General features: G+C 42.5%; 6 protein-coding genes, 1 long non-coding RNA gene and 1 pseudogene across 25 annotated transcripts; 2 read left to right on the top strand and 6 right to left on the bottom strand.

Annotated features, from left to right (window-relative positions):
* Positions 1-1,380: 1,380 nt before the first annotated feature.
* LOC110502522 (uncharacterized) lies at positions 1,381-12,062 on the bottom strand. Its single transcript, XR_002470338.3, has 4 exons — positions 7,449-12,062; positions 7,111-7,277; positions 6,847-6,981; positions 1,381-4,128 (listed from the first exon to the last, which is right to left on the bottom strand). It is a non-coding gene; the product is annotated as an uncharacterized LOC110502522 (long non-coding RNA).
* Positions 12,063-14,307: 2,245 nt separating this feature from the next.
* On the bottom strand, positions 14,308-34,015 carry LOC110502521 (alpha-actinin-2). Of its 2 annotated transcripts, XM_090216988.1 has the most exons (22): positions 33,627-34,015; positions 30,287-30,401; positions 30,081-30,200; positions 29,786-29,872; positions 29,506-29,593; positions 29,091-29,169; positions 22,221-22,302; positions 21,600-21,685; positions 21,066-21,158; positions 20,647-20,877; positions 20,272-20,419; positions 19,781-19,931; positions 18,890-18,998; positions 18,067-18,207; positions 17,753-17,935; positions 17,492-17,626; positions 17,223-17,402; positions 16,877-17,025; positions 16,409-16,499; positions 15,968-16,033; positions 15,653-15,811; positions 14,308-15,467 (listed from the first exon to the last, which is right to left on the bottom strand). In XM_090216988.1, exons 1-22 carry the CDS (start codon positions 33,756-33,758, stop codon positions 15,309-15,311), a joined length of 2,784 nt encoding a protein of 927 aa, XP_090073114.1. In that variant the 5' UTR covers positions 33,759-34,015; the 3' UTR covers positions 14,308-15,308. The 2 variants fall into 2 exon arrangements, with proteins under 2 accessions (XP_090073114.1, XP_021436271.1); XM_021580596.3 differs by lacking the exon at positions 16,409-16,499 and having other exon boundaries at positions 16,879-17,025.
* A 1,706-nt stretch (positions 34,016-35,721) lies between these two features.
* Positions 35,722-44,728, bottom strand: LOC110503096 (prolyl 4-hydroxylase subunit alpha-1-like; annotated as a pseudogene).
* A 20,432-nt stretch (positions 44,729-65,160) lies between these two features.
* On the top strand, positions 65,161-69,936 carry si:ch211-248a14.8 (uncharacterized). Of its 3 annotated transcripts, none has more exons than XM_021580595.3 (5): positions 65,161-65,468; positions 65,903-66,034; positions 66,212-66,422; positions 67,235-67,532; positions 67,677-69,936. In XM_021580595.3, the coding sequence occupies exons 1-5, from the start codon at positions 65,461-65,463 to the stop codon at positions 68,078-68,080; spliced, it is 1,053 nt and encodes a 350-aa protein (XP_021436270.3). In that variant the 5' UTR covers positions 65,161-65,460; the 3' UTR covers positions 68,081-69,936. The 3 variants fall into 3 exon arrangements, with proteins under 3 accessions (XP_021436270.3, XP_090073113.1, XP_090073112.1); XM_090216987.1 differs by having other exon boundaries at positions 65,198-65,468; positions 66,343-66,422; XM_090216986.1 differs by lacking the exon at positions 66,212-66,422 and having other exon boundaries at positions 65,199-65,468.
* A 296-nt stretch (positions 69,937-70,232) lies between these two features.
* ecd (ecdysoneless cell cycle regulator) lies at positions 70,233-84,085 on the bottom strand. 6 transcript variants are annotated; one of them, XM_021580593.3, is made up of 14 exons: positions 83,971-84,085; positions 79,394-79,619; positions 79,160-79,277; positions 78,971-79,058; positions 78,623-78,801; positions 78,274-78,466; positions 77,809-77,937; positions 77,580-77,705; positions 75,326-75,411; positions 74,720-74,829; positions 74,195-74,423; positions 73,953-74,020; positions 70,894-71,084; positions 70,233-70,756 (listed from the first exon to the last, which is right to left on the bottom strand). In XM_021580593.3, the coding sequence occupies exons 2-14, from the start codon at positions 79,596-79,598 to the stop codon at positions 70,556-70,558; spliced, it is 1,923 nt and encodes a 640-aa protein (XP_021436268.3). In that variant the 5' UTR covers positions 79,599-79,619; positions 83,971-84,085; the 3' UTR covers positions 70,233-70,555. The 6 variants fall into 6 exon arrangements, with proteins under 6 accessions (XP_021436268.3, XP_090073111.1, XP_090073109.1 ...); XM_090216985.1 differs by having other exon boundaries at positions 70,233-70,753; XM_090216983.1 differs by lacking the exon at positions 83,971-84,085 and adding an exon at positions 82,618-82,764 and having other exon boundaries at positions 70,233-70,753.
* On the top strand, positions 82,757-96,727 carry LOC110502517 (protein FAM149B1). 10 transcript variants are annotated; one of them, XM_021580587.3, is made up of 16 exons: positions 83,042-83,553; positions 84,008-84,124; positions 84,353-84,500; positions 86,623-86,765; positions 87,140-87,298; positions 89,419-89,577; positions 89,803-89,984; positions 90,171-90,313; positions 90,732-90,854; positions 91,263-91,375; positions 91,663-91,890; positions 92,281-92,404; positions 92,507-92,632; positions 92,783-92,864; positions 92,959-93,096; positions 93,905-96,727. In XM_021580587.3, exons 1-16 carry the CDS (start codon positions 83,450-83,452, stop codon positions 93,985-93,987), a joined length of 2,172 nt encoding a protein of 723 aa, XP_021436262.3. In that variant the 5' UTR covers positions 83,042-83,449; the 3' UTR covers positions 93,988-96,727. The 10 variants fall into 10 exon arrangements, 5 of the variants coding, with proteins under 5 accessions (XP_021436263.3, XP_021436262.3, XP_021436264.3 ...); XM_021580588.3 differs by lacking the exon at positions 90,732-90,854 and having other exon boundaries at positions 82,757-83,553; positions 91,263-91,390; XR_016490986.1 differs by lacking the exon at positions 90,732-90,854 and having other exon boundaries at positions 92,243-92,404.
* A 7,247-nt stretch (positions 96,728-103,974) lies between these two features.
* Positions 103,975-117,231, bottom strand: ndnfl (neuron-derived neurotrophic factor, like). The gene is made up of 4 exons (XM_021580583.3): positions 116,723-117,231; positions 109,931-110,145; positions 108,869-108,993; positions 103,975-106,078 (listed from the first exon to the last, which is right to left on the bottom strand). The coding sequence occupies exons 2-4, from the start codon at positions 110,110-110,112 to the stop codon at positions 104,661-104,663; spliced, it is 1,725 nt and encodes a 574-aa protein (XP_021436258.1). The 5' UTR covers positions 110,113-110,145; positions 116,723-117,231; the 3' UTR covers positions 103,975-104,660.
* Positions 117,232-120,266: 3,035 nt separating this feature from the next.
* On the bottom strand, positions 120,267-137,869 carry LOC110502514 (SPARC). 2 transcript variants are annotated; one of them, XM_021580582.3, is made up of 10 exons: positions 137,726-137,869; positions 136,492-136,745; positions 135,959-136,039; positions 127,284-127,356; positions 127,018-127,129; positions 126,026-126,144; positions 125,774-125,928; positions 125,116-125,228; positions 120,700-120,794; positions 120,267-120,554 (listed from the first exon to the last, which is right to left on the bottom strand). In XM_021580582.3, exons 2-10 carry the CDS (start codon positions 136,621-136,623, stop codon positions 120,499-120,501), a joined length of 936 nt encoding a protein of 311 aa, XP_021436257.2. In that variant the 5' UTR covers positions 136,624-136,745; positions 137,726-137,869; the 3' UTR covers positions 120,267-120,498. The 2 variants fall into 2 exon arrangements, with proteins under 2 accessions (XP_021436257.2, XP_090074121.1); XM_090217995.1 differs by lacking the exon at positions 136,492-136,745.
* Positions 137,870-144,179: the final 6,310 nt, after the last annotated feature.

Below are 144,179 nucleotides of genomic sequence, written 5' to 3'. Positions count from 1 at the left end.
CTGATCCTCAACACTGGGGCCCCTCAGGGGTGTGTACTTAGTCCCCTCCTGTACTCCCTGATAACCCACAGCTGCGTGGCCAAAAACGACTCCAACACTATCATTAAGTTTGCTGACAACACAACAGTGGTAGGCCTGATCACCGACAATGACGAGACAGCCTGACGAGACAGCCTATAGGGAGGAGGTCAGAGGACTGGCAGTGTGGTGCCAGGACAACAACCTCTCCTCTCTCAATGTGACAAGACAAAGGAACTGATTGTGGACTACAGGAAAAGTAGTATTAACATCAATGGGGCTGTTTTGGAGCGTGTCAATCTACCAACGATCTTTCATGTTCCAAACACACTAAGACAGTTGTGAAGAGGGCACAACAAAATATTTTCCCCCTCAGGAGACTGAAAAGATTTGGCATGGGTCCCCAGATCATCAAAAAACTCTACAGCTGCACCAACGAGAGCGTCCTGACCAGTTGCATCACCGCCTGGTATGGAAACTGCTCGGCATCTGACCGTAAGGCGCTACAAAGGGTAGTGCATACAGCCAGTACATCCCTGGGGCCAAGCTTCCTGCAATACAGAACCTATATAATAGGCGGTGTCAGAGGAAAGCCCATAAAATTGTCAGAGACTCCAGTCACCCAAACCATGGACTGTTTTCTTTGCTAACGCACCGCAAGCGGTACCGGAGTGCCAAGTCTAGAACCAAAAGGCTTCTTAACAGCTTCTACCCCCTAGCCATAAGACTGCTGAACAATGAATCAAATGGCCACCGGACTATTACATTGACCCCCCCCCCCCCATATGTTTTGTACACTGCTGCTTCTCGCTGTTAATTATCTATTCATAGTCCCTTCACCTGCCTCGGTACCGGTACCCCCTGTTTATAGCCTCGTTAGTGTTATGCTATTGTGTTACTTTTTATTATTTTTTAAATATGTTCTTAACACTTCTTGAACTCCACTGTTGGTTAAGGGCTTGTAAGTAAGCATTTCACGGTAAGGTCTACACTTGTTGTATTCGGTGCATGTGACAAATAAAGTTTGATGTGATGGCTCCCAACGTTTTTGTAATTATTTTCGGTAATAACAATTACCCCAGCGAAGACATTCTTTAAAAAATATATAATTGGTCATAACAGACATCATATGGGCAAATGCATTTCATCTAATAAATAGGAAAGTTTTACATCTTCCTAAGTCTGAGGGTGGTTTTAACCTTCCAGACTTGGAACTGTATCAATTCTCTACCCAAGGCTTATCTTACAAGAACCAATATCACTCCCTAGAAACACAACCTAACGGAACAATCCTTGGATAGCTTTTCAGAATTCATCGTAAAATTTTCACACATGGAAAACTAAATGCATAGAAACCGTAAATGACTTGGTATATTTATTTGCATCACATTTAAAAAAATACATTTTGGATTGACCAATGTAGATATTTTCAAATACATTTAACTTAAAATTATAAAAGATGGCGTAGCAGTCAGGCGTCTTTGTCTTCATCTTGTCATGTCCCTTCCCATCTTTTTTTCTTCGCATATATTTATATTTTTTTGAATCTCAACTTCAACATACTCTCCTGCAACCCTCCTCACCCAATGTGGTATGGATCTGCTATTTTCTTTACTTTAGAACCGGAACCCCCAACAGAAGCTAGCCAGCTAACTAGATGCTAGATAGTTGTCAGCTAGCCACTGCTAGCGGTCATCAGCTAACCTTTAGCCTGGACAACTCCTGCCTGTCTGCACAGCGCGATTCATCCCAGAGCATATCGGACTTCTTTTTCTCCACATCTCCGGATTTCTACCGCAAGCTCTGAACCTTTTCAAGTGGATCATCGCAGCTAGCAAGTTGCTATCCGAGTGGCTACTCCTGGCAAACGTCTCTGTCCCGAAGCAAGCACCAATTAGCCTGGAGCTAGCCTATACTAGGCCCATCTCCCGGCTAGCTGAAGAGGTCCATCAGCCACTCGTTGGGCTATAATATCTATATGTGAATTGGCCTGGACCGCTTTTACTTCCATTACAGAGCCCCGCCGATACTGGGCGTAATCTGTACGAAGGGGTTTTCAACAGGCTCCTCCGTCGTGACGTCCCCTGACTGCCCATCTGCTAGCCTGCTAGCCGCGGCCAGCTAGCTGTCTAGAGCATATCGGACTGTTAGCTGGAGAGGTCCATCAGCCAATTTCTTGGGCAACAATACCTATTTTGCCAATTGGCCTGGACCCTTTTACTACACGGAGCCCTACCAATCCATTACGACTGGTCTGCCGGCGTAACCGCACAAGGGGGCTACAACAGACTCTTCCGTCTCGACGTCCCCCTAAGGCCCTTTTGCCAGCCTGCTAGTCCCGGCCCACTAGCTGTCTGAATCGCCGTGTCTCCAGCCCGCCTCGCTACTCACTAGACCCCATGATGACTCGACTACGCATGCCTCTTCCTAATGTCAATATGTCTTGTCCATTGCTGTTTTGGTTAGTGATTATTGTCTTATTTCACTGTAGAGCCTCCAGCCCTGCTCAATATGCCTTAGCTAACCCTTTTTTCCACCTCCCACACATGCAGTGACCTCACCTGGTTTAAATGGTGTCTCTAGAGACAATACCTCTCTCATCGTCACTCAATGCCTAGGTTTACCTCCACTGTATTCACATCCTACCATACCTTTATCTGTGCATTATGCTTTGAATCTAATCTACAGCGCCCAAAAACCTGCTCCTTTTAATTCTCTGTTCCGAACGTACAAGACGACCAGTTCTTATAGCCTTTATCTGTACCCTTATCCTACTCCTCGTCTGTTCCTGTGTTGATGTAGAGGTTAATCCAGGCCCTGCAGTGCCAAGCTCCACTCCCATTCCCCAGGCGTTCTCATTTGTTGACTTCTGTAATCGTAAAAGCCTTGGTTTCAGTCAGGCATGTTAACATTAGAAGCCTTCTCCCTAATTTTGTTTTATTCACTGCTTTAGCACACTCTGCCAACCCAGATGTCCTAGCCGTGTCTGAATCCTGTCTTAGGAAGGCCACCAAATCAAATCAAATCAAAACCCCTGATATTTCCATCCCTAACTATAGCAATTTCCGACAAGATAAAACAGCCGAAGGGGGTGGAGTTGCAATCTACTGCAGATAGCCTGCAGAGTTCTGTCTTACTATCCAGGTCTGTGCCCAAACAAACAAGCTTCTATTTTTAAAAATCCACCTTTCCAGAAAAAAGTCTCTCACCGTTGCCGCTAGCTGTAGACCACCTTCTGCCCACAGCTGTGCCCTGGACACCATATGTGAATTGATTTCCCCCCCCCCCATCTATCGTCAGAGCTCGTACTGTTAGGTGACCTAAACTGGGACATGCTTAACACCCCGGCCGTCATACAATCTAAGCTAGATGCCCTCAATCTCACACAAATGACCAATGAACCTACCAGGTACAACCCCAAAACCATAAACACAGGCACCCTCATAGATATCATCCTAACCATCCTGCCCTTGAAATGATCGCTGAGATCCTGGTTGAAGACAGCAGAGGTGTATTTGTTGTTGCCATCCTGTACCTGTCCCACAGGTGTGATGTTCGGAGGTGTACAACACCTGCACAAGATCGGTACATCCGAACATCACACCTGTGGGACAGGTACAGGATGGCAACAACAACTGCCCGAGTTACACCAGGAACGCACAATCCCTACATCAGTGCTCAGACTGTCCACAATAGACTGAGAGAGGCTGGACTGAGGGCTTGTAGGCCTGTTGTAAGGCAGGTCCTCACCAGAAATCACCGGCAACTACGTTGCCTATGGGCACAAACAAACCGTTGCTGTACCAGACAGGACTGGCAAAAAATGCTCTTCACCGAGGTCGCAGTTGTGTCTCACCGGTGGTGATGGTTGGATTCGTGTTTATCGTCGAAGGAATGAGCGTTATACCGAGCCTGTACTCTGGAGCCGGATCAATTTGGAGGTGGAGGGTCCGTCATGGTCTGGGGCGGTGTGTCACACCATCATCGGATTGAGCTTGTTGTCATTGCAGGCAATCTCAACGCTGTGCGTTACAGGGAAGACATCCTCCTTCCTGCAGGCTCACCCTGACATGACCCTCCAGCCATACTGCTCGTTCTGTGCGTGATTTCCTGCAAGACAGGAATGTCAGTATTATGCCATGACCCAGCGAAGAGCCTGGATCTCAATCCCATTGAGCACGTCTGGGACCTGTTGAATTGGAGGGTGAGAGCTAGGGCCATTCCCCCCAGAAATGTCAGGGAACTTGCAGGTGCCTTGGTGAAAGAGTGTCGTAACATCTGACAGCAAGAACTGGCAAATCTGGTGCAGTCCATGAGGAGGAGATGCACCTCAGTACTTAATACAGCTGGTTAACAGACACCAGATGCTGACTGTTAATCAAAAGATTTTGACCCCCCCTTGGTTCAGGGACACATTATTCCATTTCTGTTAGTCACATGTCTGTAGAACTTTATGTCTCAGTTGTTGAATCTTGTTATGTTCATACACATTTTTTTAAATAAGCGCAGTTCACAGTGAGAGGACGTTTCTTTTTTTGCTGAGTTTATATACCGTAATTTCCGGACTATAAGCCGATACTTTTTTCCCACGCTTTGAACCTTGCGGTTTATACAATGACGCGGCTAATTTGTGGATTTTTCCCGCTTTCACAAGATTCATGCCGCCAAAAAACTGAGCACCGTCACATACAGTGCCTTGCGAAAGTATTCGGCCCCCTTGAACTTTGCGACCTTTTGGCACATTTCAGGCTTCAAACATAAAGATATAAAACTGTATTTTTTTGTGAAGAATCAACAACAAGTGGGACACAATCATGAAGTGGAACGACATTTATTGGATATTTCAAACTTTTTTAACAAATCAAAAACTGAAAAATTTCAGTGCAGCAAACTCTCTCCAGAAGCTCAGTGAGGATCTCTGAATGATCCAATGTTGACCTAAATGACTAATGATGATAAATACAATCCACCTGTGTGTAATCAAGTCTCCGTATAAATGCACCTGCACTGTGATAGTCTCAGAGGTCCGTCAAAAGCGCATAGAGCATCATGAAGAACAAGGAACACACCAGGCAGGTCCGAGATACTGTTGTGAAGAAGTTTAAAGCCGGATTTGGATACAAAAATATTTCCCAAGCTTTAAACATCCCAAGGAGCACTGTGCAAGCGATAATATTGAAATGGAAGGAGTATCAGACCACTGCAAATCTACCAAGACCTGGCCGTCCCTCTAAACTTTCAGCTCATACAAGGAGAAGACTGATCAGAGATGCAGCCAAGAGGCCCATGATCACTCTGGATGAACTGCAGAGATCTACAGCTGAGGTGGGAGACTCTGTCCATAGGACAACAATCAGTCGTATATTGAACAAATCTGGCCTTTATGGAAGAGTGGCAAGAAGAAAGCCATTTCTTAAAGATATCCATAAAAAGTGTCGTTTAAAGTTTGCCACAAGCCACCTGGGAGACACACCAAACATGTGGAAGAAGGTGCTCTGGTCAGATGAAACCAAAATTGAACTTTTTGGCAACAATGCAAAACGTTATGTTTGGCGTAAAAGCAACACAGCTCATCACCCTGAACACACCATCCCCACTGTCAAACATGGTGGTGGCAGCATCATGGTTTGGGCCTGCTTTTCTTCAGCAGGGACAGGGAAGATGGTTAAAATTGATGGGAAGATGGATGGAGCCAAATGCAGGACCATTCTGGAAGACCTGATGGAGTCTGCAAAAGACCTGAGACTGGGACGGAGATTTATCTTCCAACAAGACAATGCTCCAAAACATAAAGCAAAATCTACAATGGAATGGTTCAAAAATAAACATATCCAGGTGTTAGAATGGCCAAGTCAAAGTCCAGACCTGAATCCAATCGAGAATCTGTGGAAAGAACTGAAAACTGCTGTTCACAAATGCTCTCCATCCAACCTCACTGAGCTCGAGCTGTTTTGCAAGGAGGAATGGGAAAAAATGTCAGTCTCTCGATGTGCAAAACTGATAGAGACATACCCCAAGCGACTTACAGCTGTAATCGCAGCAAAAGGTGGCGCTACAAAGTATTAACTTAAGGGGGCTGAATAATTTTGCACGCCCAATTTTTCAGTTTTTGATTTGTTAAAAAAGTTTGAAATATCCAATAAATGTCGTTCCACTTCATGATTGTGTCCCACTTGTTGTTGATTCTTCACAAAAAAATACAGTTTTATATCTTTATGTTTGAAGCCTGAAACGTGGCAAAGTTCAAGGGGGCCGAATACTTTCGCAAGGCACTGTAATGTGACGTAAATCGAGCACGCTCAAACTTCCCATAGTTCTGATTACGGTAGTCATTTTGTCACCCTCATCATGGCAAAGACACGGAGAAATGCATATGATGCTGCTTTCAAGTTGAAGGCGATCGATATGGCTGTTGGAAAAGGAAATAGAGCTGCTGACAGCGTGGAGCATTGTCAAAAAAGACACAGTGACCAATGACTTTCTTGGTAGGTTACTGTTTACTACTATTTTTTAAATTTTTGTTACAAGCCGTGTTTCGTTAAAGCCTATTTATTTTTGTAACAAGCCGTGTTTCGTTTAAAAGCCTATTTATTTTTGTTACAAGCCGTATTTCGTTTAAAGGCTGTGTAAAGTTCATTTGTTTCAATGTACCGGTAGGCACCTGCGGCTTATAGACATGTGCGGCTTATTTATGTACAAAATACATATTTTTTTTTTATTAAGTGGGTGCGGTTTATATTCAGGTGCGCTTAATAGTCCAGAAATTACGGTGCATATATTACTGTCCTCTACAGTACATGTATTTTATGCTGAGTGGGTCATTCTCACCTGGTAGCTCATATAAGTAGTTGAGGATGTTCTCCCACTCATCTGCTCCCTTTTCCCAGCAGCTTAGCAAAATGAGTTGCGTTGCTGTACAGGTGTAAATGGTCAATGCAGTCAAGGACCAAACCTGATGACCCCCTGAGAGAGAAAGAAATATAAAGTGTTAAAACAGCACATTTTCAAACAAAAACACACAACTACAGAACACGTATTTTGTTGTGGCTATTCTGGGGACATTAGATTCAAGGCTAAATAAATCACCATTACCTACACTGTTCTTCAGTGCTCGCACACTTTTCTACCTAGCCTCAGGTCTTAGCCCCTCCCCTTGTGTCTGGAGGTAGCCAATCAAATCCTGCAGACTCATGCCCACTGTCTCTAGTGGCAGGTTGAAAGAGGGAACGTTCCCCTGCTGACTAAGACCATCAAGTCTCCTAAAAACAGGAGAGAAGATTGAGAGAAGATTGACAACATTCAATCAACCATTTCTGCATTTCCAAATGTATAAATTTTTTGTCCATGCCTTCCTAATTGAGCCCAAATCTTCACAAACTACACAATGGCTCCATCTTGTACACTCTTTACTAAACCAATCACACTGTTACCTCAGCTAAATCCCTCTGGGGGAACCCAGTTAGCCAGGTTCCCTAGAGGGCTGTGTGGTGGCCTGTTTGATGAAGTGTGTGAAGAAGAGGACTGTGCTGAGGATGAGTCTGGTTGGGTGGGACTCTTCTCTATGATAAAGGGACAGGCTCAGACCGTCATCCATGTGACACTCACTGTGCATAATAACCAAGAGAAAAGGTCATGGGACAATGTGACAACAAAACACAATACAGTACACAGTACACACAAAAGTCAACAAATTAAAGATGGGAAAATAAGCACATGTCAAAGTAATGACTCAAATACTGAGTAAGCCTACGGTGTAATGAAGTTCAGCAGAAATCAGTGCTGGAAAAATACATTATATTACCTTGTGCTGCACCCCTCCCAGGCAGACAAACTTGGCATTGATGGCTTTGTAGGTGAGCTACAGACCAAATTCCACATGCTGGACGTAGCACATGGAGTCTTCATACTTGATCACTGTGGCAGCCATACCATCTATGTGCTTCTTTGGTCCATACTTCAGCTTCTCCTAAAGACTAATGCGGAAATGTGATTCTAATCAACAACAACATTTTACCAATCAATACCACTGGGTATCAGATTTTGCCTATGTGTTCGGGGTAGACAAAGAACAGATAATTTGTCATTTGACCTCTGACCTTGGAGGGTCGGCAGCAGGATATGGACCTGACGTCGGCCCTCCCCCTGTCCATCAGGTGAAGGCCTCTCTCCACAGTCAGACTCAGGTACCTCCCTGTGGTGACATGGTGGAGCCGGAATGGCTGACCTCAGCGTGTATGGCTACTGCTCAATCAGCTAGAGTTCAGTCGGCATGCAATAAGTGCATGGAGCTATGGTAATAGCAGTAAGAGGAGGGAGGAATGCTGTCTGCACTTAGATTCTTTGAATATTTTTGCAGTTTGCAAACAGTTTTACCTCTCCTCTTACCGCTACCACTCCACTGGACCAAATACAAGTGAGCGCATATTTTACAAACACAGATACACATGACTGCACATGGCTGCATCTTATGGGGCGTGTATGAGGGGTATGAGAAAGAGATGTGACAGACTTACGCAACACGCAGTATCTCCAGCCTCTAGAGAGAGCGGGCATGGCTGGGCTTCACCGACCTCGTGTGGCGTTTCAGGATCGTGACTAATGTAGACCTAGCTGCAGCTTGTGGTCCTTTTAGTCTGATACGTTCACATTTAACTCAATCTTTTATACCCTCTGGTAAAAATGTCATGCTGTCATGCTCTCTGAGCTCCATGGGGTGTGGCTAGTTATGAGGCGAGGGATCATAATTACTATGATCTCGTTAAGTAACTAAAATCACAATCCTATTGTCACAAAAACATTCTGTTTAGCCTTGATATTTTCTACACAACATAAAGGATGTAAACCTGATATACGCAGTGTAAAAGCTCTTCAAGTTACAATATTTTCATTATATCATCTTTATATTAATATTAATGACATCACAAAATAGACATACATTTTCCATACTCCATCTCTCATCATTTCTAACATTTGGATGTTGAAATATATTGTTTGTGTCCCCCCTCTCCCGCTGATCCACTGTCCTAATCTTTGGATCCTCACAGGACAGTCATGACATAGATATCGTGACGAGATCCTGAGGCCCTGTCACAACTTCCGCCGTTTGGGCAGTGTTCGGTGGTCGACGTCACCGGGTTTCTAGCCACCGCCGATCCACTTTTCATTTTCCATTTGTTCTGTCTTTGTCTTTTCTCCCCTGGCTTCACTCAAGCAATTACTTGTTTATTATTTAACCCTCTGTTCCCCATGTTGTGTTTGTGATTGTTTATTTGTAATTCGGTCCGTGTTTGTGGGCTATCATTGTTGCCTTGTATATTTATATTTTTTGAGTAAAGTACTTTGATTACTCATATCTTCTGTCCTGCGCCTGACTCCCTACACCAACTACACATAGGACCCTTACAGGCCCATTTTTGTGCCATTCATCCGTCACTATCACCTTATGTTTCACAATTCCTGGAAGCTGAAAATGTCCACATTGCACAAGCCACAATCAACAGCCTGATCAACTATGCGAAGGAGATATGTCACGTTGCATGAGGCAAATGGTGGTCACACCAGATACTGACTGGTTTTCTGATCCACGCCCCCAAAAAATGATGTATAATATCTGTCACCAACAGATGCATATCTGTATTCCCAGTCATTTGAAATCCATAGATTAGGGCCATTCTTTTTATTTTCCAATTTACTAATTTCCTTATGTGAACTGTAAGTTTGAAATTGTTACATTGCGTTTATATTTTTGTTCAGTATAAGTTAATGAGGCAATACAAATTTGATGTGACTAAAATGAAAGGGCATTTGGTTGACTAAAAGACCAACTGTTTTCATAATTTTGACAATAACTACACAAAATCATTATTCAAATGGCAAAAATGTGACTCTATTAAATTTTAATCAAAATGACTAAGTCTAGACTCAATTTAAAAAAGAATGCCAAAATGAACACTGCTTAGATACTACTTCAACATTGTAGCAAAGATTCCTTTAAAAAGTGCACACCAAGGGAGTCAGGTCACAGCCATATAAGGAAAGCAGCCAGGCTGGAACTCCTCTCAGTGCCCAGGGCATGATGCCACTGTGGTGTCTGATCCCTGCCTCAACCTCCATTCCACCCTACTATGAGCAGCCTCTGGACTTTATGAGTCACACTGCACAGTAGAACCACTTAGGGACCAAACTGAGTAAGGAATAGGGCTGGCTGGGGTGAAGAGCTGGCTGGGGTGAAGAATGTCATTTCCACTCAGGCCATACATTTAAAATTGTCAATATCCCATGAGATTTGAAAGGTTTTGAATTGTTACTGAGCTTAATCTTGCATTGTAGAGTCAGGTCAGGGCAGGGCAGGGGGATTGACTTAGCCCATCTCAAGTTCTTTGCAAGCAGAGATAAGGGCCACAGCAAAATTAACTGCAAACTTAGTTTCAGAGATTTCCAGCTTGGGCTGAGAGACCAAAATGCCTGAAGCAGTACCTGTCACCACGGCCCTAAATAGTCCATCTAAGCACGTGACTGTCTCACACAGCATCAGCCAACACTCCACCAGTGACATGTCTTTATCAAATGGCTGAGATACCAAGCCATGAGTGTCACGCCCTGACCTTAGAGCTTTTTATGTCTCTATTTTGGTTTGGTCAGGGTGTGATTTGGGTGGGCATTCTATGTTCTTTTTTCTATGGTTTTGTATTTCTTTGTTTTGGCTGGGTATGGTTCTCAATCAGGGACAGCGGTCTATCGTTGTCTCTGATTGGGAACCCTACTTAAGTAGCTTTTTCCTACATGGTGTTTGTGGGTAGTTGTTTTCTGTTTAGTGTTTTGCATCTGACTGGAGTGTTTCGGTTATTCACGTTGTTATTTTTGTTTAGTGTTCAGTTTAAATAAAAAGTAATGAGTAATGCGCTTCGGTCCGATTCCTCTTCATCCGACGACGACACCCGTTACAGTGAGAGGATGACTCACAACCATAGAGAATGATAGGCCTCCGTTATCTCAGTAGAGATAATATATTTAAACACAGAAAAAAAACCTAACATTTCTACAGTAGTAGGCTAATGTTTATTTAGAGTTTGTAAGAAAAGTCAGCAAGTAATTTGCAAGAGTGACTAAAGAAAAGGGATAAATGGTTGTTATTCACTCAAATGAGAGGAGAGCAATAGAGAGAGTGACATTCTGTAATTTACTGTCTTTTCTTAGCAAAATAAAAACATGTCATGGTATCGTAAAAATAGTAAGTTTTAAAGGCTCAGTGCAGTCAAAAACATGATTCCCTGTGTTTAATATATATTTCCACACTAGGAGGTTAGGAGAACTGTTTGAAGGGAGAGCTGTTTGAAAAAACGCCTAAAATGTCAGCCTGTATTGATGGGATGACATAAACGGGCATTAAATTAGTTAATAAAACAATAACAAATAGAGTTTCAAACCTCTCTGCTAATAACAGCTAGTTTTTTGTTTCCCCCTTCCCACTCAAACCACTCCCAGACAGTCCTAGCAAAATTATTTATTGAGGAATGTTAAGAAACTTTTTTAGTAGATTTGTGACCATTTTAATTTAAAACAATCACAGTAAGGTACTTAATTGTTACCCAAAAATGTGATTTTGAGAGAAAAAATCTCTGCATTGGACCTTTAAAAACAAGTAATAGCCATTCAACACAGTCTAATAACTTTCAAATAGACAAACAATTAAACAGTTTCATAGTGTACTCAACTCTCTATCATGAAAACGAAGGTTTGGCTTTTGTAATTCTTTATAAGTAACTTTCAAAAGAGTGTGTGACAGTGGGAAAGGGTGAAGAAGTAAAAGTGTTATCATACCCCTGACCATTGTGGCCGAAAGTACCAGTGATTATTTTACGGTAGCCTACTGTAAATGGTTATTTTTCTGGCTACCGTATCGATACCCAACATAGTGTATGCGGCACACAACCTTACTCTCCCGCCAATGCAACCACTTGTGTTAAATTCTCATTAGCATTAACCTACTTACCGTACTTAGAAATTTGATTTTATCTTCGCTTTCTCCCGATTCAGCCATGTCTGAAAATGTAAAACAGTTCACTGTCTGTAGAAAGCATAGTTGAAAAATAATCAGTGAGATGGACCGACTCTCATTGGGTGGCTCCTTATCATTCTGACCCAGCGTGCGCTTGGCAGGCTACAGTCCACCATTTGGGGGGAAGGGTACAGATCTGGGGAAGGGTACTAAAAAATGTCTGCAGCATTGAAGGTCTCCAAGAACACAGTGGCCTCCATCATTCTTAAATGGAAGAAGATTGGAACCACCAAGACTCTTCCTAGAGCTGGCCACTCGGCCAAACTGAGCAATCGGGGCAGAAGTGCCTTGGTCAGGGAGGTGACCAAGAACCTGATGTTCACTCTGACATAGCTCCAGAGTTCATCTGTGGAGATGGGAGAACCTTTCAGAAGGACAACCATCTCTGCAGCACTCTACCAATCAGGCATTTATGGTAGAGTGGCCAGATGGAAGCCACTCCTCAGTAAAAGGTACATGGCAGACCACTTGGAGTTTGCCAAAAGGCCCCTAAATGACTCTCAGAGAAACAAGATTAAACTGGTCTGATGAAACCAAGATTGAACTCTTTGGCCTGAATGCCAAGCATCATGTCTGGAGGAAACCTGGCACCATTCCTACGGTGAAGCATGGTGGTAGCAGCATCATGCTGTGGGGATGTTTTTCAGCAGCAGGGACTGGGAGACTAGTCAGGATCAAGGGAAAGATGAACAGAGCAAAGTACAGACATATGTTTGATGAAAACCTGCTCCAGAGCGCTCAAGACCTCAGACAGATGCAATGGTTCAACTACCAACAGTACAACAGCCCTAAGCACCCAGCCAAGACAATGGAGGAGTGGCTTCAAGACAAGTCTCTGAATGTCCTTGAGTGGCCCAGCCAGAGCCCGGACTTGAACCTGATCGAATATCTCTGGAAAGAGCAGAAAATACGCTCCCCATCCAACCTGACAGAGATTGAGATGGTCTGCAGAGAAGAATGGGAGAAACTGCCCAAATACAGGTGTGCCAAGCTTGTAGCATCATACCCAAGAAGACTCAATGCTGTAATCACTGCTAAAGGTGCTTGAACAAAGTTCTGAGTAAAGGGTTTGAATTCTTATGTAAATGTGATATTTCAGTTTTTTATTTGTGATAAATTTGAAAACATTTCTTAAAACCTGTTTTTGCTTTGTCATTGTGCGGTATTGTTTGCATATTGATGAGGGGAATAAACATTTTAAGCAACTTTAGAATAAGGCTGTAACGTAACAAAATGTGGAAAAAGTCAAGGTGTCTGAATACTTTCCGAATTCACTGTATGAGGAGAAAGCTGAAGTCTCTACTCAACTGTTGATGTTTATCCTCTGTCTGATTCCTAGTTCATCCACTAGAGAGCAGTAGGAGATCACATGACATCTCTTGGGCACTTGAAACAAATTGTGTCTGGTTTGGGTAGTGAGCCTGACATCTTAAAATGAACTTAGCGATCAGGGCTTTCAAGTTCAACTAGCTTTCAGTCTCACACCAGAATAGAGGTTCATCCATGTTTCTGAAATGTTAAATTTCGAAGTTGTTGCTAATGTCAAATTTCAATTTGTTTAAGATTAAGTTTTGGCATTAACTACACATTTTTAAGGATAGGGTTAAGCTTAGGCATTAACTCAGAAATCATAAGGTTAGGAATTAACTCCGAATGGTTAAGGTAAGGGTTAAGGTTTTGGATAGGCTTAAAACAAATATCTCAAAAACAACTTTCTTTTGCTGGATTCGAACTTGCTCAAATGTCCAAAAGACATCAGCATTTGTCAGTGATTAATGGGAACTGACTTAATAAATACCCCTCTTTGTCAGGAAGTGTGTGCTTGTGGAATATATGCCCACTATCCTCACATTTAAAGAGGTGGTGTCAGGTAACTAGGGTACGTTATCCCCACTTTTGTCCTACATTTTGGCACAAAACGGCTCAATATAGCCTCTCTGGGCTCATAATCACACATACAGTAGCCTTTGACTGCAGGAATGCTACCATTGAGAGCCCTTGCCCTGCCAATCTTATCAAATGTAGGATATTCACATCAGATTTTGCAGATCATTTTTATTTGATTATATCCATGTTTGAATTGTGACTGTCATTTTAACTTTCATATAGCCAACTTTAATCAACTTCAATGAAAGGAAATATAGCTTTTACAGATTAGGCCTAAAGAATAGAAAAACACAATGTTGTATTTAACTGCACCCTTTTATTATGTAAAGAAAAACAAACATCAGTGATGATCAGGAAGAGGGTTTATTGAATAATCAAATCACTTGAAACTACAAAGTTTACTGTCAACAGTCTCTCAAACGGTCAAATGTTTCTTTTTGTTGCTTTGGATTGAATAATACATGGATTCTCTTCTCCCTCCCTGTCTTCAAATGGGAAATCCCAACTGCTTAACAGGGGGCAGGCTGAGAGACAGGCTTAACCCTCTGAGGTTTGATTCAAAGTATGTAGGAATCTCATAGGATTTAAGGAAATAAGCAATATAATCAAAGAGGCAACGTTGTTCCAAACTCCTTATGTTCTCAAATAAGAAAATGTAACAATGATTTCTCTTAGCTTTGGGTGTGAGAAATATACTGTACATTGTTTGTTAACTGTTCAACCTATTATTTTATCAATCAATCATAGCCTATCTACCTAGTTATTTATATATATATATATATATATATATTTATTTATTTATTTTGGGTCAAATGTGATGCGAGAAAAGTTTGCATGGAGCAGGAAACATGAGCTATGATTTTACCACAAGTACATTTTGGTTACATAAACAACATCCCGCTGGAAACCAGCATCAGTTCAACATCTTACTTCAATGTTTTTGTCTTATTCCCAGTTAGAACTCATACAGTAGTTCCTAATAAGGCACTGAAAGAAGATGAGGAGAAGATGCTGACTATTAGCCTGCTATTTTTCTGTTCTTGCTACATATCCAACTGCCGCTATTACTGTGGTCAATAAACATATTATATCGAACTATTGTAGCTTATATGATCATGTTACTCCTTAAAGCCGATAAGAAAAACTGTTATTCTGTCTTCACTTCACCGCAGAACTCATATGAGAGAAACTATTTTGTTACAGTAAGTAGCTAAATGTACTGTATCTACCTATTGTGACTCTAACATAGGTAACCGCCACTCATTTGTGTGTTTGGTTAAAGGGAATTTCATCCAGACGTATTAGGTGGGGTCAAGAGGTCACTTTTGGGTATCATCTTGCAGGGTTAGAGGTCACTCTCTCCATAGAGGGCAGTGGAGAAGGCGGTGTAGTCTAGTGCCCCTGCGGATCCCCCTGGGCCACTGTAGCGGGGCATCCTCAAGATGCAATACTCTGCCTGGTCAGGGGGGAGCTCTCTCCTCAGCTCCTCAACCAGGATGTAGGGCTGTGGAGTCGGGAGAAAAACAGAGAGAACACGGGCTCATGTAGGTAAATCCGCTTGAGCAAATATTAATAATCTGACAGAATAATATGCGTGTTGACCATTGTACTGAATCTGCCCCATCTGTGTGATTGACATGTTCCACTCAATTGTCACACTCCTGTTCACTTTCTCTCACACACACACACCTTATCGGCTGCCAGGATCCTGAAGGATGCCACAACCTGCTCGGCGGTGTCCGTGTCAGCGGTTTCTCTGGTCATAAAATCGATAAATGATTGAAAAGAGACCATGCCAGTGGCACTGGGGTCAACCAGCATCATGATACGGGCAAATTCCACTTCACCCTGACAGACAGAGAGAGAGAGAGAGATATTAGTGCGAGATCAGAGACAAGAGCACTGATATCTTTGTTCGTTATTACACATAGAATCAATACCTCTTGGTATTAGTATGCATTATTTGCATACTGTAATTCTGCGTGAGAACATTGAGACCCCTACCAAATCATAACCCATGGAGATCAGACAGGCCCTAAAGTCATCAGTGTCCATCGCCCCGTGTTTCTTCTGTAGTCGGAGGTCAAGGGTCATAGGGTGGAGGTTGGGAGTAGGTCACCTCACAGGGAGGGGATGGGATAGAGAGGAGGGAGGGAGACCAAGAGAAGGTGGATGGTAGAGCAGTGGAGATCCGGTAGGGGAGAAGACCAAAGCTAACATCAGAAACATGGACACATACACACAACCACAGACGAAAGCTGCTACTGCCAACATAGCCATAATGTAGTGTATTATTTAGAGCCCACTATTGAAAAATAGATAGAACTGGGAAATATGTGAGGTAGCAGCAGATTTGGTCTGTTCTAGAAGGATGGAAGAAGCCTAAGTCTTCAATGAGAGTCAGTCAGGAATCATGAAAGGTTAGAGGTCAGTAGGGGTGAGTACCTGATGTTCATTACCCACATGACCAAGGCTGATCAGACAGGTCTTGATCTCCTCCCAGTTTTCCTGTGTTCTCCTGGGACCAGGTGTTAGAGTTCATTCAGAGGTGTCACACACACACACAAACACACACATGCAAGTGTCCACTGTCCATAATATGCAGCATTACAACAATGTAGAACCAATAGAAAAAATACAAATTGTATACATCTATACATTATACAGAAAAATTGGAATGGTATTATTTTTTAACCGTCTAAACAACCAAGGCCACAGAGCAGTGACCATTCTATTACAGTATCAACAACAACATATTACCCCAGTTTCCTTATGCAGCTTCTGAATAAGATAGGCATGACAGTAAAAAAAAAACAATTGTCAGTGGTATTATGCTACTTAACATGCCATTCAGGTTAAGTGTTATTATATGAGACTGAGAACCGGGAGTCCAGGGTGTGGATAGAGTACTATACCCGGTCAAAATGGTTGAAGGAGGAGCGGAACTCGTGCATCTGTTCCTGGCTGATGCCCTTGGCGTCGCGGGTCAGGATCTGGGTCTCGATCTCGTTGATGGTGCGGGCGATGGTGGTGAGGAGGAGCTCCCAGCCCACACGGATGTGCTTTTACCATGACGATTAAACACACCGACAGATATAGACACAGACAGACAGATTAATCAGCTGTCAACAATGTATTCCAACAATGCACTTTGGGATCTCGATGACATCCATCATCATTATCCCCATGACCACATCTAATCTATATAGACCGCATGTAGAGACTGTCTCTCTGTGCTCTCTGTACTGCTCTGCAGTACCTCCATGGTGTAGTTGGTATGCTTGTTGTCAAACACCAGGGACTCCTGGATGTGCTGGTGGTCTCCCTCCAGCTTGTCGATGTTGGGCTTGTAGGTAACGATGATGTGCTCAAACTGCTTCAGCTGGGTCATCTGGTCCTCCAATGTACCGCCCACCTCCAGGGAGCAGTGCCCAATCTCCTGTCAGAACCAAACAAATTAGCAAACCAGGTTTTTGTTCCGGATCCAAGGGTACCCTTAGACACTAAACGGATGGCTGACTCTCTGACCTCCATCCTTGTCTGTATCCAGGGTCCTATGAGGTTAGCCTGGGTAGCAAACAGCCGTCTCAACCTTTCATTAGTATGCTGTCGGGCTAGCTCCTCCTGGAGGGAGCCTTCTCTCTGGGGAACAAGCTTCTTCACCTGGTCAGCAACATGGCAACAACGCATACATCAATCTGACAGAAATTGGCTGTGTATGTGCATGTGTGAATGCATATGTGTGCATGTGTGTCTCAAGTTTATGTATGTACATTTTCAAGGTTGTACCTTGTCCCACTTGGCGAGGAGCTCCTCTGTGGTGATGGTACTGTAGAGGTTGAGGAGGTTGGCCTTGATGCCGTAGCTCTGGGAGATCTTCTGCACCTCGTTGTGGATCCCCAGGATGGCCTGTCTCTCTCCGTCTGCCTCTGGGAGGGTGGCCTTGAACTGCTCATGGGCAGATATCAGGCTCTGCAGGGGAGAAGGAGAGGAGAGGTTGAAGTGTACGTAGCAAGTACTTTGGGCACTGAACCAAAATTACATGGCTGCAACATTTGTAACAACGGTAGGATGATTAAATTGTAACAGCGAGTATTACGTACCTGGACCTCATCGATCGTGTGTACAATAAACATATCCTGCAGATCCTCCATAGCCCCTTCCATCCAGTTGTTGAAAGGTGCTGATCTCTTGGCAAACTCCAGGAACAACTGATCAATGGTTTCCAGCAGCTTCTCTGTCCTCTGGAAAACAGGAGCGAGAAAGAACTTTGCCATTCATCTCATTGACAATTCATTAATATTGCTTCACCTGTTTGGGATGCTAATCCCAGGATGCATCACATTGACGTGACCCAATTGACCCCTGAGTTTGGCAAGATGGTCTGCATGGATTAGACCACTCCCTTTGGGCAGGGGCAGGTGGCAGACAGCAGCCCATGTCAGTCACCCTAATCCCAGGCCTGGATAAAGGTCTTGACACATTTGCAGGTCATGAGCGTACAGTATGGATCAGAGGGGCTCAGAGGAAGGGGACTGTGGGCATCCTGCCAGCCGGATAATGTACAGACAGCCATATCTACATGATTGTGCCTTTAGTTCATCCCCTTATCTCGGTCAGAAGACTTAGTGGGCAACCAATAATCAGCTGTGTCTTCATTCCCAAGACCCAATCCCAAACTATCGCAATAGAAAATACATGAGATGTAACTTTATCATGGATTAAGCTGACCTGTGAACACTCCACCCCAACCCAAGGTTACGTCATTCACTGCTTTACCTCCTCAGTTCTCAACTGGATTGATGGAACTGGTTCTCTTTTCACACTACCGAGATGTACTGTGCCGGCTTGCTTTTCACTGGGTTTAGCGCAGTTTAGCTGAGAACATAGCATGTCATGTCCTTAACCTCAACCCCCGAAACTCACCTCCAAAGCCTCTCTCCTCTTCTGGGTCAATGTACCAAGTTGATCCCACAGATCACAGATGCTCTGACACCTCTTGTTGACAGAAGCCACACCATGATAGTCCAGCTCACTGCACAACACCACAGGAAACATACAGGTCAATCTAGGGCTGGGAAGTGTACTGTGTTTTACTAACACAATACTGGTATTGATGCATGGACCAGTTTGGATTTTTACTGTACCTTCTCTAACAGTATTTTTATTTTTTATTTGTTACATTAAATAATTTAGCAATGACTCTGAAAAAATATGTCAATCATACATTTTTATTGCCAGTAAGAAACTGTTAACAGCTGACAACTCCTAGCTAACTTGCTAGCAGACCAAGTCAACAACTTAGAGAGAACAAGCTTGCCAATTAGAGACCCCCGGAAATCATCCGACTGCAATATACTCCAATGAAATAAAAACTGCAAGTGAATCCATTGAAAAAAACATGGTCACAGAGGAGAATAAGTATTCTTATGAAGGAAAAGTGACTTATTGACGAAATAGAGGCACACAAAGACAAAACAAATGTGGTACAGTGTGGAAATTAGTTCAGGAAATGTAGAAATGTACAAAATTGATGAAAATGAACAGAATGGAGAAAGCCCAATAAAATAACTTAAAATGTATTTGTTGCCACACCTAATCACAGATAAAGTGCATCATACCATATTTATGTATTTTGAAAGTTCTATATCTTAAAAACTTAAACATTTGGGGACTATATCAACAATGGACTGGTTTTTGGGTGGAATTTTCCTTTAAGTAGAATGCAGATTGTATTCCTTGTCAAAGCCATGATTTTAGGAATAGGATTTATTAGGGATGATGGTTAGGAGTGAGGGTTAGAGGAAAAGTCCGCACTTGAGCTCCTGTGCGATGGCAGCGATCTGCTCCACCCTGTCCTGGTGAGCAGCCAGGTCACTCTCAAATGCCTCATGTTTCCTTAGCAATGCCCGCACCTCCGTCAGGGTGGCAGTCTCATAGTCCTTCTGAGATAGAATTAGCTCTTTACCTTGGTCACAGGTAGCGAGATAGAGAGATTATTGTTAATTTCACTTTGGATATTTTCTACTTCACTTGCTTTGGCAATGTTAACATGTTTCCCATGCCAATAAAGCCCTTTTAAATTGAATTGAGAGAGAAAGAGAGAGAGACAGAGACAGAGACAGAGAAAGCGAGAGCAATGGCCATGAATCTCCCGTTAGTCAAAACAAATGCTGAAGATTCACTCTGACATTTTCCCATTGAAAAATCTCAAAGGATTAGGAGCTAATCACTTACATTCAAAGGTCAAACTCTACCAAAGACATAAGTAAACACTGCACAGACAGACAATAATAGCCCAGACTGACCACTAGCCCAGGTCTCATGGGTGGTGGCTTTCTGGCAAAACTTTTCAGCCAAGTGGTCCAGTCTCTCCAGCCTGCGGATCTCGGTCAGAATCCACTCCTCATAACCTTTCTCAGCCCCCTCCAGCCCCTGCCATGCACTGGCTATGTCCTACAGCAACATGGAGACACAAAGACACGCTTATCACGCTCAGTTGATATGCTATTAAAATAGCTTTTTAACTTTATCAACATTCTGGTAAGAGTGCCTTGGTCTTTACCTTGGTCTTTTGGATTATCTATATCCATAGCTATCTATAGCTACTGTACTTTGACTGGTGGCTTGTGTTTCATCAGTTTTATATGATTCATCATTGAATGTTGGGTGTTAACACTTACAGATACCATCTTTCCTTCAGAAGGCATAAAGGCAGGCCGGTTGCTTATGCGCAGCTTGGTCTGCAAGGTATTGAAGCTGATCTCCAGCTGACACTTCTCCTGCACCTTGGGGGGCTTGTGCATGCGGCGGTAGTCCCTGAAATCCTCCAGCTTCCTCTGCATCTCAACCATGGTCTTCTCTGCTGCCCTATTCTCTAGCCATGGGGTGGTCCGGCGGATCCACTCCAGTAGCTACGGAATACAGAAGGTAATGATGGAGTGGAGCTATGGGGTTTGTGTGTTGTTATTCCTCTCAAATCAATTCAGTTGAATTGGACTTTGAATTTGATTTGAATACTTGGGCATTTCCAAGTGGGGTAGAAGTATGTCCCCAAGAGAGTTCACCAATATGAAAGGATATATCCAAAAGTATGCTTTACCTCGCTGGCCAGCCTCTCGTATTCCTCCATAAGTTTCTCATTCTCCTGGTTCACATCCAGCACTTTACAGATCCTGTTGGCTGCTGTCTCAGCCTACCAAGGGGAGGGAGGATGGAGAAATGAGGTCAGGGAGGAAAGAGAGGTGAGGTGAGGGTGTTGTCGCATATCTAATGCAATTCCTCATACAATTACCCCCCACCCCACCAACATGCACACCATCTAAGTCATACATTTAAAGCAATCTGTGTGTGTCGTTTCAAAAACACGCATGTCAATGTCAAACTCACAATTGACCAACTTAGTATGATGTCAAACAACTTTCAGGCTAGTGAAGAGAACAGACCAGGATATGTGTTTTTGGTAGTGACGGGGAAATAAGACCTTAGAAAATTGAATGATTGGATTATCATGTGCTTATTTTAAGTGGAATCATTGACACATGGTAAACATCATCAAATGATTTGGGGATATTGTACATAAAACATATTGCATTCACAAACTCGATTCAAATTGTTCATGGTGCAAGCTGTATACCTGCTCAGCTCCAGCAAAAGCATGATAGAAGCAGGAAACATAGGTCATGATAGCTCTCTCATCAGGCTTAGGAGTGTTGATGATGTCTACAGTGTGGACGGAGGGACAGAAGAGGGTGACGGACAACAAGTAGAGAATGAGGAAGACACTCAAGGTGGGAGACAGGAAACACAAGAGCATCGACAGAGGAAAAGGACCACAGATCGAGACTCCACCCCTGAACGTCTTAGCCCAGGGCTATCCTGGAAGGAAAGTGGGTTGGTCTATGGCCAAGGGGTCTAAACAAGGACCTAAAGCTTGACAAATGTGCCCTCACCTTCTGTACCATTGCAAATGTGGGATACAAACTGGACATATAGGTCATAACAGTCCTGTTGTCTGGCCTTGCTGCACTTATCAAATCTGTGGGATACCATGCACATAGGACTTTATCGTTACAATGTTCATACAAGTACAGACAATCCTCCTGGCAATCTCCTGCAGACAATCCTGCAACAAAGCCCATAGTCTGACTCCCACCATTACAGTACCAAATAAGAAGGTTTATGTTTTCATATTGAGCAAAACAAGATGCCTATAGCTAATGCCGAATTCAAACGTTGTTTCCTTAGAAGACATTACCTTCTGCGTCCAGCATCTTAGGAATATCCAGGTGCTTCTCTGCTATTTCAAAGGCCAGGTTCAGGTTCCCCATAGGATCATCCTAGAAAATAATCAGTATTATAGAAACATACGTTCCAATTATATTGTTACTTAGCAGTTAGCATATAGCTGTCTTTCAACGCCACCTTAACACCATTACACTTTTTAAAACTAAGATACAGTCATGTTTTCATTTACATTTAACATGAAAAAAACGTGCACATGTACAGTATTTGAAACCAGATTACAAACTGTCCTGCACCCAGTGATGTATTAACCAAGCAGGTGACAGACAGTCAGTAAGTGTCTCCTCACTAATGGGGTAGGGTGAGTCAGTTTGTTTAGTGGGAGGAGAGGGCTCATGCTGCTACTATTGTCCTAAGTCTGATCCACTGATGCTGGCTGAGGGGGGAAAGCCTGTTACAGGACAGTGGCAGCTGCAGGGATACAGGGGGGGATACAGTAAGCTAACACTCATGGCTTACTGAGCCCACTCACCTGGAGCCAGACATGACAGCTGACAGGGCCTGTCTGGGTCCAATGCATGCATGGGAGTGTTTGGGGGGGCAGAGGTGTGTGTGTGTGTATGTGTGTGTGTGTCCACATGCATATGTATGAGAGAGAGGGGGGACACCTCTACTAAAACTGGCTCTTTTCTGTATTAAACAACATTCTGAATGGTTTGGGTTGCCCAGATCTATCCATTTTTATGTGTATTCCCAAACAACAGTGGATATAGTGATTGCCCTATAAAGAGCTGCCTCATTTAGAGGTATCTGCCCACCACAGCTGAGGTAAACCCTGGGCTCTATTGGGATATGGCTCATATTTCTTCATCTATTCACAGTCAGGGCTAAGTCAGTTCCGCCTCCCGGGAAAACCATAATGGACTATGTTACTTTTTTTTAGATTAACAAGGATGGATATGTACTGTAAATGTAATTCGGTATTATAAAGGCCACAGGTTACACGGTGTAAGGACACAAATCTGTATATTTCACACTGTAGTAGTCTACTCTTTAAAGTTACAATCATCACATATTCTTCAAAAAATACATTATTTTTCTTTTTTTTACCCCTTTTTCGTGGTATCCAATTGTTTTAGTAGCTACTATCTTGTCTCATTGCTACAACTCCCGTACGGGCTCGGGAGAGACGAAGGTTGAAAGTCATGCGCCCTCCGATACACAATCCAACCAAGACGCACTGCTTCTTAATTAACACAGCGCACATCCAACCCGGAAGCCAGCTGCACCAATGTGTCAGAGGAAACACCGTTCACCTGGCAACCTTGGTTAGCACGCACTGCCCGCCACAGGAGTCGCTGGTGTTGATGGTACTGATCTGTACATTTGCTGAGCAGAAAAGGTACACATTTAAAATGTATTGAAGAAAGGTAGATATTTGTACCCACCATTAGATAGAATGATGAATCGAATCCACCTGTGCCATCTTATTGACAGGATTTATGCATTGTAATGGTGGGCCTCGTTAAATAAGAGGCGTGGTTTAATGAGGGTGTGGCTTTCAGTAAGTTATTTTTGGCCACCCGTGAGTGGAAGTTTTGTACCAGTTTAAGTGGTCTATGGTTATTCTAATTCAACTTCAAAGCAGATCTGCTGCCAGTTCTATAAAAGCTTGCATAAGAGCAAATTAAGCACACTAATAAATGAAATAAATAAATATATGTAATTCCCCAGTGTGTACTAGGCTTGGGCGGTATACTGTGTATACCATATACCAAGGTATTTGGAAATAGCCGAGATGAGGAGGGGATTATTTAAGATACTCGATTATTTAAGATACTGTCCTAGCTTCCGGGGGAAGCTGGTTCCACCATTGGGGTGCCAGGACAGAGAAGAGCTTGTACTGGGCTTAGCGGGAGCTACTCTCCTGTAGGGGTAGGAGGGCCAAGAGTCCAGAGTTGCAAAACGCAGTGCTCGGGGTTGGGTGTAGGGTTTGAGCATAGTCTGAAGGTAGGTTGCTGATCCGTAGGCAAGCATCATGGTCTTGTAGTGGATGCGAGCTTCGACTGGAAGCCAGTGGAGTGTACGTAGGAGAAGGGTGACATGTGAGAACTTAGGAAGATTGAAAACCAGGCGGGCTGCAGCATTCTGGATAAGTTGCAGGGGTTTGATGGCACAAGCCGGCAGCCCAGCCAACAGCGAGTTGCAATACTCCAGACGGGAGATGACAAGTGCCTGGATTAGGACCGGCGCTACTTCCTGTGTGCAGTAGGGTCGTACTCTCAGGATGTTTTAGAGTATGATCCTGCAGGATGTTTATCCTAGTTATTTATCCCCCCCTGGACAAACATTGAATATTGAAGTAAGACCGTGAGATCTTGTTAGTGTGTGTGTGTGTGTGTGTGTGTGTGTGTGTGTGTGTGTGTGTGTGTATGTGTTTATGCATATGTTTATGCATATGTACAAGTGTGTGTGAGTGAATGTGTGAGCGAGTGCATGTGTGCTAAGAGTCAGTGCAAGGTGTGGAGGTGGTCGATCCCGGTTCAGGAGTTCAGCAGTCTGATGGCTTGTTGGTAAAAGCTGTCTCTGAGCCTGGTTTGAGATCCGATGCTCTGATACCATTTGCCAGACGGTAAAGGAGAGAACCGTCTGTGGCTGGGATGTGTGGGGTCCTTGATGATGTTACGAGCCTTGGACTAAATGTACTGTATGGGTGGGAGCCTGGCCCCAGTGATGGACTAGACCAGGGGTGTCAAAGTCAAATGGACGGAGGGCCAAATAAAAAAATCAGCTACAAGACGAGGGCCGGACTGTTCGAATGTTCATTGAAACATTTTTAAATGACGCATATAGTCTAGTGAACCTAATTGAACCTACTGAAAACCTAACAAATATATTACAATATGATCAGATAAATAAAGCAATATTTTCTTATGGCTCTGTCAGTAATCTTTAATTTTCAACAGACACAAAAGACAAATTTCCTTTATATAAATATCCCCATAACATGAACATTAAATGAAAGAAACCGGTATTCAAGGCACCATCAGTAGACTATATTTTCTATTTTAGCAAAAGTGGGCTAAATTTACTTCAAAGAAAAAACAATAATAGCAATTTTCTATCATCCACTCAACTGAAATATTTTTAAAATATAATTGGATTGAAATACAAAAAAATAAAGTGCAAAAATCTATTAATCAAAAACAACACTTTGTTTAAGGAGAAGTAACATGCAGTGAAAACAAATATTACATTTTAACTTTTAAACTTGAACTGAGTAAAAACTCTAAATATGTGATTGCACAGTAATGTTCACTTGTTTGAGGTTGAGGGTGATACTTGGTGGTGTCCCATCTTTTCCACAAGTTCATCAATGTTCGGGGTAAGGCTCTGAGCTGAAGAAATCCTCAGAATTGAGTGGAGGTGTTCAGCAGTAAGTCGACTTCTGTGTGATGTTTTGTTCAGGTTCATCAAAGAAAACAGTTGTTCACACAGGTATGTGCTGCCAAACATAGACAACGTTTGAGCAGCCTGGATGCGCAGCTGGGGCATTGTGCCGGGGAGGAAACGGGCGAACTCCGCAGCACCCACTGCCGCATATTTTGCCCTCAGTGCATCATTGCATTGGAGGTCAATCAACTCCATTTGGAGGTTTGGTGGTGAGCTTTCCACGTCAACAGCAAATGGGTTACCGAGCAGTTCCAACCTGCTTTTTTGTGCTTCAAAGTCAGCAAATCGGCGTCGAAAGTCAGCGGCAAGCATACCTATTTTATCAGCCAACTGTGTGCTCGGGAACGCACTGGTAGAGAGCTTCTCTTTCATGGTCTGGCAGCTGGGAAAGTGGCTCAAATTTTCTTTCCGCATCTGCGTCTCCCACAGAGTCAGTTTGGTTTTAAATGCCTTCACTGTACTGTACATATCAGAGATGACACGATCCCGACCCTGCAGCTGCAAGTTTATTGCATTCAGATGACTCGTAATGTCACACAGAAAAGCCATTTCACACAGAAACATTTCGTCTCGGAGTTGTGTTGTGTCTTTCCCTTTGCTGTCCAAGAACAGACAAATCTCCTCACGAAGCTCGAAACATCTTTGAAGCACCTTTCCCTGGCTTAGCCATCGCACCTCTGTGTGATAAGGCAAATCACCATGCTCCGTTTCTAACTCCGTCAGAAATGCCTTGAACTGGCGGTGATTCAAACCTTTGGCTCTGATAAAGTTAACTGTGCGCGTGATGATGCTCATTACATGCTCCATTTTCAAGGCTTTACCGCACAACGCTTCCTGGTGTATGATACAATGATAAGCTGTCAGCTCACCTGTCGCGTTTTCCTCTTGCATCTTTTCCCGTATCTTCGCCACCAGTCCGCTCCTGTGTCCACACATCGCAGGTGCTCCGTCGGTTGTCAAACCCACGAGTTTTTCCCAAGGCAGCTCCATCTCATTTACACATCTTGACACCTCTTCATACAAATCATGCCCCGTAGTTGTGCCATGCATAGGACGTAAAGCCAAAAACTCCTCTGTCACGCTTAGGTTGGAGTCCACTCCGCGGATGAAAATTGACAACTGGGCAATGTCAGAAATGTCGGTGCTCTCATCCACAGCCAAGGAATATGCAATAAAATCTTTTCCCTTTTTCACAAGCTGCTCTTTTAGATTGATGGACAACTGGTCTACTCTCTCGGCAATGGTGTTTCTGCTCAGACTCACATTTAAAAAGAGTTGCCTTTTTTCTGGGCAAACTTCGTCACAAACTTTAATCATGCAGTTTTTGATGAAATCCCCCTCCGTAAATGGCCGGGCTGATTTAGCGATCTCTTCTGCCAAAATAAAACTGGCCTTTTGTAGCCTTTGTTCCATGTCCATATTCTTGTTTTTGTCCGCGTGTTTCGTTTCATAATGTCGTCTCAGATTATACTCTTTCAGTACCGCCACACTTTCTCCACACAGAAGACACACAGGTTTTCCAGCTACCTTCGTGAACATATACTCCGACTCCCACCTTGTTTGAAACCCCCGGTTCTCAGTATCCACCTTCCGTTTTGCCATTTTTGATGGGTATCTGAAAGTTAATTTTACTGTGATGCTGACGACTGCTGTGCCAATAAATATTGAAATGAAGCAGCCTACTGCTCGGTGCGTCACCTTTGCATTGTGGGAAATGTAGTATTGGTGCGTGTAAAAGATCTGCGGGCTGCCGGCTTGCTGCGGGCCGGTTCTAATAATAAATCAAGATCATCCCAGGGGCCGTAAAAAACCTTCTTGCGGGCCGGATGTGGCCCGCGGGCCTTGACTCTGACATATGTGGACTAGACCATCTTCACCACCCGCTGAAGGGCTTTGCAGTCAAAAGCGGAGCAGTTTCCGTACCAGGCCGTGAGGTAGCCAGTCAGGATGATCTCAATGGTGCAATGGTAGAAATTGGAGAGTGTACGGAGGGACATGCCACATTTCTTCAAACACCTGAGGAAGTAGAGGCACTGTTGCACCTTCTTCACCAGAGTGGTGTTGTTGAGGGACCATGTCAGGTTCTCAGTGATGTGGACGCAGAGGAACTTCACCTGTAACATTATTTTACATTATGAAGATTACCATAGTTTCTCAGAACAGTCGAGCCAGTCACGTGTTTGTTTGTAAATAGCACAAAGGGAGAATGTGGGAAATGGTGAGTCCAGCTGTGTATTTGGTTTGACTTGCTAGTTAGCTAAGTGGCTGAATTAACAAAGAGACAGGACATCATAGAGTGCTTTGGATTAGTTATCTGTACAGCTGCGACTGCTATCTTGATTTCCTTGCGTTTGTTATTCTCTCTGTTCTCGGTCCCTTAGTCTGCTCCTCCGCCCTCTCCTCCAAGCAGAGCAGGCAGGCCCATTGCCCTAGCGACGCCAGACTCCACACAGACACAGTATGCACACATGCTACTTCAGAGCCTTACTACTACACACTGCACACACAATTCTACACAAAACAAAGTCTACTTTTATGAGATTTAAAACACTGCTGTACCTACACATATGATACCTTCAGATTTTGATAGTTGATTAGATCTGGCCTGTGTTTGTGTATCAGGGCACAAAAGGCTAAACCTTCCTTCCAGCTTTATACAATAGTGGGTCATTCAGGTGAGCATGTCAGTAAGACAGTGAATGCAGAAATCAGTAAGGAATAGATTGGGTGAGTTAAATCAGGGGTTCATTTCATTTTTTGGGGGAAAGGGATCCATGGAATAAGTTAAGATAATAAGATATTGGTATCCACAGTACCACACCAATTATCAATTTTTTTAACTCAATACTATCACCCCCGCAAATTTTTGGGGGACATAAATGTACTGTAATTGAATCTTTAAAAATGCACAGTTTTCTCTCTGCCTCATGGCAAAATGTGTAGAATTGAAGGATATTAGCTTTAAAGCTACAACAACAAAAAATATCTCTGCCTTAGACAAAATGTGTAGAATTGCAGGAAATTAGCTTGAAAACTGCAACATTTTCTCTCCAATGCCAAGAGGCAGGACTTTTAAATGTTATTTCCTGGGCCTGAGAATTGGTTTGTCCAGCCATGTAGTGTAAAAGTCCTTGTTGGCCATTTTAAACACACTCGAGTTGTGTTCTGATCATGAGGGAGTCCCTGATGAATTTGCTAACACAAAAGGTGTCTCTGGCCCCAAAAAGTTTGAGAACCCCTGAGTTACACATAATGAAACACTCTCTTAATTCTGCTTCTCAAAAGTCAACCCACCCACATCATAACTTTCTATTAATCCACGCTGTGGGAAAGACTGGAGTTAATATTATGGACATAGGGAACCCTTCTCTGTTAGTATGTGGGAGGCACCAGACACCATCATGGTTAGTGATTGGGACACACGAGAGACCTTGTTGAGCTTAGCATAGTCGATAAGGTCAGGTCTGTGTCTGTGAATCAGGGCGCAGAAGGCCAGTCCGTCCTTCCAGCTTCACCAGCAGGCAGCAGAGAGAACCAGGTCAGAGGTCAGATTGGCATGATAACTGAGTAAAGGTCCCCAACACTGGTCCTAGAGAACTGTAGTGTGTGCAGGCTTTGCATCTCTTATTACTTAGTACTAACACATTAGTATAGAAAATAATAAAATAGAAAAATACATATTAGGCAACTTCAAGGAGTCTTAAAATTCTAAATCGAAATAACAAAATGATCCTTGGTATGGCCTTCTTAAAACAATTCCATATAGCTAAGTAGAACACCATCAGCCCGGGGTAGACAGTGCTTGGACTCTAAAGGGTTAGGAAAAGACTAAAGAGTGTTCTCACCTAATGTGGAAGTTCTGGACATTGACATTTCTGTAGGGGGCAGTCTTTCTCTGACACCACAAGAGAAGGCCTTCCTTTGCAGAGGTTTCTGAAAGGAGAGAGAAATATATGTTCAACAGCAATATTCCCCAGTGAGATCTCTATTTCATTAAACCAGGAAGGTAGCTGCAGTATAAAAACACTGGGAATCCATATGCAGGACATAACTTATTATACAATAATAACAAAGGAAGGTTTTTTTCCTCAAGTACGCTATTTTGTTAGAATTGTCCTATATTACCTTCTACAGAGATGTCCTGGATGGCAAAGCGGAGGATGATGGTCCATATCATTCCCAGAGTCATCTTAATGTTACCATCCACAATTTCTGAAGAGAAAAAAATCCAACTACCATCAGATTCATCACATAATTGTAAAAGTTCGTGCAAAATGGACTGTCAAGTTTTAAAACATTGTGGAACACTCTACCTTTGATGAATAAGACCTGCTTCGGTGAATTAGATAATTGATTATTCAAATGAATCAAAAGATACTGAGCTGCCAACAGGTAAAGTACAGGCCAAATGAAATATCACCTTCAGCTCCAATAGAGACGAGTTTCACTCCCTTGCTGGTGATGAAGTCTAGGGCTTTGTTGACATTGGCAATCTTGTGAAAACGCATCTTCCCTCTGTCGGGCTTAGGTAACCTCTCACCTGAGGGAAGGAGCAAACAGCATTAAACTCTCTGTGAGTACCAATCAATGTATTCAACTATCAACTATTTAGTCAACAAACAGTACCTGAAATAATTTCCAAGAGAAGCATGAGTTTGAGGCCATTCCTGAAGTCGTCCTCAATGTTCTCAATCTGTGTTTCTGCTTTCCGCAGGTGGGAATTACACCAAGCTGTGAAGGTCTACAAATTAAATGATATTTTGGTGAGTAAAATACAAATAGGACAATGTAAATTTCACATAACTTAGGATGGGTTTGAGCATTGATGGTAGAGAGACTTTCTGTGAGCTAATCAGATAACCTTGAGTGAGTTTTCCATCAAGGGTCTTATTCATCAAAGGTAGAATGTTCCACAATGTTTTAAAACTTTACAGTCCATTTTACATAATTTTCCAATTTACCCTTCCCAGTTGAAAGTGTTTGCCATCTATACTTTATGAAGGTAGCTACTGTAAGTGTATCGCTTGGTTGTAACATACTATAAGATAACAGCTTAGCATGACTTAGACCGAGGCCATCAATTGTGCTGACTGTGGTCCCTATGGCAAGTGCCACATATTGAGATGAACCTATTTGTCGAGGGTCAGCAAACCCCTGGGTTTCAAATTTCACCTTCCCTCCAACCAACCTACTGCCTATAAAGGATAAAGGATAAAATAATTTGTTCTCCGATAACGCTCATGCTTTCTACTGTATCCTTATGCATGACTTTAATATTACAACGCTCTCCTGCTATGTTTATATTAAGTCACTCGATCTCACAATAGCAAACAGAGCCCAGAGGCAATCAACACTGTATAGATAAAAGCTTTGAGAAGATCCCAGCTCACATTCCTGATGATCAGTGGTGGAAAAAGCACTCAACTGTCATACTTGAGTAAAAGTAAAGATGCCTTAATAGAAAATGATTAAAGTAAAAGTGAATGTCACTGAGTAAAATACTACTTCAGTAAAAGTCTAAAAGTATTTGGTTTTAAATATACTTAGGTATCAAAAGTAAATGTAATTGCTAAAATGTACTTAAGTATCAAAAGTAAAAGTATAAATCATTTCAAATTCCTTATATTAAGCAAACCAGACGACACCATTTTCTTGTTGTTTTTTCATTTACGAATTGCCAAGGTCAAACTCAGTATTAAAGTACAGACGAAGCATTTGTGTTTCGTGAGTCCGCCAGATCAGATGCAGCAGGGATGAGCAGGGACGTTCTCTTGATAAATGTGTGAATTGGACCATTTTCCTGTCAAAATGTAAAGAGTACTTTTGGGTAGTAGAGAAAATGTATGGAGTAAAAAGTACATTATTTTATTTCAGAATGTAGTGAAGTAGAAGTTGGCAAAAATATAAATAGTAGAGTAAAGTACACATCCCCCAAAAACGACTTAAGTAGTACTTAAAAGTATTTTACTTTACACCACTGCTGATGATATAAGGTGTTAAATGTAGCCTGCTCTCTGGTGGCTCTAGTGATAAGAGACAGGAAGAAAACAGTTGAACTGAATTTCAAAATGATAGGAAAATGTCACATGCATACAGTGCATTCTTCTCTTATGTGTTTCTCTTTGAAAAGAAAAAAGCCACACTTTTACTAAAATGAATACAAATATATGCTAATCAAAAAGGATAAGTGGAACTATTGCCATATTGCTTTGACTATCTATCCAGTCTTTCCAGATACTGTATGTGAATACCGAAAGGGCAAAGGCTAAAACGGGCTATGGGCCTTAATTGAAATACTCAAATGTGTCAATTCTTGCACGTGTTACAAACTGAGAGCGATCTACAGTTTATTGAATGGGATACATTGAACATCCCTTCTCAAAATGCCTTATTGGATCAGCCTCAATTAGACTCCTTACATCCAATCAGGAATGTGATCTGTCAATCTGCTTCCAGCAGTACTGTGCATAAACACAGAGAATGTTTGTATGCTTCAGAGACATGTATTTTCAAGCCATTCCAGTCCACACAGCATGACTGGGGGAGTGATCCTCTGGCCCTTAAGAACCTTAAGTTCTTATAGTACATAGCCTGGTCCCCCAGAGGGCTGTGGGTTAACGCCACCTGCCTGGAAAGGTTGCCCGGTGGAATGCCTGTCTAATTTAGGAATATTAGAGGCTTTGGAACAAAGGGCGCAGCATGACAAAACAGACCAAAGTGTATGTGACATTGGACTGCTGCCCCCTCGTTAAACATGGCTAGTCCTCCAGACCTAACCCCGCCAACCTCATTCCTCCCTCCAACAGCCCTAACGCTCAGAGATCAATGTATTCATGAACCATGTCCAATAGGGACCAACCTTGTTATTGAAGGAGGTGTTCAAACCTATGAACTGGTTGAAGGCTATTCATTATTTTCACTCTTGGTTCCAAGAATCATGCCTAATTTGCCTCCGTTCACCAAACCCGGCTGAATCAGTTGGCACCTGGTACACCTAGCCTGTGCTAGAACATGGTAGCCTAATTGGCAAGTTAGTGTACAAAGGTAAGGACAGTTCAGTGTGCCAGCAGGTCTCATTCAAGGGCAGCCCTGTTCTCCCTGGTGGCTCTTACTGGGTAATATGATTAAAGTGGAGGGAAAGCTAATACAGAGCCTTAATTAAGATGCCAAATAAGTTACTGAGATCTGCAAACAAATCTCACGTGGTCAACACTGCTATCCAACTATACCATGCTTATACAATGCAGAAGGCACCCAGTAGGCCTATAGGTCTTAATTAGCATGTACCTAAAATACCCACAAAAAAAATATTTGCTTTGCCTTGTTAAATGAAGATAGTTGAGACACTGTTCAACCTCTTCCATGACAAAGTGTGAGCATTTCTGAAGGAAGACATACTGTAACCTCCTTCTGTATTAAACTAGTTGACAGATAGGCTACTGAGTTGGGGTCCTATATTCAGATGCTTGGTACAGTATTTTGTGGTTTCTATAAACAAATTAATTCCACACCAAGGACACTTGATTAACCCACTATAATGCCTTTTGGTCTCGAGGTTAAAATTAGATATAGCATCCATTCTAATCCCAAGCACGTCATCGTGTGTTAAGAAGCATCTGTTGACACTTCACATTCCTCGCGTATCAGTGGAATGGCAGCAGTTCGAGAGCCGCTCATTGAGCTATTGTTAGCTGGTACCCAATGCATCTGTCCGTCAATATTCCCGTCAACTGGAGCCAAGACAGACCCCTGGCTCCATCTGAACCCAATACCAGGAACCAGAGAAGATTTGAAGTCTGAGCTCAACGTGAATAACTTAACATTTAATTATCAAACCATTTGGAAATGCAAACAAATGTTAATTTGCTGTCATGTAAACTCCCAAACCGGTGCGTAAAGTACTGCAGTGCATAAAGTTAATTTGTTGAATTGGTTATGTGCATGTCGTCATCTTCTCTCGATTTACCTTTCTTTGCTGTTTTTCCCAGGCAGGGTCCAGCAACATGTCCCTGTCCCACTCATCCTCCTGTATCATGTAGTCCTCCTCATCTCCGAATCCGTTATCATAATGCACCGTTGTCTCTATTTGGGTCATCATTGCGTCCTAAGTATTTCTATTTCCCCAAATTCACTGCGTTTTTGTCTTCCAATATCCTCATGTGTTTTGACTCTGATAATTGAATTCTTGACTTGAGATGGGTAACTTCCACTCTCCCTCTCTAGCTCACTCCCTCTCTCTCACTCACGCTTGCCTGTGTTCTGTCTGGCCGCAGTTGCCACAGCCAGACAAGTGCTGATATCAATTAGTACTGACAGGTCATGTGACACGCCCGTTGTGTATCAGGGCTCTACTGTATCACTGCTCTACTGTTCACAGACCCACAGGCAGGCACGCACGCACGCGCACACACACGCACACGCACACACAGAGGCAGGCAGGCAGGAGGATAAGTATTTGTTTAATTAATATAATATCAGTATGATTGTAAGATGGATAGTTATATTGTTGTAATGATAACTAAGAGTTTCAAATGCTATCATCCGTGAAAATACATTCTGGAACAATAAGTGCTTTCACATCTGAGTACACACAGAGGTGCTCTAGGACACCACACTATAACTGAAGTCATTAGGATGAGAAGACATTGCTCTTGGAATTTGATTCCCAGGTTTGGACACTGTTACTTCCAACATTGGAGACCTAAGGAATATGATTCTGGTGATTCTGCAAGCAGGTCCTAGCAGTGACTTAACACACACACACAATGCACACACACAATAATGTATTTCTGATGAAACCAAACACACTATCATTCGCAAACGCACAGCGAGGCCTCCTCCCTAACTGTTCCATAAAAGCATCCCCTCTTCCAATCAAGCAGGCCAGTGTTCTGACGTGGCCCCGTGTTCCAACAGCTGACAACAAACACGTCTCTCATGTAAACACATATTTTTCACCCCTTTTTTTCTCCCCAATTTCGTGGTATCCAATTGATAGTAGTTACAGTCTTGTCTCATCGCTGCAACTCCTGTACGGACTCGGGAGAGGCGAAGGTCGTGAGCCATGCGTCCTCCGAAACACAACCCAACCAAGCTGCACTGCTTCTTGACACAATGCCCATCCAACCCAGAAGCCAGCCTCACCAATGTGTTGGAGGAAACACTGTACACCTGGCGACCGTGTCAGCGTGCACTGCGCCCAGCCTGCCACAGGAGTCGCTAGTGCGCAATGACACAAGGATATCCCTGCAGCCGGCTGCGACAGAGCCTGGACTCGAACCCAGAATCTCTAGTGGCACAGCTAGCACTGCGATGCAGTGCCTTAGGGAGGCCCTAAACACACACTTTCTTTGCATGAGAGAGTACATAGCATCTCTCACATCCAGAGATGCTTTTATAAATCATCAAAGCCTACTTCTTTCGGGTATTTGAGTGAAAATGGCCTACAAAATACCCAGGTCAACAAATGAGAATAAAAAATAAAAACATCACTCAGGTGGGCAGCAATATACTTGATTTCTGTAGAAAACATTAATTTCACACTTCCAACAAGATTCCTGCACATTTGAAAGGACATACAAACACAAAATGGGTGAATTTGATCAAATATAAATATAATCTTTCTTCCTTGAGGCCCCCAGTTAGTATTGCATAAAGAAAAACAATAAACAAATTACACCCCAAGCTATAAACAGATAAACATCAGATAAGATTGTCTGTGCAGTACGTGGGAGTGTTGGAGTGTATGTCTGTGTGTGTGCTGTGTTTGTGAAAGAGTTATGTTAGTACAAACTGGAGTGACTTGACATAAGACGTTGAGTGAACATTGACCTGAATTGACAAAAAAGTCCATGGCTTACTATGGACTAATTCACGTAGAGAGGAGCAGAGACTATATATGAATTACACTAGAACAGAGCTAGACTTGCAGTCATCTCCAGAACCTTCACTCTGAAATAACCATTTGAGCTGTGTTCACACAGAGTCCATAAAGAGTGCAAACAAAGTCATAAGGATGAACGCACAACGTGTTCATTTGAGACATATCCAACAGCCTTGAGGGCACCATGTCAGTCAGAACACCACTAATACTGTCCAAACTGCAAGCCCCGAAACACCCTGGGCTCAGAGGGGAACAAAGTGGGGGTAAGGAGCAAATGAGGGAGGGAGGAAGAGGAGGAGGAGGAGGGATGTCCATGGCCCCCTTTTCATAGACTGAAGTGTTAGCAGAAGTGTTCTCAGGTCCCGGGGTTCAAGAGGAACAGCGGGAAAGAGGAGGAGGGGTGTGGAAGGAAAGCCTTCACCCTTCATCATGCAGTCTCATTCAGGCCACAGGGTCGTCTGAACTCCTGCCCTCGTTCATGGATCCATTTGTTTGATACTGAGGTTGACAAGGAGGATAAAGAAAGATGTTAGCTGCCATAGCCTGGTTTGGTAAAATGTCTACAGTACTTACAGAGATTCATTTAGGTGGTTTCAATACACAAACTCACCCCACTTGTTGCCCACCAGTACTGGGCAGGCTGCGTTTCTAGTACTGTAATCTCCCTCTCCACTGGGAAACAGGTTGTACCAGAACACTGCAGTCCCCTGTAATACATCACACACAGCAGAGAGAGGTTACAGGGAATGATGTAACTATGCTCATACACATTGGCCGCAAATATACACACTCATAAGCATTTAGTCACCTTTTTCGGCCATACTACAGCACCCACATCTGGGAAAACTGTAGCTCCTCCTGCTGCCACATCACTCATCTAGAATCGAGAAAACAAGAACTAGTCACCCACTACTATCTTATTGGAATCTTCCCTGATGTATTTATTTTAGGTGGGTGGGGGTAAAGACAGAAGCAGTCCCATGCATATAGAGATACTCACATAGAAGAGCCAGGTTGCTATGCGGTTTCCAGTTCCCAGCTCTTTAAAGGCATCAGGCTCATCTTTCTGTAGAGAGAGAGAGACTAGGTTATCATGACATGATCAATATGAGCAAAAATGGCACATCCTATGTGTAATCCAAAAACGTCTTACAGCAATAATGTGTCCAGTTAAAAATCAGGGCTGCAGGGCTACTAACCCGTCCAAAGTCAAAGTGTGGCTCATACTGCCCTCCCACACCGTAGTTTGCAACCTGAAAAGCAACAAAAATTTGAATCGTGAGATCATTAATATTGGAAAAGTAACCGTCAACAATCCCAAACAATGACACAAACAAACACATATTACCTGCAACTCTTCTGCAGTGTCCATCGCCAGTCCTGTGAGGTCCTCAATCCGCTGGTTGATCTGGTCAATCAATGGGTGTTCATACGCTGTCAGCCATGCACTGGGACAGGGGAAGGACACAGGGGTTCATGGAAAACAGGTCAAATACAGGGTATATGAATTGTCACAGGGGGGCAGTAGAGTCACTATAGGACAGTAGTTATTACTGATGAACAGTATAGAAGAGAGAGAAACTAGACAAACCATGCTGCAAGCTGCTGCTGAATATGAAATATATAAACTACAGTAGGTTAATGCGTTACTTGCATTCAATAGATGAGCGGTGGGAGGAGCGTTGAGAGAGGAAGAGGAAGGACTTGAGAAAGCGGCCCGACAGTCTCCAATCAGCTCAGCATACAGTGGTGGGAGTGTCTGAAGTTTAGGAGTAACTCAATAAAGTCATGTGTTTCTTTATCTACTTTTCAAGAACGTATGCCTTCTATAGGTCAAAGCTTTCAGTTTGCAGTCATAATGTGAGCCATCCTTTCATTCAAAGACTTAATCATGGACACTCTTACTGACAGTTGTGGCTGCTTCGTGTGATGTATTGTTGTCTCTACCTTCTTGCCCTTTGTGCTGCTGTCTGTACCCAATAATGTGTGTACCATGATGTGCTGCTGCCATGTTGTGTAGCTACCATGTTGTCATGTGCTGCTGCCTTGCTATGTTGTTGTCTTAGATCTCTCTTTATGTAGTGCTGTGTTGTCTCTCTTGTCGTGATGTGTGTTTTGTCCTATATTTTTATAGTATTTTTTATTTTGAATCCTAGCCCCCGTCCCCCACATCAGGCCTTTTGCCGTTTGGTAGGCCGTCATTGTCAATAAGAATTTGTTCTTAACTGTCTTGCCTAGTTAAATAAAGGTTAAAGAAAAAATAAAAAAATAAATGTGGCCTGGGACAATTCCTGGGACAATTCTGGAGGTCACAGGCTTGGTTGATGACTTAAGGGGCACCAGAGGAGAGTCTTTCACCATCCACCCAGGCCCAGTAGTCTAAACTGCCCACTCCAATAGGGAGAGAGCCATTCTGACTGGGTGTCATGGCAATGACTTCTTTCATGTATCATATGAAGACATCACAATTTCTTAGATCTCTCATTTTATGGTCCACAACATTATTTTCATTTTTCTGGGTCATGCACCACAAGCCTCAGTGTGCAAATAAAAATGGTAAAACCACAGACAATAGCATTCAAATGGTGGATTCTCTGCTTAATAGATTTGCCATACACTGCGTGAAGTGAGAGTTGTAGCAGTTGTGGTCGTAATGTTTTCAAGGCCAGGGGGCTGGAGTTTGAGTTTACGGCATTGGGATGAGGTCCAGGACAAAGGCTTGGGTTCAGACATCTGTTCTCCACACACCATGCATTTTTATTAGATACATTATTGAATCTCTCAGCCAATAAAATTACTCATCCTCCCCAGTGCAATATACTGTCTGTATTACTTAATACTGAAAATCAAAACTAAGATGAGTGTTAGTAAAGTGATTTATTAGAAGTTGCTGTTGGGGGAGTGAAGACAGTAAAACAATTAATTGGACATGATACAGTGCTGGTTAGGTCATAAAGGCTCTCTTCCTACAAATTCTCTCCCCTGCTATGACTGCTCTCCCAATTTGACCTCGTTGTCAATTCAAATGAGGTTCACGCTCAGTTCACCACACACACAGTTGCACATACTTCCACATGAACACACAGAAGCAGACACAGACAGACAGACACACACATGCACACACTCTAGCAAACACACACAAATTAGCACTAACTTGCAGTAATAGGCAGGGACAGAAAAAACAAAGTGATGTGGGGTGGTGTAATGGTTGGTTCTATTATTAAAAAGAGGAACTTTTTTTTTTTAAGTATCTTTGACTTAAGACTGGCATGTTCCCGTACAATCAGTAGTCTGACCATAGATTTGGTTGTGTGTGTATTAGATCTCCACAAGGGGGCACTCACTGTTCAACAGGATCATATATATATATACATATACACACACACATACATACATATATATATATATATATATATATATATATGTATACATATATACATATATATATATATACATATATATATATATATATATATATATATATATATATATATATATATTCGGCCCCCTTGAACTTTGCGACCTTTTGCCACATTTCAGACTTCAAACATAAAGATATAAAACTGTATTTTTTTGTGAAGAATCAACAAGTGGGACACAATCATGAAGTGGAACGACATTTATTGGATATTTCAAACTTTTTTAACAAATCAAAAACTGAAAAATTGGGCGTGCAAAATTATTCAGCCCCTTTACTTTCAGTGCAGCAAACTCTCTCCAGAAGTTCAGTGAGGATCTCTGATGATCCAATGTTGACCTAAATGACTAATGATGATAAATACAATCCACCTGTGTGTAATCAAGTCTCCGTATAAATGCACCTGTACTGTGATAGTCTCAGAGGTCCGTTAAAAGCGCAGAGAGCATCATGAAGAACAAGGAACACACCAGGCAGGTCCGAGATACTGTTGTGAAGAAGTTTAAAGCCGGATTTGGATACAAAAAGATTTCCCAAGCTTTAAACATCCCAAGGAGCACTGTGCAAGCGATAATATTGAAATGGAAGGAGTATCAGACCTCTGCAAATCTACCAAGACCTGGCCGTCCCTCTAAACTTTCAGCTCATACAAGGAGAAGACTGATCAGAGATGCAGCCAAGAGGCCCATGATCACTATGGATGAACTGCAGAGATCTACAGCTGAGGTGGGAGACTCTGTCCATAGGACAACAATCAGTCGTATATTGCACAAATCTGGCCTTTATGGAAGAGTGGCAAGAAGAAAGCCATTTCTTAAAGATATCCATAAAAAGTGTCGTTTAAAGTTTGCCACAAGCCACCTGGGAGACACACCAAACATGTGGAAGAAGGTGCTCTGGTCAGATGAAACCAAAATTGACCTTTTTGGCAACAATGCAAAACGTTATGTTTGGCGTAAAAGCAACACAGCTCATCACCCTGAACACACCATCCCCACTGTCAAACATGGTGGTGGCAGCATCATGGTTTGGGCCTGCTTTTCTTCAGCAGGGACAGGGAAGATGGTTAAAATTGATGGGAAGATGGATGGAGCCAAATACAGGACCATTCTGGAAGAAAACCTGATGGAGTCTGCAAAAGACTCCGACTGGGACGGAGATTTGTCTTCCAACAAGACAATGATCCAAAACATAAAGCAAAATCTACAATGGAATGGTTCAAAAATAAACATATCCAGGTGTTAGAATGGCCAAGTCAAAGTCCAGACCTGAATCCAATCGAGAATCTGTGGAAAGAAACTGCTGTTCACAAATGCTCTCCATCCAACCTCACTGAGCTCGAGCTGTTTTGCAAGGAGGAATGGGAAAAAATGTCAGTCTCTCGATGTGCAAAACTGATAGAGACATACCCCAAGCGACTTGCAGCTGTAATCGCAGCAAAAGGTGTCGCTACAAAGTATTAACTTAAGGGGGCTGAATAATTTTGCACGCCCAATTTTTCAGTTTTTGATTTGTTAAAAAAGCTTGAAATATCCAATAAATGTCGTTCCACTTCATGATTGTGTCCCACTTGTTGTTGATTCTTCACAAAAAATACAGTTTTATATCTTTATGTTTGAAGCCTGAAATGTGGCAAAAGGTCGCAAAGTTCAAGGGGGCCGAATACTTTCGCAAGGCACTGTATATATATATATATATATATATATATATATACAGTGCCTTGCAGCTGCATCTCTGATCAGTCTTCTCCTTGTATGAGCTGAAAGTTTAGAGGGACGGCCAGGTCTTGGTAGATTTGCAGAGGTCTGATACTCCTTCCATTTCAATATTATCGCTTGCACAGTGCTCCTTGGGAGTATATAGGGCCACGTCACAACCTTTTCTTGCAGTGAATCTCTCTCATATATATATATATATATATATATATATATATATATATATATATATATATATATATATATATATATATATATATATATATGAGAGAGATTCACTGCAAGAAAAGGTTGTGAGGTGGCCCTATATACTCAAAGACCTGCCGAAACATGGATAGGACATCCTGGGGATGCAGGTCAGGGTGGTATGAGATGGATAGAGACCAGAGGCGATGGGGAGTCTCTGGAGCCCCTAATGTATTATGCCCTTTGACCCCTTACCTATTGGAGACTCTGTACAGGGCCGTGGTGAGTTTCCCAGTTAGAGGGTCATGTACTGTGGCGCGCCTTAGCTAGTTCCACAGGCACAAGAAAAAACAAGGAAGGAAACAAAAGAAAGGGAGAGAGGTACACAACACATACACAACACAACATTATAGGAAGTAGAGGGAAAAGGGAAGTGAAAGAAACAGAAAGAGGAGAAAGATAAGCAAATCTGGTCAATGTTATTCCGACATTATGCCAGGGGTTGTTTCAGGGCCAGTCCTTTCACCCAACGTTAGTATCACTTAATAGTTTATGCTGTAGATTAGGAGAATGCTAAACTAGTGATTACATTAGTGATAAAAGGAACAGAAGATTTGTGAAAGGACTGCTCCTGACACACCCTTAGTTGGCCAAAAGCAACTATGTTAATATAAACAACTACATCTTTGTTTTATCCCCCCCCCCCCCCTCACCCTCCACTGGATTAAAATCCTAGAGCAGCTGTAACTCCTGAGCAGAAGCACATTTTCACCACTTTCAGGCCCTACACTCTTCTCTCCTTTTTATTAGTTTATACTCTGAACCTCTAGAACGCCCTTGGAATCTTCTAGAATCTGACTTATGGTTAGACTAACAAAATTTGTCAGAGCGAGAGTGGAGGAGGGTCTAGTCAAAGTAAGATTCTGTGCTTCTGCAGAGGAGTCTTCAAGCCTAGGATGGAGGGAGGAATGCGGACCGGACTCAGAGGCATAGGCCAGTGGCAGGCGTAAGAGGAGGGGATTGAGGTGGGGTGACCCCATCCTCTCCTGCTGCCTGCACCTGGCTGTGCTTTACCTCTTGCTGATCCTGTAGGGGGCAGTCTCGAGCACACCAGTGATGGGGTTGGAGATGGTGGCCCGGCGGAGCTGTAAGCTAGGGAGAGGGGGTTTACAGGATATCCTGACACCACCTTCATCGCCCAACTCCATGCACCAGCCTCTGCTCTGGGTGGGCTTAAAGGGCTCAACCTACCTACACTTTCATGGCTCTTTGATATAAGTCAATTCTCATTGACTCGATCAATGCATACTGTGTCAAGAGTGTTTATGTTTAGCATTAACATTGCCCATTTGTTCTGCCTTCCAATGGCCTCGAAGCTGCAGATACACAGCTGCAGCTGGTCAGACAGTTACTAGTATGAGTATCTTGATTACCAAAGAGCAACGACACAGAAATTACACTTCTGTAGGACCATGAAACCCTTCCATCACACACTTCTGTGTGGCCATGACACCCTTCTGAACCCTTATTACCTCAATGTAACACACACACACACATACCAGACAGAGAGTGGAATTTACCCTGGGCTTGGCCAGCTCTTTGACCTTCTCGATCTCGCTGTGAGAGATGATGTCAAGGTAACGGACGATGTAGGGCCGGTCCCACTCGTCCTCCTGCTTCACCGGGCTCAACAGGTACTTGGGGTGACTGTGGTTGTCATAGTAATGGCAGAAAAGCCAGCTCTGTCTGCGGGGGGTCTACAAGGCAGAGATGCGGAGGGTGGAGGTAAGAAGACAGATAGATTGACAGAGATAAAGACACAAGAAGAGATGGAGCTAGAAACTGGACGTTACTCTTTGATGACTACAACTTGTGTTCAACTAACACACACACATATGCACAACCACATTAAGACACTCTAAACCCATTTATATGAGCTCAACCTTTCACTGTGTGTGTGAGTAACTCCTCCTCACCAGCTTTATGCCCTCCCCTCGACACAGCATCTCATAAATCTTCCTCTCTGGGACAGGCTCCCGGAAGCGCATCTTCTCCTTGGAGGCATCACTCGTCTGTCTATTCGTTCGCCCCTTGCCCTCATTCTGGGCCTTCTGGGCCTCCTCGGCCTGGGCCTTCCTCTGCTTTGTCAGTTGAAAATCAAAGTACTTCAGGTTGCCGTTGGCCAGCTGGTGTTCCGGGTCTGGAGTGAGGAGAGAGAGAGAGGGGACAGTGAGATGAAATGCTGATGCTCATACAGTAACAAGACAAGGAAAACTTCACCTCATTTTTAAGATTCATGCACAGCGCTACTGACTATCTGGATGACTAACTTCAGATCCTACTGCCACCTGGGACATTTTATGAGTAATCCTCTATCCCAGTTTATGCAGGGCATACATATCTGTTGTTCAATGATTCACCTGGAGGGCATCATATTCCCTCAGCACTTGTTAACAGTTCAGGTCCTTCAGTGTGCTCTCATTTTCACTCCTTTAACTTTCTTTGTGTGTCCTAAGTTTGACCCCACCCCCAGTGTGCCTAGTTTAACTCCTTTAATTCTGAGCCATGTTAGGGTATCTCACCCAGTATGAGCAGCCTCTTGGTGAGCTCCAGGGCCCTGCCTAGCTCTCCCTGCTGGTAGATGGCATAGCTGAGGTAGTCCAGCACGGTAACCTTGTCCATGGTGGACTCCTCTCCTTCATCCAGTTGCTTCAGGGCCTGTTCCATCCATAGCTCAGTGTGGTAGTAGTCCACCTCGCTGTAGGCAATCTTCCCCAGCTCAAAGCAGTCCTCCACCGTCATAGGGCTCTTGTGCGTCACTCCTGTGGATGAGCCAGTGGTTACAAACTTACAAATTATAAAAGGCCTCAAGTTCTCTCTCTAGCACTCCCTAACCCCTTACCTGGCAGGTCTCCTCTAGAGATGATGTTGGTATCTAGCCTGTAAGTGTCTTGCAGTCTGAGAAGGGCCTTGGCTGCGCCTGTCTGGTCCTCGTCTGTAGGCAAGTGTTTCCTCTGGAGGGTCAGGTTAGAGATGAAGCCTGATAGAAAGATAGAGATTCTCATTGATGAGGATGCTCACTGTGAGTATGCAAAAGACAAACAAACATTGCAGCAAATCTCTAAGATTAACACTTATGTCGTTGCTGCTTTGTGACTACTTTCAACATCCTTTTCATCCCTTCTAATGTGACCCTCATTGTGTAATAATGTCTAACCGTCTGTGGTGTCCTTCAGCACCAGGCTCCCCAGGTCTCCCCATTCTGTGTTCAGCCTCTTCATCAATTTGAAGGCGTTGACCGGGAGTCACAGGAAGCCCTCGGGATCCTGCATGGCTGTGGCTGACAACACATCCAGCTTCTCTGCCCACCTAGGAGAGGGTTTGGGAGAAGAGACGCAATTCAGCAACTCTGTTTGTGTGTGTGTGTGTGCGCGAGCATGCGTGCGTGCGTGCATGTGTGTCTGGACACTCACAGTTTGACCTGTTTCAGCTTCTTCTCCTCTGCCGTGATATAATCCTTCAGTGAAGTCTTTCTCTGTGTACAACAGATCTGTCTTGTGACCTAAGGAAGGAAAATACACACACACATTATCAAACTTTATTTTAAGTTTATCTAAACCAATAATACACATAGAGATAAGGAATACATTGTGTACTGTATAATTCAACTTCTGGGTAGATAACAATCACAGTATGTGCAGTGAGGGCAGACCAAACTGGGGCATTAAGGGCAGACCAAACCGGTTTCTATTTCATAGGAGAGGGAGGAGCATCACCAATGGATGTGTATAAAAGTCACTATGGGCTGAGAAAGTCTGGAGCAGGCTGCTCAATACCGGTAAACACGACCAACACCGTCGCTCCATCCTGGACATACTGCGAGAGAGAGAGAGACGGAAACAGAGAGAGGTGAAGGAGAGAGAAAGAGAGATATAGAGAGAGGGGAGGGGAGGCAGAGAGAGGAAGAAAGAGGAGGTGAGAATGAGGGTTAGTGAAAGAAGGACAGTGCATGTATGGTGTTTTTTCACTCAAATAATCAGCTAATGTACTAGAAAAAGTCATGATTTGCAGGGTAGTTCCCTTATGACAGAATGCACTAAGCACGGACCAATGTCGATGTCTTTTGGAAGTCTTTTTTTAAGCTATTTATTTTGTGCGGACCACACCGGCCTTAATTTCAACGTCCACAGACGTCCAGTCTGGACTAGCCTATATTTGGCCCAAACATAGACGTCTATAATTGGTTCAGATTAGGTCCGGTGTGGTCTGGCCTTGATTAGTCACAAACATAGACGTCTAAGTTCGGACAGCACAGTACAGCACAGTACAGTAGAGCACAGTAGAGTAGAGAACAGAACAGAAAAGTAAAGGGGAGTAGAGTATAGTATAGTACAGTATAGGACAGTATGATACAGTAGAGCACAATAGAATACAGTAAAGTATAGTTCAGTACAGTAGAGTACAATACAGCACAGGAGAGTATGGAACAGAATAATGAACTGTATTGTACCCTACTTTACTCTAATGTACTCTGCTCTACTGAATTAAACTCTACTGTACTCTACTGAATTAAACTGTACTGTACTGTACTGTACCGTATTGTACTGTACTCTGCTAAATAAAACTCTCCTGTACCGTACCATACTGTACTCTACTGTGCTCTACTGTACTAAACTGTGCGGTAATGTACTGTTCTGTTCAAACTTGTGAAACATAGCCTAGATGTCTATGATTAGTCTAGATTTCGTCTCGTCCGGACCGATGAACATTTGTGACTGGTTTCAGGACACTAGGTGAATGTCGCGTGTCACTACTTCACAGGAGAGGCATTTGAATGTAAATATATATATATTTTAATCAAAATGCGTTTTTGGCAGAAATGCTTTCTGGAACATGTTCCTTAATAACAAACGTGTATGCCATCTGTAAATACGAATACAATTGTTAAAATATGAGCCTAGTTGGTTTAGCCACAGAAAAAGACATGAACCTTCCCGCCAGTCATGATTGGCTGAGATGATGGATGGGTTGGAATGTAAGCAGAGTATGATAGTATGATAGCTAAGGAGGTGGAGAAAATTCAGGCGTTTGATTGCAAATATGTGGAGAAAGTAGAAAAGAGGACACACAGAAGGCTGTTGTAATCCGGAGAAGGGGTGTTTTATACATCTTCAAATTAAGGGCAACCATAGCATCCATGACAGAGGGAGAAGCGTTCATCCATGTATATGGGTAAGAGAGTCTAGGTAGCTACATTTTCAGTTATTATACGTTTCTATACCGTCAGAAAGTCGTTTTCATTGCAGTTAAAGTGTACTGTTACCAAGCTATGGTTTGAAAAATTAAAGGAGAGCAGCACCCTCTAGAAGCTCAGAGGCAATAATTGAATAACCTAATAACCAACTGTCTTCATCAGGGTATAATGACAAACACTGCGGGGTGACGAGTTTACAGTATATAATGTCTTTAGTCATGGCTGGGTGTGGCCTGATATCATTGGTTCATTCTCAGATATAAAAATAACATACTTAAAACATGAATGGATAGCATATGATCATAGATACAATTTTGCTACATAGGCCTACAAACATTTACAATGAATAGCAGAATCACAATAATCACAAGAATGGCTTCAGATCAAAGTCTACGTTGAGCCCGAAGGGAGCAAGAGTTTTTAAATTAAAGATCCAGGCAGCCTCTCGTTTTATCAATAAATTGTCGAGGTCACCCCCTCTCCTAGGGACGGTGACATGTGCGATGCCAATATAACGTAGGGACGAAATCGAGTGGTTTTCTTCCAAAAAGTGGGCAGCAACTGGGTAAGTCAAGTTTTTGCACTTAATGGTGCTATGATGCTCTGAAAATCATACTTTTAATTCGCGCTTTGTTTTACCCTCATAATTTTTACCACAAGGAAAAGTTATAAGATAAATAACTGACTTAGTGCAGCATGTGATTACACATTTGAACATTCAAAGCAGAATTACTTTTCCATTGTTCCTCTACAATAGTGTATGATATGCCATTTCTTTACTTTTATACAATGTAAAAAAAATAAAAAATAAATTAAAAAAAAAACTATTTAAAATTTTGCAACATAAGACCGAATCGAACAGGTCGGTCACATTTGTACTTGTTTGGGGTGGAGGTCATTAAATAATACCCAGCAAGCTTTGCAATTGTTTGTTTTTACTTTACATTTTGGTCATTCAGCAGACACTCATCCAGAGCGATTTACAGTCAGTGCATTCAACTAAGGTAGATAAACAACCACATATAACAGTCAAAGCAGGAATTAAACAATTATGTAACTGTTACTGATAATGTTATTGTAGTTCAAGTGGTTTGTTGGTTTACACCCTGGGTATTATTGGCCAACGTGCAATCATTAGAAAACAAACTGGACGATCTACGATTAAGACTATCCTACCCACGGGACATTAAAAACAGTAATATCTTATTTTTCACCGAGACATGGCTGAACGACGACATGTATAATATAGAGCTGGTTGGCATCTCTGTGTATCGGCAGGACAGAGCAACTATGTCTGGTAAGACGAGGGGCGAGGGTGTGTATCTATTTGTCAATAACTGCTAGTGCGCAATGTCTAATATTAAAGAAGTCTCAAGGTATTGCTCGCCTGAGGTAGAATACCTCATGATAAGCTGAAGACCACACTATCTACTAAGAGAGTTCTCATCTAAATTATTCGTAGCCATCAATTTACCACCACAAACCGATGCTGGCACTAAGACCACACTCAACGAGCTGTATAAGGCAATAATTAAATAAGAAATGGGCATTTAGAAATGCTCCTAGAGGCCAGGGACTTTAACGCAGGCAAACTTAAATCCTTTTTGCATCATTTCTCCCACCTTGTCACATGTGCAACTAGAGGAGAAAAAAAACCTCTAGACCACATTTAATCCACACACGGAGATGCATACAAAGCTCTCCCTCACCCTCCATTTGGCAAATCGGACCATAATTCTATCCTCCTGATTCGTGCTTACAAGCAAAAACTAAACATGAAGCACCAGTGGCTCGCTGACAAAATTTTGTGACCGCCACAGCCCTAGTCATGACTGACCTTGGATAACCATACTAAGTGTCAACATCCTATGCCAATATAATTATACCTTCCTGTGTCTGACCAAAGTGAGCCTTCTGATACACACGTTTTAGCACTTAACTTGTATGATGTTAATTTTTCAATTCAGACTACACTTAGAACAAATGGTTCCAAAAGGGTTCCTTCAGCTGTCCCCATAGGAAACACCTTTGTGGTTGCAGGTAAAACCCTTTTTGGATCCATTTAGAATTATTTGGGGTTACATGTAGAAGCGTCTGTGGAAAGAGTTCTACGTGGAACCCAAAAGGGTTATTCAACAGGTTTTTCTATGGGGACAGCCGAATAACCCTTTTAGGTTCTAGATAGCACCATTTTTTCTAAGAGTGTACTGTCTGAGGCTGAGCTTTGTTTCGTGTTTACCTGAAATCTCTTTCAAGCACATCACCTGATATGATATGTACTAACTGATCTGTTACGGGCGCACAGAATAGGCCATAGAGAAATTTGACTTGGCACTTAAAACGTAGATATGGAGGCTTCATTCCTGTGGTTTTCAAGGAATGTTGTGGAGCACCCATGTCTGTACAGGTATTCATTGGCCACATATGTTGTGTTGACAGTCCTGTCGTAAATCTTTATCATTGACCATGCTTGTTCTAAAAAGACCCCACTAGCTTAAAGGTTAGGAAGCATTGGGGTGGCAGGGTAGCCTAGTGGTTAGAGTGTTGGACTAGTAACTGGAAGGTTGCAAGTTCAAACCCCAAGTTCAAACCCCCGAGCTGACAAGGTACAAATCTGTCATGAACCCACTGTTCCTAGGCTGTCATTGAAAATAATAATTTGTTCTTAACTGACTTGCCTGGCTAAGTAAAATAATTAATTTTTACTCACCAAAGTAACAACTTAGTGTGGCCATGGTGACCCAGCAGACTCGGACCAGCTCCGTAACACCATCTCCTCCCAAGGAGCCACCATTGGTAGACACGAAGAGTTACTTCGAGGTCTTCTGGACGGATTCCAGACCTTGGCAGAACGCCATGACTGTGCCTTGAATACATTGCTGGAGCAATTCCGTGAATTATCTGTGAGGAAGCCGGCCACGACAGTAGCCTTCCAGCCCCCCAGTAACACCGCTGTCAGCAGTGCGTCTAAGAATGTTAATGTTAAGCCGGACGCACTTTCACACCACTATTTCCCCGCTTCTACACCCTCGAGACCATTCTTCCTACCTTGTGCCTGGTGGCTAACCTCGTCTGGGGAATAGAGAACCAGGTCCATGAGCCCGGGTGGGGGGGGGGGGGATGTTTGTCCCAGATGCTGTCCGCTCCCGTCTTGGAATGGGCTCATTCATCCAGGCTTGCCTGCCACCCTTGCTCTTGTTGGACCCTGGCCTTTGTACGACCAGGCCTTTGTGCGACAACGCCATCGTTCCAGATGTCTCCGCATTCGTCGCCGCCTGCACCATCTGTGATCAGAACAAGACTCCACGGTAAGCTCCGGCTGGCCTCCTTCAACCTCTTCCTGTCCCTCACCGTCCCTGGTCACATATATCCCTGGACTTCGCCTATTGTCTCCCTCCGTCTGATGTGAACACCACAATCCTCACAGTGGTGGACAGGTTTTCCAAAGCCGCCCATTTCATTCCCCTCCCCAAGCTACCTTCTACTAAGGAGATGGCCCAGCTCATGCATCAGCACATCTTCCAGATCCATTGACATCCGGTGGACATGGTTTCTGACCATTGTCCTCATTTCTAGTCCCTGTTGCGGAAGGCGTTCTGCACACTCATTGGGTTGTCGGCCAGCCTCCGGGTTTCATCCCCAATCCAATGGCCAGTCGGAGCGTGCCATTCAGGACCTGGACACAACACTTTGGTGCCTCGTCTCGGCCAACCCCACCACCTGGAGCCAGCAACTCGTGTGGCTGGAGTATGCCCGGAACACCCTTCCCTGCTCGACCGCTGGACTGTTGCCCTTCGAGTGCTCTGTGGGTTATCATCCCCCGCTCATCCCGTAGCAAGACGTCAGCATACCATCTGCCCAGATATTTGTCCACCGCTGTCAGCGTACCTGGAAGAGAGCTCGGTCTGCTCTTCTCAAGATCACCTCCAGGTATCGTCGACAGGCGGACCACTCCCCGCTATAGTCTTGGGCAGAAGGTATGGCTGTCCACTCGGGATCTGCCCCTCCAGGTAGAGCCCTGCAAACATTCCCCTCGTTTTATTGGCCTTTTCCCCATCACCAAGATAATTACCCCCTCTGCTGTTCGCCTTCTGTTGCCCCATACCCAACGTATACATCCCACTTTACATGTGACTAAGATTAAACCTATATATCACAGACCCATGTCTCCTGTTTCTTGTCCTGAGGTGGAATGTCACGATAACAGCTAAAAACTCCCTTGAGAGGTTGAATGATCGGCATTGGACCATCAGGTATTCCAACACGGGTGAACATGTTCATTATCCACCAACAGTCTAATTTTGATATCCTATTTCTTAAAATGTTTGAGATTGATGACCAATGAGTTAATGTCCCACTTCAATATAAAGGGACAGAGGAGTAAACTTGCCTTTGCTACCACTTGTCTGTGCTTCATTGCAGTTGGTAAGTAAATGTGAGCAGTTGAGACATTTGACATAGACAATGAGACATTTTTTGTAGATTCTGACTGTCAAAGATATTTTACTGTGCGTTAATGTTCTGTCGTGTCCTTCACGCCCATATTATGCCAATTTTTATGCTTACAGTAAGTGTAATATGTTGCGGTCCCCCAGGAAAGTCCTAAAATATCACTGACCGCCGTGGTAGAAGAGGATGCAAAGTATGTACATGAGCAATTTGCTCTTTTTTAAAGATCATGGTGCAGTACCTCGACTTTGTTGTCCTTAATCTTATGGCTGAAATCCCGTTAATGGGATCGATTTGACAACAGCCAGTGAAAGTGCAGGGTCCCATATTCAAACAACAGAAATCTCATGATTAAAGTTCCTCAAACATACAAGTATTATACACAATTTTAAAGATAAACTTGTTAATCCCACCACAGTGTCCGATTTCAAAAAGGCTTTACGATGAAAGCATACCATGCGATTATGTTAGGTCAGCACCTAGTCACAAAAAACAGCAATTTTCCAGCCAAAGAGAGGAGTCACAAAAAGCAGAAATAGAGAGAGGATTTATCACTAACCTTTGATGATCTTCATCAGATGGCACTCATAGGACATCATGTTACACAATACATGTATGTTTTGTTCATATTTATATCCAAAAATCTCAGTTTACATTGGAGCGTTGTGTTCAGTAAAGCTTCGCCTCCGATTTTGCAGAGAGCCACATCAATTTTCAGGAATATTCATCGTAAACGTTGATGAAAGATACAAGTGTTATGCATAGAAATAAATACACTGCTCAAAAAATAAAGGGAAAACTTAAACAACACTATGTAACTCCAAGTCAATCACACTTCTGTGAAATCAAACTGTCCACTTAGGAAGCAACACTGATTGACAATAAATTTCACATGCTGTTGTGCAAATGGAATAGACAACAGGTAGAAATTATAGGCAATTAGCAAGACACCCCCAATAAAGGAGTGGTTCTGCAGGCGGGGACCACAGACCACTTCTCAGTTCCTATGCTTCCTGGGTGATGCTTTGGTCAGTTGTGAATGCTGGCGGTGCTTTCACTCTAGTGGTAGCATGAGACGGAGTCTACAACCCACACAAGTGGCTCAGGTAGTGCAGCTCATCCAGGATGGCACATCAATGCAAGCAGTGGCAAGAAGGTTTGCTGTGTCTGTCAGCGTAGTGTCCAGAGCATGGAGGCGCTACCAGGAGACAGGCCAGTACATCAGGAGATGTGGAGGAGGCCGTAGGAGGGCAACAACCCAGCAGCAAGACCGCTACCTCCGCCTTTGTGCAAGGAGAAGGACTGCCAGAGACCTTCAAAATGACCTCCAGCAGGCCACAAACGTGCTTGTGTCTGCTCAAACGGTCAGAAACAGCCATCACAGCCAACAGCCAATCATTTGAGCAAGTCTGGTTCATCCTTGGGAGCAATTTCCAAACGCCTGAAGGTACCACGTTCATCTGTACAAACAATAATACGCAAGTATAAACACCATGGGACCACGCAGCCTTTCATTCTGCTCAGGAAGGAGACGCGTTCTGTCTCCTAGGGATGAACGTACTTTGATGTGAAAGTGCAAATCAATCCCAGAACAACAGCAAAGGACCTTGTGAAACAGGTACAAAAGTATATTTATCCACAGTAAAACGAGTCCTATATCCAAATAACCTGAAAGGCTGTTCAGCAAGGAAGAAGCCACTGCTCCAAAACCTCCATAAAAAAAGCCAGACTACGGTTTGCAAATGCACATGAGGACAAAGATTGTACTTTTTGGAGAAATGTCGTCTGGTCTGATGAAACAAAAATAGAACTGTTTGGCCATAATGACCATCATTTTGTTTGGAGTAAAAAGGGGGAGGCTTTCAAGCCGAAGAACACCATCCCAACCGTAAAGCACGTGGGTGGCAGCATCATGTTGTGAGGGTGCTTTGCTGCAGGAGGGACTGGTGCACTTCACAAAATAGATGGCATATTGAGAAAGGAAAATTATGTGGATATATTGAAGCAACATCTCAATACATCAGTCAGGAGGTTAAAGCTTAGTCGCAATTGGGTCTTCCAAATGGACAATGACCCCAAGCATACTCCCAAAGTTGTGGCAAAATGGCTTAAGGACAACAAAGTCAAGGTATTGGAGTGGCCATCACAAAGCCCTGACCTCAATCCCATAGAAAATGTGTGGCCAGAACTGAAAAAGCGTGTGCGAGCAAGGAGGCCTACAAACCTGGCTCAGTTCAACAAGCTCTGTCAGGAGGAATAGGCCAAAATTCACCCAACTTATTGTGGGAAGCTTGTGGAAGCCTACCCGAAACATTTGACCCAAGTTAAACAATTTAAAGGCAATGCTTCCAAATACTAATTGAGTGTATATCAACTTCTGACCCACTGGGAATGTGATGAAGGAAATAAAAGCTGAAATAAATCATTCTCTAATATTATTCTGACATGTAAACCTCTGACTTCAACTATATTCCTCAGAGATCCTAGAAAGTAACCAGACTTCACTTTATCATTAGGAGTGTAGTATATCCTATAATACACCAAATTTGGTCAGGTGCGCCAATGACGTGGGTGGTCTTCACTTGATCGACTCTAACTTTGTCAAATAAGCACCAATCAATCGGGGTCAAACAGCTAGCTAGATTGCCAATGAGCTGGGCTTTACGGGAGTATGCAGAAACCCTGTATCTCTCACACTTTTTTGCTGCTAACCTTGTGCGACTTCAAGCCTTTTGCTTTTGTGCAAAAACTGCAAGAATATGGAAAGTTATTTAGTTATGAAAACTGGTTGTTTTGATAGTGTTGAACTTACATCATGGCTACTACTAATACTGGAAAAGCTAAATCAATGTCCAAGTATACAGATGATGACGATATTCTTGCAGAAAAATGTAATATAAATGTAATTGTGTCCTTCACAATTTGCCCAAATGTACCTGGGTGACTTCACACCAAATGTAATTTAACTTGCTCATACTTCAAGTTACCAGTCTGAAACTTTGCACATACACTGCTGCCCTCTTGTGGACACCATCGGAATTGCAACCAGAGTGATGGCTAGATTTGGAACCTTTCTGTTGCATTTCAAAGATCGTGGTAGAATTGTTTTTTTTTTAAACAGTTGTTTTTTTCCTTTATTTTCTTCTACCATATCTATTGTTATATTCTCCTATATTCAATTCACATTTCCACAAACTGCTTCCTTTCACATGGTACCAAGAATATGCATATCCTTGCTTCAGGGCCTGAGGAGAAAATTGACAAAAAGGGGGCTATCCCTAAGAAGATTTATCGGGGATGTTTGAGCTAATGTATGCTAACGCGAATAGCATAAGGTTGTAAGTAACATGTCAATGTACTGGGACATTTTCTTATCTGATATTGTCAGAAAGCTTCAATTATTTTTCATCTAACTGCACTGTCCAATTTACAGTAGCTATTACAGTGAAATAACAACATGCTATTGTTTGAGGAGAGTGCACAATTTTTTACATAAAAAGTTAGTAATAAACAAACTAGGCAAATTTGGGCCGTCTTGATACAACAGTTTGAACAAAAATACAATGGTTCATTGGATCAGTCTAAAACATTGCACAAACACTGCTGCCATCTAGTGGCCAAAATCGAAATTGCACCTAGGCTGGACTAATACATGATGGCCTTTCTATTGTATTTCAAAGATGAGCTCTTAAGGATCTCGCTTAAAATTACATACCCAAATCTAACTGCCTGTAGCTCAAGCCCTGAAGCAAGGATATGCATATTCTTGGTACCATTTGAAAGGAAACACTACAAAGAAAAAAAAACATTATTTTGTATTTTTTTTTTGTACCATCTTTGAAATGCAAGAGAAAGGCCATAATGTATTATTCCAGCCATGGTGAAATTTAGATGTTGGCCACTAGGTGGCAGCAGTGTATGTGCAAAGTTTTAGACTGATCCAATGAACCATTAACAGAAATGCAAATGTTGTATCAAGACCGCCCAAATGTGCATAACTTGATTATTAATAACTTTTCATGTTCAAAATTGTGCACTGTCAAATCAAATCATTTAATTTGTTTATTAATAACTTTTCATGTTCAAAGTTGTGCACTCTCCTCAAACAATAGCATGGTATTATTTCACTGCAATAGCTACTGTAAATTGGATAGTGCAGTTAGATTAACAAGAATTTAAGCTTTCTGCCAATATCAGATATATCTATGTCCTGGGAAATGTTCTTGTTACTTACAACCTCATGCTAATCGGGTTAGCTCAACCGTCTCGTGGATGGGACACCAATCCTGAAGATTTTTAATAAAGGGACCAACTTAAACCTACGTATGGGTTTTTTCCATTGCATCTCATTATATTCCCAATATTACTTTATCAAATCTCTATTACTCGATTATACACACATACAATTTATCATTTTTTCATTTCTTCACAGAATCATAATGAATGTTAGAAGTTCTTAGGTACTCACATCAACCAATTCATTGGCTCAGCAAATTCCCAGCAGGAAAAAAAAACCTGAAGGTTGCTGGACACTGTAGGAATAATGCTCTTCGGGTATAAAATAACATCACTCTCCCAATTCCACCCGTTAATATTCTATGATGGGCAGTGATGGACGGAACACCAAAATAACATTATATCATCTTATTATGCAAATGTCTATATCTTATTTCCACACTCACACAACTCTCGTATTATATTCACACACTACTGTTCCCAAACACACTTAAGGTATAGGGGGCAGCATTTTCACTTTTGTATAAATAGCGTGCCCAATTTCAACCTCCTGCTACTCATGCCAAGACTATAAGGTATGCATATTATTAGTAGATGTGGATAGAAAACACTCTGAAGTTTCTAAAACTGTTTGAATCATGTCTGTGAGTATAACAGAACGTATGTAGCAGGAAAAACCTAGAGGACTAACCGTTCAGAAATTATTTTTGAGGTCTCTGTCTGTTCAGTGAAATATCATTGGGAAACGATATTTTTTAGGCACTTGTTTTCAGTTCCTACCGCTTCCACTGGATGTCATCAGTCTCTGGAATTTGGTTGAGGTTATTCCTTTGTGCAATGAAGAAGTACAGCCATCTAGGAACTGCGTAACACTGTTGAGAGTTGCGCAAGACTTGAAAAGTAGCTTGGTTTGTTGTCTTCCTGTATTGAACACAGATAGACCCGTCTTCAATTTGATCGATTATTAACGTTTAAAAATACCTAAAGTTGTATTACAAAAGTAGTTTGAAATGTTTTGGCAACTTTTTAGATATTTTGTAGTGACGTTACGCAAATTGGAAGCTGTTTTATTCTGGATCAAACGCGCCAAATAAATAGACATTTTGGATATATATGGACGGAATTAATCGAACAAAAGGACCAATTGTGATGTTTATGGGACATATTTGAGTGCCAACAAAAGAAGCTCGTCAAAGGTAAGGCATGTTTTATATTGGATTTCTGCATTTTGTGTAGTGCCTGCAGGGTTGAAATATGCTACTCTCGTTGTTTACTGTTGTGCTATCATCAGATAATAGCTTCTTATGCTTTTGCCGAAAAGCATTTTTAAAATCTGACATGTTGTCTGGATTCACAACGAATCAACGATAGCACAACGATAGCTTTAATTTAGTATCTGACGTGTGATTTAATGAAAGTTAGATTTTTATATAATTTTATTTGAATTTGCCACGCTGCATTTTCCCTGGCTTTTGGCCAAGTGGGACACTAGCGTCCCCTATACCTTAAGAAGTTAATAAAGGAGCAGGTCAATACAACACACACATATAAAGTGAATCGATTGAGTGCTCTACGATAATGATGGCTGGTCGACGAATCACTAATAGGTGATTCGTTGAGAGCCCCGAGGCAAAGGTACAAAGGTCTTTTATAGCCAAGATACACTCCCTTCAGTCTACATGACAAACAGATGTATGGAATGGGTCACAAGGTTAAGATTTGTATGAAAGATACTTAGAATTCACAGCAGACAGTATCTGCTATAAAAAACTGTTCTCATTGTGTAGAAACCAGGGTCTGGCCCAAGCCATCTCTACCTGGTACCTTATAGAACAGAAACACCAACTCATGATATGGAATGTGTTCTTGTTAGTTTTATCACCCAAAGTATCGTAAATCTTCTGTCAGCATTAAGTCGCCCAGAGGCCCACTTTCAGTTCTTACAGACACAATAGAGTTATAAGAACCCTGTTGCATAAAACAATTTGATGCAAAACCAGTATTATAACATAATCTTGTAATTTCTCTCACACTACATGTGCAAAATAACTTGACTAACCTGTACCCACGCACATTGACTTGGTACCGGTACCCCCTGTATATGTGGCAAGTGGCAAGAAAAAGTATGTGAACCCTTTGGAATTACCTGGATTTCTGCATAAATTGGTCAAAAAATTAGATCTGATCTTCATCTAAATCACAACAGACAAACACAGTGTGCTTAAACGAATAACACACAAATAGTTTTTTTCTACATAATTTAAACATTCAGTGTAGGTTGAAAAAAATGTGAACCCCTAGGCAAGGGGTTCTTAAACTTTTTTCAGGCTGGGACCCAAATTTGAAATTCTGTGTTTTCCTGGGACCCAAGCTTATACATAAATATCGGTACATTTCATCGCCCTGGTGCCCAAAACAAATGCAATATAGACAAAAACGAAAAACAATGAAATATCCATATATATATATTCATGTTTATTTTCCCCCATTAAAAACACTCTTACATATCTGTTGGAACTGTTGCTGTTAAAATACAATAAAGCATTTTAATTCTGAACTGGAATAAACTGATTGATCACATCCCACAGATGAATAACAGAACACACACACACAGGCTTTTTATTAGTGCAACCCTAAGTAACAGTACAGATGAAAAATGATCAAGCCTACTGTACATTTTATAGTAGAAATTATTGTTGAAAGAAAGTCTAGCTTGGAACTGTTGCTGTCAAAATACAATAATATTTTTTCATTTTGAACTGGAGTAAACAAACTGATTGATCACATCACAAAGATGTAGACCAGAAAACACACACACATAGTCCTAATGAGAGGTGTGTAAGCTGGTTGAAGTTTTCAACAAGCATTTCTATTCTGGGCTCCGTTTTTGACAGTGCAATACTGAGGTCATGCTCAGCCTTGAAACTGTTTCTGTACTTGTTTTTTTTTAACTTATTGGTGACAGGGGGGCAGTATTGAGTAGCTTGGATGAATAAGGTGCCCAGAGTAAACTGCCTGCTACTCTGTCCCAGATGCTAATATATGCATATTATTTGTAGTATTGGATAGACACCACTCTGAAGTTTCTAAAACTGTTTGAATGATGTCTGTGAGTATAACAGAACTCATATGGCAAGCACAAACCTGAGACAAATCCAACCAGGAAGTGAGAAATCTGAGGTTTGTAGTTTTTCAACTCGTTGCCATTTCAATATACAGTGTAAATGGGGTCATATTGCACTTCCTAAGGCTTCCACTAGATGTCAACAGTCTTTAGAACGTGGTTTCAGGCTTCTACTGTGAAGTGGGGGCGAATGAGAGGGGATTGAGCCAGGTGTCTGGCAGAGTGCCACAGACTCTAAGAGAGTTATCTCTCGCTCCATTGCTTTTCTACAGACATAGGAATTCTCCGGTTGGAACATTATTGAACATTTATGATAAAAACATCCTAAAGATTGATTCTATACTTAGCTTGACAAGTTTCTACGGGCTGTAATATAACTTTTTGAACTTTTCGTCCGACGTTCGGCTGGACCTGAATGCGCGTTTGGATTTGTTTACCAAACGTGCTAACAAAATAAGCTATTTGGACATAAATGATGAACTTTATCGAACAAATCAAACATTTATTGTGGAACTGGGATTCCTGGGAGTGCATTCTAATGAAGACCATCAAAGGTAAGTGAATATTTATAATGCTATTTCTGACTAATGTTGACTACACAATATGGGCGGATATCCTTTTGGCTGCTTTGTTGTCTGAACGCTGTACTCAGATTATTGCATGGTTTGCTTTTCTGTAAAGTTTTTTAAAAATCTGACACAGTGGTTGTATTAAGGAGAAGTATATATATCTTTAATTCCATGTATAACACTTGTATTTTCATCAACATTTATGATGAGTATTTCTGTGTTTTTCTGTGAGTTGGTGGTGACCTAACATAATTGTTTGTGGTGCTTTCGCTGTAAAGCATTTTTGAAATCAGACACTGTGGCTGGATTAACGAGAATGTTATCTTTAAAATGGTGTAAAATGCTTGAGGAATTTTAATTATAAGATTTTTGTTGTTTTGAATTTGGCGCGGTGGGACGCTACCATCCCACATATCCTAGAGTTAAGTATATCAGAGTTGAGAACCCTGACTCGCATAGGTATGTGGTGCCAAACTGAACCAGAACATCTACTGCTTTCTCATTCAGGCAGGAGACTGCTTCCTACTGTAGATGAGCAACCCAGAACTGTGTGAGTGGGTTTGCCTCAAAATGCATCTTGCTTCAATTTAATTTTTTTACCTTTATTTTACTAGGCAAGTCAGTTAAGAACAAATTTTTATTTTCAATGATGGCCTAGGAACAGTGGGTTAACTGCCTGTTCAGGGGCAGAACGACAGATTTGTACCTTGTCAGCTCGGGGATTTGAACTTGCAACCTTCCGGTTACTAGTCCAACACTCTAACCACCCAATCAGTTTATTCCAGTTAAGAATAAAACTGCATTGTTGATTAAGGGCTTGTTAGTAAGAATTTCACTGTATTCGGAGCATGGGAGAAATTCAATTGGATTTAAATGGAAATTGAAATCTAGACACTGACTGTAGGTCTATAACCTCTCACGTAACCTCTCTATAACCTCTCACGCAGAATTAAGCATTTCTTGCAGTAAAATGATATACCAAATGTAAGCTACATTTAGACTCTGAAACAGGAGTGGAGAAATATGATTTCTTTCTTTCAGCATCTTGAGATAATGCAAACGCAGTTAGAAACCATCTGTAAAGGTGCGATCTTTATCAGCATCATACAAACGGATATTATTTCAATCAGAAATTATGCATCCAAGCTGAACTGTAATCTTATCAGAAACATGTTGGGCCATTTTCACAGCTTTTTTCACAGAATGTCAGAAATAATAAGTGAAACAAAAAATTGTTCCACCATCTGACTGTAGCCTACAGCGCATTTTCTATATTAGCGTGTAAGTGTTGGGAGCGGGCTTCAGATTTTCACTTTATCACATATAGGCTAGTTGTGCGGTTGCGGATTGGTTATTAGCAATAGCGGGCGGGTGCAGGTGAACAAACAGCTGTCCAGCACTGTCTTGCTCCCAGACAAACTAAACAACTTCTTTGCTCGCTTTGAGGACAATACGGTGCACCCGACACGGCCCGCTACCAAAACCTGCGGACTCTCCTTCACCGCAGCCAACATGAGTAAAACATTTAAACATGTTAACCCTCGTAAGGCTGCCGGCCCAGACAGCATCCCTAGTCGCGTCCTCAGAGCATTGACCAGACCAGCTGGCTGGTGTGTTTACGGACATATTCAATCAATCCCTATTCCAGTCTGCTGTTCCCACATGCTTCAAGAGTGCCACCACTGTTCGTGTTCCCAAGAAAGCTAAGGTAACGGAGCTAAACGACTAGCACTCACTTCCGTCATCATGAAGTGCTTTGAGAAACTAGTCAAGGATCATATCACCGCCACTCTACCTGACACCCTAGACCCACTAATTTGCTTCCCGCCTCAATAGGTACACAGACGACGCAATCACACTGCACACTGCCCTTACCCATCTGGAGAAGAGTAATACCTATGTAAGAATGCTGTTCATCAACTACCGCTCAGCATTTAACATCATAGTACCCTCCAAACTCGTCATTAAGCTGAAGACCCTGGGTCTCGACCCCGCCCTGTGCAGCTGGGTCCTGGACTTGACAGGCCGCCCCAGTTGGTAAGGGTAGGAAACAACATCTCCACCCCGCTGATCCTCAACACTGGGGCCCTACAAGGGTGCATTCTCAGCTCTCTCCTGTACTCCCTGTTCACCCATGACTGCGTGGCCATGCACACCTCCAACTCAATCATAAAGTTTGCAGACGACACTACAGTGGTAGGCTTGATTACCAACAACGAGACGGCCTACAGTGAAGAGGTTGTGTCAGGAAAATAACCTCACACTCAACGTCAACAAAACAAAAAGGAGAAGATTGTGGACTTCAGGAAACAGCAGAGGAAGCACGCCCCTATCCACAGACGGGACAGTAGTGGAGAAGGTGGAAAGTTTGAAGTTCCTCGGTGTAGACATCCCAGACAAACTGAAATGGTCCACCCACAGACAGCATGGTGAAGAAGGCCCAACAGCGCCTCTTCAACCTCAGGAGGCTGATGAAATGTGGCTTGTCACCAAAAACACTCAAACTTTTACAGATGCACAATCGAAAGCATCCTGTCAGGCTCTATCGCCGCCTGGTACTGCAACTGCTCCGCCAACAACCGTAAGGCTCTCCAGAGGGTAGTGAGGTCTGCACAATGCATCATCAGGGGCAAACTGCCTGCCCTCCAGGACACCTACACTACCCGATGTCGCAGGAAGGCCAAAAAGATCAAGGACAACAACCACCCGAGCCACTGCCTGTTCAGCCCGTTTACCATCCAGAAGGCGAAAGCTCGGACCGAGAGACTGAAAAACAGCTTCTATCTCAAGGACATCAGACTGTTAAACAGCCATCACTAACATTGAGTGGCCCCTGCCAACATACTGACTCAAATCTCTAGCCACTTTAATAATTAAAGATTGGATGTAATAAATGTATCACGTCACTTTAAACAATGCCAATTTATATCATGTTTACATACCCTACATTATCATCTCATATGTATATACTGTACTCTATGCCATCTACTGCATATACCATCTATTGCATATACCATCTTGCCTATTCCGTTCGGCCATTGCTCATCCATATATTTATATGTATATATTCTTGTGTGTATAAGGTTGTTGTTGTGAAATTGTCAGATTACTAGAAGCACAAGCATTTTGCTACACTCACATTAACATCTGCTAACCATGTGTATGTGACCAATAAAAATGTATTTGATTAACACAAACTTCACTCTACCCACACATTCACACTGGCAGCCCAACATACACGCACACTGCTGCTACTGTCTTATCTATCCTGTTGCCTAGTCACTTCACCCCAACTATAATGTACAGTACATAGCTACCTCAATTACCTCGTACCCCTGCACATCAGCCCGGTATTGGTACTCCCCGTAGATAGCCATGTTATTTTGTATTCAAATCAAATCAAAATCAAATCAAAATTTATTTATATAGCCCTTCGTACATCAGCTGATATCTCAAAGTGCTGTACAGAAACCGAGCCTAAAACCCCAAACAGCAAGCAATGCAGGTGTAGAAGCACGGTGGCTAGGAAAAACTCCCTAGAAAGGCCAAAACCTAGGAAGAAACCTAGAGAGGAACCAGGCTATGTGGGGTGGCCAGTCCTCTTCTGGCTGTGCCGGGTGGAGATTATAACAGAACATGGCCAAGATGTTCAAATGTTCATAAATGACCAGCATGGTCGAATAATAATAAGGCAGAACAGTTGAAACTGGAGCAGCAGCACGGTCAGGTGGACTGGGGACAGCAAGGAGTCATCATGTCAGGTATTCCTGGGGCATGGTCCTAGGGCTCAGGTCCTCCGAGAGAGAGAAAGAAAGAGAGAAGGAGAGAATTAGAGAACGCACACTTAGATTCACACAGGACACCGAATAGGACAGGAGAAGTACTCCAGATATAACAAACTGACCCTAGCCCCCCGACACATAAACTACTGCAGCATAAATACTGGAGGCTGTATTGTTTTTTTTATTCACACTTGTTATTCCTTGTATCACTATTTCTCATTTGCTATCTTTCTCTTTAACTCTGCATTGTTGGAAAAGGATCAGTAAGTAAGCAAGCAAGCATTTCATTGTTAATTGTAAAAATGTGATAACTAAATGCAAATTGTATTTATTTGTCATATGCTTTGTAAACAACAGGTGTTTACGAAGCATATGACATAAATAAAATGTGTATTTAATTATCACATTTTTATAGCTTCAATGAGGCTTACAGAAGTGTATGAGTTCCCTAAAAGCATATGTAAATCCCATTGTTGGGATAAAATAAACTGTTATTCCTTATTTTAATATATAATAAATAATTGTAATATTATAGAAGAATGTTTAAAATGCACAAAAATAATCAAGGAATGTTTAAATTTCTAGTATGTAAACCTAACATGAACAGGAAAGACATTTACTCTCACGGATGACCAATAAGAGCTCTCTGAAAGTCATGCCCCTAATAAGCCACGCCTCCAGAAAATAAATACCAAGCTGCTTGGTCAATACAGCATGAGTAAAAAAATAAATAAAAGACAACTAATGGTTAAATTTAAGCCATGTTTGGATAATCCCAACAACCCAATGTTTAATGCACCATTTTTTGTGCATGACGGATCAGTGATGAGATTCCCACTAGGGTTACTGTAGGACTAGATACACCTCCATGCACATATGAAGTCATACTAAACAGTATGGTATGTCACATTTGCAGAGGATGGATACAAATGCAGAGGATGGAGCAGACAAATGCATTGTGTATTTAAAAATGAAAGTCAAAGATAGACCTAACAGTACTTCCATACAATATGTAAAGCATTCATGACAAAGTTGTATGTGCTTTTACCACTAGGCTACATATACTGTGAGCTCTATAAGCATAAAACCATGACCAAGCCAAGCTATTTTTATAACGTGTCAATAACATGTTTACAACTATCTACAATGTGGCCCACAGGTATTTTCCAAATGGCTTCAAGGCATACAACTGTATCCTGGATAGATGACCAGCTGACATGTATGGGTTAAAACCTCTGATTTTCTGAAACCACAACCGCCTCTCCTCTCATGGATCAAATCACTCCTTCCTATGACCACCTCTGGGTGATCTATTTAAGCAATAAGGCCCGAGGAATTTGTGGTATAAGGCCAATATAACACGGCTAAGGGCTGTTCTTAGGCACGACGCAAAGTGGCCATATATCACAAAACCCCCAAGGAGCCTTATTGCTATTATAAACTGGTTACCAACGTAATTAGAGCAGCAAAACAAAATGTTGTCATACTTCTGGTATACGGTCTGATATACCACAGCTTTAAGCCCATCACAATTCAGGGCTCAAACCACCCTGTTTGTAATTACATATGGATCACTCATTTAAGACACTAACAGCTTACAGACAGTAGGCAATTAAGGTCACAGTAATGAAAACTTAGGACACTAAAGAGGCCTTTCTACTGACTCTGAAAAACACAAAGAAAGATGCCCAGGGTCCATGCTCATCTGCATGAATGTGCCTTAAGCATGCTGCAAGGAGGCATGAGGACTGCAGATGTGGTCAGGTCAATAAATTACAATGTCCGTACTGTGAGACACCTAAAACAGCGCTACAGGGAGACAGGACGGACAGCTGATCATCCTCGCAGTGGCAGACCACGTGTAACAACACCTGCACAAGATTGGTACATCTGAACATCACACCTGCAGGACAGGTACACGATGGCAACAACAACTGCCCGAGTTACACCAGGAATGCACAATCCCTCCATCAGTGCTCAGACTGTCCTCAATAGGCTGAGAGAGGCAGGACTGAGGGCTTGTAGGCCTGTTGTAAGGCAGGTCCTCACCAGACACCACCGGCAACAATGTCACCTATGGGCACAAAGCCACCGTCACTGGACCAGACAGGAATGGCAAAAAGTGCTCTTCACTGACGAGTCGTGGTTTTATTTCACCAGGGGTGATGGTCGGATTTGCGTTTATCGTCGAAGGAATGAGCGTTAGACCGAGGCCTGTACTCTGGAGAGGGAACGAATTGGAGATGGAGGGTCCGTCATGGTCTGGGGCGGTGTGTCACAGCATCATTGGACTGAGCTTGTTGTCAATGCAGGCAATCTCAACGCTGTGCGTTACAGGGAAGACGTCCTCCTCCCTCATGTGGTACCCTTCCTGCAGGCTCATCCTGACATGACCCTCCAGCATGTCAATGCCACCAGGAATGTCAATGTTCTGCCATGGCCAGCGAAGAGCCAGGATCTAAATCCCATTGAGCACGTCTGGGACCTGTTGGATCGGAGGGTGAGGGCTAGGGCTATTCCCCCCAGAAATGTCCGGGAACTTGCAGGTGCCTTGGTGGAAGTGTGGGGTAACATCTCAAAGCAAGAACTGGCAAATCTGGTGCAGTCCATGAGGAGGAGATGCACTGCAGAACTTAATGCAGCTGGTGGCCACACTAGATACTACTGTTACCTTTGATTTTGACCCCCCTTTGTTCAGGTACACTTTATTCCATTTCTGTTAGTCACATGTCCGTGGAACTTGTTCAGTTTCTGTCTCAGTTGTTGAAACTTATGGTCATACAAATATTTACACGTTACATTTGCTGAACATAAACACAGTTGACAGTGAGAGGACATTTCTTTTTCTAATGAGTTTATAACAGGTGAGGTTAAAGTCCATCTAGATGTCAATAACTGTGTGCTTAGAGTTCGTGAAGGCTCACATGGAAAATGCATTCCGCTCAGGTCATTGGCCATCAGACGCTCAATACTGAGAACATAGAAAGGGAACTCTTTTAAACCTGTTTGATAAGGAACATGCATCTGTGGTCAATATAACCACATCAACCTGTTTCATCCGTGGATATTGGTTGGAGAGGAGAAGGAGACGAGGGACATACATTGTTCTTATGGAGTTTTGTCTGAGTAAATATAGGGTATAGTCCACTTGAAGAGTTTGGAACCCTGTTTTAAAATTACTCAAATGTCAAGGTAATTGTTTTACATACAGATCTCATATTACTGTATTGAATTATAATTTGTTATATATTTGTCACAAATGTATCATTTATGCAGTTCTGTATTAAAAATGTAGTGTTACATTTGACAGTGTAAAACCTAGCAGTACTACTTATTTATCTGAGAGTGAGGCAGATATAGCAAAAATAACAACCCCATGTCATTAGATGATAACAAATAACAACCCCATGTCATTAAACACCAAGCTCTTTCATAATTTCTTTAAAACAATTAATGCTAATTTCAGAAAATGTATTTATGGCGTTTTGGAATTTATCGTTTTGTCGTAGTGTTTTGTCAGTTACAAAGACAGAAAGCCCAAGATAATGGTGAAGTAAATTAATAAAGAAATAAAGATGTTAATGTGATTTATGTCATGGAAGTGATTGGTGGCACCCATTTTTTAGGGAGTGGAGGAACGATGGCTCTCTACCTTCATTACCTGCTGCAGTAGAGGGGTTGATGAGAGGCAGTTGGAATATGAGGATGGACCCCAGGGATACCTACCCTACTACCAGGGACTGTCTCCGGAAAGAATGGTATTCACATGTTTTCTATAATAGTAGATAATAGATTAATAGTACTTAAATTGTAGACACATGAGATATATGCAGTTCATTGCAGTGTATTCCAATTCGTTTAAATGTTTCTATCAATAGTCTCCTGAAGTACACTCTTCCTGTATTACTCTCTGTGCCATTGTGTTCCCTGAACAGTCCTTGGTGGATGAGATGGAAGAGGAGTGCTAGTATACTGAGGAGGTTTTTGCCTGATGTATGGAAGCCTCTAGTGCCATTACTCAGCTATGGTGCCACCCTATTGGTCATGGTGTTGTATGCCCTGGCAGATCGGCTCCGCAGCTTTGTTGCTGATATCTTCATTCCCCAGTACCACTACCAGTTTTCTGTACCAATCACATTTGTCCAGGTAGGGCACGGTTTGCTCAAGGTTACTATAAGAATAATCTGTGTCGGGTTTTGAGTTGTGGTGTTTGGATTTTGCATGAGCCATCAATGTTTCTAATCATCATTAGGCCTTTGCTAAGTGGTTACTTTTAGAAATAATAATGATCAGAATTATTGTAAAATTATCTTCAGCCGGCTGGTGTGCGACTGTAACAAAGTTGGTTTGACTTTGGATAGCCTATCTAAGGGGCTAGTTAGGGACCGTCAATAAATTACACAATGTAAATGCGAAAATATTTTCATGTTGCAGACATTTTAGTTGTCTCATTAAATGCTTTCAATATTCGTAAAGGAATTTCTACAATCTGTAGTTGGTTTGAGATTAATATATGAAATTGGGAGCTATTGACATTTTAAGATATTGTTCCACGTACATTGTGTAATTTACTGATGGTCCCTAACTAGCCACATTGGGATATCAAATGTCAAACCAAATTGTAATGCCCATTGTCAATCTGGTCGCATGCAGCTGTGTTCCCAATTGAGGATTGCTTGGGTGCTGCCAGCTGTGGGCATGACTGAAATAAACCCAACCCAAGGAAAACTGTTACGGAACCCTCATTATGTGACATACGATCATCTCGCAAATCTCAGTTTTGGATGAGACGGACTATGACCACTTATTTACAATTCATAGTCAATTTTGACACTAGAATAAATGTTTGACTTATCGATGCCAAACAGGCCATTTTCAAAAGGAGAAGTTGGTTTTTAGGGGCAGTTGCTCTTTAAAATGGCTAAAGTTTGCCTGTGTTTATGGCATGTCTTTCCCAGGTGCTGGTGACTCTGCTATACTTGCTGCTCCTCCATGCCATGGGCCTGGCACCACTGAAGCCATACTCTTTGTCTCTGGGTGAACGCCTGCTGGTGCCTTCTGTCTGTGGCAGTGCCCAAACTGTGTTGGGTGTGTGGGCAGAGGCCAGTGCCCACTCTGGCATGTACGCCCTCACCATGCGCCTGCTGCCCCTGCTCTGTGTGGGCTGGAGTCACGGCCTGCGGCTGGCAGTACCGCCATCAGTCCACCTAACAGGCCTTATCACGGTCATCACTTTTACCTCCGTCACTATCACAGGTAAATGCATTTACAGTGATTAGCTTGAGGGGAAAGTCAGTGGGGGAGGTTTGTGGGAAATCTTAATAGTCTCATAAAATTGAATGTGTTGGTGTGTCAATCATCAGTTGTGTCAGTACACTAACTTACCCCTTCTCCTTGCAGCGTCTCAGGGTCTCCCGTCAGTGGAGGTTCTGGAGTGTCTCTACGCCCCGCTGGCCCTCCTTCTACACAGCCTTTCTCTGACCTGGCTGGCCAAGGTGGCTGAGACCGAGCACCGGCACCACAGCAGCTCCCACACCTCACCTTTTGACCTGTACTTCACCCTGATGGTGAACCAGAGCCTGGTGCTTGGCTTCCTGTGCCTGCTGCACCCAGAGGGCCCCCGGGCACTGGGCGAGGGTAGCTGGCACAGCCTGCTCTTCATGGGCTACCTGCTGGCGATACTGCTGCTGGGAGCTCTACAGCACCTCTTGGTGGACATGGCCGCTCTGACCTTCTCACCGCTGGCTGCAGCGCTACTCCACACGGCACACGGATTAACAAGACCGTTGTACAGCCTGTTGTAGATGATCCAACATGGAGGAGGATGAAGTTGACTCTAGAGACTAGTCAGAAGTCAGTTGCCTCCCTCAAATCAAATTGCATTTGTCACATACACATGGTTAGCAGATGTTAATGCGAGTGTAGCAAAATGCTTGTGCTTCTGGTTCCGACAGCGCAGTAATATCTAACAATTCCCCAACATCTACCTAATACACACAAATCTAAAAAGGGTTGAATGAGAATATGTACATATGGATGAGCGATGGCCGAGCGGCATAGGCAAGGTGCAATAGATGGTATAAAATACAGTATATTAACGTGACTAGTGATCCATTTGTAAAAGCGGCCAGTGATTGGGTCTCCATGTAGGCAGCAGCCTCTCGGAGTTAGTAATTGCTGTTAAGCAGTCTGATGGCCTTGAGATAGAAGCTGTTTTTCAGTCTCTCAGTCCCAGCTTTGATGCACCTGTACTGACCTCGCCTTCTGGATGGTAGTGGTGTGAACAGACAGTGGCTCGGGTGGTTATTGTCCTTGATCTTTTTTGCCTTCCTGTGACATCGGGTGCTATAGTTGTCATGGAGGGCAGGTAGTTTGCCCCCGGTGATGCGTTGTGCAGACCACACCACCCTCTGTAGAGCCTTGCAGTTGAGGGTGGAGCAGTTGCTGTACCAGGCGGTGATACAGCCTGACAGGATGCTCTCGATTGTGGATCTGTAAAAGTTAATGGTTAAAGGGAGGATATGGTAAGGATAATCTTTTCCTAGATCTGTCTATATGGTCAACTTCTACCAGTAGAAGGATAGTTGTACTACAGAGCAGTATTATTCACTCTCTGTAGTACAAAGTCTTCACCTCCCTAGGTGCAGCACTTTAATTACCAGCGCTTGTGTTCCTTCTTATCCTGTATATCATACTTACTACTGAACCTATATAAAATGGTTTGAAAAGGCACTCAATATGTAGGGAGACTGGATAAAATCTTTGCACTGGATTATCAACCATACAGAAATGCTCAGAATGTGACTGGGAATATGTCATAAGGCTGCTAGTTCAGAGTGGTGTAATTAATAAACGAAATGATAAGCATTACAGTTCAAGTGTAAAGATACTGTCTACCTCAAGGTTTTTCAAATCCCCACATGCAACAATAAAAGTTAACAGTAGCTAGGTTTCCATCCAATCATGTGAATATATGCATAAAGAACCAACTTGTTGGGGATAATGTAACATACGCCATTTAGCAGACGCTTTTATCCGAAGCAACTTAGTCATGCGTGTATAGGTTTTACATATGGATGGTCGCGGGAATCGAACTCACTACCCTGGCGTTACAAGCACCACTAACTGAGCTACAAAAGACAAATGATAAAAAGCAAGTACATGACCATCAAATTACTAGAATAATCTTCAACTTTATAAGGTAAATGTCAGCCATTCAACCATGGTTCGCCAGTGCTATAAGATAGTGTAAAATAATGCATTTGAAGAATGTATATGCACTGTATGTTTGTTAGCTAGCCATCCAAATTTAGAGGAATGATTCCATGCATTTTTCCAACCACCAATATTCAATTCAAACAACGCAGTCAATCCACAGACATACAATACACAGGCTGAAATCAGTTGATAGGACTTTTGTAAATTCATGTAGATGTACCGAATAAAAATCAGTTCAACGTGCATTTTCTACTCTACCCATTGTTGTCACAAAAACTGTTGCATTAAATAGGGGAGGGGGAGGGGGTTATTATGGATAATAGCGAGAATTTTTATTTGTCAAATAGAATATCTATTGAAAAGCCGCAGCAAACTCATCACCGTGCACTTTCACCACCCTGTGATTTTTATAACCTAATAAAATGCAAAGTTTCCGAGTCTTCGTGTGACTCCAGGTTTAAATCATTATTTGTGCATAAAGGTGTTTCCATTACCATTTTCCGCATAATTCATGTTACTGACAAATCTCACCTTGTCTAGAATATTTTGTTGACATTTGGAAAGTTTACTGACAAATTTGCTGTTTCCATCAGATCGGTCCTGACATTCTTTATCTGACATGTGCATTTTGGTTAATATTTAATAACAATGTAATTCCAATAAAGGCACAGGGTAAGTGAAGAAAAGGCAGTGAAAATAATTTGAAACCACACTTAACTTAGAAAATAGTTACACACATTTTGTCCCCAAAAAGTAATGGCTTTATTATTTCATGTATTATAAGTGCTGTAAAAAACATTTAAGATAGTCAGAATAAGATTAATATATCCAACAGGGATACAAGTGTGTTAGAATCAAAGTTTTAGGGTTACAGTTAACTTTTAGATCCTGCCATTCTGAATGCAAACATGATCCAGTTGTCAAAACCCTATCCTGATGATAAATATTGATTCTGCCCAGTGTACTCTGAGCCAGGAGTTTAAAGTCCTGTGCAGACAGTAAGATATGGACACTAGGTCATAATGAAAGGTCAGTTTTTTTTTGGGGGGGGGGGCAGGTGTTCATGAACGGTCAGTATTGGGAGGCAGGTGGATGCCAAGACTGTGCAGCAGGTTAGAGGCAGGCCCAGCCAGCCCAGCCTGGGAGCTCAGAGACTCCAGGAGGTTAGAGACCAGGTTGAGGTCTATGTTCAGGGGCTGGATCTCCTCCTCAACCTCACCCAGTAGATCCTCCTGGCCAGGGCCTGCTTTACTGGTGTCCTGCTTGAACCATAGAATAAAATTGTTATTTAACATATTTCTATGCAACTAATTCAACTTATGCAGCCTCTCTCAAATAACTCTTTACAGAATTTGCACACAGCCACAAGAAGTAATAAATATCCACAACTCGGACTTGCCTGCTGGTTGAAGCTCTGTCCGATGTTTGTGCCCATAAGCTCATGGTCCATCTCATCCATGTACTTCCTAAGATTTTCCAAAGCTTCTGGTCCTACTCCTAGCGGTCCAGTAGGACCCTTCACTCTATCATCATCATCGTCATCATCATCATCTTCTAGGTCGTCTGAGTCCAACTCCTCATCCTTAGCCCCTGAAATATTTACATAGCAGATAGTTGAAAAGTACAGACTAGACAGGTCCCGGCATTATGCAGCAGGTTAATCAATAACTAGGGTAAGGGCCGGGCCTGTCTTTTTTTAATCCATAACTAGGGTAAGGGCAGGGCATCACTAACATTTTGAAGCGGAGCCATTTGCGCATATACTCTGCTGTGCAGTATAAGCATATCAAGTAAAATGCTATTGGTCACCACATATTTAGCCGTTATTGAGGATGTAGCGAAATGCTTCTGTTCCTAGCTGCAACAGTGCAGTAGCATCTAACAATTCACACAAATATAAAATAATGGAATTAAGAAACACATTTTAGGACGAGCAATTTCAGAGTGGCTTTGACTAAAATACAGTACATACACATATGAGATGGGTAAAGCAGTATGTAAACATTAAAATTGACAGTGATTCCATGTCTTTGTATAAATGGCAGCAACCCCTAAAGTGCAGGGTTGAGTAGCGGCTTGTGACAGCAATTTAACAGTTTGAAGGCCTTGATAGAAGCTGTTTCTCAGTCTCTTGGTCCCAGCTTGATGTATCTGGGGCGGCAGGTAGCCTAGTGGTTAGAGCCAGTAACCGAAAGGTTGCTGGATCGAATCACAGAGCTGACAAGGTAAAAAAAAAATCTGTCGTTCTGCCCCTGAACAAGGCAGTTAACCAACAGTTCCTAGTCCGTCATTGTAAATAAGAATTTGTTCTTAACCAACTTACCTAGTTAAAGTTTAATATATATATTTTATCTTAAACTGTACTGACCTCGCCTTCTGAATGACTGCGAGGTGAACAGGCCGTGGCTCGGCTGGTTGATGTACCTGATCTTTTTGACCTTCCTGTGACATCGGGTGCTGTACGTGGCCTGGAGGGCATGAAGTGTGCCCACGGTGATGCGTTTGGTAGACAACACGATTGCGGGAAGTGCAGTTGCCATACCAGGCTGTGATACAGCCCAGGATCAAGCACGATGGGACAAGGACAAACCCTTCCCTAACCCGGATGATGTTGGGCCAATTGTGCGCTGCCTCATGGGTCTATTTATTTATCCATTATTTTACCAGGTAAGTTGACTGAGAACATGTTCTCATTTACAGCAACGACCTGGGGAATAGTTACAGGGTAGAGGGGGATGAATGAGCCAATCGTAAACTGGGAATTATTAGGTGACCATGATGGTTTGAGGGCCATTTCAGAGTGGGAATTTAGCCAGGACACCGAGGTTAACACCCCTACTCTTACGATAAGTGCCATGGGATTTTTAATGGACCTCAGAGTCAGGACACCTGTTTAACATCCCATCCGAAAGACAGCACCCTACACAGGGCAGTGTCCCAAATCACTGCCCTGGGGCAGTGGGATATTTTTTTTTAGACCAGAGGAAAGAGTGCCTCCTACTGGCACTCCAACACCACTTCCAGCAGCATCTGGTCTCCCATCCAGGGACTGACCAGGACCAACCCTGCTTAGCGGCCAGCTGCGACAAAGCCCCGGATCTGTAGTGACGCCTCAAGCACTGTGATGCAGTGCCTTAGACTGCTGCGCCACGAGGAGTCACTCAACTGTGCATCTGTAAAAGTTGAGTGTCTTAGGAGGCTATAGCAAATTGGTTGGGCCCCTGAGATTGAAGAAGTGCTGCTGCGACGTGGATAGGGGCTTGCTCCCTCTGCTGTTTCCTGAAGTCCATGATCAGCTCCTTCGTTTTGTTGACATCGAGGTGGCCTCGTCCATTGCTGGTAATCAGGCCTACTACTGTTGTGTCGTCTGCAAACTTGATTGAGTTGGAGGCGTGCATGGCCATGCAGTTAACGGGTGAACAAGGAGTACAGAAGGGGGCTAAGCACACACACCCTTGTGGGGCCTGTGTGTTGAGGATCAGCAAAGTGGAGGTGTCGTTTCCTACCTTCACCACCTGGGGGGGGCGGCCCGTCAGGAAGTCCAGGACCTAGTTGCACAGTGCGGGGTTCAGACCCAGGGCCCCAAGCTTAGTGAGCTTGGAGGGTACTATGGTGTTGAAGGCTGAGCTATAGTCAATGAACAGCATTCTTACGTAGGTCCAGATGAGGGCAATGTGATTGCATCGTCTGTGGATCTATAGGGGCGGTAAGCAAATTGAAGTGGGTTTAGGGTGTCAGGTAAGGTGGAAGGGATATGATCCTTAACTAGCCTCAAAGGACTACATGATCACAGAAGTGAGTGCTACAGGGTGATGGTAAAATAAATAAAATGACTTAACTAGGCAAGTCAATTAAGAACTAATTCTTATTTTCAATGACGGCTTAGTGGGTTAACTGCCTGTTCAGGGGCAGCACGACAGATTTGTACCTTGTCAGCTAGGGGATTTGAACTTGCAACCTTCCGGTTACTAGTCCAACGCTCTAACCACTAGGCTACCCTGCCACCCCAGGGTAGTTCAGTTACCTTTGCTTTCTTGTGTAAAGGAACAATGCTGGACAGCTTGAAGCGAGTGGGAACAGCAGACTGGGATAGGGTGAGATTGAATATGTCCTTAAACACTCCAGCCAGCTGGTGTGCGCCGAGGACGCAGCTGGGGATGCCGTCTGGGCCCGTAGCCTTGCGGGGGGTTACCACACTTACCACGCTAGTCTTACTCACATCGGCCACAGGGCACAAGAGCCCACAGTCCTTGGGAGCAGGCCGCGTTGGTGGCACTGTTATCCTCAAAGTCGGTGAAGGGGTTAAGCTTGTCCGGGAGCAAGACATCGGTGTTTAAAGCCAGCTCTGGCTTTAAACTCATACCTGCGCAGGGCTCTAATGCAGGCCACCATCGTCAAGCTAGTTCTACTGTGACATATGGGAGTTCATAAAAAAGTAGCCCTTATTCAACTACATACCCAGTAGTCTGTCCAGTGCACCAGCCATGGATTCTGGATCAAACCTGAACAGCTCATTTGAATGGGACCTATAATAAACAAAGTCAAATTACACATATACACGCACACCTGAATACCATTACAGTCAGCTAGCGTACATCAACGTTCTATACCGTATTATTGCATAGCCCTTTACGTGGGAAGCTAACTGCTAAGTAGAACAGTGTGGGCAGACAGTGAATCAGCCACTCAGTCAGTCTAACCAGGGTAGTTCGGCCCCCTCGTGTGAAGACATGGCGTTGATGAAGTTCTTCATGCCCTGGGTTACAGCCACTAGGCTGTAGCTGCCCTCCTCCTCCCCTTTCTCACTCCTTCCCCCCTGCGTATGATTGGTCAGGCTGGGCTCTGAGCCACCCAACCCCACTCCACTCCCTTCTCTTCCCTCCAACAGATGCTCCAGCTCCTGGGCTGAAATATCCAGCCAACCTTCACCTGGACATGGGGGGGGGGGGGAATAAGAGAAAAAAAATCTGTGTTGTCATCAACCTTGAGCTCATTCTAGCTTATCTTTATGGAAACAGCTTCTTTGTTCTGTTCACTACAGTTCACTTCCCCTAATCAGCAGTCCCAATGACTGATTTTATCTAACATGAAAGCCAGCATGTTACTTTGTGGTGTGAACATATCAGTTCAGTGAGTGAGATATAATAAAAGTAACTTCACTCAATGCGCCTGAGCTGGTACAAGACTGACTGTTGTACTATAGTAAAGTGAGGTGTTGTACTCACTATCCTCTGGGGGTAGATGGGCCTCCAGTTTACTCAGCTCATCCAGGTTGTAGGGAGCACAGCTCTGTAATAGCTGAAGAACCTCCTCAGCTGGGGCCTTGCCACCTGAGCTACAAACACACAGGATAGTATATTCAGTGTTTTTCCTATATGCATTTAGCAGTGATGCACTGCTAAAGCATTTTCAGTGTAAACTTAAATGACTAAAACCAGATTGAAAAATATATGGCTCCATTAGCTTTTCTATAAGAATGAATCACCAAAATAAAAACTAGACAGGGAGAATATGAAATTCCCAAAATGTCATGGAGTCCATATTGATTTTGTCATGTTTGAGTCACTCAGATGGCTTATGCCATGTCAAAATGCACATAATTGTTAGGAAATTAGCTTTACAACTGAAAATTCTCAGCCCCATGACGAAACGTAGAATTGCAAGAATTTGTGTTTGAAACCGCAAACTTTTTTTCTCTCTGCCCCATGGTAAAATTGCAGGAAATTAGCTTTAACGGTTACATTTGTCTCTGCAGCTAAGAGGGCCTATAAAACCACGGCATTGAAAATACCACACGTGTACCTACACACACACAAGCTGAGAGCACTCACCTGTGTGTTGGGGTTATTGACTGCTTAAAGAAGTTCTCTGCTGAGGTCATCAGTTTTCTGTAATGTGCAGAGCCCTCCAGCTCCCCCTGCCACAGACAATAATATGTCACCAAAAGGTATAACACTATGAATCACTGACAATTGCAATGCTAACAGTACAACACTGCTATCCTCACTGAAACACGAAATAGAGGATTCAAGAGCTTCCCCCCCCCCACCCACCCCTCTTACTGGTTAACTAGCAACAGAGATTAGCAGTCTCACAATCTAAACAATTCTGAAATAATGATTTACTTTTGTTTGCAAGATTGGTAATGTTTTTTTTGTCTCTTACTAACCAATAATAGAAAAATCGAAACTCTTGAACATGTGTAATCAGTTCGCTGGGTTAACTATCAGTTGAAGCAGTAACTCAAGTTCATTGGTACAAAACCGCTGAGCTAGTGTCTGCTAAATGTTATATCATATAAAATAAATATTACATAAAAATGTGACATATATATATATATATATATATATATATACACACATATACAAACAGTGCCTTGCGAAAGTATTCGGCCCCCTTGAACTTTACGACCTTTTGCCACATTTCAGGCTTTAAACATAAAGATATAAAACTGTATTTTTTTGTGAAGAATCAACAACAAGTGGGACACAATCATGAAGTGGAACGACATTTATTGGATATTTCAAACTTTTTTAACAAATCAAAAACTGAAAAATTGGGCGTGCAAAATTATTCAGCCCCCTTAAGTTATTACTTTGTAGCGCCACCTTTTGCTGCGATTACAGCTGTAAGTCGCTTGGGGTATGTCTCTATCAGTTTTGCACATCGAGAGACTGAATTTTTTTCCCATTCCTCCTTGCAAAACAGCTCGAGCTCAGTGAGGTTGGATGGAGAGCATTTGTGAACAGCAGTTTTCAGTTCTTTCCACAGATTCTCGATTGGATTCAGGTCTGGACTTTGACTTGGCCATTCTAACACCTGGATATGTTTATTTTTGAACCATTCCATTGTAGATTTTGCTTTATGTTTTGGATCATTGTCTTGTTGGAAGACAAATCTCCGTCCCAGTCTCAGGTCTTTTGCAGACTCCATCAGGTTTTCTTCCAGAATGGTCCTGTATTTGGCTCCATCCATCTTCCCATCAATTTTAACCATCTTCCCTGTCCCTGCTGAAGAAAAGCAGGCCCAAACCATGATGCTGCCACCACGTTTGACAGTGGGGATGGTGTGTTCAGCTGTGTTGCTTTTACGCCAAACATAACGTTTTGCATTGTTGCCAAAAAGTTCAATTTTGGTTTCATCTGACCAGAGCACCTTCTTCCACATGTTTGGTGTGTCTCCCAGGTGGCTTGTGGAAACTTTTAACAACACTTTTTATGGAAATGTTTAAGAAATGGCTTTCTTCTTGCCACTCTTCCATAAAGGCCAGATTTGTGCAATATGCGACTGATTGTTGTCCTATGGACAGAGTCTCCCACCTCAGCTGTAGATCTCTGCAGTTCATCCAGAGTGATCATGGGCCTCTTGGCTGCATCTCTGATCAGTCTTCTCCTTGTATGAGCTGAAAGTTTAGAGGGACGGCCAGGTCTTGGTAGATTTGCAGTGGTCTGATACTCCTTCCATTTCAATATTATCGCTTGCACAGTGCTCCTTGGGATGTTTAAAGCTTGGGAAATCTTTTTGTATCCAAATCCGGCTTTAAACTTCTTCACAACAGTATCTCGGACCTGCCTGGTGTGTTCCTTGTTCTTCATGATGCTCTCTGCGCTTTTAACGGACCTCTGAGACTATCACAGTGCAGGTGCATTTATACGGAGACTTGATTACACACAGGTGGATTGTATTTATCATCATTAGTCATTTAGGTCAACATTGGATCATTCAGAGATCCTCACTGAACTTCTGGAGAGAGTTTGCTGCACTGAAAGTAAAGGGGCTGAATAATTTTGCACGCCCAATTTTTCAGTTTTTGATTTGTTAAAAAAGTTTGAAATGTCCAATAAATGTCGTTCCACTTCATGATTGTGTCCCACTTGTTGTTGATTCTTCACAAAAAAATACAGTTTTATATCTTTATGTTTGAAGCCTGAAATGTGGCAAAAGGTCGCAAAGTTCAAGGGGGCCGAATACTTTCGCAAGGCACTGTGTGTGTGTGTATATATATATATATATACACACACACACCAAATATATGCAAGCCTTGAGCCAATCACAATTTCTGTCAGAGGCAGAGTAATGACTCACTCTGAAATAACCCTTCTTCTTCAGACTGTTCAGAAATCCTTTCCACAAGGGGTTACAGCTGATGGGAGCATCAGGGACCGATGATGGCTGTCTGCATTTGGAGCAGAGGATTTCAAAGCCATGGGCCTGGGAAGGTCAGAGACAAGAATAACTAAGAACTACACAATAAATAATTTCCCCAAGTAGTCTAAGAAATATCAATATTGTTAGTGGGTGGGGGTGAACTCACCAGTTTCATGCCCAGCTCGTGGGCACGGTACTGGGGGTGGGACCGGGCAGGCAGGGTGAACCCACTCCTCCGGTCGGGGGTGAAATGCTGCTGCTGCATTTGGGCGTACAGGCAACGGGTGAATGTCACCTGGAAAGACACATAGGCACCATCTAAATACAGCACTAATATACCAAAACTACACTGCATAACACACAATGCAGTCGTGTTGTAATGATACCAGTACCGCGATACCAGGAAGTAAAGGAACAAAAACAGCCTTGTGTTTCCAACCACAGTCACATTTGTATATTTCGCAAGCAATGGCACATCATATTTTACAAAAGCAGGTTTTAAAGGACCATAGAGTTTTGGTTGTGTAGTGGTCTTTTTTTGCCAAGGAAAATCTGGTATCTCAATATTGGTATCGTGACAACACTAAAATGCATACACCCGTCAACAAGTAAAAAGGCAACTTATGTGTACCGAGGTTAGGACTCGTGTGTCGGCGGGAAAGGTCCGGAACGTCCGACAGGCCTGTAGATCTACTGGATCTCTCAGGTAGAAAGCTGACACTGCCGGGGCAACCAGGTCTGGTCGCTGTGCCAACACTGTAGCGATGCCCGCAGGCAGGAAGCAGTGAGCACGGTGAAGGTTTGCCTGGATCTTCTCTGGATATCTGTGAAGCCAGAAACTTGAATGTGTGGCTAGACATACACAAATCTATATACCCTTAAATATGCATTTCTGAGCAATCATAACACCCAAAACTACCGTCAAACAGATACCTTACAATCCCTTCAAGTCATAGCGTTGTTTCTGCTGCTTCACTCACCCTGCCAGTCTTTTCCCCAGGGCAGTGCGGATCTTGGGGCTTGCGAGACAGGCCTGTGTGTGGGATGACAGCAGTGCCAGAGCCTGGGTCACACTGGGCACTGCATCTCTGGGCAGGCCAACATCACCAGAGCGGGAGGGACAAGGCAGGATGTACAGCTCACCTCTGTGGAGGAACACCTAGCAGAGCAGAACCAGAGAAACACACAGATTGAGAGAGACCTACAGAGAGTGAGAGCGAGATCTGATATGCACCTCCAGAGACAACAAACAAAGGGATAGTCAGGTATGTGAAGCGATGTACAGAGAGTGATAAACAGATCGTAGTCATCACACGTAGAGATCTTACTCTGTTTTCACTGCTCTCTGGATTCAACCACTTTGGAAGATAGTCTGCTGCTTCAATCAGAAGGAACTCCCCATCATTGTCCTCTAACCTGTATCAAGTTAAAGTAAATATCAGTAGGAAAGAACACAAAAGAAGAATTGAAACCAACTGGAAGTATTACAGGGATTTGCAGACTGTGTTCCACTCTACCTGGCAGCAAGTTCAGGGAAGGATTGTGTGATTTGGAGGAGGAGGTATACAATGAACCACTCATCCTCCACATTGTCCCCAAACACAGTGCTACCTCCAATGTGTGCAGGAACTCCCCCTGCAGGTACAATCAAGACACCACCATTCAATCAGTCAAAGGTTGAAATTAATTTATATAACAAATACTTAAAACCTTGAAGAACATTTGTATCCAGATCAGGACAAGTACTGTACCTTTCTCAGTGTGGTACTTGAGGTTGAATGGCTGCTGTTGCCAGATATGCCGCATGAGGAGAGGTGCAACCTTGGCCAAAATCTCCTCCACTAGGTGTTGCAGACATAGTTCGTCAGCCTGTGTGTCTGAGAGGTTTGGCTGAACCAAGAAAAGATCGTACAGGACCATGTCCTCTTGCATGGCTGTTCTCCTAAGTAGGTCCATGGTGGGGATGGTTTGATGAACCTATTATATGAGCAATAACAAGAGAAGTGATGTTTCTTGGCTTTGATATCAGCAGAGACTGTTGTAGGTCAGGACATTGTGACATACAGTGCATTCAGAAAGTAATCAGACCCCTTGACTTTCTCCACATTGTTACATTAGCCTTATTCTAAAATGTATAAAATACATTTTCCCCTCATCTACACAATATCCCATAATGACACAGAGTAAACAGGTTTAGAATTTTTGCAAATGTATAAAAAACTGAAATACCTTATTTGCATAAGTATTCAGGCCCTTTGCTATGAGACTTGAAATTTAGCTTTAGGTGGATCATTTTTCCATTGACCATCCTTGAGATGTTCTATACAACTTCATAATAAAAAATGACAATAATGAACCTTTATTTAAGTAGGCAAGTCAGTTAAGAACAAATTCTTATTTACAATGACTGCCTACCCCGGCCAAACCCGGACGGCGCTGGGTAAATTGTGCGCCGCCCTATGGGACTCCCAATCACAGCCAGATGAGATACAGCCTGGATTCAAACTAGGGACTGCAGCGACGCACTGAGACGCAGTGCCTTAGACCACTGCGTCACTCGGGAGTCCACCTGTGGTAAATTTAGTTGATTGGACATGATTTGCAAAGGCACAAACACACCTGTCTATACAAGGTCCCACAGTTGACACTGCATGTCACAGCAAAAACCAAGCCATGAGGTTGAAGTAATTGTCCGTAGAGCTCCGAGATAAGATTGTGTCGAGGCACAGATCTAGAGAAGGGTTCCAAAAAATATCTACAGTATTTAAGGTCCCCAAGTACAGTGGCATCCATTCTTAAATGGAAGTAGTTTACAACCACCAAGACCCTTGGCCGCCGGGCCAAACTGAGCAATCAGGGGGAAAAGGGTCTTGGTCATGTAGGTGACCAAGAACCTGACAGAGCTCCTCTGTGGAAGTAGTTGTGTCTCCTGACCCCTCCTGTCTCAGCCTCCAGTATTTATGCTGCAGTAGTTTGTGTGTCGGGGGGCTAAGGTCAGTTTGTTATATCTGGAGTACTTCTCCTGTCCTAATCGGTGTCCTGTGTGAATCTAAGTGTGCGTTCTCTAATTCTCTCCTTCGCTCTTTCTTTCTCTCTGAGGACCTGAGCGCTAGGACCATGCCCCAGGACTACCTGATATGATGACTCCTTGCTGTCCCCAGTCCACCTGACCGTGCTGCTGCTCCAGTTTCAACTGTTCTGCCTTATTATTATTCAACCATGCTGGTCATTTATGAACATTTGAACATCTTGGCCATGTTCTGTTATAATCTCCACCTGGCACAGCCAGAAGAGGACTGGCAACCCCACATAGCCTGGTTCCTCTCTAGGTTTCTTCCTAGGTTTTGGCCTTTCTAGGGAGTTTCCTAGCCACCGTGCTTCTACACCTGCATTGCTTGCTGTTTGGGGTTTTAGGCTGGGTTTCTGTACAGCACTTTGAGATATCAGCTGATGTACGAAGGGCTATATAAATCAATTTGATTTGAGTTGTCCTTCTGGAAGGTTCTCCCATCTACAGCACTCCACCAATCAGGCCTGATGGTAGAGTGGCCAGACAGAAGCCACTCATCAGGAAAAGGCACGACAGCCCATTTGGAGTTGGCAAAAAGGAACCTATAAGACTCAAACCATAAAACAAGAAATTATGGTCTAATGAAACCAAGATTTAACTCGTCGGCCAGAATGCCATAATCAAGTCTTGAGGAGACCTGGCACCATCATGAAGCATGGTTGTGGCAGCCTCATGCTGTGGGGATGCAAAGTAAAGAGAGATCCTTGATGAAAAGTGCACTCAAGACCTGGCCCAGCGAGAGCACAAATCAAATCAAAGTTTGTCACGTGCACCGAATACAACAGGTGTTAGTGAAATGCTTACTTATAGGCTCCAACCAATAGTGAAAAAAAAGGTATTAGGTGGACAATAGGGAAGTAAAGAATACAACAGTAAAAAGACAGTGAAAAATAAACAGTAGTGAGGCTACATACAGACACCGGTTAGTCAGGCTGATTGAGGTAGTATGTACATATGGTTAAAATGACTATGCATATGATGAACGGAGAGTAGCAGTAGCGTAAGAGAGGGGTTGGGGTGGCACACAATGCAAATAGTCTGGGTAGCCATTTGATTACCTGTTCAGGTGTCTTATGGCTTGGGGGTAAAAACTGTTGAGCCCTTTTTGTCCTAGACATGGCACTCCAGTACCGACTTGAACCCCCTGTGCAGCAAAGCTTCCCATCCAACCTGACAGAATCTTCAGCGAAGAATGGGAGAAACTCCCCGAATACAGGTGTGCCAAGTTTATAGCGTAATTCCCAAGAAGACTCAAGGCTGTAATCGCTGCCAAACGTGCTTCAACAAAGTACTGAGTAAAGGGTCTGAATAATTATGTGAACGTGATCAGTTTATTATTTTTGTGCAAACATTTTTTTTTAAAGAAAAAGGTTTTGCTTTTTCATTATGAGGTAGTGTGTAGATTAAGAAAAAACAATTTCATCCATTTTAGAATAAAGCTGTAACGTAACATGTGGAAAAAGTCAAGTGGTATGAATACTTTTGAGTGCACTGTATGTACAATGACATTTGAATGATAACTAATTGAATTATAGGAAAATAAACTATTTAGCTCGTCCTATATCGATTAATGTAATGATTTGCTAAAGTTAGCCAACTGTTAAAGTAAGCTCTAGGGTTCTAGTTTGGACATGCCTCTGGAGACCTTGCTATCGTGGAATGATGTAATTAGGCCAGCTAGCTAAATGTTTGTTTGTGTAACTGCAATTGAGCACATGCTATCTTGATCGCTCGAAGTCTTCAATGTATAGGCCTAAACTACAAATTACAGGACATTTGCAAATGAAGTCATGACACTAAAAGTAAGCAAACTGGACTGATAGCTAGCTAACGCGATACCATACTAGTCAAAGTGTCTTCACCATGATAAATTCACGTTAGTGACAGTTCTGAGAGCGGTATTACCTTGCCTTGTTTATTGTGTATCTGATATAACGTTGGTCTTCAAGACGGAGTCCAATAAAATTACAATTAGTCGTAAAGCTCTGTCGTTCTCATGCTGTTTTTAAGACAGTTTTTGTCCTACCATTAATACATCTCGGCTATAAAACTAGTTTTACTATGGTTCCTATATGAAACGGATTTATCTCAGAAATAATTATTTACTGCTATGACAATGTGCTTTAAATGTTAAAATATTGACCAAACATATAATGAATCAATAGAACATTTGTAAAATGTACATAAAATGTGGAATTACAACAAAAATATCAAAATAAATATGTGTGGTCAAAATTCCCCCGTGAGAGACGGATAGAATTTAGGAGCGCGATAGGAAAATCGCACAGAGCATATGGATTTGTAGTCTTTTATATTAAGGAGAAAGCTCATATGAGACGAGATAGAAATGTATTTCCCATCAGGCCCATGGATTGGGTGTCCATAACATCCTTGTTGTTGTGGCAATAATCCTCTTTAGTAGTAATGGATGCTGTAATATTGTTATATATTATTACACTTGCGCTGAAACATAAAAACACATTTGTAGGCCACGGTTTGTTTGAAATATTATATTGTAGATCAATACATCTCTTTCTCAGTTATCTAGAGTAACTACGTTAGCTAGCTAGCAAGTTAGCTGCAATTACTGTTAGCCTCAATAAGTTCAGTAGCAACGAGGTCAGATAGCTAACGTTACAGCAGCTAGCTAACTTGCAAGTGTGTACGTATTGACCTGCGGTCGGGGAAAAATGGCAAACCTCTTCCAAAAGACAAAGTGGGGACAGGAATCAGAGGGATGCACGACGAGAGAGGACACACAGGAGGGCACGAGCCGATAAACAGAAAAAGGAGAATGATTTCGCGATACAGCAGGAGAACAGTATCGCACAATCTTGAGGTGTAAGTAAAGCAAGCTTGTTTACTAATGACCAAGCTTATCATTCTTTGCTAACAGTCATTTCTGTCATACGATATTCTGATTTGGTAGCTAGCTAACCTAGATTGACTAACGCTACATTGTTGGTAAGTAATAGCTAACGTTAGCTAATGCACAGTCCATGATCGTATGACAATGTAAAAGGAGAATGTATTGATCAGATCACATTTTTGACAGCCCATCTGTCACACCAAGGTCAGTTGCCTCCACAAAGGGATGGGATAGGATAATGTTTAATGCTTTAAATTGATTATGTAAAGTCCCACCTCATGCTTCACTCCTTGTTTGTTTGGGATTAGTGTATTTTTTACAACAATACATATCAACCTACTATAGTATTAGAATGAAATATCTATGTATCTATCGATGCGATTGCTTACTCATGTTTAATAAAGCTGTGTTTTCCTTTCTCTGCAGTCGGGGCATATCCCGAAGTAGCCTTGACCATCACCCTCTCCCAGAGGAGGTAGACAATGACTTCCTCCCCCATTGCCTCCTCCATGACCTTCAGGAAGCTGTCTCCACTTACAACAGGTATGACCTGTTCTCAAAGAATCGGCCGGGCGATACCAAGTACACTTGTAGGGAGCAACAATTTTGCTTTCACATATCCCGTTTAGATGCGTGAAGGCAAGGAGACAATAAAGAGGGAGGTAGCCAGTTAGTTACATAATCTGGTCTAAATTATTCCCTCACACTCTCGACAACACACAACACTGTAATGTACAGCAACATGTAAACAATATCTGTCCTCTTCTGCAGCTCGGAGATGACATCTGCAGCCTCTCGCCGGTCAGACTGTCCAACGGCCACTACTGGAGACACGACGCGGTCCTGGTCTGGGATCCACAGCTACACAGAGACGGGTATCTCTACAGAGAGGAGCTCTGTCTTCTCCTGGGGCTATGATGTGAGTCTCGCCTCACCTTCTCAGCTGGTTCTTACCATTCAATTGCCCTATGTTCTGAGTATCAAGCGCTTATGTTGCCTTCAGAACGTATTCATACCCCTTGATTTATTCCACATTTTGTTGTGTTACAGCCTGAATTCAAAATGGATTAAATATATGTTTGTTCTCACCCATCTACACACAATACCCCATAATGACAAAGTGAAAACAGGCTGTGATTACAGCTGTGAGTCTTTATGGGTATGTCTCTAAGAGCTTTGCACACCTGGATTGCAGAATATATGCACATTATTCATGTCAAGTTGGTTGTTGACCTTTGTTTGACAGCCAAGTCTTGCCATAGATTTTCAAGGCAATTGAAGTCAAAACTGTAACTAGGCCCCTCAGGGACATTCAATTTAATCTTGGTAAGCATCTCCAGTGTATATTTGGCCTTGTGTTTTAGGTTATTGTCCTGCTAAAAGGTGAATTTGTCTCCCAGTGTCTGTTGGAAAGCAGACTGAACCAGGTTTTCCTGTAGCATTTTGCCTGTGCTTAGCTCTCAGTTTATTTTTATCATAAAAACTCCCTTATCCTTGCCCATAACATAACATGATGCAGCCACCGCCATGCTTGAAAATATGAATAGTACTAGTCAGTGGTGTGTTGTGTATTCATAATGCTTTATATTCAGGGCATAAAGTGAATTTCTTTGCCTCATGTTTTGCAGTTTTACTTTAGTGCCTTTTTGCAAACAGGGTGCATGTTTTGGAATAGTTTTATTCTGTACAGTCTTCCTTTTAACTCTGTCATTTAGGTTAGTATTGTGGAGCAACTACAATGTCGTTGATCCATCCTTAGTTTTCTCCTGTCACAGCGACTAAACCCTGTAACTGTTTTAAAATCACTGTTGGCCTCATGGTGAAATCCCTGAGAGTTTCCTTCCTCTCCGGCAACCGAGTTAGGAAGGACGCCTGTATATTTGTAGTGACTGGGTGTATTGATACACCATCCAAAGTGGTATTAATAACTTCACCATGCTCAAAGGAATGTTCAGTGTCTGCTTTTTTACCCATCTACCAAAAGGTGCCCTTCTTTGCGAGGCATTAGAAAACCTCCCTGGTCTTGGTGGTTGAACCTGTGTTTGAAATTCGCTGCTCAACTGAGGGACCTTACATATATTTATATCTAAGGATCGAATCCCGAGCTGACAAGGTAAAAATCTGTTGTTCTGCCCCCGAACAAGGCAGTTAACACACTGTTCCCCGGTAGGCTGTCATTGTAATTAAGAATTTGTTTTTAACTGACTTGTGTGGGATACAGAGATGAGGTAGTCATTCAAAAATCATGTTAAACACTATTATTGCACACATTTTTACTGTTGAACAATTATAGGCTTACCATAACAAAGGGGTTTAATACTTATCGACTCGACATTTCAGCTTTACATTTGTATTTAATTTGTAAAAAATAAAACAAACTTTTACATTATGGGGTATTGTGTGTATGCCAGTGACACGATCTCAGTTTAATCCATTTTAAATTCAAGCTGTAACACAACAAAATTTGGAAAAAGTCAAGGGGTGTGAATACTTTCTGAGGGCACTAGCTAGGCCTAGCCATGCTGAATGCTACAACAGTCTTTTATACAGTTTTCAATTAAATTAGCCTCATCATATTGTATTGTAATGACTTACAGTCTACTCTGTCTGCAGAGGTCAGTTCCCTCATGGTTTCACTTCATGGTGATTTTTAGCTTTCTAGAGCTTGCCCTCAGAAACTTTATAAAAACTCCATTATGTATTTACAGACAGCCATGTCCTCAGAATGCCTCATAGGAGTCATACTTCTATAATCCTAATTTATATTCTACAGTAAACACAACCTGCCTGTGCAGGCACACACTCTCTGTCTCTCACAAACATATGCACATGATACCAATTACTCCAGCACGATCACTCATACACTGCCACACACACAGTTCCCTGGGAGCTCTAGTAGCCCATCGCCTGCTGTGACATAAACGACTCTCAGCGATGTGCTGCTAATATTTGATTAGCTTGAAAAGCAACTGCCTTCTGTCATAGTGTTCCTCTGCAGGGCCTCCTCTCTCTCTACCTCTCTCCCTCCCTCCATCCCTCAGGAATTTGACAAGGTGGCGTCGCGACAGGTGCAGCAGATGTTTGAGGAGATTGACGAGGAGCTTTATGAGGGGCGGGGTGGGGCACATCTACGGGGGCTGCAAGATGAGTGCCATCAGTGGGCCTTCAGGTTCCCTCACCTACGGTGGGTACTCACCCTACTCCCCCCTCACCTCTCACACACTGTCACACATTACTGCCACTCTAGTTCCTACACTATTCGCCTGCAAATGTATCACTGAAAGTACTTAGGGTTCAATAAAGGTATACCCCTTAAAAGAACAGTCCAACTTGAAGGTACCTAAGATGAATCTGATTTAGATTTGTTTTCAAACCTGAGAAGAAACTACTTGCCACATAATTATAGGCTCAAAGCCCTTGGGCCCCATTCCCAATAAGATATCATAAACCATTGGCTCAGTGTGTATTTGGGGGGGTTAATACATTTTCCTATCGGTTTGATTCATTTAGGTTGTAATCACTGTTTGACCCCCTCCACCCTGCTATGTGAACCCACAGGATTCTGGGTAGTCAGCTTGTGTGTCCCAATGACGAGGGCTTCCAGTGGTACGCCACTTCAGGGGAGGGGATCGGGACAGCCAGCAGCAGTGGAGCTGGACAAAAGGACAGCATCAGTAGCAAGCCCCAGGACAAGGACAAGCCTGGCCCCTGCACAGAGTGAGCACTGACTACTGATGCTGTTAACCCATCAATTATGGATGTCCGTTTGCTTTGTGGTTTTGTGACCTACATACTGTGTGGCTTGTCAAACAGCAAGTCAACTTAAGTAAGTCAGCGTGTGTAAGTTACAATGCGTCAGTTGCGATTTTAGCATGTAAATCTTGGTGGGGCAAATCCCCCCACGTTTTTTTTAGATGCATGCCAGCAAACCCACAACACAACACTTATCAATATATTAATTGCAATATAACTGACACACTTAGGGCCTACATAAAGCTGTCCCAACACCTTACCACTGCTACACCTGGCTATCAGTGGAGCTTGTCTGGCAGCGAAACAGTTCATTCAGCCTCATTTAATGCCTTAAAAAAACACAGCTGATATGGCTGACTTGCTTAAGCAAATGTGGTTTCTACTAACAATTGAGATGTACCAACAAAGGCATAAGGGTTTTGCGAGCGGATAAGAGGCAATCCTTCATTTCGATTAAGACATTAATGAGCGAGCTAGGACAGCACTTTTGAAATGTACAGCGACAGAATTGAGATCACGGCCGTTCTTACAGTGTTCTCCCTGTACACCAAGTCAGAACCGTAGGTTAAATAAAGGGGGCATATAAGCAGACAATGAAAGCTCTTACAATATTCAATGATTACATCCTCTAAAACCGGCTACAGGCTACATGTGCACCACCAAGTCAGAAAAGTAGGTGAAATTAGGAGGGGAGACAGGACCAAATTATTAAGGTGAGGCACATGGGCTACTAACAGCTTATTACACAACATACACTTAGTATTACTTTCTCAGCTACAGTATACATATCTCCCAGGCATATTACATAATTTATGCAGCAGCATACAATACATTTTTTGACTCACCTTGTTGTGCTCACTTGAACAAGAAGGTGGTGCAGCGGTCCATCGTGGGCAAATTCTGTCATCAAACATCGAAGTCTGTCATTCTCTGGATTTCTGGTTCTTTCTTCAAGACAACTGGGAACTCGGGGGGGGGGGGGGGGGGGGATCATGATGACGTCAGTGATCTTCAGGTCGGAGCTCTAGAAAGAGGCCCGAATTCCAGACTTGCAATTCCGAGTTAGATGAACATTCCAAACGTATCTTTTTTAGCTAGTTTTTTTCAGAGTTCCCAGTTGTCTTGAACTAACTGAAGTCAGATTTCCCAGTTCCAAGTTAACAGTTGTTTAAAGCGAGGCAGAAATCATGCTGGATTGACAGCATGGACAATGTTGAATGTTTATCATTTTAAGCTTGGAAAAGAGACCCTTAAACCCAGAATTGGGACCACACACCCACTCCACTGACTAGCAGGCAAGTGATTGCTTTGAAATGCTTGCAGTTAGCCACTGATTCCTTCCAAACCACTCATTGTTGAGTTTGCAATCTCCAACTTGTTATGTAATGTTTATGTCCAATGTCCAATACATTTTATCTATAATTTCACTTCATTATTTCTCTTCATATGACAAGGATTAAAACTACTGGATTAAGTAGATTGTCGACTTGATTCAATATTTTAAAAGTATGATGTTGACATGATCAGTCCAATCAAAGTTGCTGTAGATATGTGGTTTGATATCATTTTATCTGTGGGCAATGACCTTGAGCCTTCTTGGCTGGGCACTTCTAATGTAACTCTAATTGCAGCACCCAAAGGGCTTGCATTTTCGAGCTCTACCCTTAGATTTGGCGGTGACGTAGTGTCCCAATGAGTGACAGAACACTGAGCCAATCACGGCTCAACTAGAGAACGTTACCAACACCTACGCTCCATATTTTCCGCTGGCTGCCCCACCACCACAGAAAGCATTGAGCCAGGCCTTACTCAAGAAACCGAAAAAGAGAAGTTTGTATGTGGCTTGATTATTAACTCATTAAAAATAAAAATAATAAACATTTTTACATTGCTTGCAAACTCATGTGACACTTATTAATGCCAAAATAACATGCAAAACAGGCATCCCCCCAAAAATATATAAAATAATATGTATTATTTTTGTTATTTTTTTTGCAAGGCGTACACGTACTGGCTAGGCTACTTTGGCTAGCCAACAAATAAGGACTGATGCTTTTTAGGAACCATGTTGTTTGTGTGTCCAGTCTGTGTGTGCAAGGTAGGAAGGCTGTGCTGTCCAGGCCCAGTGAGGATGTTGACCACCCCCCTGGTACTCCCAGTGGATCCAGAGGTCATGACAGGCCCAGGGTGATCGAGGCTGAAGGCCTGATGGAGGAGTACCTGGCCTTTGACTGCAGTGATTTGTGGGTCACCTCCCGGCTCTCCTGTTTAGTACCCTCCAGTATATCTATAGGGGCATTTCAAACACTTTACAGTATGGTGCAGTTGATTGAGCTTGTTGCCTACTTTTGGGATTACCCTAAGGGTACCAAGTAACCTTAAACCAAGCTCTGTATTTGACAGTATTTTACATAACTTTGCCCAGGTCTGTTGTGTTGATGGTTTAATCTATGGTTTGACCTTTACAGGGATGACAAGTGGGAGCGGGGGTGCATGGGGGCTGGTCGGCGGTGGTACGGCCTGCCTCCGGTGTCTCCCTACCGCTGTCGCAGACAGGCAGTCCTCGACCTGCTGTTTGACGATGTGTGGCGAGAGCTGTTTGGCTGGATGGAGGAGCTGGTCCGCAGGCACTGGGAGGGCTGTGTGTCAGGTAGAACCACAGGGCTATGTCTTATAGGCAACGCTGGGTCATACATTAGTGTTCTGTTACTCAACAAAGAGACTTGCAATTTACTTTTAAACCAAGAAATCCATCATTGCCAAATGATGCCATACCCACAGCATAATCTGTTGCTTGAGCCTGTGTTGACAGTATTTTGCATCCTCTTTTTGACAGATGATGAGAAAAATGCAGTGAACTTCAGCCCATCCCAGTCAGATGCTCAGAACCCTTTCCTGCTCCTGTCCACACTGCCCACTCTGCTCCCCAGGCTGGGCCAGAGCAGGGTTCCCCAGCTAACAGGAACCCCGCAACCCCAGGTCAGTGCCCTGAGAGGGGGGAGAAGGACCACCAATGGGTCTACCTCTCCGCAGAGTGGAAAATCCTACTGTTAGGATGTAGGATTTAGATCAATAGGATATATTACTAAGCACTGTGAATGGACTATAATAACTTTCAGATTAGTTTGAGAGTTTAGGCTTAGTTTTCAAAACTGGAAACACAGTCACACACTGATGCCGAATTTTTCCCCTGCTGTCAGGACTTTTTCTCATTCTGTTTTAAGGCTATCAGATAGTTCATTAACTTGAATCCTTTTTTCTTTCCTTCTTTTTGCCCCCTACTCTTTCTTGTTCCTTGGTCTGTTCCACACCCTTTTAACCACCAATCTGTCCTTCCTTACTACCTCCTTTTCTCTCTCTCACTCTCTCATTTGGTCATCCGTTTTTCCCCCCAAAGACCACAAAATCAAGGGGCTCAAAGCACAAGCCCAGACGGAAATCCAAAAAGCAGAAAAAATCATCTACCATATGCAACTCTCACCTAGAGGCAAAATGTTGCCGATCGACGCCATCCACAGCGGCATGTTTTTATTCATTCTTAGACTGAATGTGCTTGTGCCTGTTGAATAACTCAAACCATACCAATTTTAGTCACTTTCTTACTTCTTAACCAACTGTTGAGTGTCTGAAAAAAAATGTACACCCGTCTCTGTCATTTTTTAAAATGTATCAATGACAATTTTGGAATGCTTTTACTTACTTAATTCTTGCTTTAATTTGCTTTTTTGTCTAATTGTTTGTTTGGTCTCAAGTGGGTGGTTGTAGGTCCTCTCCACTTGGTTGCATGTAGACACGCTGAGTTGGGGCTAAGGTGACGTGCAAGTGTCCATAGTGATAATGAGGTGGCTGTAGTCTTTTTTAGGTGAATGACCACTTTAGGTGAATGACTCTTACTCTGTATCGGCTTCTGCCACCCTCCCTCCTACAGTTCAGTCGGGTCCCAGTAGAGGCGGCGGTGACACATCACAACCTCAACGAACTCATAGTCATCCACGGCATCCCCCTGCAGCAGAGGAACCTGGGAGTGATGGAGAGAGCCCAGTATGGAGACCATAAGTACTGATCATACTCCTGCTGATACTATAATAATCTTTATTAGTATTATTATTTAGTATAAGAATCTTTTGTATTATTATTTAGAATAAGAATCTTTATTAGTAGAGTGTAGCATTAGGAGCTAACTCTAGGGGTCAACCACTATTATTACTGATTACCTATTATCGTCTTATTAAATAAGAGTTGAAGAGACTGTTATTAGCTATGGATATGTAGGTGTGTATGCATATCTTACTTTGAGTAAAGGTTAATTGCTTCCTTTTCCTTCTTAGGGACCCTGAGGAGAGGGTGATGACCCATAGGCCAGGGTCCACCGTGATTCCGTCTAGCAAGCTACGTCCTCGCCGGGTGCTAGAGCAGAGCTCCTCCTCCCTGTCCCGCCCTGCCCAGTCGGCGAGACGCCGTAAACCGCCTCCACGCACCCTTTTGCCCTTGGTTCCCAGCCTGACGCAGTCCAGTGCCGCTGGCTCCATGGATGAGGTCATCCGTGGAACGCGCCTGTGAGTTAACTTAGAGGGTTACCCAATCTCCATCTGGTCCCTGTCCTCCTCCATGTACACCCCTCCTTCCTCGCTCTTCTTCTATCGCTCTGAAGCTGGAGAACCGTCTGTGCAGAGAGATTACTTTGAAAGCGGTTTGCCTTTTAACTTGTGCCTTGTGGCGTTCTGTTCAGCAGAATGGAGGGAAGGGATGTGAGGAATTGTGTGTGTGTGTGACTAGCTAAGCACCCTAACAGATGAACTTGTCATGAACCTTGAGTGGAACAATATCTGTGTGGAGCATATAATTTACCCTTGTGTGGAGTGAGATTTCAGTCTGCTCCATGTTAAAGGGACTTGTGTAACTTTATAGAAAGCGTGGAAGGTGAACAGAGTTATTACTCTCTCCAGACCCACAGCCAGTGACCGCCTGGCCTCTCCTCCGATGCCTCTGAGCAGGAACACACTCCTTCCTCCCATCGGCACTGGGGACGCTGAGCCCAGGCACTCTGGACAGCACTTCAGACCTACTCAGGTATGGGACGAGTAAAACTGCATACTAGTTGTACATCTTGAACTGACTTGATAAAACACTTAATACTATCACCTGCTAATAACGCAATTTTATTTTGTGTAGCGGCATAGAGACTCGTCCAGTCGTGCCCACAGTGCTGTTACAGATGAAGCAGGTAGTTTGCTTGCTCGGGATCGGCTTCATCAATTGGACGTATTCTCCCGTCCCAACACCACCCACACCTACAGGGTATGGCTATAGTCACACATGGTAGTCACACATTATTACCACTACAGCATGATTTTGGTATATTTTGTAGGTTTATTTTGTAAAGGATGAATGTGGAATATGTTTTCCTGCATCCCAGTCAGTGAGATTTAACTCTGGGTTCTGTTGCAGTCAGACACCCCTTACCGCCGCTCCTTCACGGTTCTGGACAACATTGGACAGGGACGTCCTGGCAGGGCATCTGTGGGTACAGGTGGGCACCTCGTTTTACATTGCATACTGTACACAGTTTCTACACATTTATTTTTGTGACCGACTGATTGAGTCTCTGTCTGGTATCCTGGCAGACTCTCTGGGCATCGGAGTGACGGGCATCAGTTTGGGCATCAGCAGCTCCTCCTTCCTGGACTCCTTTGCCCACCACCCCCTGGGCCACTCCCCCATTGAAGATGAGGAGGAGCCTGATACACAAGCCCCTCCCCCAGGTCAGTAGGCATCTCCAGTGGTCCTCATCATTTCTAAAAGGCTGTGGCTGCGGATCTGACTTCTCACAGACCTTTATTTACCCAGACTACAGATCCCGAAGCTTCTACGCTTGTGTTTATTCACTACTTTATGCTTTCTCTGCTCTACTTGTAAAGAACAGTCTACTCTGGCGAACAGGTCTCATTTAATAAAGTTATATCAAAGCTGAATCAATGTCTGCAAGATCACATAATATAAAGTCATAGTATAACATTACTGTAAGACAAAATCACCACTGCATTTTTCTTTCATGTGGCCAAAACTCAACAGGGTGCGCCACTAGGCAAAATACACAGGTAGGCTATGCTACAGTTTGCACCATTTGCTCAAAAATGTGCTCACTGAACATCATTCAAAACGCCACTGAACAACTCAAGATGATCTAAATGCATATCCCCATGAAACTGATTGAGATAAAATGGTTGGTAAAACTTGAAATGATCATTCACGATTGATTGGGAAATGTGAAGGGAAGGAGACCTCAAAAATGTGCTCATAGAGTAGAGGTAAAGAAGCACATACGCAGAACGGACGGTGATCCGCACATGCCCCTGACGCTTTAATCCGTGAAAAAAAGATCTGCGGCCACTCCGTTAATAAAACATGTCGCTGGGTTGTGTTTGGTAATTAAGTATGTTTATGAGAGAGTTCGGTCGTAGCCTCCGGTTACGAGGAAAGTAGTTATCTTCAAATAGAGACGAATTTGAGTATTAACTATCAATGCTCATTAACACTTGTCTTCTTTGTCCTGATCTCCTCTCTTCTCAGCTCTACTGGTGCCTGTTTCAGTCCCAGCAAGCTCCCACAACCGGGGTGGCTTCATGTCCCGCAGTAGCAGACCTGGGTTGTAGCTGCTTTGACCTCACCCACCTCCACCTTCTCTAACCACACTCTCCTCAGCACAGCAGGGTGCAAGCCCTGCTTCCAATCCCAACGGTGCCCTCAAACGACACTTTATACAGAAGCAGATCTTTTGTACAATGTACTGTTTGGTGATTTTATTTATTGATGCTTTTTGTTTTTCGAGAGCCTTATTTTTGTATTTTGGAACTCTCAGCTTACCTGGCTGCCAAAGATAGTAAACTGTCTCATTTACCACCTGTATGTCGGTATGTACTCTACCGTTCAAAAGTTTGGGGTCACTTAGAAATGTCCTTGTTTTTTAAAATAAAAGCACATTTCTTGTCCATTAAAATAACATCGAATTGATCAGAAATACAGTGTAGACATAGTTAATGTTGTAAATGACTATTGTAATTGGAAACTGCAGATATTTTTATGAAATATCTACATAGGCGTACAGAGGCCCGTTATCAGCAACCATCACTCCTGTGTTCCAATGGCACGTTGTGTTAGCTAATCCAAGTTTAAAAGGCTAATTGAACATTAGAAAACCATTTTGCAATTATGCTAGCATAGCCGGAAACTGTTGTTCTGATTAAAGAAGCAATAAAACTGACCTTCTTTAGACTAGTTGAGTATCTGGAGCATCAGCATTTGTGGGTTCAATTACAGGCCCAAAATGGCCAACTTCTGAAACTAGTCTATTCTTGTTCTGAGAAATGAAGGCTATTCCATGCAATAAATTACCAAGAAACTGTACTACTCCCTTCACAGAACAGCGCCAACTGGCTCTAACCAGAATAGAAAGAGGAGTGGGAGGCCCCGGTGCACAACTGACCAAGAGGACAAGTACATTAGAGTGTCTAGTTTGAGAAACAGATGCTTCAAGTCTTCAACTGGCAGCTTCATTAAATTGTACCCGCATAACACCAGTCTCAACGTCAGCAGTGAAGTGGCGACTCCGGGATGCTGGCCTTCTAGGCAGAGTTGCAAAGAAAAAGCCATATGTCAGACTGGCCAATAAAAAGAAAAGATGAAGATGGGCAAAAGAACACAGACACTGGACAGAGGAAGATTGGATAAAAGTGTTATAGACAAACAAATCTAAGTTTGAGCTGTTCGGATCACAAAGAAGAACATTTGTGAAACGCACAAAAAAATGGAAAGATGCTGGAGGAGTGCTTGACACCATCTGTCAAGCATGGTGGATGCAATGTGATGGTCTGGGTGCTTTTGTGGTGGTAAAGTTGGAGATTTGTACAGGGTGAAAGGGATCTTGAAGAAGGAAGGCTATCACTCCATTTTGCAATGCCATGCCATACCCTGTGGACGGCTCTTAATTTGAGCTAATTTCCTCCTACAACAGGACAATGACCCGAAGCACAGCTCCAAACTTTGCAAAAAAGATTTAGGGAAGAAGCAGTCAGCTGGTATTCTGTCTATAATGGAGTGGCCAGCACAGTCACCGGATCTCAACCCTATTGAGCTGTTCTGGGAGCAGCTTGACCGTACGTAAGAAGTGTCCATCAAGCCAATCCAATTTGTGGGAGGTGCTTCAGGAAGCATGGGGTAAAATTTCTTCAGATTACCTCAACAAATTGACAAGAATGCCAAATGTCTACAAGACTGTAATTGCTGAAAATGGAGGATTCTATGACGAAAGCAAAGTTTGAAGGACACAATTACTATTTCAATTAGAAATCATTATTTATATCTTGTCATCGTCTTGACTATTTCCTATTCATGTATGTTTTAATGGAAAACAAGGACATTTCTAAGTGACCCCAAACTTTTGAACGGTATTGTGTGTACTGTGTACTGTACCTATGGTTTGGATGTATATGTGTGAATGTATATTGTCTGTTCTTTTCTCTGATCTATCTCTATACTCTTAAGTGATTCTATGCAGGTAATGGGAAGTCAAAAGCATTTTGCACACTGACACACTTCGTCAGGCTGCTTTGTACTTTTCTAAGGACATGATTTTTTTATTTTCCCATGTATAAAAAGACGAGCACAAAACCTCTGGGTTTCACATAGCATACCTTAACAGGACAAGCTTTAGACGCTAACTAAATGGGTAGGTATTTGGTGTTTTCCTCACAAGCCTTTTTGTGATGAGGGCTTAGTGTAAGCCACAGGAGACATGTGAGGGAATAGAGGGGCTGTATTAGTACTGGGTCCTCACTGCAGTAGAAGCCATATGTTGTTTTCAGCAGAGGGACTAGCTGAGCCTAGATCAGTCAGGCAATTTTTATATAAATACGTGAAAGATGTGTGACTAGAGGGCATGCAGGTAACAAGTTTTAATCCTAATTTGACCTTCTACCTTGTCTTAACTTCAAGGTTTTGTGCAGGGAAACGTGTAAGATTTCTGCTAAAAGTAATAGGGTTTTATAAGCACATTTATGTTTCTAGTCCCTTGTGCTTAACACAAGATATATTGGCGCTCCTTTGCATTTCCTAATTATGACTGAGATGGAAGGTTTTTATGTATATTTTCCAAAACAGAACTGCAGGTCCCCTTCTATTTCTATGGCTTCAACAACAGTCAGGAGCACCAACTACCATGGAGGTATTTGACTTCTTTATAGAGTTAGGTTGCACTGGATGGTCTCCCTTGTAGATGGCATTAATAAAGCTTGAAATGCAGCATAGTTCTGTATGGATTCCTTTTGAAGTTTATCCCAGAATCTTATATAGAATAATAAAGATGTGTATTCAAATAAATATAATTATTGAATTGCCTCTCAAGGCTCTTGGATTATTCACTGTAACATAAAACACCTCAAATACAAAATGCTATGTTTGACATGTGATAGTTATAAAGTACTAGTGTATAAAGATACTATAAATTCGACTTACAGTATAACAGGATAAAAATTGCACTAACTAACAACTAAGTAACATTTGGTGTGGATGCATATGGAATACACAAGTTGCTGCCAACATCAATCTAAAATTACTTGCAACACTAAACAAAAATATAAACACAACATGCAAAGTGTTTGTCCCATATTTCATGAGCTGAAATAAAAGTTCCCAGAAATGTTCCATAAGCACAAAAAGCTTATCGCTCTCCAATTTTGTGCACAAATTTGTTTACCTACCTGTTAGTGAGCATTTCTCCTTTGCCAAGATAATCCATCCACCTGACAGGTGTGGCATATCAATAAACTGATTAAACAGCATGCTCATTACATAGGTCACCTTTGCTGGGGACAATAAAAGGCCACTCTAAAATGTGCAGTTTTGTCACACAACACAATGCCACACGTCTCAAGTATGAGGGAGTGTGCAATTGGCATTCTGACTGCAGGAATGTCCACCAGAGCTGTTGCCAGAGAATTGAATGATCATTTCTCTACCATAAGCCACCTCCAACGTCATTTTGGAGGATTTGGCAGTACGTCCAACCGGCCTCACAACCACGGACCACGTGTAACCACGCCAGCCCACATCCGGCTTCTTGACCTGCGGGATCGTCTGAGACCAGACCCTGAACAGCTGATGAATGTGTGGGTTTGTACAATCAAAGAGTTTCTGACAGTTTGTGCAAAAGTTATCTCAGGGAAGCAGGCATAAGCTACGGACAACAAACACAATTGCATTTTATCGATGGCATGCACAGAGATAATGTGACGAGATCCTGAAGTCCTTTGTCGTGCCATTCATCCGCCATACATCACCTCATCTTTCAGCATGATAATGCTCGTCCTCATGTTGCAAGGATCTGTACGCAATTCTTGGATGCTGAAAATGTCTCAGTTCTTCCATGGCCTGCATACTCACCAGACATGTCATCCACGGAGGATGTTTGGGATTCTCTTGATCGATGCCTACGACAGCGTGTTCCAGTTCACACCACAGGTGCGGAGATCATCCGTTCACCTACTTTGTGTCTCTCAAAGACACGGTTGGAACCAAAATTTGGACTCATCAGTCCAAAGGACAGCTTTCCACCGGTTAATGTCTATTTCTCATGTTTCTTGGCCCAAGCAATTCTTTTTTTCTTGTTGGTGTCCTTTAGTACTGGTTTCTTTGCAGCAATTAGACCATGAAGGCCTGATTCATGCAGTCTCCTCTGAACAGTTGATGTAGAGATGTGTCTGTTACTTAAGCTATTTGGGCTGCAATTTCTGAGGTGCAGTTAACTCTAATGAACTTAACCTCTGCAGCAGAGGTAACTCTGAGTCTTACTTTCCTGTGGCGGTCCTCATGAGAGCCAGTTTCATCATAGTCCTTGATGGTTTTTGCGACTGCACTTGAAGATACGTTCAAAGTTCTTGACATTTTCTGGATTGACTGACCTTCATGTCTCAAAGTAATGATGGAATGTTGTTTCTCTTTGCTTATTTGAGCTGTTCTTGCCATAATATAGACTTGGTATTTATCAAATAAGGTTATCTTCTGTATACCACCCCTACCTCGTCACAACACAACTGATTGGCTCAAATGCATTAAGAAGGAAAGAAATTCCACAAATTAACTTTTAACAAGGCACACCTGTTAATTGAAATGCATTTCAGGTGACGACCACATGAAGCTGGTTTGGAGAATGCCAAGAGTGTGCAAAGCTGTCATCAAGGCAAAGGGTGGCTTCTTTGAAGAATCTCAAATATAAAATATATTTGTTGAACACTTTTTTTGTTACTACATGATTCCATATGTGTTATTTCATATTTTTTGATGTATTCACTATTATACTACAACATACAAAAATAGTAAAAATAAAGAAAAACCCTTGAATTAGTAGGTGTGTCCAAACTTTTGACTGGTACTGTATATACATAGTGTCCTTTATTTTAAAGGGTTTGATGAATACTTTTTTCCTTTCCCTCCTGTTTGGGCATTCCTCCCTTTTTTGAATATTTGTTTGAACTGCAGATTACCCCTTTAACCTTAAATTGTCTCCTACCTCACATACAGCACACAACCATTCATTGACTGAGGTATAAAAGTAAGCACACAACTCACCTAGCTAGCTAGTTAGGTTGATAGCTGACAGTGGCCAACAAATTGATTAGTAAAGTTACCATACTTGCTAGCTAACACATAGTTGAGTACTACAGCAGTACTATTTTCTTAGTTGTTGGGCGCCACAAAGTAGTTCAAAGTAATTCAAAACAGATATTGGCTGTAAAAGTTAATTACAATAACGTATCAAAACCTACTAGTCTTCTTTATCAAAACTGTCGAAGTAGCTAGCTGGCTAAGAACTTCACTTGCTTTGTTTACAAAATATGGTGCTCTGTCCTGTCCACAGAGTGTAGGTTAAGGGTCAGCATACATAGGTTTGGTTTGTTCATAGCAGAAATCAGCTAGGTGAAGCAAACTTCTGCACTTGCATACTCCCTAACATTTTTTTTAAAGCGGCAATATTACTGTTGTTTTTCCTTCTTGCGCTACCGTAGCATCAACATAGCCATAAGACTTCCTGAAACTAGTTAAATAGTTAAGCAGAACAGTCCTTAGGAGGGAGTTATCACACAATAATCCCTGGGATCGAGGGCCTTGCTGCTTTTATATAATGGATGCCAAAATATTTATAAAAACATTATTTTAATGAGTAAATACGTTTTTGCATTCTTAAGATGCTACCCAAGCCGCTGGTCATTAGTTATTTTCTCATGTTTTGACCAAGTCGTTAATCCTAATCATTTTCTTCATTGCTATGCTAAGCAAATCATTTCCATTTAGCTACCTAGTATAGATTTTTTATTTTTTTTATTTTTATTTTTTTTATTTCACCTTTATTTAACCAGATAGGCAAGTTGAGAACAAGTTCTCATTTACATTTGCGACCTGGCCAAGATAAAGCAAAGCAGTTCGACAGATACAACGACACAGAGTTACACATGGAGTAAAACAAACATACAGTCAATAATACAGTATAAACAAGTCTATATACGATGTGAGCAAATGAGGTGAGAAGGGAGGTAAAGGCAAAAAAAGGCCATGGTGGCAAAGTAAATACAATATAGCAAGTAAAACACTGGAATGGTAGATTTGCAATGGAAGAATGTGCAAAGTAGAAATACAAATAATGGGGTGCAAAGGAGCAAAATAAATAAATAAATTAAATACAGTAGGGAAAGAGGTAGTTGTTTGGGCTACATTATTGGTGGGCTATGTACAGGTGCAGTAATCTGTGAGCTGCTCTGACAGTTGGTGCTTAAAGCTAGTGAGGGAGATAAGTGTTTCCAGTTTCAGAGATTTTTGTAGTTCGTTCCAGTCATTGGCAGCAGAGAACTGGAAGGAGAGGTGGCCAAAGAAAGAATTGGTTTTGGGGGTGACTAGAGAGATATACCTGCTGGAGCGTGTGCTACAGGTGGGAGATGCTATGGTGACCAGCGAGCTGAGATAAGGGGGGACTTTACCTAGCAGGGTCTTGTAGATGACATGGAGCCAGTGGGTTTGGCGACGAGTATGAAGCGAGGGCCAGCCAACGAGAGCGTACAGGTCGCAATGGTGGGTAGTATATGGGGCTTTGGTGACAAAACGGATTGCACTGTGATAGACTGCATCCAATTTGTTGAGTAGGGTATTGGAGGCTATTTTGTAAATGACATCGCCAAAGTCGAGGATTGGTAGGATGGTCAGTTTTACAAGGGTATGTTTGGCAGCATGAGTGAAGGATGCTTTGTTGCGAAATAGGAAGCCAATTCTAGATTTAACTTTGGATTGGAGATGTTTGATATGGGTCTGGATGGAGAGTTTACAGTCTAACCAGACACCTAAGTATTTGTAGTTGTCCACGTATTCTAAGTCAGAGCCGTCCAGAGTAGTGATGTTGGACAGGCGGGTAGGTGCAGGTAGAGATCGGTTGAAGAGCATGCATTTAGTTTTACTTGTATTTAAGAGCAATTGGAGGCCACGGAAGGAGAGTTGTATGGCATTGAAGCTTGCCTGGAGGGTTGTTAACACAGTGTCCAAAGAAGGGCCAGAAGTATACAGAATGGTGTCGTCTGCGTAGAGGTGGATCAGAGACTCACCAGCAGCAAGAGCAACCTCATTGATGTATACAGAGAAGAGAGTTCAAGAATTGAACCCTGTGGCACCCCCATAGAGACTGCCAGAGGTCCGGACAGCAGACCCTCCGATTTGACACACTGAACTCTATCAGAGAAGTAGTTGGTGAACCAGGCGAGGCAATCATTTGAGAAACCAAGGCTGTCGAGTCTGCCGATGAGGATGTGGTGATTGACAGAGTCGAAAGCCTTGGCCAGATCAATGAATACGGCTGCACAGTAATGTTTCTTATCGATGGCGGTTAAGATATCGTTTAGGACCTTGAGCGTGGCTGAGGTGCACCCATGACCAGCTCTGAAACCAGATTGCATAGCAGAGAAGGTATGGTGAGATTCGAAATGGTCGGTGATCTGTTTGTTGACTTGGCTTTCGAAGACCTTATAAAGGCATGATAGATATACAGTAGGTCTGTAGCAGCTTGGGTCAAGAGTGTCCCCCCCTTTGAAGAGGGGGATGACCGCAGCTGCTTTCCAATCTTTGGGAATCTCAGACGACACGAAAGAGAGGTTGAACAGGCTAGTAATAGGGGTGGCAACAATTTCGGCAGATAATTTTAGAAAGAAAGGGTCCAGATTGTCTAGCCCGGCTGATTTGTAGGGGTCCAGATTTTGCAGCTCTTTCAGAACATCAGCTGAACGGATTTGGGAGAAGGAGAAATGGGGAAGGCTTGGGCGAGTTGCTGTGGGGGGTGCAGTGCTGTTGACCGGGGTAGGAGTAGCCAGGTGGAAAGCATGGCCAGCCGTAGAAAAATGCTTATTGAAATTCTCAATTATGGTGGATTTATCAGTGGTGACAGTGTTTCCTATCTTCAGTGCAGTGGGCAGCTAGGAGGAGGTGTTCTTATTCTCCATGGACTTTACAGTGTCCCAGAACTTTTTTGAGTTAGTGTTGCAGGAAGCAAATTTCTGCTTGAAAAAGCTAGCCTTGGCTTTTCTAACTGCCTGTGTATAATGGTTTCTAGCTTCCCTGAACAGCTGCATATCACGGGGGCTGTTCGATGCTAATGCAGAACGCCATAGGATGTTTTTGTATTGGTTAAGGGCAGTCAGGTCTGGGGAGAACCAAGGGCTATAGCTGTTCCTGGTTCTAAATTTCTTGAATGGGGCATGTTTATTTAAGATGGTTAGGAAGGCATTTAAAAAAAATACCCAGGCATCCTCTACTGACGGGATGAGATCAATATCCTTCCAGGATACCCCGGCCAGGTCGATTAGAAAGGCCTGCTGGCTGAAGTGTTTCAGGGAGCGTTTTACAGTGATGAGTGGAGGTCGTTTGACCGCTGACCCATTACGGATGCAGGCAATGAGGCAGTGATCGCTGAGATCTTGGTTGAAGACAGCAGAGGTGTATTTAGAGGGCAAGTTGGTTAGGATGATATCTATGAGGGTGCCCGTGTTTAAGGCTTTGGGGAGGTACCTGGTAGGTTCATTGATAATTTGTGTGAGATTGAGGGCATCAAGTTTAGATTGTAGGATGGCTGGGATGTTAAGCATGTTCCAGTTTAGGTCGCCTAGCAGCACGAGCTCTGAAGATAGATGGGGGGCAATCAGTTCACATATGGTGTCCAGAGCACAGCTGGGGGCAGAGGGTGGTCTATAGCAGGCGGCAACGGTGAGAGACTTGTTTTTAGAGAGGTGGATTTTTAAAAGTAGAAGTTCCTCTACATCGCCAGAGGAACATAGGAGGAGTAGAATAAGGGTGCGGCTAAAAGCAATAAGAATTGGTCGTCTAGAACGTCTGGAACAGAGAGTAAAGGGAGGTTTCTGGGGGCGATAAAATAGCATCAAGGTATAATGTACAGACAAAGGTATGGTAGGATGTGAATACAGTGGAGGTAAACCTAGGTATTGAGTGATGAAGAGAGAGATATTGTCTCTAGAAACATCATTGAAACCAGGAGATGTCATTGCATGTGTGGGTGGTGGAACTAATAGGTTGGATAAGGTATAGTGAGCAGGACTAGAGGCTCTACAGTGAAATAAGCCAATAAACACCAACCAGAACAGCAAAGGTGTTCATTAATGATAATGAGAGAAGAATGTCAATAAATAATGACATAATGATTATAATTATAATAATAATTATATAATGTGCTTTTTTCCCCGAGGGAGTTGAAGTTTATTATTTTCTTCCCTGGGCTGTGGGACAGTGGAATTATGAGATGAACATGTCATGGTATCCCTCAACTCATGCATATCAACCAATCAGCATCCAGGATCTAAACAACTAATTTTATATTCAAAATTAATCATTAAGATAAATTAAGATAAATCAAGAAATCTGTAATTAATTTAAACATTTCTGTTGAGGAGGTCTAAGTCACACAATTTTACATCTAGCTAAGATTTTTGGTGCAGTACTTTTGAAGTGATTTTTTTTTCATGAAAACTATTTGCTGCTGCGCTTTCTGGTTGAATCACAGCAAACACTTAATAGAAAAATCCTGTCCATAGTTCTGTTGATCAATCACTGTGATCAATCACAGACGAAGGGGCGTAGACTTCGGCTACCGAACTTCAACTTGCCTCAAGATAAAAACATTATATGTTGTGTTATATGTTGTGTGTGCGAACAGCCGAAAAAAATATCAGTCAAACACCAAAACTAACAAAAACATCACACATTTTAATTTAGGCATAATATAGGCACAAACTGTTTCGACTGGGAAGCATGCAACAGGCTTAACGAAAACATGCTTACGTCGATGCAAAAACGCACTCGTATTGGTTACTTTTTTAGTGTGTTTTGTGGAATCAGGACTTTCTGATATCACAGGCTGATGACCACCCATTCTGTCTGTTGAAGCAGGTAGGGCTGCTAGGCAATCATGATTTTCATTTGTTTTCTTTAGTTTTGTAGTAATCATCCAAGTAGAGATAAATAAATGCAAGTGTTAACATTAGGGTCACATTGATTTCTCAATTTAGTCATTTTCTCAACTAACTGTCAGCAAAGAGTCAAACAAAAGATTATATTTTATTAGATGTTGATACCGAGATACAGATACTAATGTGTTTATTGGGGCATTTTAAGCATAGCACAATTAAAATACATCAAAGACAATGACGCTAGTCGCTAGCTCATTTTACCTGCTTCATGCGAAAGCAGAACACAAGATAGCCTACACACGGACTTTGCGCTAAGTATCAATAGATTACCCCATCTGTGTTTTAAGCCTGTAGAATATAGAACAAAACAATGCAGCACTAAATATATACTATACTGTAGGATCTTGCCATACGTTCTCTATCCCCATTGTAAAGTACGATCAAAGCTCCATCTGTTTCTGTTGCATATTTTTGGGCAAAGTCTTTGCTGACATTCTTTGTCATCAAAAACCTCTATCCTCCTTTGTACTCAGACTCAGAATAAGTACTTGGACAACTGGCACAACTATAAACAAAAAGACAAAAAGCACAGCAGGTTACTGTAATGGAATTAATTTTGCTGGTGTGCGGTCCCCCCTCTGCTTCTCCTACCCAATCCATGGGTACCAGTGTTCAAATGCGACCACTCTTCGGAGGGTGTACCACAATTATTAACAGTCTCCCTCATAGTAGAATGGCTTTGTTATGGTAAGTCTTTGTAAATCACCTCTTTGTTGAGTCCAATGCTGCTGCAGACTACGAGACTAGGAGGTGGCAACAGCTCAGCACTCCTTCCTGGTTCTCACTGTCTTGCTGCTGTACTTTATGGGGATCCCCCAGCGTCTCATTAGATAGACATCAAACATGTAGGCCACCCCAGGCTCCAGGCCCCTGATCACGGCCGTCGTGACAGCCCGCCGAGGGTTTAGCTCCTGGAAGTATTTACACACGACTCTCTCAGTGTCCGACCGTGACTCAGGCCCCAGGCAGGGTGCCGTACCTCCCTTCTCGCCCTTACCCAGCCTCCGGCGGTACACGCAGTATAGGCTCCTCTCCTCTGTGCCCATCCAGGCCAGGGTGATGGAGTCACAGCTCCTCAGCCTGTTGAAAGACTTAATCTGCAGGGTGGTGGGGAGCGAAGGTACCCCTTGACGATGGTAAGCAGAGGATGCCTGCATCTTAACAGAGGCCTTCAGTGCCCCTAGAGCAGCTTGTCTGGGGGGCGCAGTTCCCTCTCTCTCCAGGTGGATGAGGTAGGAGGGGCTGCCCTGGAGCCAGATCTGAGCCAAGTCTTCTCCCACAGCCTGGGAGCTAAGCTCTTGGCCCTTGCTGGAGATGGTGACCTTGATCTTCTCACTGCTTCCGCAGCTCTGGAGAGTGAGCAGGCCACTCTGCTGCCAACCCCGGGGACGGAAGCTAAAGAACTCCCCAGAGGTTGAGCCTCCATCCTGGAAGGTCACCCACCGGAGCTCCCCTTCCCTGAGTGGTGTGATAGCTGGTCGAGCCTCCTCATGTGTTTGAGCGAACGTTCCAGTATATGCTGCACTGGTTCCATTTAGCCTGTCAATCAAAAAGACGTCAAAGTAGTACTGCGTGTCGGGGACAAGCTCTGAAACAGTGCACACGCTCTCTGTTCCCTTACAAACACATTGGAGATCATCATGCTGGTCACGGAGAGCAGCAGGTGACCGGAGATCTGTTTCAGCATCCCACTGCTGCCACCACCAGTTTTTGAGAATGGGCCACACAGTTACTTTCCTTTGTTTGTCCTTCTTCTGCCGTTTCTTGTCTTTCTCCTGCTCTTTCCTGATGCCCTCCCGGGCGGCACAGAGGTTGCGGTAGTTGTGTTTGCGGTTGACAAGGACACAGTAGTCATAGCTGCGTTGGGTGTGCGGCAGTCTTGTGAGGGAGGTACTGGGGCCCCAGCTGAGGGTGACACTGGTCATTCCTACACCCAGGGTGTGGACATGGGGGTCAGAGGGAAGCTCCGGGAAGGCCCCTGAGGGCCCAGAGCCCTGATGGAGGTACATGGTAGCCCTGGTGTCCTGGTCCTTGGGGCGCAGTCTGAGGATGTAGATAGATGCTGGGGCATAGGAAGGACCTGTGTAGGTGTCCATGGCATTGCCAGTGTAGGTGTGTATCTTGGCTTCAGTTCCAGGCCCTCTCCACCACACCTCTGGCATACTCTTCTTGGTACTCCCTGTGCAGAAAACACTGTTAAGCCACGGGTCATTCATATTCTGCCTCATACATCCGCACACATACTTACATTCACTAGACAGAACATACATTCACACTCATTGAAGATACAGTCTTACAGTTCAATACGTATCCTGATTACTTTAAATGAATACAGTAGTCAACTATAATCAATGAAGTGCAAAGAAGATTGTCCCTTATTCATATAAACCCCGTTTCACCATCATCCATTATAATTTGTCCTTACCTTGGGAAATAAAAAGTGACCAAATGTTACACAATCGAAGTGAATAATTTAGGCAGACTTTGGGGAACATAGGGTTCAAACTCTGAATGATTTATGTGTCACAGTATAACTTCATAAAGCTGTTCATTTGTCCATCTTGAATACCCACTGATTTGAACTAAGCAGGCTGGTGAGGGCCATGTTGCATAATATCATTGCTAGCCCTAAATAGGCTACTTTTGGTAACTGTCCTTTTTGTGCTCATCGAGAGATTATTATTATTTTTTAAATTGAATGAAGTTATGTAGCTTAGACTTATCTGTTCTCTATTTAACCCTCGAGTTCTATTTCTGCAACTCTTTGAGAGGTTTCCACCAGATTTGCTCTATTTTGGGTTTTGCTTAACCCATAGTAGCGCAAATAAAATCTATTTGGCATGAATATGAGACATTTTCAATTAAATGGTAAAGGTTCGAATTTAGCTGAATTTCAGTTTGTACTGTATAGGCCGTTCTGTACAAATCTATCAATCTTATAAAAGTTATTTTAAAAATCAGAACCCTCTCTATGTGTTATTTTAAATGACAAATTTAAAAACCCTTATCCTCAAGTATGGCAATACAGTGCCTTGCAAAAGTATTCATCCCCCTTGGCGTTTTTCCTATTTTGTTGCATTACCTATCATTTAAATGGATTTTTATTTGGAGTTCATGTAATGGACATACACAAAATAGTCCAAATTTGTGAAGTGAAATTTTAAAAAATGACTAAAAAATAAAATGTAAAAACTGAAAAGTGGTGCGTGCATATGTATTCACCCCCTTTGCTATGAAGTCCCTAAATAAGATCTGGTGCTACCAATTACCTTCAGAATTCACATAATTTGTTAAATAAAGTTCACCTGTGTGCAATTTAAGTGTCACATGATCTGTCACAGAGTCTGCAACACCACTAAGCAAGGGGGATCACCAAGCAAGCAGCACCATGAAGACCAAGGAGCTCACCAAACAGGTCAGGGACAAAGTTGTGGCGAAGGACAGATCAAGGTTGGGTTATAAATAAATATCAGAAACTTTGAACATCCCACTGAGTACCATTAAATCCATTATAAAAAAATAAATAAGAATATGGTACCACAACAAACCTGCCAAGAGAGGGCCACCCTCCAAAACTCATGGACCAGGCAAGGAGGGCATTATTCAGAAAGGCAACAAAGAGACCAAAGATAACCCTGAAGGAGCTGCAAAGCTCCACTGCGGATATTGGAGTATCTGTCCATAGGACCACTTCAAGCCATACACTCCACAGAGCTGGGCTTTATGGAAGAGTGGCCAGAAAAAAAGCCATTGCTTAAAGAAAAAAATAAGCAAACATGTTTGGTGTTTGTCAAAAGGCATGTGGGAGACTCCCCAAAACATGTGGAAGAAGGTACTCTGGTCAAATGTAGGTTTTGGCCATCAAGGAAAATGCTATGCCTGGCGCAAACCCAGCACCTCTCATCACCCCGAGAATACCATTGGCAGGGACTGGGAAACTGGTCAGAATTTATTAAGGAATGATGCATGGTGCTAAATACAGGGAAATCCTTGAGGGAAACGTGTTTCAGTCTTCAAGAGATTTGAGACTGGGATGGAGGTTCACCTTCCAGCAGGACAATGACCCTAAGCATACTGCTAAAGCAACACTCGAGTGGTTTGAGTGGAAACATTTTAATGTCTCGGAATGGCCTAGTCAATGCCCAGACCTCAATCCAATTGGGAATCTGTGGTATGACTTAAAGATGGCTGTACACTAGCGAAACCCATCCAACTTGAAGGAGCTGGAGTTGTTTTATCTTGAAGAATGGGCAAAAATCCCAGTGGCTAGATGTACATATCCCAAGAGACTTGCAGCTGTAATTGCTGCAAAAGGTGGCTCTACAAAGTATTGACTTTGGGGAGGTGAGTAGTTATGCACTCTCAAGTTATCAGTTTTTTTGTCTTATTTCTTGTTTGTTTCATAATAAAACATATTTTGCATCTTCAAAGTGGTAGGCATGCTGTGTAAATCAAATGATACAAACCCTCCAAAAATACATTTCAATTCCACATTGTAAGGCAACAAAATAGGAAAAATGCCAAGGGGGGTGAACACTTTGCAAACCACTGTACTATATGTGATAAAGATATAATCATACTTTAATACAAACGTCCTTCTAATCTCTCTTACATTCAGGATACAAGTGTGACATTTAGATATTACTGTCCTTCTCTCTTTGAAGGTAAAATGGTTGGACAGATTGTCCAGTGATATATTGGTCCTGGGCTCAGTACTGTGAGTGTGTGAGTAAGAGATAGAGAGAGAGGTGGAAAGGGAGAGCAAGACCAATGGACTGATTAAGTCTCTCCTATCTTGTAGACATTTATGACCAGGGTCAGTCTTTAAATGGACACTATGTCAAAAATAAATGGCTCCAGTGTGAATTGGATTGAGGTGTAATGAAACTGAATTGATATGAATAGGAATTGCATGTGAGAGGGTGTTGTGTGTAGTTGCTTTTATTTTCTATCAGTGTTTCCCACTTACAGTGTGGACTTTTAGGCGGTTTGTCCTTCAGGGTTCGGGCTGCGAGGGTCCATTCGATGGGGAGGTCACAGGGACTGACGGTCACAGACATCATCACAACCTTCTTCTTCAATGTGAAGTACAGTCTGCACGAAGATAGGTACCACACGAAAAGGGATTGTCTATGAAATTTTTATTTCCCCTTACAAATGTAATAACATACTGTACCTAAGAAAAGTACTGTAACATGTAGCCGTCAAAGCATTCCAAGTGACATTCTGGTCTCCTTCTACAAGCTTATTGTTCTTCTCCTTCACAATATAATTAGATTCAAACTCACCAATTAACCATGACTCTCATTATCAATCACCGACTCAGACATCAATATTTTATCATCTTTGTATTTTCACCAACATAACTCATCAAGGTGAGACATTCAATATTGAGATGTAATTGACCTCTATGTTGTCATAGGCTCCGGGATATTTATTCTGCCCGTTGAAAAATAGTATCATTCTTTACATGTATTTTCTGGCTCAACTGCTGATGTGCTGCAGTTTATCAACAGCTGTGCCATGCCAATGTTGTCAAGGGCAATACATAGTTTAACTGATTTGATTAATTCAAATCATAATTAGCAGATTTTTTTTCTAATTTAAAAAAAATCTTTTTTTTATTTTTTATGCCTGGCTGCATGGATGGACATATGGACAGCTCACAGGGATGCCCATATTCCAATTTACTGTTCCCAGTGTTAGAGCTCTACCACTGACATGATCAGCAGAGCCCGGGCCAAGTGGGTTGCTCTTACTGCCCATGCGGCCACACTACGCTCAACACTGCCTTTCCAACAACCAAAGAAATGGCGATTAAGATTAAGGCTATCATTGTTTTTGCTCAAAACAATGAAGAATTACGCAGGAAATTACCATTTAGGTAGCTTGTAATAACATAGCCTATTGTAGTGACAGCATTTTAAACAGGGGCCTTTCTTAAGTGTTTCAATCTTTGTCCAGGACACGGAACATAAACATTCAGTGTGCAATACTATCCACCTCCCCTGACGTGATCTCTATACTGTACCTCCGGGTGCGTCCTTTGGGCAGATGTATGGAGGTGACCTTTCCATCAGGCAGCCAGGCGGTGGGGCGGAGTGGCACCTCATTCTCAGGGGCCAGAGCCGAGTGTCCTTGGGGCCAGGAGGGGCCACAGAGGAGAGTCACGGCCAGGCAGAGATACCAGGACAGGGCCATTGCTGCCATCATTCACACTGTCAACACTCTGCCGTCTCCCAGGGACTGAAAGAGCAGGGGAAAGGTCAAAAGCATCCATCAGTTCCATCACATACAGTTCTGCTCCTACTGTTCATGATGTACTAAAGAGGTCTAGCAGCAGATGATTCATTGATATGAGGAAACATTTCAGCTATTCACATGGAATTATTCATGCGGGAAAGCAAATTGCCACGCTATATTACTGGGATCTGTATAGCGCAGCTTGACACTTGGTAAAAAATCACTCATCGTACGACTTTCAAAGCGTGAAGTAGGTTGCAAATATCTCTCAGAAGTGGATTCATTTGAATATATAGATCTATTTATAGTATGCCAGTACAAATGGGTTTGTTCTCTAAATAGAGGGTATTTTTTCATGGTCGTTGCAGCCTTTGTTAACGGAAATCCGCCAATTTAGTTTGGAAAAACACAAACAACATCTGGAGGTGCTTCAGTATAATTCAATTGGAAGACAGATTCTCTTGACAAAAGCAAGCAAAGCCACAAGAACTTTGAAACAGATTTCAGATTGGGCTGTTTTTTCTTTTCTGTTCTCACTGTTGTGATGATTTGAAGATATGATTACAGGTCTTGGCTCTTGTCTCCAGAGAAAAAAATACATTCATTCAAAGTCACAGTCTTCAAAAAACGCCCGCTTCTCAACGTGTGTTTGTCGGCGTCAAGGCTGTGCCCTGTAGATCAGATGACAATTGTTCGTAGGTTCTAGGCATATGCATCTGAGTCTTGATGGCCCTGGGACCTCTGAGTTACAACAACAGTTGCATCATTACAAAGTATGGAGGATCTCATTATCCCAGTAGTGGAGTGAACAACCCATAAAGCTTTTACAGAGAGGGAGGAAGGGAGATAGGGAGAGAGAGAGAAATGAGAGAGGGAGGTGAGAGTGAGAAAGATTGAAAGAGAGAGAAATGAGAGACACGGAGTGAGGGAGAGTGAGAGAACATTTTGAGAAATGAGAAGAGGGGGAGGATGGGGTCCAGAGTAATGAATGAGACATGGAGCAAAAGAAGGCAAAGTGTGATGGAGGCACATAAATGATTGGTGTTTTCTACAGCTTCAGGTCTAAAATGTTCATAACTGGTGCCACATACCGTACAGTGCACTCGCAAAGTATTCAGACCCTTTCACTTTTTCCACATTTTGTTATGTTACAGCCTTATTCTAAAATGTATTTGTTTTATTTGTCCATATAAATCTAGACACAAAACCCCTTAATGACAAAGCAACAACAAAAAAATGAATTTTTTTTCCTCCATTTAAAAAAATTAAATAAACTGAAATATTCCATTTACATAAGTATTCAGATGCTTTACTCAGGCCTGAATCCAAAGCGTCACATCTGGAGGAAACCAGGCACCACACCTGGCCAATACCATCCAATACCATACGGTGAAGCATGGTGGTGGCAGCATCATGCTGTGGGGATTTTTTCAGAGGCAAGGACTGGGAAACTAGTCGTTCTTGAGGGAAAGATGAACAAAGTACAGAGTTCGTTGATGAAAACCTGCTACAGAGTTCTCAGGACCTCAGACTGGGGGTTGAAAGGTTCACCTTTCAACAGGACAACGACCCTAAGCACACAGCCAAGACAACACAGGAGTGGCTTCGGGACAAGTCTCTGTATGTCCTTGAGTGGCCCAGCCAGAGCCCGGACTTGAACCTGATCGAACATCTCTGGAGACCCCTGAAAATAGCTGTGCAGCAACGCTCCCCATCCAACCTGACAAAGCTTGAGAGGATCTGCAGAAACTCCCCAAATAAATCAAATCAAATCAAATTTTACATGTCACATACACATGATTAGCAGATGTTAATTCGAATGTAGCGAAATGCTTGGGCTTCTAGTTCCGACAGTGCAGTAATATCTAACAATAATATCTAACAAGTAATCTAACAATTCCCAAACAACTACCTAATACACACAAATCTAAAGGGGTGAATGAGAATATGTTCATGTAAGTATATGGATGAGCGATAGCAAAGGAGCAATAGATGGTAAAAAATACAGTATATACATGTGATATGAGTAATGTAAGATATGTAAACATTTTTAAAGTGGCATTATTTAGAGTGCATTGTATAAAGTGACTTGTGATCCATTTATTAAAGTGGCCAGTGATTGGGTTTTAATGTAGGCAGCAGCCTCTCTGGGTTAGTGATTGTTGTTTAGCAGTCTGATAGCCTTGAGATAGAAGCTGTTTTTCAGTCTCTCAGTCCCAGCTTTGATGCACCTGTACTGACCTCACCGTCTAGATGGTAGCAGTGTGAACAGGCAGTGACTCGGGTTGTTGATGTCCTTGATGATCTTATTGGCCTTCCTGTGACATTGGGTGTTGTAGGTGTCATGGAGGGTAGGTAGTTTGCCTGCAGTGATGCGTTGTGCAGACCACACCACCCTCTGGAGAGCCTTGCAGTTGAGGGTGTTGCAGTTGCCGTACCAGGCTGTGATACAGCCCGACAGGATGCTCTCGATTGTGCATCTGTAAAAGTTTGTCAGGGTTTTGGGTGACAAGCCAAATTTCTTCAGCCTCCTGAGGTTGAAGTGGCGCTGTTGCACCTTCTTCACCACACTGTCTGTGTGAGTAGACCATTTCAGTTTGTCTGTGATGTGTACGCCGAGGAACTTAAAACTTTCCACCTTCTCCACTGCTGTCCCTTCGATGTGGATAAGGGGGTGCTCCCGCTACTGTTTCCTGAAGTCCACTACCATCTCCTTTGTTTTGTTGATGTTGAGTGAGAGGTTGTTTTCCCGACACCACATTCACCTCCTCCCTGTAGGCTATCTCGTCGTTGTTGGCAATCAACTGTTGTGTCATCTGCAAACTTTATGATTGAGTTGAAGGCGTGCATGGTCACGCAGTCGTGGGTGAACAAGGAGTACAGGAGGGAGATGAGCACGCACCCTTGTGGGGCCCCAGTGTTGAGGGTCAGCGAAGTTGAGATGTTGTTTCCTACCTTTACTACCTTGGAGTGGCCCGTCAGAAAGTCCAGGACCCAATTGCACAGGGTGGGGTTGAGACCCAGGGCCTCCAGCTTGATGATGAGCTTGGAGGGTACGATGGTGTTGAATGCTGAGCTGTAGTCAATGAACAGCATTCTTATAATATTAATTTTATTACATATTAATATTAATTTTGTCCAGATGGGATAGGGCAGTGTGCAGTGTGATGGTGAATGTGTCGTCTGTGGATCTGTTGGGGTGGTATGCAAACTGAAGTGGGTCTAGGGTGAGGAGAGGTGGAGGTGATACGATCCTTGACTAGTCTTCAAAGCACTTCATGATGACAGAAGTGAGTTCTACGGGGCGGTAGTCACTTAGTTCAGTTATCTTTGCCTTCTTGGGTACTGGAATAATGGCAGCCATCTTGAAGCATGTGAGGACAACAGACTGGGATAAGGAATGATTTAATATGTCCGTAAACACACCAGCCAGCTGGTCTGCGCATGGTTTGAGGACGCGACTAAGGATGCCGTCTGGCCCAGCATCCTTGCGAGGGTTAACACGTTTAAATGTTTTACTCCTGTCAGCCACAGAGAAAAGAAGGGGGGGGGGGTGCGGGGTCGCAGTCCTTGTTAGCGGGCCGCGACAGTGGCACTGTATAATCTACAAAGAAGGTGTTTAGTTTGTCTGTAAGTGTGACATCGGTGTCCGTGACGTGGCTGGATTTATTTTTGTAGTCCGTGATTTCCTGTAGACCCTGCCACATACATCTAGTATCTGAGCCGTTGAATTGCTACGTCACCTTGTCCCTGTACTGGCATTTCCCTTGTTTGACTGCCTTGCGGAGGGAATAGCTACACTGTTTATATTCAGACATTTTCCCAGAACTCTTTCCATGGTTAAATGCGATGGATCGCGCTTTCAGTTTTGCGCAAATGCCGCCATACATCCACGGTTTCTGGTTAGGGTAGGAATTAATAGTCAAAGTGGGTACAACATCTCCAATGCACTTCTTTATAAACGCACTCACCGGGTCAGCGTATAAGTCGATGTTGTTCTCTGAGTCTGACCGGAACATATTCCATTCCGCGTGAGCAAAACATTGACCACATCAACCAGGTGTGCCAAGCTTGTAGCGTCATACCCAAGAAGACCCGAGGCTGTAATCGCTGCCAAAGGTGCTTCAACAAAGTACTGAGTAAAGGGTCTGAATACTTGTGTAAATGTAATATTTCAGTATTTTGGTTTTAATAAATTTGCCTGTTTTTGCTTTGTCGTTTTGGGGTATTGTGCGTAGATTGATTAGGGGAAAACATCTATTTAATGAATTTTAGAATAGGGCTGTAACGTAACAAAGTGAGAAAAAAGTGAAGGGGTCTACTCTCCAAGTGCACAGTATGCTGCATACTTCTAGACCCATATTTACAAGACTGTGTTCTGATCTAGGATCAGCAAATCAAGTGTCTCAAAGTAGGATTTTTTTATTTATTTGAACCGTCAATTTTTACACAATGCTTTTTTTTCTGCATTTTTGACTGGATTTATATATCTGAAATAAAGACAACCTCTCTTTTAGTAGAGTATATCTGGGCCTCAATTTCACTTGGTTACAGAAAAATGGTTACAGAATATGTGGGATTGAAGATGCAACGTTCAGAACTGCAGCCAGATAAATAACCCTCTTCGCCACCAGGGGATAGCTTTGGCCTTGTGGAGCTTTTTTATTAGTCAAATATGGTCAATAAGGACACATAACACAATTTCTGAGTTAGAAAATGTTCACATCCTCTTCAAATTCAGTGTACTTGTAAGACTGTAATTTGTGATTTTCTTTCTTCATCATGTGTTGAAAGTCTTGTGAAATGTGATTTTAGTTGGAAAGAGCTTCCTTTATATAACTGTATTCATATGCTTTTTTAAATACAGACTGAACCATCAAACTAAATACGTTTTTTTTTTTTACCTTACCTCAGAAGATTTTCAACATATGTGATGAAGAAAGAAAATCACAAATTACAGTCTTACAAGTACTCTGAATTTGAAATGTGTTCTGGGAATGTTCTTTTAACATCAAGTGAAGGTGTTTTAGTCCCTAAAAGAAGCTCCGTATAACCATCTGCACAGTTTTTGTGTTTTGGGAATATATATTTTTGTTCTCATTAGACTCTTCCCACAACCTAATGAAACATTCTAGGAGCCTTTAAAAAAACAGATTTAACGTGTTCTAGGAACGTTCCTGCAACATCAGGCAAATGTTTTATACAAACATTCTATAATCATCACCACGACTGGACCGTTTTTGTATTATGAGAAGATTTGCTCAGACCTAACAAATATTCTGGGAACTTTCACAGAACCAATTTTGATTTGCTTTGTTATCGGTATAGACACTGTGTCAGATGTCTTCTGTCCTAGACTTAGACTTAGGGGGTCCCATCTGCCTCCTGTGAGTGGGTTAGAGGGACAGATTAAATGGCATGGGTAGGTCCCCAAAGGATTTTGTGTATCCTCACCAATATGGGATATGGTTTGGGGGGACATGATATGGCGAGGGGGTGGGAGGTGGAGTGTAGAGGGTTCTTCTACCCAACTGCTAGTGTGTTTGAGTGTGTTAGCCGTCTTTCTCCCTTATATCCACCACCCCCTCTTTCTCACCCTCCCTTTCGCGCTCTCTCTCACACTCTCGCTCTCTCACACACACACACGCACACACGCACGTGCACACACGTTATTGCTGGATCTCTCTGATGTCCTCCTTCATTATGTCCTCTTTCCTTCTGCTATCACTTCCCACTACACAATCGCACTTAGCAACTCTTATGGGGAGCTAGAGGAACAGACTGAGATACCGGCTGACAGAGAGACAGAGAAAAAGGCAGGTTGACTGCCAGAGAGACATAGAAATGATTGACAGACAAGCGGTCATAGTGAAACATACAGTGGTTTAGAGGAAAGCTACAGTATGTAGAAAATGAATTAAATAAAACCCAGAAAAAATACATAAAAGCTTCACTATTTGCATCATCTATTTGTCCCACCGACAACAAACGCAAAGTACTCCAAACCCCGACACAGCTTTCTCCAACCTCCCGAGGCTGAGAGAAAAAAATGAACTGCTCTGATGTAGAAACAAGTTTGAATAACACCCAGACTTGTTTATCGAAATGAACATTTCAAGATGATGCACACACAGGCACTTGACAACAACATGCTTGTCCTTAACTCACAGTGCAGACAGACTCTCCCCTCCAGAGCAGAATATGAGGGATGAGAGGAGAGATGGACGAAATAAAAAGGCAGGTTGACTGACAGAGACAGACAAATGATTGACAGACAAGCAGTCATAGTGAAACATACAGTGGTTTAGAGGAAAGCTACAGTATGTAGAAAACTGTAAATAAAAAAATAAAAAAAATACATAAAGCTTCATTATTTGCGTCATGTATTTGTCCCACCGACAACAAACCCAAAGTACTCCAAACCCCCACACAGCTTTCTCCAACCTCCCGAGGCTGACATAAAAAAATGAACTGCTCTGATGTAGATACAAGTTTGAATAACACCCAGACTTGTTTATCGATATGAACGTTTCAAGATGATGCACACACAGGCACTTGACAACAACATGCTTGTCCTTACCTCACAGTGCAGACAGACTCTCCCACTCCAGAGCAGAATATGAGGGATGAGAGGAGAGATGGACGGAGGGAGGATAAGAGATGGACGGGAGGAGGAGCTCGAGCAAACAACACAGGTTGTTGTTGGATGCCCCTTTCCCTCCCCTGGAGCTTGCTTTCTGCTTTAGTAGGTGTCCGGCTGCCTCAGCACAACTCCCAGTGTGGTGTCAAGTCCCAAAGCACAGTATTGGGTATCTGTACGTCCCTCTCAGTCACATGTGGAGCCTTACCCCATACGAAGTCCTACAAGATCTGTGATTGCTATGTGAATGTCAGCGTCTGTGAGTGAAGCTTCTCTCTCTTCTCTTCTCTATCCTCTTCTCCTATATTCTCTCTAGTTTTTCCCCCCCTCTCCAATGTCTCTTCTCCAGTCCAGTTCAGATCTCAGTGAGCAGCACAAATCAAACTGAGGTAGGCACACGTGTGCAGTGTGTGTGTATGTGTGTTCAGAGTGGTGAGGTCACGGAGTGGGAGTGAGGCTGCTGGTGAGGGGAGTGTGTGTGTGCAGAAGGTGGGGGGGGGAGTTGTCAGAGGTAGTGGCGGAGAATGGAGAGGGAGTGAATGATGATACAAAACTTGCCCACATTAACCATTCGCTGGAGGATCTGATAAGATCTATATTAGGTATGAACTGTGGGAGCTTGACATCACGTTTTCTTCTGCCACAGCAGAGTGTTGTAAACTGAAAATGTACACAACGTAGGGCAAGAAACATAAAAATGTGTGAGGAGGTATGGGTCAAGTACAGCTCTCCGAGGAGCAAGGTGCACATTGACACACAAAGACGCACAATGGAGAACTGCATGTATGTACTCTTTCTTCCGGTCTTCAGTCAATATCATCAGATAACCAAAGAGGCCGTTTGCATTGTGTGCTAACTCCCCTCTCTTTTCTCTCGCCAGGGCTTTTCCCACCCATTCTCTAGCTACTTCAGTGGGACTATTGAGGTCCTCTGAATGGAGCCACTTCACCCAGAGGGAGTATTGTCTGTCCTTAGACAAACCTGAGAGCCCTCTGCAATATGGGGGCTTAAAGCAAAACCTCCTGGAAAAAAATAGATGAATATATTAATGATCAGAGCAGTGGCAAAATCTGTTTCCCCTTTTAGGAAGGACCCCTCACTGCTGCTGGACTCTCTTTCAAAGCTAACAGCTCTCCCCTCTCTCTCTCTCCCTGGCCCACTTTAGAATCCCTCTGAAGTTTTAAAAGTTGACAATCTGGCAGAGCACGATATGGCTGATGCGTTTGAAGGCAAGATTCTGATTAACCTTTTGGGGTTATAGCCTATATACAACTGACTCTCCGTATATTTAATTTATTTCAGTGTTGCTGTTTAGTGCAGGAAATGGATCAGCGTATCTGATGGAGCCAAAGTAATGTCAGAAGAATATTCCTGTCCCCATAATTCACCTCTCTCCCATTGTATCTGTAAGGTAACCCAGCCTGCATGCTAGCATATGACAGGTATATCAGGACAGACACCCACAAAACGCACACTCTCTCTCCGTCTGTCGTTTTCTATATCTCTCTGGTGGGGTCTGCACCATCAGAGCTGGCCTGAATATTTATTTTGATCCCACAGCTTTCCCTCTCTTGTGTTCCTTTGATAACTTATCGACAAACAGTCACTGGACTAACTCCATCCGCTGAGAGCAACAAAAACCAAGACAGAAAATTTCATTTAAATAATTGCATGGCAGAAACCACAAAATTGCTGGTTTCATTCATTATTTATGTCTGCTTACGAGTCATGCATAATGCAGGAGGCCGTCTTTATGACGATCATGTATTAAATATCATGTTTTTAAGGTCAGGGCTCAGTCGTACGGGACAGACAGCTGGGCTACTGTCTGCAGAGCAGTAGCGGCACAGTACTGCGACTATGTTGTAAAGTGTTGCGTGGGCAGTGTTTTGAGAAAGAAAGAAAGAAAGAAATAGAGAGGGCGCTAGCTGACAATGGGTTAAGAGGAATCTTTACTAACAACATATCATCACCAGCCACCCATCTGCTCCTGAGCTGGCAGAGTCCCTTGAGAGAGAGAAGAGATAGAGAGAGAGAGAGGAGAGAACAAACACCATCTTAGATCAGATCACCAGGAGGGAGAGGAAAAGGTTGGGTTGGGAGGTGGGAAAGATTGAGCTATTCAACTTCCAACATGACAACAGAAAGAGAAGAGAATGATTGTAGGTGAGTGTGAGTAAGTAGGGAGGGACAACTGTCTGGGATCGGATGGGCAGCCTTTGGATCAGTATTAGCCTCCCCTGGGTGTGGGAGGGTAGGTTTGAAGGTGGGGCAGGCGGTCCTGAGGTAATAAGTGGGAATGTATCAACGTAGGGGTATGAAGACACAAAGAGGGAAGGGAGGCTGGAACCTCCAGGGGTGGCGCCAACAATTAATTTAATTTTCACAGATAAAGGAGCGAGTCCCCTGGGATGGGGGAGCAATTGAAGGTGGGACTTTGTATTCAGATCTCCTTTCCCCTTGCCATGGTGACTGCGTAAACAGCTTGTTTAGCAGGTCACTTATTAGCAAATACAGCCTGCTCTCAATTGGCTCTGGCTGATCTCCGATCACGTACCTATATCTCTTCATTTATAGCTGCCCTTGCCGTCTGTTTTTTTTTCCTATCTTCTTTTTAAAAACTCTGATATGTTTTACAGCCTCCAGTGGTCTCGTCTTCATCAAAAGTGATGAGAGCGAATCTGAGACGTCAGGAAAAAAATCTTGTTTTGATTCTTTGGTTTTTTTCTGGACACATTGCAACTCTCATTCCTCATTTGCCCCATGTCTGGGAAGCATCTCTATCCTATGTTGAATATTGAAATACATATCTCTCTCTTTCTCTCTCTCTCACCATCCTCCCGGCGAAGCAAAATCTGAGGGCTAATTAGTCCAGAGACACCAGTGGAACGGAAGAACCCACCCCGGGCCACGTACATCCCCTACTGATCTTTGAGAGTACACACACACGTACGCACACACACAAAACAAAAACTAGAGCTATGGAAAAGCTGAGGCAACAGCTGAAATACCTCAATATGATAGAATGTACTGGAATGTATAAGCCTGTTAATGGCTAATGATTTGGATCTTTGACATACAAGAAGTCATTATTTCTAAATTTCCTCTTGACAAATATCATACACTGTGGCTAATATTCCCCACATCAAACCTCTCAAACTTCTCACATACTTTATTTTCCCCCTAACTTTACTTCTTTCCGACTATTCCATCCCCCTCCCGTTCTTTTTCTAATTTCTGATCCCTCCCCTCCATTATCCCTCGTTCCCTTCCCTGGTCACGGCGTCTCACACTAAGCTTCCTCGCCTTCCATCATCTCTTTTCCATCTCTTCCCTCTATCATAGTATCCAACTGTCTCTATGAGTCTTTCTCTACCTCTCTTTCCTACAGTAATTGGATGCTTGATCCATGCGACACGTCCTCCTGGTTCTTAATGAGCCCCTCTCTCCTCAGGCCATCCCATACAGACACTAATGGGGCAGCCAGGTCTCAGACATTTATTACAGGCCATTTCTCCACACAGATGAATGTACAGTGACCGTCAGAAAACAGATGTCATAAGTCAAAAACAAACACAGTACTGAGTGTGACAGTTAGGGGAGTATGATGCTGGAAGTGGAGAAAAGTGGATCATTTTGTATGCTTATTATTGTAGATAGCAGTGATAAACAGATGCACATGTAGACAAGCGAGAGGAGATGTGTTCTTGTCCAGGTCAAAGGTGGTTGTCGGTCTTCATGGGACACAGCTTACCGGATCCCATTTGCATAGCTGTCAGAGAGAGAAAGAAACATTTGCTGTAATTAAATAATTTCCTGTAATCAAATTTTGTTCAATTAAAGATGAAACACACGAAACACTAGGATCTACACGTAATGTAGCATAATTTAGATTGAGGGTAAGTGATTGCACCCACACATGAAGTTTTGGAACCAGCTCTCTGAGCGATCCACCAGACAGGAGATCCATTCATGCAGGGTCACCTTACTGTTCTTGTTATGGTCACATGACCTGTATACATAGAATATACATAAACAAACATAAGTATACTGTTGCAAATACACACACACACACACACACACACACAGGGAAAATTAAGCATACAAACACAAAGGACACATGCAAACAAACACATCTGCACACAATATGCATAGACTGACATTTGTCTTCACCCACAAAGAAACATTATCTTTGAAGGGTACCATTTCCATTTGCGCTAATCCACACACAGCGGGAAGCTCAGTGGGTAATAAACATTATCATTGCTGGGAATGGCTTGACATTGAGCCGGCCAGCCCCACTCCCACAAAACCTGTCGCTGCAAACTGGCAGCACACACACAAGATTTACAACAGAGGCGGGAGAGGGGGAGGTGAGTGAGAGATCGAGAGAGACAGAGATTGAATAGACATAGTAGGGAAGAAAGATAGTGATTAGGACATGGGTTATGGAAGAGATAGTGAAAAATCGGAAACACATACATTGTCATCCTACAAGAAACATGGTATAGATGAGATGGACCCGCTGGCTGCCCTCTAGGTTACAGAGAGCTGGTAGTCCCATCCACCAAACAAGCAGGTGTGAAACAGGGAAGGGACTCAGGGGGTATGCTAATTTGGTATAGAGCAGACCTAACACACTCCATTAAATTTATCAAAACAGGAACATTTTACATTTGGCGAGAAATTCAAAAAGGAAATTACCTTAACAGATAAAAATGTCCTTCTGTGTGCCACCTATATACCCCACTAGAATTCCCATACTTTAATGAAGACAGCTTCTCCATCCTGGAGGGGGAAATCAATCATTTCCAGGCCCAGGGACATGTCTGTGGCGTCCTAAATGCTGGAACCGGACAAGAACCTGACACCCTCAGCATACAGGGGGACAAACACCTGCCTGGAGGTGACAGCATTCCCTCCCCCAAATGCCCCCCTAGGCACAACTATGACAACATAACCAACAAAAACGGATCACAACTCCTGCAGCTCTGTCTCACGCTGGGTTTGTACATAGTCAATGGTAGGGTTCGAGGGGACTCCTATGGTAGGTACACCTATAGCTCATCTCTTGGCAGCAGTACTGTAGACTAATGTATCACTAACCTCAACCCAGAGTCTCTCAGGGCATTCACAGTCAGCCCACTGACACTCCTATCAGACCAGAGCAAAATCACAGTCTACCTGAACAGAGCAATATTCAATAATGAGGCATCAAAGCCAAAGGAACTGAGTAATATTAAGAAATATAGTATGGAAACCTATCCAAAAACAATTAGGCAACAACAAATTCAATCCCTTCTAGACAACTTCTAAAATAAGCAAAACACCACACACATTGCTTCCCACAGGGCCGTGGGGTGAGACAGGGATGCAGCTTAAGCCCCACTCTCTTCAACATATATATCAACAAATTGGCGAGGGCACTAGAAAAGTCTGCAGCACTCGGCCTCACTCTTCTAGAATCTGAAGTAAAATGTCTACTGATGATCTGGTGCTTCTGTCACCAACCAAGGAGAGCCTACAGCAGCACATAGATCGTCTGCACAGATTCTGTCAGACTTGGGCCCTGACAGTAAATCTCAGTCAGACCAAAATAATTGTCTTCCAAAAAAGGTCCAGTCGCCAGGACCACAAATATAAATTCCATCTAGACAGGTAACTTCTACAAGGCTGTGAACGATCTGAGAGACATGGCAAGAAGGGCATTCTATGCCATCAAAAGGAACATAAAATTCGACATACCAATTAGGATCTGGTTAAAAATACTTGAATCAGTTATAAAACCCATTAGCCATTATGGTTGTGAGATCTGGGGTTTGCTCAACAACCAAGAATTCACAAAATGAGACAAACACTAAATTGGGACTCTGGGTGCAGAATTCTGCAAAAATGTCCTCAGTGTACAACGTAAAACACCGAATAACGCTCGCAGAGCAGAATTAGGCCGATAAGAGACGTTCAACTCTACAACCACCTAAAAGGAAGCGATACCCAAACCTTCCTTAACAAAGCCATCACCTACAGAGAGATGAACCTGGAGAAGAGTCCCCTAAGCAAGCTGGTATTGGGGCTCTGTTCACAAACAAACAGACCAAAGGACAGCAACACAATTAGACCCAACCAAATCATGAGAAAACAAAAAGAGAATTACTTAACACATTGTAAAGAATTAACAAAAAAACAGAGGATGCTAGAATGCTATTTGGCCCTAAACAGAGAGTACACAGTGGCAGAATACCTGACCACAGTGACTGACCCAAATTTAAGGAAAGATTTTGATAAACTCCCATATCTACTGGGTGAAATACCACAGTGTGCCATCACAGGAAAAATATTTGTGACCTGCTGCCACAAGAAAAGGGCAACCAGTGAAGAACAAACACAATTGGAAATACATCCCAAATGCATGTTTACTTATTTTCCCTTTTGTACTTTATATATACAGTGTTGTAACAATGTGCAAATGGTTAAACTCAAAAAAAGAAACGTCCCTTTTTTAGGACCCTGTCTTTCAAAGATAATTCATAAAGTTCCAAATAACTTCACAAACCTTTATTTTAAAGGGGTTAAACACTGTTTCAATTAACCATAAACAATTAATGAACATGCACCTGTGGAATGGTTGTTAAGACACTAACAGCTTACAGATGGTAGGCAACTAAGGTCACAGTAATGAAAACTTAGGACACTAAAGAGGCCTTTCTACTGACTCTGAAAAACACAGAAAGAAAGAGGCCCAGGGTGCCTGTTCATCTGTGTGAATGAGTCTTAGGCATTCTGCAAAGAGGCATGAGGACTGCAGATGTGGCCAGGGCAATAAATTGCAATGTCCATACTGTGAGATGCCTAAGACAGCACTATAGGGAGACAGGATGGACAGGACAGCTGATTGTCATCGCAGTGGCAGACCTCGTGTAACAGCACCTGCATAGGATTGGTACATCTGAACATCACACCTGCAGGACAGGAACAGGATGGCAACAACAACTGCCCGAGTTACACCAGGAACACACAATCCCTCCATCAGTGCTCAGACTGTCTGCAATAGGCTGAGAGAGGCTGGACTGAGGCATGTTGTAAGGCAGGTCCTCACCAGACATCACCGGCAACAACGTTGCCTATGGGCACAAACAGGACTGGACTAGCAAAAAGTGCTCTACATTGACGATTTGCGATTTGCGGTCTCACCAGGGGTGATTGCCGGATTCACATTAATCGTCGAAGGAATGAGCGTTACACCGAGGCCTGTACACTGAAGTGGGATCGATTTGGAGGTGGAGGGTCCGTCATGGTCTGGGGCGGTGGGTCACAGCATCATCGGACTGAGCTTGTTGTCATTGCAGGCAATCTCAACGCTGTGCGTTACAGGGAAGACATCCTCCTCCCTCATGTGGTACCCTTCCTGCAAGCTCATCCTGACATGATCCATCCAGCATGACAATGCCACCAGTCCTACTGCTCATTCTGTGCGTGATTTGCTGCAAGACAGGAATATCAGTGTTCTACCATGGCCAGTGAAGAGCCTGGATCTCAATTTAATTGAGCACGTCTGGGACCTGTTGGATCAGAGGCTGAGGGCTAGGGCCATTCCCCCCAGAAATGTCCAGGAACTTACAGGTGCCTTGGTGGAAGAGTGGGGTAACATCTCACAGCAAGAACTGGCAAATCTGGTGCAGTCCATGAGGAGGAGATGCACTGCAGTAATTAATGCAGCTTGTGGCCACACCAGACACTGATGGTTACTTTTGATTTTGACCCCCCCCCCCCCCCCCCCCCTTTGTTCAGGGACACATTATTCAATCTCTGTTAGTCATGTGTCTGTGGAACACATTCAGTTGTCTCAGTTGTTGAATCTTGTTATGTTCATACAAATATTTACACATGTTAAGTTTGCTGAGGGGGGGGGGGGGAGGGTGAGGACTGGTTAGTAGAGGGAGAGCGTGGCTCAGAAGAAGGCTGATTGGCACAGGGGATGTCTGTTGAGGATGGAGTGGAGAGAGCACATGTGAAAGGGAGGTGCAACATGGAATGGGGTAAATGCCATGACATGGTGAGACATTTTAACCCTCTACATTCAGGAAATCATTTGATATTCCATTTACAAATTGGTTTAATTTCCCCAAATGTCACATTTTTCCATAGCATTCTCAATGTATAAGTTTAATTGATAAGTATTTTCTTTATTGACTGAGATGAAATTATATCGATAGTTGGCAACTGATAAAGACAGTAATGAACATAGTGGGGATTTGTATTTGTATGTATTTGTATGTGGTGCATAGAGGATAAGGTAAATGTGAAGTCTAATGTGTATTCAGAGTGGGGCTCACTGGAAGAAGAAGTTAGCACATTGCTCGAGAGGCATCCTCTTGTAGCGCAACTTCCTCAGGTCCCTCTGGCTCAGCTTCCCGTCCTTGTTCTTGTCCAGCAGGGCAAACCGCCGCTACACGATTCAGGAGAGGAAAGAGAGGTAACATCTCAGCAGAAGAATATTAAATGACAAAAATGTGCCATTCATGCCCAGGTTCTCCTATTTGCCAATAACTACAAGGAGGCTGAACAGAGTGGGAGGGAGGAGGAAGGAGGACAACGAGAAGGTTAAGGATGTGGTTAGTTGAATAGATAAAGGAATGGTGAGAGGACAGGAAGGCAGGGATGGGGATATAATATTACCATCCAGTTTACTTTCTTATTGAATAATTGAGTGATTATTGACAGTCTATTTATACTGGGGTTCCTGTAAGCCCCCTCATTCTGAGTTGTGGAAGACCACACAATAAGCTGAACAGGAGCTTGTTAACCTTAGCAATTTAACACCACAACACAAATCATAGTGGTCTTATGCCAAAGTGCTCTTCATGCCCTTCAATATAGTTCATGATAAGTGTAATCAGGTGCAGTAGCGCTTGGGTAGAGATAAATCTTGCAAACACTGCAGCCGTCCAGGACCATAGTTGCCAAGCCCTTTTCTTTTGTCTTGTCTCTTACCTGGGCTAGTTGGGTGCGCTGGGTATGGCTCAGGCAGCTCTGGGGCAGGGCATAGGGGGCATAAGACTTTCCCATACGACTTAACAGGAGGAACCAGTCCATTAGACGGTATGGGAATTGGCCATACTCCTCCTCTGTGCAGTTTGCCTTGGGAACTTGGAAACAAACATAAGAAAAGCATGAAGTGCGAACTGGACATGAATAAGGCTTATTATGTAGGTACAGTACTGTGAGTGAGTTTGTGTGTCCTACCAAGACAGGGTCCTATATGAGCCAGTCCAATGCGACGTCTCTTGCGGCAGGCTTCTCTATGCAGCAGACACTCATTCCCATAGGTCTTTCCCAGAACACTGCACACTGGTGCCCCCTGCCTGCACACACAAATCATTACACGCGTAATGAATAAAGCTTACATTTCCTTATTGATCGAAACAGTTTGCGCATATATTTTGACACATTTTGTGATGTTTTTTGTTCATTTTGGTGTTTGGCAGGTTTTCTTTGGGCTGTTCGAGCACACAATTTTTTCTTGAGGCAAGCTGAAGTTCGATAGCCAAAGTCTACGCCTCTTCGCCAGTGATCTGTCAACAGTAGGGATTCTTCATTAAAGTGTTTGCTGTCATTCAATGACTGATGACTGGTTTTCAAGCAATTATTTTCACTTGAGAAATACTGCACCAAACATCTTAGTTAGATTGCATGACTAAGACCTGCAAAAATGTCTAAATAATGACCAATTTCTTGATCTTAGGTTGATTCTGACTATTTTGAAGAAGTGTTACTGTAAGGGAGAACGGGGACGAAAGTTACTCAGAGATTGATAGAGCTAGAGACACCATTTCTTTTAATGACAAACAACTTATACATGTCCTCGACCATTAGCAACTGGAATTACATTTCTGGCGTAAATTAGTTGAAATGAAACAGACCGAGAATAGAACTCCCACAAAGTTACCATTGTACCTGCTGGCAGGGTGGGAGTTATACAGCCTTGGGATGAAAGTAACAGCTATCTCCATGATTCTGGTTTGTAATGGTCATTAACTTTCAGCAAATGTACTACCAGACATAATTTCATGTTTGTGTCGATTTGAATAGTTAATGCAATAGGTTCGTAATTTATGAAAATGAGCCGTGTCAACATCGCAATGTTGTGCAACCACAATATTTTGCCTTACAATATTAAATCGGTGTAATGCACCTGTCTTGAATACAACTGAATTAAGTTTGTGGTGTGGCCCTACCGTGGGCAGGTCTTCGGACACACACACTTTGGGACGAGGACTTCGTTGTCCTGCACCACTTGGCACCAGGAGCCCATTGGACTGTGACACTTCAGCAGCTCACACAGTTGGACTGGGACATGGGGAGGGATGGAGGGAGGAAAAGGGAAACAGTGGAGGAAGTGACTGTCACTAGGCGTTAAATATTTACTGAGTTTGTGCATGAATTTAATGTTGGATATAAATCAACTAGGACAAAGTTAACAATGATGGCAGACTTGTCTCACCTGGGTCCACTCTTCCCAGGTATGGTCTTAGACTGTCCTCAGCCTGCCTTTGTTTGCGCTGGGATCTTCCTCCCTGAACAACCCACAGAATTCAGGAGCAAAAAGAGACAGACAGCTCTGTTATCAGTTTGTAACATTGAATAGACCCAGAACATGTGTTTGTCTCTTTATGTTGTGATCTTTGAGGCCGCTGTACTAGTACAGCATATTTGAGGCCCTTTCCACTCAACATGAGTTGATAACGTCAATGGCTGTGTTCTGGAGAAACTTTTTTTTAAATTATATTTTAGATGGTTGGTTCTCAGACAAATAGAGGCCAAGCAACAGTCAGAGCCTCCCAAACAAGTCTCTTCAGCCATAATACATATGTACATGCCTGCCTGTCTAAATAAAATGAAATAAAATCATATTTTACTTGTCACAAGCTTCATAAACAACAGGGTCCTTCTGCAGCAATGCAGAGTTAAAGATAAAAAATAAAATAGAAATAGGGACACAAAGAAATACACTGTGAATAACATGGCTATATTGGCTATATCAATGGCTATATCAAAATACATGGCTATATCAAAATAACATGGCTATATTCAGGGAGTACCAGTACCGAGTTGATGTACGAGGTAATTGAGGTAGTTATTTGCATATAGGTAGGGTTAAAGTGACTGAGCAATTGGATAGATAGACAGTAGCAGCAGCAGCATGTAGCCATTTCATTAGCCATTTTGCAGTCTTGTTTAGCAGTCTTATGGCTTGGGGGTAAAAGCTGTTTAGGGTCCTACTGGTTCCAGACTTGGTGCACTGGTACTGTTTTCCGTGTGGTATCGGTGAGAACAGTCTATAGCTTGGGTGGCTGGAGTCTTTGAAAATGTTTTGGCCTTCCTATTACACCGCCTGGTATGGAGGTCCTGGATGGCAGGGAGCTCCGCCCCAGTGATATACTGGGCCGTACTCATCACCCTTTGTAGTGCCTTGCGGTCTTGCAGTTGCCATCAGTCAAGATACTCTCAATGGTGCAGCTGTATAACTTTTTGAGGATCTGAGGGCCCATGCCAAATCTCAGCCTTCTGGAGGGGGAAGAGGTGCTTTCCAGTGCTGCATTTGTGAATTGGGAGGTTCCAGAACAAAAAGTAAGCGTGAGAAAGGGGTGACCTGGGGAGTTATGAGGTACCAGAATGCAATACAATAAAAATTAAAAAATAGAAATCACCTTAATAGTAAAGCATTGCATGCATATCATCTCATTTGTGTAGTGGCATAGAACAGTAGAGTAGAGGCACATTATTAGTAGCCTAGGGTGCAGGAAAAATGTGACCTTTTATAAATGCATTTAATTCAAATCTACATAATTTTACATGAATGGAGACTTTGGCAGAGTATTTTTTTAATACCACACACATCGAAATGGCACTTTGACACTGACAAACTGAGAATCTGAAATCAATAAAACCAACCTTGTCTTGAATCCATCAATAGCCTAGGCCCAGGTGTTCGGAGACACATATTGTAGGATACAATATGAGAAGGAAATTAGTCCTAAAAATGGCAATGGCTGATGGCTCCTGCCAAAAGCCTATATCTCTTGTTTTTCTTTGTAAAACAATATTTGGAAGTTGATCAAATATTTAGGTAGCCTACAGCATAGAGTATTCTCTTTTCAGCAGGAGCCATTTGCTTTCCAACCTGTGTTTTCCCTCAATTGAATTTGAAATATTGCAAAAGGCCTGTTTTGTCTGCATGCGGTTTTTTCAAAGACAGATTTGTCACACGTTCCTGACTGTAGACTATTCCTGTTATTGGGCTACAATCAACAGCTAGGTAATTTTTTAAAAAATGCTATTGATCTGCTGTTGCTAAATTATAGGCCTTCTCATGGTGTAGTTGCCTATTCTGAATAATTTCATGTATTTCTGAACAGACAACAGTAATGATATACTTTTAGCAAATGTATTTCAATTTATCAGGGGTGCTGCAGTTCCTTCACAACCCTTCGCGCAATTCTATAAGGAAATAGATGAAGTGCAATGCTGGAGAGATGAGAGTTGCAGGCTGAGCAGTGAGGGAGAGAGATCATATAAAGTGAATCTCATTCTAGCTGTGTGAGAGAAACTGTACTGGCTGCTTCTCACACAGCCACAGCCAAGCGTTTGTCTGAAATCATAGGTTACAATGTTGAGCATTGTAGCCCATGATAAACCCAGGCAGGCCCATCCTGAATCAACCTTTACAATATTAGGCCCCGGCTGAAAATCTACTTTTTCCACGTAATTTTTTTGCGGGTTTGGGAATATCAAAAGGCAGAGGAATTTTTACATTGAAAAAACAGAAAATTATTTCTCATGCCACGAGAGGTACCGGATCCGGCCAAATAGGTTCCAGTGTTGTGCGGAAAAGCTCCCCCCTGCCAGAAATACCCCCCACCCCCTCAATTCTTCATTGCTGCGACTTGCTTGAACGCACACACACTCAATTCTTCATTGATGAGACTTGCTTACTAGTTTAAATTTCTGATCACGTTTGGCTGCTTTTCATTAAAAAAAAATGCTTATGTTGGTTAATCGCAGGGCGGCACTAATAATGTCTGCAGTTTTCGGTTTGGCTATTTTAATCATTTTTGGTGACCTATCATGCCCTCTGATTTGTGCCACAGGAAGTATTAGACTACAAAGGAAGAGGTTATTTCAGCAATAATTGTTTTCAGAGCCGTTTACTGTTCTCTCTACCCATCCCTCAAATCGCCCATCCCATGGTGCTTTTCCTACATTTTCTTTTGACTTTTTAAAAGTAATAATAAATAAACAATAATAAATCTGAAATTTGTACTCCGGGCAAAAAATAAAGTTCAAATATATAAGTCAACATGAGTGCATATCCATAATCACAGTAAACTGTTATAAGAGAAAAAAATATATATAAAAAATAAATGTATAATAGTATAATTGTCACTGCCGTTAAAAGAAGAGGACCAAGGTGCAGCGTGGTGAGCGTACATTTTATTTTATTTAGGGAAATAGACACCGAAAAACCCCAGCAAACACTACAAAAACAAACTGTGAAGCTAAAGGCTATGTGCCCTACAAACAAAGACAACTTCCCACAAAGACAGGTGGGAAAAAAAAGGGCTACCTAAGTATGGTTCTCAATCAGAGACAACAATAGACAGCTGCCTCTGATTGAGAACCACACCCGGCCAAACAAAGAAATAGAAAACATAGAAATAAAGAAACTAGAATGCCCACCCTAGTCACACCCTGGCCTAACCAAAATAGAGAATAAAAGCCTCTATGGCCAGGGCGCGACAATAATAAACAAAACTATGACTGAATGTGCCTCCATGAAGAATCCCCTCCCCAATTGGTCCTCCCCCCACCTCTCAACCACAAAACACAATAATGATAATAATAATAGAAATTAAAACACAAAAAAGATATAGCAAGGTATATATACACACACATATGTACAGTACATATACAGATTCACAGGACATCTCTTTTCCTACATCTGTCACACCCTGACCTTAGAGAGCCTTTTTATTTCTCCATTTGGTTAGGTCAGGGTGTGATTTGGGTGGGCATTCTAGTCTGTCTATTTCTTTGTTGGCCTAGTATGGTTCCCAATCAGATTGGTTTACCGTTGTCTCTGATTGGGGATCATACTTAGATAGCCCTTTTTCCCACCTTCAGTTTGGGATCTTGTTTTTGTATTGTTGCGGTTTAGCGCTACAGAGCTTTTGTTGTTTTTTTCTTGGTGTTCATTAATAAAGGAATGATGTACGCCTATCACACTGCACCTTGGTCTAATTCCAAGAACGGACGTAACATCAGCTATGCAGGTGATATTTCCACCTGGATGACATTACATAATCAGCAAGACGGAGATGCTCTCCATCTGAGGGAATGCCTGCCCATTCTTAGATGTTAGATCATCCGAAATAATCACGTCATTTACATTCCAGCCCTTGTCAGCTCCAGATTTGACTACTTCAACTCACACCCTTCTGGAATTCCTGCATTCTCAGATTCCCATCTGTTATTAATCTCTACATTGTAATCAAGTGTTTCAAAATTCTGTACTTTAATTAACATGAACAGTTGAAGTCGGAAGTTTACATACACTTCCGAAAATTCTTGTTAACAAACTATAGTTTTGGCAAGTCGGTTAGGATATCTACATTGTTTATGACAAGTAATTTTTCCAACAATTGCTTACAGACAGATTATTTCACAAAATGCAATCACAATTCCAGTGGGTCAGAGGTTCACATACACTAAGTTGACTGTGCCTTTAAACAGCTTGGAAAATTCCAGAAAAAGACGTCATGGCTTTAGAAGCTTCTGATTGGCTAATTGACATCATTTGAGTCAGTTGGAGGTGTACCTGTGGTTGTATTTCAAGCCCTACCTTGAAAATTGTAGACCTTCCCAAGTCTGGTCCAGCCTTGGGATCAATTTCCAAATGCCTGAAGGTACCACGTTCATCTGTACAAACAATAGTACGCAAGTATAAACACCATGGCACAACGCAGCCGTCGTACCACTTAGGAAGGAGACGCGTTCTGTCTCCTAAAGATGAACGTACTTTGGTACAAAAAGTGCAAATCAATCCCAGAACAACAGCAAAGGACCTTGTGAAGATGCTGGAGGAAACGGGTACAAAAGTATTTATATCCACAGTAAAATTAGTCCTATATCGACATAACCTGAAAGGCCGTTCAGCAAGGAAGAAGCAACTGCTCCAAAACTGCCACAAAATAAGGCAGACTACAGTTTGCAACTGCACATGGGGACAAAGATAGTACTTTTGGGTGAAATGTCCCCTGGTCTGATGAAACAAAAATAGAACTGTTTGGCAAAATTGACGATTGTTATGTTCAGAGGAACAAGGGGAGGATTGCAAGCCAAACACCACCATCCCAAAAAGCATGGGGGTGGCAGCATCATGTTGTGGGGTGCTTTTCTGCAGGAGGGACTGCTGCACTTCACAAAATAGATGGCATCATGAGAAATTAATATTCTGTGGATATATTGAAGCAACATCAAGACATTGGTCGCAAATGGGTCTTCTAAATGGACAATGACACCAATCATACTTCCAAAGTTGTGGCAAAATGGCTTAAGGACAATAAAGTCAAGGTATTGGAGTGGCCATCACAAAGCCCTGACCTCAATCCTATAGAACATTTTTGGGCAGAACTGAAAAAGCATGTGCGAGCAAGGAGGCCGACTAACCTGACTCAGTTACACCAGCTCTGTCAGGAGGAATGGGCCCAAATTCACCCAACTTATTGTGGGAAGCTTGTGGAAGGCTACCCAAAACATTTCACCCAAGTTAAACAATTTAAAGGCAATGGTATCAAATACTAATTGAGTGTATGTAAACTTCTGACCCACTTGGAATGTGATGAAAGAAATAAAATCTGAAATAAAACACTCTATACTATTATTCTGACATTTTACATTCTTAAAATGAAGTGGTGAATTTTTACAAGGATTAAATGTCAGGGATTGTGAAAAACTGAGTTTAAATGTCTTTGGCTAAGGTGTATGTAAACTTCCGACTTCAACTGTATGTTCAGATCATTCCTGAGAGAGAAGTGTAGTAATATCTCCAGATGGGCGTGTGGTACCCTTCCTCACCCATGCCAACAAGATGTTACTTCTTGTGGGATCTTTGCCTTGAAAGTAAGAATGAGAGTATAGGTAATGCACAATTAACCTACTGAAAATATACTGACTAAAAGGCAAAACAGAATTGTCAAATTATAGTAGTCACGTTCGCTAGAATAAATGTCAGACCAAAGCGCAGCAGATGTTGAGTTCCACATTACTAATAGAAAGTGAAACTAAGCAAAGACAAAAACAAATAAACAACAAACTAACAACAAACCGTAACAGAGATTCTACGTGCACTAACTCAAAACAATTTCCCATAAACATAGGTGGGAAAAACAGCTACTTAAATATGGTCCCCAAATTAGAGACAACGATTACCAGCTGCATCTAATTGGGAATCATACACAATTACCAACATAGAAAAACATATCTAGAACCCCACATAGAAATAATAAACTAGACTATGTGGGGTTCTAACACCCCAGTCACGCCCTGACCTACTCTACCCTATAGCTGTGTCGTTGTATACTTGCAAATTATTATCTTTCCTCTAACAATTTTGTTGTGGAAAACTGAAATGCTCGTCGCATTTTTCTCCCATTTTGCTGAATTTGTTTTGAAGGAGGAGTCGATTGTCTTTTCAAATACGGACAAAGATGTTAACATCATGAGAGAAGAAATAGCAGTCACTCTCCTCCAAAACACTGTTATGTTCATTTTCTAATTTAATATAATTATAGATTAAAAACACATTTATATGGATCTTTCAAGGTTCTTTGATCCAACGACTAGAGGGCCACTAAAACACATGTATTTAAATAATTTTGTTACAAGAAACCTATACTATTCCCTTGTTCTCTGTTCCCCGTTTTGTCAGAAAAATACATGTAAAGATGTGTAGACTACTTGACATTATGTTTTGCTAGATGACCTGAGCCAGCTGTGCTACTTCTGTGGGGAGGTGAACAATAATGAGGAAGACACTAACTGTGTGAAAACTAACTGCTTGTTCACTTCTAAAAGGCAAATTTTTATGAGTACAAACTTGTATAAGCAGTAATATTTCTAAAAGGTAGTATTTTCCGCTTTGTCTGATAATTAAATATATGGTAATTCAAAAAAATGTATTTAAAGTTTTAAATATATTAACATTTTTCATCATACATTTCAGATTGGCTGTGACTGCTGCCCATGATGGTTCCACCAGTCCTGTATGAAAACCATCCCATCATTGGAGGATTATGTCTGCGCTGCCTGTGAGGACTAGGTTAGGCTTGAGGTCCAGGCGACGGTATCACCTGGAAAACTATCTGTAAAAAGTGGACGAAATGTTCAGTCGAGCTGTTGCAACTTTCTAATTTGTTTATGTTATTTATTGTCTTTTAATATGTCATTTTATATCTTATTAGGCAAATATTTACATTTGTATTTCATATTTAATGTTTGTTAACAAACTAACTTTCTGTGAGGTTTTTGTGTTATTGTGTGATAAAATGTGTGTATTATCTTTAATTTCTTAAAGATTACAAATTGTATATGTTTCTTTATAATCTAATTTTGCTTTCTGTGGCACACAATAGTGGTTAACATGACCAAAATGGGGGGGGGGGGGGGTTGAAAGAGAATTTCAGCAGGCAAGAAAATAGCCTTGCCAAAACTCCCCTCCCCCCTTTTAATTCCCTTAATTTTGTGGCTAGAGTCAAGTACTTTCTGTGGCACACATCAGAGTCAAATACTTTCTATAGAACAAACTTCACATCAGGATAGTTAACCAAAATGAATAACTAATGTATGTGTGTTATATTAAACAGAGGGAGTAAAATGTAGGTAAGCAATAAACATTTTAGAACAACTATTAGTCGAATAAGACACGGGAGAGAGGACAAATTTTGGCAAAGAGATTTATTTATAGACTAATACACTTGAAACAAATAGCCAAACCGAAAATCTGCAGACATTACTAGTGTCTCCCACGCGATCAAACCGACAAAATAATTTAATGAAATGCAGCCTAACATGATCAGAAATCTCAACTAACAATCAAGTAGCAGCAATGAAGAATTGAGTGCGTGCGAGTTTCGCGAAGGGGTGAGAGTTCTGGTAGGGGGGTTAGCTTTTCGGGACAACACCTGAACAAAACAGTCCAAAATGGAGAGGTGCCGGATCCCAGCAGTGTGTGGACCATATTAATTCCTTAGTGATGTGGACACAGAGGAATTTGAAGGTCTCAACCCGCTCCACCACGGCCCCATCAACATTATCAGTCTGCTACTGATAATAATAAAACAATTATTCAAGCCAATCCAGTGTCCATAAGCTATTTCACTTTATATATGGAAGCTATTTAGATTGATGACTTTTTTGTAGTATATGGAAGCTTGACTGGCACAGAACAGCCCCCCACCCCTGAATCTATCCTCAATCTACTACCAGGGTCTTTGTAGTCTGAGCCAGACCCACATCTGCCCTGAACATATGCTCCATTCTAATGAGAAACAGGTGTATTGTGACCCAAAATTCTGGAGCCTCAGCTCCCAAAGCCCAATTTAACACAAATGTATCGCCATTTAAACTCCAACTCAATTCCATTTCAATAACAAACAGATACATGTTGGTTTACCTCCATCTAATTCCAAAATGTGGGACCATTTCTCAATGTGCATGCTACAAGCTTTCCTACTTCTGTAGGCCCAAATATTTTTCCTTCTGTTGTTTTGACATGCCAAGGGATTTCCTCAGCTGTACACACGTTATGCAGTATGCATTGACTTCTATGAACAGTCCTCAATGTATAACAGTCCCACCTGGGATGGAAATATACATTTCTCAGGTTACCAGGGGTGTATTCAGTGAGATGAAACATTTAGAACGCTGAAGATAAATATGTAATGAATAGAGCTTACAACATTTAGTATTATACATGACAGACCATAAACTGTGACAGACAGACAATCATAGTGTATGTTCTATAACCGTCGGTAACATTTGTCTGAATCTTCTGTAACATTGTACTCTTTTGAACAGGTCCCAGCCTCCTAATGTAATGAGGAGAAATGTTATACTCACCATGGCCAGGTCAAGGTGAAAGGTCAGGACCAGCAGGCAGAGCAGGTTTATAGTCAGGTGCATTGTGGTCAAGATGGCAGGCTGACCACGGGAGAAAGGAGTTTCTAACAGGTCAATTCATCTGTTATACCACTTGTATATCAAATGTAAATAAAAAAATCTTAGCATTTAAACAATATCCTTTGAAATTATTTTTATGCATAGACTGTAAAACAACCGAAGTTACGGAGGAGTGAAAGACAAATACAACTTTCAGATTGTCAATTTATCCATAAATGCTTGGATAACAGACACATATTTCTTAATTATCTCCTTCCCTAATGCAGCTCATTTATTGTAATTTCCCTCCATTATTTAACAGTCATTCCAATAATGTAGAATAAAACAATGAAGCTCAGTCAGAAGAAAGCAATAATTTCCCATTACTGTACTGTAGAAGCCAGATTGAGTTACATGGAGAGGACATTAGACATCAACAGAGGAAGTCATTATATGGAACAAGTCATGTTCCTCCACTGCTTCAAAAATCTTACCAGTTTCACTTGCTTCTGTCCTCCGTTGCTATTTTCCTTGTTCTCCTGCGTCTTGCCAGCTGCATAGCTTTCCCTCTCCTTTTCACACACCTTTTGAAGGTATCTGTTTTTATGGTCCAAATCTGCTCCCATACTTTCTCTCTCCTTTTATTTGATTGTCTATTTTTACATTTTCACCTTATCTCTCCCTCCTCCCTTCTTTCTGCCTCCTCCTCTTACCGAAATGTTCTCTCACTTCAGTTCACATTATCCCCCTGTTGAGAGGCCACATCAGCAGACCCAAAATACTCAGAGCAAAATACTTCAGTCATTAGGCAGTCAATCAATTAGACAAAAACAGAAAATGCTATTTAAGACATAGGTAAAGGTAACTATTGTGAGAGAGTGTATGAATAGGGCTTAACTGAACCTATGATTTAAAAAAAGAGGAAGAGAGTGAGTGAATGAGTGAGAGAGATGGAGGAGAGCAAGAGACAGAGAGAGAGACAGAGACAGAGAGACAGAGAGACAGAGAGACAGAGAGACAGAGAGACAGAGAGACAGAGAGATTTATTGGCTGAGCCCATGTGTTCTCTGGCCTGTAAATATGTCTGTGAACGAGTGCCAACCTCAATGAGAACCAGTTTCCCTTCCTTACAAACCGGTCATCGTGCACACCTCAAATACACTGCAGAGGTGAATGGGGATAATAGCAACGTTTGTATGTTCAGTGTTGTGAAAGAATAAAGCCCATAGCAATTACTATCCTCCATTTTCAGAGAACCTCATAGGTATGAACATACATTTATCTTCATCAATCCTCATAAAGGAACAAACTTTACACAGTTTGTCAGGGCTGAAGATACTGATGTAGGGAGGGAAGCTCCCGCTTAGCCCAGTCCAAGCTCTTCTCTGTCATGGCACCTTAATGGTGGAACCAGCTTCCCTCACATCAGAGTCCCTGCCTATCTTCCGAAAACATCTACATCTGAAACCCTACCTCTCTAAGAGTATCTTAAATAATCTCATAGCAACCCCCCTCTCGTACCCCCCCAACACACAAAAAAAGCCTTTTGTGAACTAACACTCGTACTTGACTCTTTTCCCCTCTACTAGCACTGACTTTACTGATAGCTACTTTTATTGAGGAAAAATGTACTTACTATGACTGTGATATGTGGTTGTCCCACCTAGCTATCTTCAGATGAATGCACTATAAATTACTAAAATGTAAAAAATGTGGAGAATGACTTACTGAGTAGGCCGCAGGGGTATTCAACTCTTACCCTACGAAGTCCAAAGCCTGCTGGTTTTCTGTCTTACTTAATAAGTAATAGCACACAGCTGGTGTCCCAGGTCTAAATCAGTCCCTGATTCGAGGAGAACAATGAAAAAATGCAGTGGAACTGGCTTCAAGGTCCAGAGTTGAATTTGAGGGAGCTAGGGTATCAATGTCAGGAGAAGCTTAACACTGTCACCTAGTGGCCATTATGATGCACGACTGCTATATTTTGGGGGAACTAATTTGTTGATGGTACTGTCTGTATACAGTACATGGTCCAACAGCAGAACCTCAATTATTATTCCAAACTTTGAGTTAGCTAACCTAATTTCTCTATTTTCTTTCTGAATTAAAAGCTCTCAGATTTCTCACTAGATTAAAATGTCATGACCTTCTGAAACTTCAAACGCATGATCGTCAAATGGGATTTGAGAGCCAACGAGTGGAAAAAAAAACATGTACTGTCATCCCTCTGAAAACCGTTCAGAGTTTGTGTGAGAGAGTGGTTGTGTGAGTGTGTGAGTGAGAGAAATTCTTCAATCCCTTATTTCCATGATTACATGTATTTTTTGCAAATTTTATATACACCCTACACTCTGATAACACATTATGGTAGCATAAGCCTGCTATCTATACTGTAGCAGTTTATATCCCAAAATGTGCACAAAACCTGAGACCAGTGAGCGCGCGCACCTTTACTGAGGGCGGGAGGAAAGTATGACAGCTGGCTTCAGCGTCGAAGCTGGGTGAGGGCTGAAAAACAGGTAGCCTATTTATTTAAATGAATATAAAGATAGGCCTACAACATTTCCAAAGCCTTGTACTTCTGCTATCGCACCGGTCAAACGGTCGTTTTATGAAACAAACAATTTGCACCACTTATTATCGTACACGTTGAGATTAGAGGTGTCGCCAAGCCAGGTGACTTCGGCGCGCTCCGCAAAATCGAGTAGAAATTGATGTTTTTGAAATGATACAAAATCATGCATTTCTTCTGGGAATTCGGCCGAACTGTAATGTAGGATTTAATTTTCATCGAAAACGTTTGTTTTCTGGTGGACATTTCAGTTACTTCACGGCACGTCCACGTGGATACATTGATTCTCTGCATGAGATAATTTGACTTTATCGTTACATTGTAGCCTATCGGTGTTGACAGCGCGTAATACTCCGCTGTAGTTTGCGTTTATCTTCGCCACACTGCAACCTGGGGATATTTAAAATGTTCTTTACATTAGGCCTATTGCAATAGTTGAATTGGAACCACATTTCAACGTTAATATAATTAACAACATGAATAGGCTAGTAGGCTTTGAGAAAAGGCGGTTTAAATCCTCTTTCTGCCAATTGTGTTAGTATTTCCACTTATTGTTAACATTCTAAAGAAAACTGTTCTTATATAGAGAAACAAACTTGGTGATAACAAAAGGATTACTTCAACTTCAGGACAGTAGCCACTTCCTTCATCTGACAATTATCTTCTTTGGAATGTGGACCCAGTAAACATTTAACTCTGCCCTTCCAGGTAAGAGTCAATATCACACTTTTTCTAATCACTATGCTATTTCAAAATCCTACCATATTGTACCTCAAATGAATCTGTTTACACTGTTGTAATTTTCTTTATCCATGGTTTTCTGCACATGTCTCCTGTCATATGGAAAGAGGAGATACTGTATATAGACATAATATTAACATGATAACAACAATAACATGTCAGTAAGTCATTATTAAAGGTTAGCCCTTAAGACCTTCTGTAGAAGAGTAAATCATATGAAGTACAATACATGGGCAACTTGTCAATGAGGTTACATTTGCCATTTACTCAAAGACATATGATATTTTCTGAAATGTCCATAGTATCAAAACTTGAGTCAATGCAATGGCTCATATGGTTGTTCTCCTGTCTCTCTTGACTGTTGTGTTTAGTCACTATTTTTGACTTGCGCTGTTAGAGCTCAGAGCTTAAAAATGTAACTGTACCCTGCAATTACATCTGCGACCCTGCGCATTTGACTATTAAACTCATCTAATATAATCTATTCAGACAGTCTGCTGGGTCTAGCCATGATTCACAACTCACGTCGACCTACTATGCTCTCATCCGTCAACCGAGCATCCTATGGCCAATAGTAAAATCGCTCTCTCTCCCTACTGCTCACCAGCCATGCAGAAGACGCACCATGTTTTATGCAACGTTATAACCCTGGGGGTGTGTCTCAAAACATCTCCTGGAAAAGTTATTTTACCATGAATGTTTATGTTATGCTTAGATATTTATGTAATAGTGCTATAAAAAGAACCGAGGGATTTATGTAATTTGTCAGTTCATTGATGGATAAATAAGAGTATTTCATTCAAGCTTTTGAATTAGTTTATAGTGTGAGTTTCACAATTATAGGGTTATAAGTGTCTTGAATTTTGGTTCACATTTGTATAAGAGAGCACCAAATACACATGATCCCGATACACAATCTACCAAGACCTGTTATTCTCGATTGACACTTGACACTGTCTGCCAAGTGAAATAGATAACCGAGACAGTGCTAAGCTGCCTGTATCATCACCTCATATCTACTAGTGAGCTGGACATATATTGATGCTCTGGTGGATGTTTTCTCTTCCACTTCCACATATCTCCGTGTGTGTTCCCCTGGCACCTGTTTGTGTAGGCCCCATCCTGCTTCTGCGTTGGCTATGTTGTGTTTACGACCACACTACCCCACAACAGCTGACTGTCTCCACTGAGGGTCTGCCCATGTAGGACCTCCCCCAACCTGTAGTATTAGGGTCTCTCTCATTGGGTGTGTCTGTTTGTGTGTGTCTGTGTATATATGTGCATGCATTTCTCATACCCACAGTCTTTCATTGGCAGTGTGTGAAACCGTATCACATACCAGTCAGATCCAGTAATCGTGGTGTCCTTGAAAACTGTCTAGTTGAGCAGATAAGATATCAATATTAGAGTCAAGAGTTTACTTGAATTAGCAATGAATAACAGAGCAGTTTAATGTTGGTCTCATCTCCTTTATTGCCAGATTGTCCTGACAGTGTAATCTCATGTCTGTTGTTTTTCATTGTATTGTGGTTTAGCAATGTGTTATAACATTTCTATATCAATTTAATGTCTGACTGCAGAGAGGCCTTGGGTAGCAGGGCTCAATGGAAGACCGGGTGTGTGTCTGTGTGCGTAGCGTACATGTATGTGTTTGTTTCACTTTCTAGGACTAGTGAACAATCAATGCCAGAGTGGCTCACAAACCACACTCTGTAATGATACAACCCAGAAGAGCTGGTTGTGATGTGGGTTTGATATGACTTAGACAGTGGTCTGATCTGTTTCTCCCTTTATCCACACTCTAACTATGAGGCCGATCATTACAGCTTTATTTAGCCATGCTTATTAATCGTATCTGACCATTGGGCTGTGTTTCGCAGTCCGGTGGAAGGTGTGTGTGCCACTGTTCTGAATCTTTCATTCACATTATTAGCAACATGTAATCCCATATTTGTTTAACATAAATTCGTAATATACAGACTGTCTGAATGTACAATTGGACTTTCCACTAGCCAAAAGCAACACTGTGGCATGGATGTGAAGGGCTTGTGTGCACTCAAGTGTGATGGGTACGATTATGCAACTCTGATTGGGAGCTCCAGGTGTGGAGAGTGTTTTTAATCATAAGATGTTTAAGAGCCTCATTGGATTTGTTACCTAGGGGTTACTAATACTGGCAGACAGGTGTGTTGTATGAATGGGAATGTATGATATTTACACAGTGTATGTGTATTCTGAGGATAGACACAGGGCATCAGCATGACGTGTCCCACCTCAAGTCAAATTTTTCCTGGCATGTGGACTGGCTGCCATCTTGGCTCTAATGTGTTTGGATGACAAGCAGCATACAGTGCATTCAGAAAGTATTCACACCCCTTGACCTTTCCACATTTTGTTGTGTTACAACATACATTTGAAATTTATTAAATTGAGATGTGTTGTCACTGGCCTACACACAATACCCCGTAATGTGAAAGTAGATTTTTGTGGGGAATTTTTACAAATTAATAAAAAATGAAAAGCTGAAGGTCTTGAGTCAATAACTATTCAACCCATTTGTTATGGCAAGCCAAAAATAGTTCAGGAGTACAAATGTGTTTAACAAGTCACATGATAACTTGCATGTGCAATAATCGTGTTTAGCATGATTTTTGAATGACTACCTCATCACTGTACCCCACACATACAATTTTCTATAAGGTCTCTCAGTCAGGCAGTGAATTCAAACTCAGATTCAACCACAAAGACCAAGGAGGTTCTCCAATGCCTCGCAAAGAAAGGAACCTTGGTAAAAAAAAAAGAAGACACTTACAGGGGTTAATGGTTATAGGAGAAAACTGTGGATGGATCAACAACATTGTAGTTATTCCACAATACTAGCCTAATTGACAGAGTGAAAAGGAAACCTGTACAGAATAACAATATTTAAAAACATGCGTTCTATTCTGCTTATGGACTGCTGCACTCTAAACTGGTGTTTTTTTAGTGTGTGTGTCTGTGAACCATGTCCCATATGACAGAATTATTCTGCAAGAGCTTTAGTAAGCTGGCTTTGGTTTTGTGCACTGTAAACTGCTCAGTCATTCCAATTCCAAACATAACAATTCCACCTACTGTAAACTGCTGATATCCTGTCGTGGAAATTTCCTCTATTTACCAAATCATGAGCGCAAACCACACACAAGTCAGAGTTAGTTATCAAAGTTAATCTTTAATTATATGAGCTTTATCACAACCCTGTGACTCTCAGATAAATTCAGTGTCTCTCAATGAATTCTCTGAGAGCCCCCTCTCATTGCAGCTGAGTTCCTTTAATAGCAAAAAACACTCATAGTCAGACAGCATAGACATAATAAATCGTTCAGCTTTGTCTCCTTACTCAAACCCCAGAACCATAAACCAATCCTCCATATCAACAGGCATATATCAAATTGTCATTTAGATACAACCAACTCTAAATACAACCAATCCTATCTTGACAATATCACAGAGACACACTGACTGGCACACAGACATTGTGGAGCCAAGAGATACACGCTTGACCTCTCCCCTCTCTCTAGCCCAAACAACTTAGTCTTGACATAGAACAGATACTGCAAACCCTGCCACAGTATTATACAAAAATATCATTCTTGATGAGAAGTAATTTACAAACATATGATGAATATAAAACATCTTACATATGTTACCAACAAATTCTGATTATTCCACGACAATCCTCAAAGAGTTTGTTTCGGATATGCCAAGCACTCTATCAGATGGGATCTAACCTAACACTAACAATGTGGTCTTGAACACTTTGATATCACTTCTTTATGAGACAGTGACATTTGAAACCAGTGCTGTCCTGTTCACAGCCCAACAGTATGCCCCTCTTTTCTCCTGGCTATAGACATGGAAATTACATTCAAACACACCATTTGCATAGTCGGTTCTTCTAGCCTCTAACATAAGTGGAACATCCGCCTGCATGTTATCAGATAAGGACAACACGTCTATAGATAAGGAGCAGGATATATACATATTGCTGCTCTTTCCTTGACAGACTGACCAGGTGATTCCAGGTGAAAGCTATGATACCTTATTGATGTCACCTGTAAATCCACTTCAATAATTTTTAAGCCTTGAGAAAATTGAGACATGAATTGTATATGTGTGGCATTCAGAGGGTGAATGGGAAAGACAAAAATATTTAAGTACCTTTGAACAGGGTATGGTAGTAAGTGCCAGCGCACCGGTTTGAATGTGTCAAGAACTGCAACGCTGCTTGGTTTTTCATGCTCAACAGTTTCCTCTGTATCAAGAATGGTCCAACACCCAAAGGACATCCAGCCAACTTGACACAACTGTGGGAAGCATTGGAGTCAACATGGGCCAGCATCACCGTGGAGCGCTTTTGACACCTTGTAGTCCATGCTCCGACGAATTGATGCTGTTCTAGGGGAAAAAGAGGGTATAACTCAATATTAGGAAGGTGTTCCTAATGTTTTGTGTATAGAGGAAGTTAATCCTGTGCTGCAGTCAGAGGGGTTGAATCCGTCAGGAGAGAGAGCTATTAAAAGACTAGCCCTACTATTTTAAACACATCGTGGACTAAGGAGCTTTAAGGTACAGTGCCTTGTGAAAGTATTCGGCCCCCTTGAACTTTGCGACCTTTTGCCACATTTCAGGCTTCAAACATAAAGATATAAAACTGTATTTTTTTGTGAAGAATCAACAACAAGTGGGACACAATCATGAAGTGGAACGACATTTATTGGATATTTCAAACTTTTTTAACAAATCAAAAACTGAAAAATTGGGCGTGCAAAATTATTCAGCCCCCTTAAGTTAATACTTTGTAGCGCCACCTTTTGCTGCGATTACAGC

The sequence above is a fragment of the Oncorhynchus mykiss genome, chromosome 23, assembly GCF_057628025.1.
Source record: "Oncorhynchus mykiss isolate SJ-2025 chromosome 23, ASM5762802v1, whole genome shotgun sequence".
NCBI classification, from domain to species: Eukaryota; Metazoa; Chordata; class Actinopteri; order Salmoniformes; family Salmonidae; genus Oncorhynchus; species Oncorhynchus mykiss.
Note: the sequence above shows the minus strand (reverse complement) of the source record. Positions and strands in the feature narration are given on the sequence as shown.

Bases quoted from the DNA above. Each gene is read 5' to 3' on its own strand.
- LOC110502521 (XM_090216988.1), bottom strand. From the start codon at position 33,758: ATGATGACCCAAATAGAGACAACGGTGCATTATGATAACGGATTCGGA. The intron at 20,420-20,646 runs GTAAGTGTTAAC...ATGTTGCTGTAG, and splicing joins CTGAAGGAAAGATGGTATCT to GACATAGCCAGTGCATGGCA. The intron at 15,468-15,652 runs GTGTGTGTGTGT...CCGACTCCACAG, and splicing joins GGATCCTGGCAGCCGATAAG to CCCTACATCCTGGTTGAGGA.
- si:ch211-248a14.8 (XM_021580595.3), top strand. The intron at 66,423-67,234 runs GTAGGGCACGGT...TGTCTTTCCCAG, and splicing joins TACCAATCACATTTGTCCAG to GTGCTGGTGACTCTGCTATA. The intron at 67,533-67,676 runs GTAAATGCATTT...TTCTCCTTGCAG, and splicing joins TACCTCCGTCACTATCACAG to CGTCTCAGGGTCTCCCGTCA.
- ecd (XM_021580593.3), bottom strand. From the start codon at position 79,598: ATGGACCTACTTAGGAGAACAGCCATGCAAGAGGACATGGTCCTGTAC. The intron at 77,938-78,273 runs GTACACATAAGT...GTGTCTTTCCAG, and splicing joins ACACACGAGTCCTAACCTCG to GTGACATTCACCCGTTGCCT. The intron at 71,085-73,952 runs GTATGTAGTTGA...TAAATATTTCAG, and splicing joins TGCACTGGACAGACTACTGG to GGGCTAAGGATGAGGAGTTG.
- LOC110502517 (XM_021580587.3), top strand. From the start codon at position 83,450: ATGCACGACGAGAGAGGACACACAGGAGGGCACGAGCCGATAAACAGA. The intron at 84,125-84,352 runs GTATGACCTGTT...CCTCTTCTGCAG, and splicing joins GCTGTCTCCACTTACAACAG to CTCGGAGATGACATCTGCAG. The intron at 86,766-87,139 runs GTGGGTACTCAC...GTGAACCCACAG, and splicing joins TTCAGGTTCCCTCACCTACG to GATTCTGGGTAGTCAGCTTG.
- ndnfl (XM_021580583.3), bottom strand. From the start codon at position 110,112: ATGATGGCAGCAATGGCCCTGTCCTGGTATCTCTGCCTGGCCGTGACT. The intron at 108,994-109,930 runs GTACAGTATAGA...ATCTTCGTGCAG, and splicing joins CCCAAAGGACGCACCCGGAG to ACTGTACTTCACATTGAAGA. The intron at 106,079-108,868 runs GTAAGTGGGAAA...TTTTCTGCACAG, and splicing joins ACCGCCTAAAAGTCCACACT to GGAGTACCAAGAAGAGTATG.
- LOC110502514 (XM_021580582.3), bottom strand. From the start codon at position 136,623: ATGGGAGCAGATTTGGACCATAAAAACAGATACCTTCAAAAGGTGTGT. The intron at 136,040-136,491 runs GTAAGATTTTTG...TCCCGTGGTCAG, and splicing joins GACAGAAGCAAGTGAAACTG to CCTGCCATCTTGACCACAAT. The intron at 127,130-127,283 runs GTGAGACAAGTC...CCCATGTCCCAG, and splicing joins CCTGGGAAGAGTGGACCCAG to TCCAACTGTGTGAGCTGCTG.